The sequence below is a fragment of the Mus caroli genome, unplaced genomic scaffold (assembly GCF_978045245.1).
Source record: "Mus caroli unplaced genomic scaffold, Mus_caroli_1 scaffold_11, whole genome shotgun sequence".
NCBI lineage: Eukaryota > Metazoa > Chordata > Mammalia > Rodentia > Muridae > Mus > Mus caroli.
In genome coordinates, this window is record NW_028227266.1 from 4,331,456 (window position 1) to 4,475,634 (window position 144,179).

Here is a 144,179-nt window from a genome sequence, read left to right on the forward strand (position 1 = left end):
GTCTTTAATTTCTTTCTTTATTCCTTCCTTGACCAAGGTATCATTGAGCAGAGTGTTGTTCAGTTTCCACGTGAATGTTGGCTTTCCATTATTTATGTTGTTATTGAAGATCAGCCTTAGTTCATGGTGGTCTGATAGGATGCATGGGACAATTTCAATATTTTTGTATCTGTTGAGGCCTGTTTTGTGACCAATTATATGGTCAATTTTGGAGAAGGTCCCGTGAGGTGCTGAGAAGAAGGTATATCCTTTTGTTTTAGGATAAAATGTTGTGTAGATATCTGTTAAGCCCATTTGTTTCATAACTTCTGTTAGTTTCACTTTGTCCCTGTTTAGTTTCTGTTTCCATGATCTGTCCATTGGTGAAAGTGGTGTGTTGAAGTCTCCCACTATTATTGTGTGAGGTGCAATGTCTGCTTTGAGCTTTACTAAAGTGTCTTTAATGAATGTGGCTGCCCTTGCATTTGGAGCATAGATATTCAGAATTGAGAGTTCCTCTTGGAGGATTTTACCTTTGATGAGTATGAAGTGTCCCTCCTTGTCTTTTTTGATAACTTTGGGTTGGAAGTCGATTTTATTCGATATTAGAATGGCTACTCCAGCTTGTTTCTTCAGACCATTTGCTTGGAAAATTGTTTTCCAGCCTTTCACTCTGAGGTAGTATCTGTCTTTTTCCCTGAGATGGGTTTCCTGTAAGCAGCAGAATGTTGGGTCCTGTTTGTGTATCCAGTCTGTTAGTCTATGTCTTTTTATTGGAGAATTGAGTCCATTTATATTAAGAGATATTAAGGAAAAGTAATTGTTGCTTCCTTTTATTTTTGTTGTTAGAGTTGGCATTCTGTTCTTGTAGCTGTCTTCTTTTTGGTTTGTTGAGGGATTACTTTCTTGCTTTTTCTAGGGGTTGATTTCTATCCTTGTTTTGGTTTTTTTCTGTTATTATCCTTTGAATGGCTGGATTCCTGGAAATATAATGTGTGAATTTGGTTTTGTTGTGGAATACTTTGGTTTCTCCATCTATGGTAATTGAGAGTTTGGCCGGGTATAGTAGCCTGGGCTGGCATTTGTGTTCTCTTAGTGTCTGTATAACATCTGTCCAGGCTCTCTGGCTTTCATAGTCTCTGGTGAAAAGTCTGGTGTAATTCTGATAGGCCTGCCTTTATATGTTACTTGACCTTTCTCCCTTACTGCTTTTAATATTCTCTCTTTATTTAGTGCATTTGTTGTTCTGATTATTATGTGTCAGGAGGAATTTCTTTTCTGGTCCATTTATTTGGGGTTCTGTAGGCTTCTTGTATGTTCATGGGCATGTCATTCTTTAGGTTTGGGAAGTTTTCTTCTATAATTTTGTTGAAGATATTTGCTGGCCCTTTAAGTTGAAAATCTTCATTCTCATCAACTCCTATTATCTGTAGGTTTGGTCTTCTCATTGTGTCCTGGATTTCCTGGATGTTTTGAGTTAGGATCTTTTTGCGTTTTGTATTTTCTTTGATTGTTGTGCCGATGTTCTCTATGGAATCTTCTGTACCTGAGATTCTCTCTTCCATCTCTTGTATTCTGTTGCTGATGCTCACATCTATGGTTCCAGATTTCTTTCCTAGGGTTTCTATCTCCAGCGTTGCCTCACTTTGGGTTTTCTTTATTGTGTCTACTTCCCTTTTTATGTCTTGGATGGTTTTATTCAATTCCATCACCGGTTTGGTCATGTTTTCCTGCAATTCTTTATGGGATTTTTGTGTTTCCTCTTTAAGGTCTTCTACCTGTTTAGCTGTGTTCTCCTGTATTTTTTTAAGTGAGTTATTAAAGTCCTTCTTGATGTCCTCTACCATCATCACGAGATATGCTTTTAAATCCGGGTCTAACTTTTCGGGTGTGTTGGGGTGCCCAGGACTAGGTGGGGTGGGAGTGCTGTGTTCTGATGATGGTGAGTGGTCTTGATTTCTGTTAGTAGGATTCTTACATTTGCTTTTCGCCATCTGATAATCTCTGAAGCTAGCTGTTATAGTTGTCTCTGGTTAGAGCTTGTTCCTCAGGTGACTCTGTTAGCCTCTATCAGCAGACCTGGGAGACTAGATCTCTCCTTAGTTTCAGTGGTCAGAGTATCCTCTGCAGGCAAGCTCTCTTCTTGCAGGAAAGGTGCCCAGATATCTGGTGTTCGAACCTGCCTCCTGGCAGAAGTTGTGTTCTACTCACCAGAGGTCTTTGGATCCCGTGGGTGATCCTGTGTGGGTCCTTGCGGGTTTCCAGAGACTCTGCGGGCAAGGCATCCTGGTGCTGGAGTGGACCGGAAGGCAGGAAACTTCTTATAAGTAAAAATTTTTTCCTTCATTAATGTTGAAAATATCTTTTAACATCAGAACCACCAAGTCAATAAAATCAATGGTCACATGACAGAAGCCAGTTGTTCATGACCAGTAGAAAGGGTAAGCTTCATTCAGAGTTCAAGAAACAACATAAAAGCATCAAGAGTCTCTTAATTCTCACAGGAAAGTTTTATGGCTTTAGAGGTTTGGGGTTTTGATTTTCAGTGCTGAGTAAATGAACACAGGTCACTGGGTATATAAAGTGAACACTCTACAACTGAGCCACACCCTAACAACTTGTTTGTTTTTACTGAAGAAGAGAACATACGAAAGATTAAAGGCATTTTCTGCTCTGCTAACACAGACACGAAGTGTGGTGATGTAGTCGGTGGAAAATTAAAAGGAACACACCTTTTGATTCAGTTCATGTTGCTTCCAGGAATTTATACTGCAGATATACTTGAGCACATATACACAAATTGGCTACCGAAGATAGTCATCAGCCTTGTTGCAAGCACCTTTACCTGTGGGCTATTTCATCAGTTGTAACTTTTATTTAAAGTTTGAGGGCAATTGTGTTGCAGTTTAAAATAAAACGGGCAGGGGAGGCAAGCTGTCATATCTCTGCAGGAGGGAGGTGGAGACCAGGGAGACATGCTCCTTTGAATCTGTCATGTCATAGAGGTTCAGCAAGCAGGCACCCAGAGCAGACAAAGGGGGGTATCAGGGAGAAAGTGCCCAGACTTAGGCCAGTGCTGAGGGAAGTGAGGGGTGGAGAAAGAAAAGGGGGAAGGTGAAGAAGGGAGGAAAAAGAAGAGGAAGGGAAGGAAAAAATTAAGCCGTTGTTAAGACTCTGTGGAGGATTGTGGTAGTTTTACACAATACACAGCAAAAGCAACTTAAGAAAGAAAGGCTTATTTAAGACTGTGGTTCAATCTGTTGGGGGCCTTTTTGTCTTATTGACAGTATCTTTTGCCCTATAGAAGCTTTGCAATTTTATGAGGTCCCATTTGTCGATTCTCGATCTTACACCACAGGCCATTGCTGTTCTGTTTAGGAATTTTTCCCCTGTGCCCATATCTTCAAGGCTTTTCCCCACTTTCTCCTCTATATATTTCAGTGTCTCTGGTATTATGTGGAGTTCTTTGATCCACTTAGAATTGAGCTTTGTACAAGGAGATAAAAATGGATCAATTCTCATCCTTCTACATGATAACCGCCAGTTGTGCCAGCACCATTTGTTGAAAATACTGTCTTTTTTCCACTGGATGGTTTTAGCTCCCTTGTCAAAGATCAAGTGACCATAGGTGTGTGGGTTCATTTCTGGGTCTTCAATTCTATTCCATTGATCTGCCTGTCTGTTGCTGTACCAGTACCATGCAGTTTTTATCACAATTGCTCTGTAGTACAGCTTAATGTCAAGCATGGTGATTCCACCAGAGGTTCTTTTATTGTTGAGAATAGTTTTTGCTATCCTAGGTTTTTTGTTATTCCAGATGAATTTGCAAACATCCAATATATACAAAGAGCTCAAGAAGCTGAACTCCAGAAATTCAAATAACCCCATTAAAAATGGGGTACAGAGCTAAACAAAGAATTCTCAACTGAGGAATACCGAAGGGCTGAGAAGCACTTGAAAAAATGTTCAACATCCTTAATCATCAGGGAAATGCAAATCAAAACAACCCTGAGATTCCACCTCACACCAGTCAGAATGGCTAAGATCAAAAATTCAGGTGACAGCAGATGCTGGCAAGGATGTGGAGAAAGAGGAACACTTCTCCACTGCTGGTGGGATTGCAAGCTTGTACAACCACTCTGGAAATCAGTATGGAGGTTCCTCAGAAAACTCGACATAGTACTATTGGAAGATCCAGCAATTCCTCTCCTGGGCATATATCCAGAAGATGTTCCAACTGGTAATAAGAACACTTGCTCCACTATGTTCATAGCAGCCCTAGTTATAATAGCCAGAAGCTGGAAAGAACCCTCAACAGAGGAATGGATACAGAAAATGTGGTACATTTACACAATGGAGTACTACTCAGCTATTAAAAACAGTTGATTTATGAAATTCTTGGGTAAATGGATATATCTGGAGAATATCATCCTTAGTGAGGCAACCCAATCACAAAAGAAGTCACTTGATATGCACTCACTGATAAGTGGATATTAGCCCAGAAACATAGAACACCCAAGATACAATTTGCAAAACACAAGAAAATCAAGAAGAGGGAAGACCAATGGGTGGATACTTCATTCCTCCTTAGAAAACGGAACAAAATACCCATGAAAGGAGTTACAGAGACAAAGTTTGGAGCTAAGACGAAAGGATGGACTATCCAGAGACTAACCCACCCGGGGATCCATTCCATAATCAGCCACCAAACCCAGACACTATTGCATATGCAGAAAGATTTTGCTGAAGGGACCCTGTTATAGCTGTCTCGTATGAGGCTATGCCAGTGCCTGGCAAATACAGAAGTGGATGCTCACAGTCATCTATAAGATGGAACACAGAGCCCCCAATGGAGAAGCTAGAGAAAGCACCCAAGGAGCTGAAGGGGTCTGCAACCCTATAGGTGAAACAATATGAACTAACCAGTACCCCCAGAGCTCGTATCTCTAGCTGCATATGTAGCAGAAGATGGCCTAGTGTCTTAGTCAGGGTTTCTATTCCTGCACAAACATCATGACCAAGAAGCAGTTGGGGAGGAAAGGGTTTATTCAGCTTACATTTCCACATTGCTGTTCATCACTGAAAGAAGTCAGGACTGGACCTCAAGCAGGTCAGGGAGCAGGAGCTGATGCAGAGGCCATGGAAGGATGTTCTTTACTGGCTTGCTTCCCCTGGCTTGCTCAGCCTGCTCTCTTATAGAACCCAAGACTACCAGCCCAGAGATGGCACCACCCACAAGGGGCCTTTTCCCCTTGATCACTAATTGAGAAAATGCCTTACAGTTGGATCTCATGGAGGCATTTCCTCAACTGAAGCTCCTTTCTCTGTGATAACTCCAGCTGTGTCAAGTTGCCACAAAACTAGCCAGTACACCTAGTCAGCCATCACTGGGAAGAGAGGCCCCTTGGTATTGCAAACTTTATATGCCCCAGTACAGGGGAACACCAGGGCCAAGAAGTGGGAGTGAGTGGGTAGGGGAGCAGGGCAGGTTGGGGTGGGGGCAATAGGGGACTTTTGGGATAGCATTTGAAATGTAAATGAAGAAAATATCTAATAAAAAAAAGACTGTGGTTCAAAGACTCTGTCTGTTATGGCAGCAAGGGCTTGAAGCAGCTAACCACATTGCAGCTGGAGCCAGGAAACAGAGAGGGGTCCATGCTGGTGGTCTGCAGAACAGATATTTCTCTTCTCTGCTGTATTTGGTCTGGGACCTCGTCTGCAAAAGGGTGATGCACATGTGTAGGCTGGGTCTCCCCACTTTAATTAGCCCAGTCTAGAAACCCCGTCCCAGATATGCCTACCGGTCATCCAATATTGTTATGTTGATAGTCATTATTAACCCACTTATCCTTATATAGCTATAGAGAGTCTTAAGGGACAGACTAAAAGGGACAAAGGTGGTCCCTGGTGGACAGAGGACATTTCAAAAAACTGAAGACTTTATCAGTCAGAACTAATAACAGCAGAGAGAGAGAGAAAACATTCACAGAGTCACCAAACCAGGACAAAGCAGAGTCTATGTTATTATACTGATAGGTAACACTCAATAGAAGCCAGTTACTGCACTGTCTTCCCTCACTTAGGTTTTTGAATACTTGTGCAAAAGCAGAGTTAATGCAACAGTGGACTGATATTTACATTATCCTTCTACTGAAAACAAGCTCGTAAAATAGGTTAGACACATTACAAGCTCATCAAATTTGAGGAATGAATACATAACAGAGACATCTTAGATCACCTATGAATTGCTAAATGGTTTTTAAACAGAACACATTACTACCAGTCTAAGAAGATACGGTGGCACATGCCAGGTATAAGAGAGGGAAAAGGGAGAAACCTAGGAAGAACACTCAGGCAACGACAAGATGCAAATGTTTAGGAGACGACTCTGCCCTTTCATCCCCTAATTGTGACAGATGTGTGTCTCCTGGCTAAAGCCCTGGGGGAAGATCTAATTGTGAAAAAATTCTGAGCAGATACAAATCACTGCACCAGCCCAGTGGTCCCCGGACTCTGCTGTCCTCAGACTGCTAAATCAATACCTGAGAGGAATTCATTTCGGTCTTCCCATAAAGTCCTATGGGGACAGTTCCACTCTTAGGCAGGCAAGGGAGGGGGAAAGAGAGAGAAAGGAGAAGAGAGGAAACATCTCCTTGGGATGTTAATGTGGGATAATAGTTAGGATCCCATTCCTGATGAGTATCTAAATGCTGTCTCTTCGTGAAGGAAACAGTGTATATGCACAAGTATATGCACAAAGAATGAAACTTTGCAGAGAATACAAACACCATGGAGGGGTGGTTTGCATGGCAGCATAAATACTAGAAGAAATGTATGAAGTTGACGTTGTCAAAATAATGCAAAAAGGAAGTATTACGTAAAAAAAAAATAAGTTCAAGTAAATTTAAAACTTCCTATTTCAACAGTGAGATAGGCTAAACAGAAAGAGTACTGATAAATCCAGAGGTGGGCATGATGGCACATGTCTACTTCCCAGACACTTGCAGGCATGGTGATGCAGGACTACACCCTCAGCACTTGGGAGGTGGAGGAAGAAGGATTTCAGCAACTTTGGAGCAGTGCAAAAGAGTAAAGATTCCGAGCCCGAGAGACTGTCCACCGCCAAGAGCATGTGTTGGTCTTGCAGAGGGTCTGAGTTCATTTCCTAGTGTCCACACGGGGCATCTCAAAGTGTCTGTCTACGGAGATAAGACGCCTTCTTCCAGCCTCCATGAGCACTAGCACTCATGTGCACATGGACACACATTTACACATGATTAAAATTAAAGTACAATTTTGAAAAGAGCGAATATTCAAATTAATAGGGTCCAAGTAGACGTGGAAGCCAAAAAGGTAGAAAGCTATTTCAGATAGCAGAAAACATCCTGAGTATAGGGAAAGATGCGAATGTTTAGGTAAATACTATCAAAGGTAGCCATTCAATTTTCGGTTTTTCTAAAGATAGATTCATTCATTTATATGAGTACACTATAGATGTCTTCAGACACACCAGAAAAGGGCATAGAACCTCATTACAGATGGCTGTGAGCCACTATGTGATTGCTGGGAATTGAACTCAGGACCTCTAAAAGCACTAAGCCATCTCTCCAGCCCCCTTCAAATTCATTTTAACCAAGTCCATCCAAAGAAATTTATAATGAAGCTCTCCATGGCTTTTTTAAAGATTATCAAGCCATCAAAAACACAAACAATACATAGACATGTCTCAATTTATCTTACTGTAGCCAAAACTTCACAGGTCAGAGAGAATGCTGGGAGATGCTGAACTGAGAAAGCTGAGAGAGTCTGCCATCTGATTTCCCTTCCCATGTGTAGTCCCTCACCTCGCCACTAGATGGCACTCACTCCCCAGGCATTTGAGCTAAAAGCAGGAATTTAAACTCTCCAAGCCAGAGCTTCCCCAAACATTGAGGGGTTCTGCAAAGGTTGTTTACTTAGTAACTCAAAAATTCGGGAATCCCTTATGCCATTCAATGGTGTGGTGTAAGGGGTTGTTCAGAAGAGCAAAGGCTGTACATATAACCAAGTTTGTACCTGCCGTAAACCCTTTGTACCATCTTCCAGGACCCATTTTCCTCCCAAGTGATTGCATAGCTAAGCCTTCTATGCCTTCAGCTACCAGCCTCAGAATGTAAGCTCAGGAAATCTGGGTCCACATTCCTAACTCATCCAACATGCCTACCTCAGGAACTACTCACATCTGCTGCTTACCAAAAAAAAAAGAAAGGTAAAGTTAGGATGCTCTAAGGCTCTGGAGGTTCTGGATGCCTGAATCCAAGCTCCCTTAGACTGCTCACATGATGCTGACACAATTACCTTATTTTCTGTGTCTTCCTTTCCTCACTGGAAAATGGTGCTGGTGTTAGCATCTTCCATGTGTCCTACAGGAACCCACATTTAAAGCAGTAAGGCAGCTCAAAGGCTGACAGACCAAGTGCTGGATAAGGCATCCATGGGAGGAGGCAGGAAACAACGACCTTCTGTCAGAGCCAGACACAATAAGGTCCTGGAAAATAGACACTGTTTGTGTGATGACTATGCATTATGCCTGAGGTCAGCACTTAGCCAGCTTGGCAGCCACAGGATCCTATAAATGTGTACCAGGCTCCTGCATGAACATGTTTTCCTGTTCCAACATGTAGTTAGGGCAGATAGAGGGTTGTGGTGAGAGATCTTTTAGGCATGCTTACTTGGGTCAAGTTGTGGTGCCTCTGTGGACAAGATTCTCATTTGGCTCATTTGAAGAATCACTTTTAATTTATTATAACCACTGACTCTTCCTCTGTGGCTCTTCCTACTCTTCCCACCGTTAAAAGGAAAGGGGTTTCTAGAACAATTGGGCTTTCTCCAAAAACAGTAAAAAGAGTACCATGGGCCCTTTCTCCATGGGCTAGATTGTAGATCACCCACTTTACAACAAATAAACCTAATGAGCCACACAGACGAAAGAGCCCAGTGCTATCCGGAGAGGCAGCTGCCTTAGGCTAGGACTATGCCCTGTGATTGCAGAGGACCTGAGGTCGGTTCTTAACACCCATGTTAGAAATCTCACAACCACCTGTGATTCCAGTTCCTCTTCTGGGTTCTGTGTATCTACTCACACATGCACACATGCTCCTCGACACTACACACACACACACAGAGAGAGAGAGAGAGAGAGAGAGAGAGAGAGAGAGAGAGAGAGAGAGAGACTTTAAAATAAAACCAGTCTTCTTTAAAGGAAAGAAGTCCTTGCTTAGGAAATGGGACTTTGGCTGACCTTCAAAAACTTAAAATTCAGATGTTTGTCACCAATAACTGAGAAGAATGACTCATGCCTATTGTACCTTAACAGTTTGTGCAAACAATAGTTTACTCTAAACTTCTGCTTTCTTCTGAAGGCTGGGGACTTGGAATGCCAGGCAGAAGCAGACACATGGGGCATCTCAACAGACTCTAGCAAAAAAGAAAAAAAGAAGAAGAAAAAAAAACCTGGCTCTAACCTCTAATAAGGTTCCTTCATCAGCATCAGCTTATATGTGTCATTTTAGCCCGTGGCTGGTTGAAGGACACCTTGTGTGACTACAACCCGGAAGGATACCTGCCTCTTGCTTCAAGAGGGTTGTGTTGACCCAGTGTGAGTTCCTGCTTATTGAATTTTCTCTCTATTCTTTAGCTGCAGTGAACAGTAGCTGTAGTCCTCCTGAAGAACTGTGGCATCTAGGGACAGATGTGAGACTCTCCCGTGCTATTGTCTGGACAATAGTCGACAATAGCCGCCCTGGGTTTTGAGTGAATACATTTATTAAATACAGAAAAAGCAACAGGTAAAAGAATAAAAGGCAGACAGCAAAGCATCATCAAACCAGCAGAGAAGGCTGCAGTATCCTCACTGAGAGAGGGAAGCAAAGGTGATACTATCAACAGGGGCTGGTAAATATCCCCCAGAAGTCATCTGGAGATTCCAACTGAGAGAACTGATGCAGAGAAGAGCATTCAGATGAGACAGCAAAAGAACAAGAACAAAGCACCAAACATGTAATCAGAACACCCGCAGCGAACGCACACTCAGAGCCCTCTCAGAAACGGGCTGTGGAGTAGAGTCGGTTGAGTTTCTCACTGAGCTTTCTTTCAACACGAGTGAACTTCCACTTTCTATTCCCACTGCGGAGGTTTTTTATATCATGGGGTAAACAGAGGAAACTCCTGGAAACTGAGGTGACTTGCCATCCACTCATTTCATGGCCACAGTGTTTTAATCCTTTACATTGTTTTACAACTCTTATTTATTTGTGCGTGAGTATACCACAATATGGTCCACAGGATGGAACACAGCTCTTCAGGCTTTGCTGCAAACACCTTTATGTTGAACCACTTCACTAGTGCTGAGCCATTTCACTACTGTAGAGCACACTTGCTCTGGTTTCCGGGTTCTACTTTGTTGTACATCTGTTTAATATAACACTAAAGATTGACATGTGCTAGGCAGTGGTGGAGTGTGCCTTTAATCCCAGCATGAGGGAGTCAGGGACAGGTGTATCTCTGAGTTCAAGGCCAGCCTGGTCTGCAGAGTGAGTTCCAGGACAACCAGAACTACATAGAGAAACCCTGTCTTGAAATATCAAAAAGAAAAAATTTAAACAAATTTTGGCACATGCTCTATAACATCCACCTCCATTTCAAAAAGCCTGGCCTCAGTGAGTCCATTATAATTACAAAATACGGAAAAGCACAAAGAAAAAGTGACAGTGAGCATAAAAGACTCTTGTTCCCCATTCAAAGATAGCTGCTTCTGATATCCAGGTGCCTGTCTCTAAAATCAAATCCTTACTTTGAGAAAAATTAAGACAACTGTGGTACAATGTAATAGGTTCTACTTGCAGAAAAATAAGAAAGGAAAAAGAGAATTGGAGTTTACACTTTCAATAGAAGTAAGTAGCTGAACCCTAACTTTAACTAGAGAGCCTGGATTGAGAGAGACAGAAAATGAGATATAATAACCATGTTTCCGTGTTAAAATATACCTTTCAAGAAAGGGTTCAAGTGCCTAGAGATAGAATGGCAAAGATGCCGTCCAGAAGGCTGAAGAAAGACTGTCTGCATGTTTGTTCGTCTTGGTTCCCGGTTAATATTAGGTTAGGACTCTATATACCCTTTACTTATATTCCAAGGGTATCAGCAAAATAGGTGTTGGGGATTTATGCTCCAGTTATATATACACACAGAATCTTCACAGAGATACATAACCGACACAAAAGGAAAGTATTCTGCTTTTCTGCTTCCATTGATACCAAACTCCACTAACAGATTAAATAGGTTTCACAGACTAGAAAAGATGAATATTACACACACACAGAGAGAGAGAGAGAGACAGACAGACAGACAGACAGACAGACAGACAGACAGACAAAGACAGACTGACAGACACAAATACACAATATACATATACACATATGAACACACACACTTGTGTACACAGACACTCTGAGCTACATACACACATATACACACACCACACACACACACACACGCACACACCTAGAGGAGAGTTAGAACTTCAAGGACTAGACATTCTTGATAACTGCTATTGAGAAAGAAACATAAACACCAGCCCAACCACAAAAATCTTTTCTCTACAATATGTCCCGCCTGCAAAACCCTACCAGAAAGACTTCCTTCTGCAGCAGATGGGAACAAATACAGAGAACCACAGCCACACATTATGAGGTGGAGGGAGAGACTTTGGAACACACAGTTCTAAATGCTTCCATCAAATGCCTTTCCTCAGAGCTCAGGGAAACCTCAAAAGAGGAGGCAGAGGAGTGGGGGAGACAAAGGAGACTGAGAACACTAGGAGAACAAGGCTCTCTAAAACAACTGGGCACCGCTCATTATGAATTCATAGAGACTGAAGGCCCAATAGAGGGCCAGGCCCTCTGCAGACCCTGCAAAGAGACGACAGCTATGAGTTTAGTGCTTTAATGGGACTCCTGAGTATGTGAATGACTGGGTCTCTGATTCCAGTGCCGACTCTTGTGGATTTTTTGCCTTCCTGTTGGCTTGGTTTGCCTAGCTCTGATGTGATAGTTTTTATTTTATTTTGTTATGTTTGGTTTGCTGTCATCTCCTAGAAACCTGTTCTTTCCTAATAAGAGACAGAAAGAGAGTGGATCCAGATGGGGGAAGAGGTGGGGAAGAACCAAGAGAAGAGGAAGGGGAAGCTGCATTCGGTTATATTGTATGAGAAAATAATCTATGCTTAATAAAAAGGGAAATAAACACAAAAGGAAAAAGAAAAGCAGGTTCTTGCCAAACAGCATAAACTGCCCACCAGGCACTAAGCTACGGGAATTTCACTGGCAGTTAGAAACACTGAGATACCACCATGCTTGAGCAACAGCAGTAAACTGAGAACTTGGCCTAAAAGAAATTTAGTTCAAGTTCTGCCACTTAGCAGTTGGTGGTGTGCAGGCCATGTCACTTCTCCAAGCTGATTGCCTATCTATAGAATGTCTAGTGATGTTCCCCTTGAAAGGTTAAAGTCTGTATTTTTAGTGCCTGACATACTTAATAAATGATACACCCTTAAAATAAGATTGTGAAAGTACATTTCAATGAGTACTTATCCAGAGAGGGCTGAGCCATGTCTTGCTCTTGCAACCCAACTGCTGATCCCTGGAAACACCTGTCCCTGCAGAGAAACCATTTAGTTCTCCATGCTGACACTAAGGGACCTACTATGTGCCCCAACTCAAGTCCTTTCACCCTGAAATGTCTCCATTCCTGAATTATGCCTTACAGAATGTGGTTTCAGGGCCCCTCGTTGGTTTTGTGTTGTTTTGTCTGATGGCTACTTCACCACAACTTGATTTGTTAGTTAATTCCTTTTTGTTTCAGTTTTGTTATGTGTGAGGTTTTATTCTGTTTTGTTGTGCTTTGAATGTTTGAGTCACAGTCTCAACTATTTAACCCAGCCTAATACACAGTGCTCAGTCTTGGATTCTTCTTGATTCAGACACTAGTTATGGCCCATTCAAAGCACACAGGTCACATGCTGGTCACATGGGGGTGGATTCTGGTCTGTGCTGAGAGTGAGGAATGACTGACCTCCTATAGAAAGTCTGGTGAATTCCAGAACACACAGGGACAGGACTATCACACCCTGGAAGGCCAGTCACTCTACTTCTAGATAGTACTTATTCTGAGGCAGACTGTGAGTCAGAAAGCCTTGGGCCCTGCCCCCTTTGCCCTGCCTCACATGTCCCTGCCTCACATGCATGCCCCTGCCTCCACACCCCTGCCTCCACTCCCCTGCCTCCATGCTCCTGCTTCCATGCATGCCCCTCCCTCCATGCCCCCACCCCCATGTGCTTCCTTCACTTGCCCCACTGTGACAGTGGAGTCTTGGTTCATAATTGTTATTGTAAGAATGATAAAAGCAAAGGCTGTTCCATCTCATGTGTCCATTCAACATTGTTCATAATTGTTATTGTTCATATTTGTCCATTCTCCCCTTCTCTAGTTCAGGTCATCATCCTCTCTATTGGCTTTATCTCTACAGTCACCTCCTAGAATCCCAGGACTTCCAATTATCACGCCGTTAAAATAGTCTCTTAAAATACTAGTAATAGTGTCCAGCAGTTTCTAAAGCACATAAGTACTCCTCATAATCATACTTCTTAAAAGAAGTTGGGGTGGGGAAGAGAGAGCTGGGTTTACAATGGGACCAGAATTATACACATGTATGAAATTGCCAAAGAATAAATGTTTTAAAAAGAAAAACAAAAGAAAAACTTTAAGACATACATTGTTGACTTAACTGTATTTGGAGTCACCTAGGAGATACACCTCTGGGCGCAGCTGTGCAGCAGCTTCCAAAGAGGTGTAACAGAGAAAGGCAGGCCTACTCCACATCTGTGCACTGTGGTTCTAGACTGAAAACAAGCTGAGCCAAAGTGTTCACCTCTTTTTGCTACTTTACTGGATGTGTTGTGGCCAGCTACCTCCCATTCCTGATGCCTCTTCTCCCCTGAAATACATGGACTGTTCCATTTATCAGTGAGTGCATATCATGTGTGTTCTTTTGTGAATGGGTTACCGCACTAAGGATGATATCCTCCGCATCTATCTATTTGATTAAGAATTTCATAAATTCATTGATTTTAATAGCTGAGTAGTACTCCATTGTGTAAATGTACATTTTCTGTATTCATTCCTCTATTGAGGAATACATCTGAGTTCTTTCTAGCGTCTGGCTATTATAAATAAGGTTACTATGAACATAGTGGAGAATGTGTCCTTATTATAAGTTGGAATATCTACTGGGTATACACCCAGGAGAGGAATTGCTGGATCTTCCAGTAGTACTATGTTCAATTTTCTGAGGAACCACCAGACTGATTTCCAGAGTGGTTGTACCGGCTTTCAATTCTACCAGCAATGGAGGAGTGTTCCTCTTTCACCACATCCTCACCAGCATCTGCTGTCACCTGAATTTTTGATCTTAGCCATTCTGACTGGTGTTAGGTGGAATCTCAGGGTTGTTTTGATTTGCATTTCCCTGATGATTAAGGATGTTGAACCTTTTTTCAGGTGCTTCTCAGCCCTTCAGTATTCCTCACTTGAGAATTATTTTTTTTTTAGCTCTGTGCCCCATTTTTAATGGGGTTATTTGATTTTCTTGACTTCACCAAAGATACAGTTTGCAAAACACATGAAACTCATATAGAAGGAAGACCAAAGTGTGGATACTGCGTTCCTCTTTAGAATAGGGAACAAAATACCCATGGAAGGAGTTACAGAGACAAAGTTCGGAGCTGAGACAGAAGGAAGGACCACCCAGAGACTTCCCTACCCAGGGATCCATCCCATAAACAGCCACTAAACCCAGACACTATTACATATGCCAACAAGATTTTGCTGACAGGACCCTGATATAGCTGTCTCTTGTGACGCTATGACAGTGCCTGGCAAATACAGAAGTGGATGCTCACAGTTATCTATTGGATGAAACACAGGGCCCCCAAAGAAGGATCTAGAGAAAGTATCCAAGGAGCTGAAGGGGTCTGCAACCCTATAGGTGGAACAACAATATGAACTAACCAGTACCCCCAGAGCTCGTGTCTCTAGTTGCATATGTAGCAGAAGATGGCCTAGGCGGCCATCATTGGGAGGAGAGGCCGTTGGTCTTGCGAAGATCATATGCCCCAATACAGGGGAATGCCAGGGCCAGGAGGTGGGAGTGTGTGGGTTGGGGAGCAGGGCACGGGGAGGGTATAGGGGACTTTCAGAATAGCATTCGAAATGTAAATGAAGAAAATATCTAATAAAAAAAGGAAAAAATAAAAAATTACTAAATGAACTGTTCCCAGACCATGCCTTCAACCCCTAAATCTAAGTAAACCTTTCTCCCCTTAAGTTGTCTTTCTCAGGGACTTCATTACACAAGGAAAAAAGTGACTGACACACAAACCCTCTACCCTACCCTACACAGCCACACCTCCCCACCTGCATCCTTTGCACATACTTCTTTATCCTGGGAACCTTCCTCTCCCTTACCCTCATCTTCTGCTCCAACTTTAGGATGCCATGTAAGGGTTCTTTCTGCTGAAAGCCTGCCCGGCCTCACGTTGTCTGGAAAGCCCTCACTTCCTGTTCCCTGAGCCTTCACATGGTTCTTCTGTCATCACAGCTATTAAAACCCTTGTCATGACAGGCTTGGAAGTCCTCACCAAATGATCAGAATTGGCAACACTCCTATGTCTTCACCTGACCAAGGAGAGTCAGTGAGACTGCCTCCATATACACTATTCTAACCCCAGAACCCTTCAGCCCTCTAGAGTCACAGAAGAACTGCCACAAGCAGAACCAAATGGCCGAGGTAGAAATTCTAGAAATATAAAGGAATGGGGAGATTTCAGGACAAGACTGGTGGCCATGCTTACAACAGCAATAAAACACAGCTTGCATAGCCACAGTGGGATCCGGTGAGCTCCAGGCTCCCGACAATCCATAAATGCTACAGTCTGCACTAGCCTTGCTTTTTTTAGAATGCTATAATCAGTTCCAGGTCTAACCTTAGATAATAGGTGCTGGCCTGCACAGAGGACTAAGGAAAGAAAACAATTTAGCCTATGTTTCTGGAAAATGCTCACTATGGTGAAGGAAATAAAAAGTAGAGTCGCTACTATTCGAGTGTGGGTGAACACGTAATGAAGAAAAATCTCACTCTCTCACAAGTTGGCTAGGGACAAAAGCATCACTTGTAATATTCTATTCAAGAGTGAGACTCACCCATTTCCTACAAGTTCATGCTCAAATGAAGAGACAAGCAGGTACTGTGTGTGCTGGGCAAGCTTAAGTGCCTGGGTTCAAACACCAGCACCCAGGAAAATGCCAGGCCTGGTGCCAGAAACTTGCAACCCCAGCCCTGGAGAGTTGAGAATAAGGGCTCCCCAGGGCTCCCTAACTAGATAGCCTAGTCGAACTGGGAGTCCCAGAAAGATCATGCTTCCAAAAAGATGAAGGTAGACAAGCAGGATGTGATGGCTCTCTGCTTTAATCTCAGCATCCTGGAAACACAAGCAGGCAACTGACTGTGAGCTTGAGGCTAGGCTGGTCTACACAACAAGTTTCAGGCCAGCCAAATCTGCACAGTGAGCACTTGTCTCAAAAAAAAGGTGGTCTGCAAACATTACTCTAATGACTGCTCGGCCTGCTACCATGCTGTGATAGACTCAAGAAACTATCTTTCTTAAATGATAACAAAATCAAGGTGAATAGCTCCTAAGAAATGGTGCCTGATGTTGTAGCTCCCATAAAGTGTAACTACACGTGTGCATGTACAAAAATACTAACATACTTTTTACACAACACACACACACAAACATCTCTGAATTGTTCTGCCTAATACAAAGGTAAGCAGTTAAAATCAATTTTTTCAAAAGAGAAAAAAAGGAGATCAGATAGAAAAAGAATCCCAAAAGGGAAAGAAAAGGAAGAGAGGCACACCACGATGTTGAGCCATAACCATAACCAGGCTTATTACTGTTTTGATAGAAGATGGTTTAGGTATGATGTGCCCTTCCTTTTTTGACATTTTAAAAGAAAACTACAAGGTAAGTACGTGTTTGCAGAGGCTTCAACTCTCATCTCCTTAGCCACTGTAACTGGAGGCATTTCAACCCTTTTCAGCCCTGATTCTATGACATTTTGTGGAATTGAGAGCACGGTTAACCCTGCAGAGCTATAATAGAAGCAGCCTCACGTGTAATTACCATCTCTAAAATCGCCTGCTTCGTCTACTTTGCTGATGTGGCTTGCATATTTCACCTAAACAGCTTGAAGCTGCAAATTAGCATTTTCCAAAAAATCCTAGGGTTTTTTTTTTTTTTTTTGGTGGTGGGAGGGGGCAGTAAATACTTCTCCTTGCAAAATACGACTTTTGTTTCCAGGTCAATATTTTTACACTCCTACCATTTCTTTGCTAGAAAGAATGTTTTCAACTGTTCCTGTCTGAAAGAACTGCAGGGATGGAAATGGAGAGGAGCCTGAGAAAAAGAAGGTCCAGCGAAAGACCCAAAGTGGGATCCAGCTCAAGGGGAGGTCCCAAGTCCTGACACTATTACTGAGGCTATGAAGTGCTCACAAAAAGGGACCTAGCATGACCCCACTCCAGAAGACCCAACAAGCAGCTGAAAGAGTCAGATGCAGATATTTGCACCCAACCAATGGACAGAAGCTGCTTACCCCTTGAATTAGGGAAACACTGAAAGAAGTTGAGGAGAAGGGTGACCCTGTAGAAGGACCAGCAGTCTTAATTAACCTGGACCCCTGAGATCTCTCAAACACTGGACCACCAACCAGGCAGTATACACCAGCTGATATGAGGCCCCCAACACATATACAGCAGAGGACTACCAGGTCTGGGTTCAGTCAGAGAAGATGCACCTAACCCTCAAGAGACTGGAGGCCCCAAACAGTTTACAGGTCTAGTGGGGTGGGGGGTGGAGACATCCTTATGGAGACAGGGGGTGGGGAGGAGGTATGGGATGTGGAAGAGTCAGAGGGTGGACCCGGAGGGGAATAACATCTGGAGTTTAAAATAAATAAATAAATATTTTTTAAAAGGCCTTGTAGTTGACGTATGCATGTTATTGCAATATTTAACATTATTGGCCTCTGGAATTGGTACAGGACACACCCAGACACCAAAATCTCTGCACAAATGAGATTTCTTACCCCAGAGGGACAGCAGGAAAGGTGGCAGCAGCAATAAGAGTAAGAGCAAGCAGCAGACGGGCAGCAAGAACAGTGTTTCTGCAGGAGTGGATTTTTAGGGGGAAAGGGTGGAGTCTGTGCTAGGGTAAGGTGATAAATCCTGCTGCATATGCTAGCCAAATAATGAATTTTGGTAGTTGGACATTAGTGTTTTGTCTCAGAAATGAGTCTGGTCAAATAAAGGGATAGGCCTTGAGGAAAGTAATCTTAATTGTTTTGCAAGCTGAAAGGTAGAAGGCTAAATCTGTTGGCACCATGTTCACCATGTTAGAACCCTTCAATGTTAAATTACAATTTTATGTTGTATGAACATAATTTTCTACAATAATCTTTCCATTAATTTCTATATTCCAGACTGCGTGTATACACACTCACATGTAATTCACGTGATTCAGTAAATTTTAGCATCCTCATTTCACAAAGGGAGAAACTAACGTTTAGAAAACCCAGACAACTTACCTGAGATTGCTGTCTGTTTCTCTTGTGAGTACAAGTAATCCAAGAGATTGCAAACTTCACCTACTTAAATCCTGATACTCTAGAAAGCAGTTCCTGAGACTGCTTTATAAAAACATCACCTACACCTCAAGCACACACTTATAATTACTGAACTGAATGGAATATTGCCCTAGTTTAGATTCTAGTAAAGTGATTCCGTAAAATTAGGTTACAACACAAAACTGAAGCTTTAGCTACCTGTTACTTGAGTCTTGAGATTTATTGATATAATTACTTTCAGATTATAAATTAGGAACTTCTATGGTTCTACCCTCATAAAAAAATAAAATTGTGTAAGAAGAGTGATGAACGGCAAACACATTTTTGTTTGCTGGAAACAAAGGGTAAGAAGTTCCGTGGTTACCTCATATCCTGCTCCTGAATCACGTGTCTTGGTTAGTTACAGTTCTTTTAAACCATTACTACCCACTTTGTGCTTTATTCATCCTCAGAATACACGTATCTGTGTTGCCTGACCTTCTGCCTGTTTGAGACAGGGTCTCACGTAGCCCAGACTGACCTTGAACTCATTGGCTTCAAACTTTGATCCTCCAGCCTCTGGCTCCCAAGTGCTGGAATTAGGGGTGCAGGACACCATGCTTGGTTGACTTCTCAATGTTCTTAAAATCCAGTGTCTGAAGTTTATATCTTTTGAAATATTGCTTTCCCAGAATTCAATTTCAAAAATCTGGCTTTTTATTTACTTTTCTGTGCAGAAACAATGTATTTATTCATAGGCACCAATCAACAGCTAACTGAAAAGTGAATCTCAAATTATCTCAATAATTATTACTTTTGTTTGTTGCTTGGTTGATTGGTTGGTTGATTGAGCCTTGTGGAGCACAGGCTGGCTTGCTGTGTAGGGAAGAGCAACCTTGAGCTGCTGCTGCTGCTGCTGCTGCTGCTGCTGCTGCTGCTGCTGCTGCTGCAACCCCCACTTGCTAAGTGCTAAGGTGTCAGCCGCTCCATTCCTGGGTTACACAAGAGCTAGAGATGTGACTCATGGGTTTGTGCATGCTACACAAACTCACTACAGGCTGAGCTGCACCCCAGTCCCTCATGCTTCATTTTCAGCTATTCACTGTGTATGCTGTGTGGAATTCTGGTCTTGATCAAAGAAACCATCTTTTGATCCAGCTCCCTCTTCACCCAATTGAATTTTTTTTTTAACTTCACAGGTGGCTTCTGGTACGCTGCCTTCAGAGTGCTCTCAAAGAAAGCTCTGCCCAGCTGATGGCTGATGGAAGGATTTGCTGTTACTTGTGCTTCTCTGAGCTCAGTGAAAGGCTTGGTTGTGTGTCCTTCACTTTCTCTGTATTTCCTTCCAAACTATAGGAGCCTGGAAGAGTCTTGAGAAATGAACCTTCACTCTTACCAAGGATTAATAGAGTCCCAGACATCTAGATCAAAGAATTCATAGGTGGAGTCAACACTGTGGTTATTCAAGATGCTGCCACATCAAACTAGAGCATTTATCCCAATACACATATTCACACATTCACATACATGCAAGTACAGACTTGTCTGCATATAAACATGTACACACAATACATTTTTAAACACACTCATAGCTTATTTGTTTTTATTACCTAGTGCCAACACATCTTATGTATTCATAAATCCACATAGCAATTGGTCCATTATTTAGTATTCCAGACCTGGATGGCATCTACAGTAATACTGTATTTGTGACTTCTGTAATTTTTTCTGAGAATTTTCAAACTCTCCAGTCTCCCTTCATGGCCTTGATAATTTTAAAACTGTAGCCCAGCTGTTTTGCAGAATGTTACTTGATTTATATTTGTGTGCTTTTCCACTTTTATACAGAATATGATGGGAAATCTGCAAATATCCACTCACTGGCTTTCTGCTATCTTTAAGGCTATCTCTTCTCCCCATCGCTGCTTGTGTGTTTGTAACTGCATATGCATAAGTTAATATTTTACTCAGTGAGATGCAACTCAATATTATTATATATTTGATGCTCAAAGTGTCCCACACTGGGCCAGAGGGAACTCTAATGAGTTGGTATGAGTCCCTTGGAATATGCTTTTATCATTTTCTAAGTATCTGCTTCCTGCCTGGCATTATGAGATCATTCGGGTTGGTCTGTCTATTCAGGATGCTATAACAAAACACCCTAAACTGGGTGGCTTTTCAACCTCAGAAAGCCACTTCTCATAGTCAAGACCTAGTAAATCTATGATCAAGAGACCTTTCTTGACTCACAGGCTGCAGCTTTTCAATACATCCTCACATAGTAGAGGAGGAACGCTTCTCTCTTAGCCCCTTTATAAGGTCTCTAGTGCCACTCACAATGGCTCTGCCCCCATGATCAGTTCAGTTCCCAAAGTTCCTATGTCCTAACCGTGTCACCATGGAAGTTAGAGCTTCAACCTGGGAACTCTGGAAGGACACACTCATCATCACACTAAAGGTGCATCAGATGCTTTAGAATGGTTAGATTGAGGGCAGGGGAACATTTTCAAAGATCACCCAGCAGATAACTCCTGGCCTCTCTCTTCCTGTTGTGGTCAATAGATTCCCCTCACACTAGATACTAGTGTGGAGTACTCTCTCCTTCCATCAAAAACTTACTTACCGTCTTTTAAAGGTATGCAGATTTTACTAAAGAAGAATATGGAAGAAGTGTTAGGTATGGGACCCTGCCACCTCACCCAGATGCTGCGGATTGATGTAGGTCAGTCCACTTTGGATAGTGCTACCCTGAGGCATAAGGGTGCATAAGAAAGCAATCCTAGAAGGCCAGGAAGAGCAAGCCCCTAAGCAGGGATCAGCTGTAGTCTCTGCTTCATTTCTTATCTCGAGTCCCGGCCTTAGCTTCACCGATGATAGCCTAAACAAATCCTTCCCTCTCCTGAATTGATTTTGGTCAGCAGTTTTGGATGGTGACAGAAATCAGCCTAAAACACCTGGCCTCTCCATGTTCCTTTCTGTTGGTGTCATCAGGTTGAAGTGGTAGAATATATCTGGGGGGAGGAAGTAAAAGGGACACAAGAGCCACTGTAAGGAAGTGTAAGGAACTGTCAAGACTGCCTGCCTGTTCATATCTGGCAGCTACTACAGGAGGCAGTAGGGGCCACAAGGCTTGCCTTTTTTTTTTTCAGTGACTGTTGTAATATCTTTTACTTTCCTGAAGCCAAAAGGTGATAATTAGTCTGTATGTTCATTTACTCATTAGAAAAATGTAGGTGGTTTTCACTATCAAACAATCAAGAAGCTTACACTTTAGTTAGCTGAAGGACGCTAGTCGATCTGTTTTCTTTCTTTCTTTTTTTCTTTTGAGATGTGATTTATCCCAGAATATACAATTAATATGATGTCTATATTTAACAAACTTCAGTTGTTCCCTAGACCCTACAGGTGTAGTTCCCATGGTATCTCTTCCATTCAGCAAAGACATCAGAATGCAACCGGGAGAGAGAGATCACAGTGAGTGTAACCTCAAATTTGTCTAAATGTGAGGCTTTAAGATGTGATAAGTTCCTTACAACAGACTTCACAGATAAGTTTCAAATGATAGCTATCCCAGTAAACTGGCATATTCTTGATATTTTTCATATTTTTATTATCTTATCTCAGACCCCATGATTATACTCACTCAGCCAATTCAATGATTCTCCACTGTTAGCATGCATCGGGTCTGCCTGAAGAGCTTTAGGACTTAGAGTGAGGTGGGCTAGATGATTCAGTTGGCAAGGGAGCTTGCTGCTAAGCTAAGCCTGATGACCTGAATTGGATGCCTGAGACTCACATGATGGAAGGAGAGACCACTGATTCCTTCAAGTTGTTCTCTGAACACCACACAGACACATGACCTTTTCTCCCACTGAAAACACATACACATGCATACACACAAACAAACACATGCAGACACACATACACACACATGCATACACACATGCGCACGTGTCAGGAGCCCTAATGGGACAAGCAGGTGATCATCCTGAAGTGGCCTACCTCGGATTATTCTATAATCTGCAACAGGTGAGCCCTCATTAAGCAAGGCTGTGAGGGACTCATTTTAGGAAAGATTCCTGCTATTAAAATGCTTTTTCTGTTATTACTAAACATATATAACTATCACTAACAATCTGTTGTAAGCCGGCCCACGGCGTACAACTAAGTAGTGGTGGCACATCCCTTTGGAGCAGATTTCTGCAGATCTTGGAAGATGTACTATCTTGTAGTGATGCTATATAGACAAATAGATGACTTAAGTCTTAATGATGATTCTATATGAATTCCTAAAATTATATCTATGGATATTAAGCTCTTTTACAATGGGACTGCTATTAGGTCCTTTTCTGATAGTCAAAATTGCAGTGAGAACTCCGCCAGCCTCCCAAGTGTCATCAGTTAATTGCTGTTAGATGGTAACCAGACTTTCTCCTACTCAGAGCACATTCCAAGAGGTTGTAAAAACAATTAACCAAACATCATTAAAAAAAGGGAACTAACAATTCACTATAGGTGCTAGGACAGAATATAAAATATTGACTGGGTTTATCTATAGAAAACTGCACTTATAACTTAGTTACAGTTTTAAACCGTCAGTGAACCTGTGGAGCTGAGACAGGTGATGGGTGTTTAGCTAGATAATTACTCCTAATGGATATGCATGTAAACATTCTCTGTTGTAAACTTCTATTTCAATTTATGATTTGATTTTTTGTGTGAACTTTTGATGAACTTTTTAACACGTGATCATGTATTCTGAAAGATGTTTAAGGTCTGAGGACAAAGAGAAGAGTCAGAACGGAGGGACTGAGTCGAGAGGAATGGAGGTGAGAAGAACTGAGCTGAGAGAGGAACTGAGCTGAGGAGAAGTTTTTAGACAGAACACGTTTTAGATTAGAAGGAGAATGCAGCGTGGAGTAACTTAGAAATTATAGGTAACATAAAATCCTAAAAGAGCAGTGTGAAGAATGCAGAGGGAAAGAGGAAATAAGAAAACGCTGCAGAGAGCAGAAGGAGCAGGCAGGCTTCTCCTTACCATGGGACAGAACAGGTTCCCATGGTAAGGATAAGGCAGGTTTAGTATTATTAAAAGAAACAAAGCTTTTTTCTTACAAACATGGGTTTAATTCATTTAGCATTAAAAAGGTAGGAGCCTTTTCTTCCTCTATGTAGTAAACATTGGAGCCCATTTTTCATCCAGAATGAGTGAGTTCTTTCTGCACCGGTGCTTGGTCTTTTGCTCCATATGTATATGTAAGTATAGATGTTTGTGTAACTATGTAATTGTGAGAATGTATACATGTGTGTGTGTGTGTAATTATGAGAATGCATGCAAGCTGGGCCCAACTGGGTTTGAATGAAAATGAAAAATGAGCATGAATGAAGCTGAATATGAATTTATGTGAGATTATGCATATTTTCTTTTTTTTTGATTTTTAATATTTTTATTACATATTTTCCTCAATTACATTTCCAATACTATCCCAAAAGTCCCCCATAGCGCCCCCCACTTCCCTACCCACCCATTCCCATTCTTTTGGCCCTGGCATTCCCCTATATTGGGGCATATAAAGTTTGCAAGTCCAATGGGCCTCTCTTTCCATTGATGGCCGACTAGGCCATCTTTCGATACATATGCAGCTAGAGACAAGAGCTCCAGGGTTCTGGTTAGTACATCATGTTGTTCCAACAATAGGGTTGCAGATCCCTTTAGCTCCTTGGGTACTTTCTCTAGCTTCTCCATTGGGAGCCCTGTGATACATCCAATAGCTGACTGTGAACATCCACTCCTGTGTTTGCTAGGCCCCGGCATCGTCTCACAAGAGACAGCTATCTTTGGGTCCTTTCAGCAAAATCTTGCTAGTGTATGCAATGGTGTCAGCGTTTAGAAGCTGATTATGGGATGGATCCCTGGATACGGCAGTCTCTAAATGGTCCATCCTTTCATCACAGCTACGAACTTTGTCTCTGTAACTCCTTCCCTGGGTGTTTTGTTCCCAATTCTAAGAAGGTGCACAGTGTCCACACTTTGGTCTTCATTCTTCTTGAGTTTCATGCGTTTATCAAATTGTATCTTATATCTTGGGTATCCTAAGTTTTGGGCTAATATCCACTTATCAATGAATACATATTGTGTGAGTTCTTTTGTGATTGTGTTACTTCACTCAAGATGATGCCCTCCAGGTCCATCCATTTGGCTAGGAATTTCATAAATTCATTCTTTTTAATAGCTGAGTAGTACTCCATTGTGTAAATGTACCATAATTTCTGTATCCATTCCTCTGTTGAGGGACATCTGGGTTCTTTCCAGCTTCTGGCTATTATAAATAGGGCTGCTATGAACATAGTGGAGCATGTGTCCTTTTTACCGGTTTGGACATCTTCTGGATATATGCCCAGGAGAGGTATTGCTGGATCCTCCGGTAGTACTATGTCCAATTTTCTGAGGAACCGCCAGACTGATTTCCAGAGTGGTTGTACAAGCTTGCAATCCCACCAACAATGGAGGAGTGTTCCTCTTTCTCCACATCCTCGCCAGCATCTGCTGTCACCTGAATTTTTGATCTTAGCCATTCTGACTGGTGTGAGGTGGAATCTCAGGGTTGTTTTGATTTGCATTTCCCTGATGATTAAGGATGTTGAACATTTTTTCAGGTGTTTCTCTGCCATTCGGTATTCCTCAGGTGAGAATTCTTTGTTCAGTTCTGAGCCCCATTTTTTAATGGGGTTATTTGACTTTCTGGAGTCCACCTTCTTGAGTTCTTTATATATATTGGATATTAGTCCCTTATCTGATTTAGGATAGGTGAAGATCCTTTCCCAATCTGTTGGTGGTTTTTTTGTCTTATTGATGGTGTCTTTAGCCTTGCAGAAGCTTTGCAGTTTCATGAGGTCCCACTTGTCAATTCTCGATCTTACAGCACAAGCCATTACTGTTCTATTCAGGAATTTTTCCCCTGTGCCCATATCTTCAAGGCTTTTCCCCACTTTCTCCTCTATAAGTTTCAGTGTCTCTGGTTTTATGTGAAGTTCCTTGATCCACTTAGACTTGACCTTAGTACAAGGAGATAGGAATGGATCGATTCGCATTCTTCTACATGTTAACAACCAGTTGTGCCAGCACCATTTGTTGAAAATGCTGTCTTTCTTCCACTGGATGTTTTTAGCTCCCTTGTCGAAGATCAAGTGACCATAGGTGTGTGGGTTCATTTCTGGGTCTTCAATTCTATTCCATTGGTCTATTTGTCTGTCACTATACCAGTACCATGCAGTTTTTATCACAATTGCTCTGTAGTAGAGCTTTAGGTCCGGCATGGTGATTCCACCAGAGGTTCTTTTATCCTTGAGAAGAGTTTTTGCTATCCTAGGTTTTTTGTTATTCCAGATGAATTTGCAGATTGCACTTTCTAATTCGTTGAAGAATTGGTTTGGAATTTTGATGGGGATTGCATTGAATCTGTAGATTGCTTTTGGCAAGATAGCCATTTTTACAATGTTGATCCTGCCAATCCATGAGCATGGGAGATCTTTCCATCTTCTGAGATCTTCTATAATTTCTTTCTTCAGAGACTTGAAGTTTTTATTATACAGATCTTTCACTTCCTTAGTTAGAGTCACGCCAAGATATTTAATATTATTTGTGACTATTGAGAAGGGTGTTGTTTCCCTAATTTCTTTCTCAGCCTGTTTATTCTTTGTGTAGAGAAAGGCCATTGATTTGTTTGAGTTAATTTTATATCCAGCTACTTCACCAAAGCTGTTTATCAGGCTTAGGAGTTCTCTGGTGGAATTTTTAGGGTCACTTATATATACTATCATATCATCTGCAAAAAGTGATATTTTGACTTCATCTTTTCCAATTTGTATCCCTTTGATCTCCTTTTGTTGTCGAATTGCTCTGGCTAGGACTTCAAGTACAATGTTGAATAGGTATGGAGAAAGTGGACAGCCTTGTCTAGTCCCTGATTTTAGAGGGATTGCTTCAAGCTTCTGACCATTTACTTTGATGTTGGCTACTGGTTTGCTGTAGATTGCTTTTATCATGTTTAGGTATGGGCCTTGAATTCCTGATCTTTCCAAGACTTTTATCATGAATGGGTGTTGGATCTTGTCAAATGCTTTTTCCGCATCTAACGAGATGACCATTTGGTTTTTGTCTTTGAGTTTGTTTATATACTGGATTACGTTGATGGATTTCCGTATATTGAACCATCCCTGCATCCCTGGTATGAAACCTACTTGGTCAGGATGGATGATTGTTTTGATGTGTTCTTGGATTCGGTTAGCAAGAACTTTATTGAGGATTTTTGCATCAATATTCATAAGGGATATTGGTCTGAAGTTTTCTATCTTTGTTGGGTCTTTTTGTGGTTTAGGTATCAGAGTAATTGTGGCTTCATAGAATGAGTTGGGTAGAGTACCTTCTGTTTCTATTTTGTGGAATAGTTTGTGAAGAACTGGGATTAGATCTTCTTTGAAGGTCTGATAGAACTCTGCACTAAACCCATCTGGTCCTGGGCTTTTTTTAGTTGGGAGACTATTAATGACTGCTTCTATTTCTTTGGGGGATATAGGGCTGTTTAGATCATTAACCTGATCTTGATTCAACTTTGGTACCTGGTATCTGTCTAGGAACTTCTCCATTTCATCCAGGTTCTCCAGTTTTGTTGAGTATAGCCTTTGGTAGAAGGATCTGATGGTGTTTTGGATGTCTTCAGGATCTGTTGTTATGTCTCCTTTTTCATTTCTGATTTTGTTAATTAGGATGCTTTCCCTGTGCCCTCTAGTGAGTCTGGCTAAGGGTTTATCTATCTTGTTGATTTTCTCAAAGAACCAGCTCCTTGATTGGTTGATTCTTTGAATAGTTTTTCTTGTTTCCACTTGGTTGATTTCACCCCTGAGTTTGATTATTTCCTGCCGTCTACTCCTCTTGGGTGAATTTGCTTCCTTTTGTTCTAGTGCTTTTAGGTGTGTTGTCAAGCTGCTAATGTGTGCTCTCTCTAGTTTCCTTTTGGAGGCACTCAGAGCTATGAGTTTTCCTCTTAGAAATGCTTTCATTGCGTCCCATAAGTTTGGGTATGTTGTGGCTTCATTTTCATTGAACTCTAAAAAGTCCTTAATTTCTTTCTTTATTCCTTCCTTGACCAAGGTATCATTGAGAAGAGTGTTGTTCAGTTTCCACGTGAAGGTTGGCTTTCTATTATTTATTTTGTTATTGAAGATCAGCCTTAGTCCATGGTGATCTGATAGGATGCATGGGACAATTTCAATATTTTTGTATCTGTTGAGGCCTGCTTTGTGACCAATTATGTGGTCAATTTTGGAGAAGGTACCATGAGGTGCTGAGAAGAAGGTATATCCTTTTGTTTTAGGATAGAATGTTCTGTAGATATCTGCCAGATCCATTTGATTCATAATTTCTGTTAGTTTCACTGTGTCCCTGTTTAGTTTCTGTTTCCATGATCTGTCCATTGGTGAAAGTGGTGTGTTGAAGTCTCCCACTATTATTGTATGAGGTGCAATGTGTGCTTTGAGCTTTACTAAAGTTTCTTTAATGAATGTGGCTGCCTTTGTATTTGGAGCATAGATATTCAGGATTGATAGTTCCTCTTGGAGGATTTTACCTTTGATGAGTATGAAGTGTCCCTCCCTGTCTTTTTTAATGACTTTGGGTTGGAAGTCAATCTTATCAGATATTAGAATGGCTACTCCAGCTTGTTTCTTCATGCCATTTGCTTGGAAAATTGTTTTCCAGCCTTTCATTCTGAGGTAGTGTCTATCCTTTTCTCTGAGATGAGTTTCCTGTAAGCAGCAAAATGTTGGGTCTTGTTTGTGTAGCCAGTTTGTTAGTCTATGTCTTTTTATCGGGGAGTTGAGTCCATTGATATTAAGAGATATTAAGGAAAAGAAATTGTTGTTTCCTGTTATTTTTGTTGTTAAAGTTGGCATTTTGTTCTTGTGGCTGTCTTCTTTTAGGTTTGTTGAGGGATTACCTTCTTGTTGTTTCTAGGGCGTGGTTCCTGTCCTTGTATTGGTTTTTTTCTGTTATTATCCTTTGAAGGGCTGGATTCGTGGAGAGATAATGTGTGAATTTGGTTTTGTCGTGGAATACTTTGGTTTCTCCATCTATGTTAATTGAGAGTTTGGCTGGGTATAGTAGCCTGGGCTGGAATTTGTGTTCTTTTAGTGTCTGTATAACATCCGTCCAGGATCTTCTGGCTTTCATAGTCTCTGGTGAAAAATCTGGTGTAATTCTGATAGGCTTGCCTTTATATGTTACTTGGCCTTTTTCTCTTACTGCTTTTAGTATTCTATCTTTATTTAGAGCATTTGTTGTTCTGATTATAATGTGTCGGGAGGTATTTCTTTTCTGGTCCAGTCTATTTGGAGTTCTGTAGGCTTCTTGTATGTTCATGGGCATCTCTTTCTTTAGATTTGGGAAGTTTTCTTCTATAATTTTGTTGAAGATGTTTGCTGGTCCTTTGAGTTGAAAATCTTCATTCTCATCCACTCCTATTATCCGTAGGTTTGGTCTTCTCATTGTGTCCTGTATTTCTTGGATGTTTTGAGTTAGGATCTTTTTGCATTTTACATTTTCCTTGATTGTTGTGCCGATGTTCTCTATGGAATCTTCTGCACCTGAGATTCTCTCTTCCATCTCTTGTATTCTGTTGCTGATGCTGGTATCTATGGTTCCAGATTTCTTTCCTAGGGTTTCTATCTCCAGTGTTGCCTCATTTTGGGTTTTCTTTATTGTGTCTACTTCCCTTTTTAGGTCTAGTATGGTTTTGTTCATTTCCATCATCTGTTTGGATGTGTTTTCCTGTTTTTCTGTAAGGACTTCTACCTGTTTGATTATGTTATCCTGTTTTTCTTTAAGGATTTGTAACTCTTTAGCAGTGTTCTCCTGCAATTCTTTAAGGGATTTTTGTGCTTCCTCTTTATTGTCTTCTGCCTGTTTAGCAGTGTTCTCCTGTATTTCTTTAAGTGTGTTATTAAAGTTCTTCTTGAAGTCCTCTATCATCATCAGGAGATATGCTTTTAAATCCGTGTCTAGCTTTTCCGGTGTGTTGGGGTGCCCTGGACTGGGCGAAGTGGGGGTGCTGGGTTCTGATGATGGTGAGTGGTCTTGGTTTCTGTTAGTAAGATTATTACGTTTACCTTTCGCCATCTGGTAATCTCTGGGGTTAGTTGTTATCGTTGTCACTGTTTAAAGATTGGAGCAGAAGCTGTGTTCCACTCACCAGCAGTCTCTAAATCCTGCGGCGGGGGTCGTGGGTAGCTGACGGTACCCCGGTGCTGGTCCAGCCGGAAGAGGCCTGTGGTCCTACTCAGGCCGGTTTTCTGCTTCCCTAACTAATGCAGTCTCTGGTCCCACGTGCAATTGGATTGGAGCAGAAGCTGTGTTCCACTCACCAGAAGTCTTAAGATCCTGTGGCGGGTGTTGTGGGTAGCTGGTGAGTGTCAGCCGACCCTGCGCCCCAGCTGCCCCGGTGCTTTTCTGACCGGAAGAGGGTTGTGGCCCTATGTAGGCCGGATTTCTCTCTCCCCAACCAGAGCAGTCTCAGGTCCCGCATGATTGGACTGGAGCAGAAGCTGTGTTCCACTCACCAGCAGTCCCAAAATCCTGCGGCGGGGGTCGTGGGTAGCTGGCGGGTGTCAGGCAACCCTGCGCTCTCGCTACCCCGGCGCTGATCGGGCCGGATCAGGCCTGTGGCCCTACTCAGGCCGGTTTTCTGCTTCCCTAACTAATGCAGTCTCAGGTCCCGCGCAATTGGATTGGAGCAGAAGCTGTGCTCCACTCACCAGAAGTCTTAAGATCCTGTGGCGGGTGTTGTGGGTAGCTGGCGAGTGTCAGCCGACCCTGCGCCCCAGCTGCCCCGGTGCTTTTCTGACCGGAAGAGGGTTGTCGCATATTTTCTTATGTAAAAGTTTTCCCTTCTATGAGTGTTATTCTCTTCCCCTGGTTCAATAGAAGTTTATTGCTCCAAACTCCCCCCTGGCCTGACAAGCAAGAGGCATCTGGACAATAGGGAAAAGGCTCTAGTGTGAGCACCCGTCTCGCCAGCAAGAAAGACACCACAATAGGATCCTTCTGCACACGTTTATTGGGAGAGCACTGACTGTGTAGGCAAAAGACTCCGAGCCCTGGGCCTCTCACTCTTATATACTATCAGTTCTCATCCACGCACAGCAGGCCACGCCACCTCACCAGGCATGCAGCTTCAGCTAATCAGGGCAGCAGGGGCATATCTCCACCAAAATGGCTTCGCCAGTAACCTGGTACACCTGCGCAGCTCTCACGATGTTTGTGGTTTATATGAGGAAGTCAGGTGCAAGTCATACGACTTAGCTGCAGTCCCTGGCACCTTTGGGACTGCCGCCACACCCGCTCCCCACACTCTAGCAATTAATCCTTTACTTAATCTCCTGCTGTTTTAGGATGAGGTTCTAAGTGCCAGAGACTGCAGTCTCTGGCCTCAGAGGATCACAGAAAGCAGGTCAGCTACAAAAGCATAGTAACTTAGACATAGATAAGTAAACTTTTTATTATACAGCAACCTTAAATATCTCGTTAGACAAAGTCTTACCCCAGAAACTCATAAGACAAAGTCTTACCCTCCGCATATGCTCTTCCTCCTCCACTGCTTCAAGAAGAACTGACAAGAAAGAAGAAACACCCCACACTGGGGCTGGCCCCTGCCACACACATGCATACACACACATGCATACACCCTCACACACACACACACATACATATACACATACACACATATGCATACACACACATACACAAACGACACCCACATGCACATAGACAGCACCTCCTGCACTCAGTGTATTATGGAAACAAGAGAGTAGAAGACATGAAGTTGTCAGGAAAGTGGGAGGAGGGGATGCACTGCAAGAATCAGAAGACTGAATTTAAGCTAAATACATTGTATTTGTGTGAGAAATGTTAAGAAAATGTTTAATAAAAGTTTGATTTTTAGTTAAAAACTTTTTAAAATTTTAGGCTCAGACCAACAGGTCTCATCTCCGAAACTTCAGATTCCGTGGCACTCTGTGTTGCCTGAGAGGTCACATTTCCTGAACGTTCTCCATTGATGGTGATCTTTGGGTCCAGAAACCACACCTTGAGAGTCTGAGACATAGTGTTCCATCTAGAAAGAAAACACAGCAGAGCCGACTTCATATGCACTAACGCCTCCCCTACAATGTGCTAAAACCTCTACAGTGAGATGATTTGCCCCATGCTTTATAAGTTGCCATCTTTCCCCTATTTTAAAGATAAAAGTATCACAGCCAAAGGAAATGAATCAACCTGGTAGATCATATGCACAGGAGTCAACATTAGGAACTGAACCGCCAAAGCTTAAAAAGACAAAAAACATAAATAAGATACTTTAAAGAAATAAATAAGGCCCTGAGTGAAAACTATCTACAAGTACACAGAGTTCATGCAGGGGAGAGCAAAGGGTTACAATCCAGGTACATGTCAGGGCGAGCCATGGAGTGTGCTACACCCAAAGAAGGGTAAGGAAAAAGAGGAATATGTATGAGCAGCCTGGCTGCAAAATGCATTGGTTTTGGAGACCTGAGAACAGAGCAATTGCAGCCCTTTGGTGGACCTCTCTGGAAAAGCTTCTTTTCTGAATGGCTGATACCTTAAATCATGCTAAAAGTGAGGAACTCGGTGGAGGACATGCTGGCAAGGGGTACATTTGTTTCCTTTCTGTTTGAGCTGTTAAGTGGCACCAGCAGACACTGCCCTGTTGCCAGTACTGTCCTGTGAGGCTGAAGAGTTTGCACATGAGGGGTCAAGTCTAATGCTCCTAGACATGAAATAATTTGTCCAATCTCACTTACAATTTGAGCCCAGTCTCTCTAGACTGCCCACCTTTCTCCATAGTAAAGACTATAAGGCCCGGGGATGAGGAGACAGCTCAGTTAGTGACACACTTGTTAGTAAGTGGGAGGACATGGGTTCTACCCACAGAATCTATGTTAAAAGCTAGTCATGGCTTTTAGCAGCAGGGCTGCGTCAATGATCATGTTTGCCTCTTCAGTCCTTACCCAAGCCTCTGAATAAAGTGTTTTAAACCCTGCAAACTAAACGCAGTACTGAGGATGGGGCCACCCTAGCTTATTTGCAAGGCCCAGGTCAGCAAGAAGCCTTGTCTCAAAATAAAAGTCCTCTGGCTTGACACATATGTGAATTTGTATCTGCACACATGAGTACACACACAGATGTGCCTCTGAACTACCAGAATGCCCTTAAAATGGCGAGTTTTGTCTAATGTTCTGGTTAACAGGCACAGCTCTAGTGTTATCGCACTGAAAAGTCTTCCGGCAGTTACAGGGTCACTCTCAACCCTCGTTAGCATGAGTTTATATAAAGTTGGCTTATGTGTCTTAGAACCACCACCAGCAGCAGCACCAGCAGCAGCACCAGTACTGTTTCCTGAGAAACATAGAGGGAAATGCAGATACAGGATGCTGAAGATTGACTTGAAAGTGTAGACAGCTCAATTGTACTATAATCCAACTATGTTCAAATCATGTAACTTCTTTCTTTTTTTAAATTGGACCATTCATTCTTTTACAGTAGGATGCAGAAGGTGCCACAACATGCATAGAGAATTCAGAGGGCAACTTGTAAACATTATTTCTCTCCTTCCACCATGTAGGTCCTGGGGAATGAACCTAGGTCATCAGGCTTGCCTGTGGGTGCAAATAAAGACTCAGTAAAGACTCACTGAACTACCTCACTAGCCCCTGCTTTTAAAGGTAGTCTTACAAGTAGGGCTTTCAAATCCCTAATGGATGGGATTCAAATAAATCAAGCTCACTCACACCAATTTCTGTACATAGCTAACAAGTGCCATTAAAAGTAACCATTTCTCTCCCTTTATGATTTGGTCAATCACAAAGAATGAAGCTTTCCCTGATCCCTGTGCACCACTGTTACCCCTTCATCAGGGGGAGAAACAAGCTGTGTAATTACCATTTGAGACATGAATCATCACTTACAGGGCCCAGCCCTATGTGACTCTATAAAAGGAGCTTGGTCCAGGTGCAAATGTGCACTGTCTGCCACCCCTGGGCTGATACAATCATCAAGTAACCGAGAGGAGATGAAGGTGCTACCTGCCTCTGGCCTTGCTGTCCTTGTCACAGCTTTAAAGTTTGCCACTGCAGCCCCCAACCTACTGGCAGCCACCCCTAGGACCTTCAGGAGCAACTACCACCTTGCACAGGTTTGTGACTCTCTGCTCCACCCCCTCTTTCCTCTCCTAACCCAGTACACCCAACAGGGCATAATAAGAAAGTAAAGAAAAAATATTATTTTTAAAGATAATACATTTTACAACTCCACAGAAGCCCAACAGGCCATGCTAGCTACAGGCCATGCTAGCTACAGGTCATGCTAGCTACAGGCCATGCTAGCTACAGGCCATGCTAGCTAAGTTACTGCCTGGTGCTTATCAGGTGCATGAGTTACATGGCTAACAGCTGAGCAAAATATCTGTGGCTCATATTATACAGAACTTGAGTGTGGTTATACAACACACAAAACTCAAAAACAAGTATTTGAGAAAAAATAAGATCAGAAATATAAAGACTGAGGTCGGCTGCAAATTTAATACTGAGTGCTTGGCAGCCACAGAAAAGGGTTTTTTATGTTCATATTTTGAAAATGAATGGCTTTTATGGTCAAGGTAACCTTGATCAGAATTAAGACAGGCCACACTTCCTTCTCATTTGTGGGTCTTTTCTCCCTAGTCTGTGTTTCTCCACAATCTTTTCCTCAACTTTACTTTCTGCCTTGGGATCTCTCCCATCTGACTGTGGTATGAAGGAACTGATGTAACCAACCATGCTAGAATTTTGTAAAGATTCCATGCCTGAAAGTCATCCCAAATACAGAGAATTTGTTTAAGGGAGGACAGTGGTTCTTAACCTGTAGAAATGGATTTCTAATGACAGAACTGCTATAAATAGGGAAAGGTGTTTGTAGATGTGCCACCTGGCCCCAGTCTGATGAAACTACAGCTTGCATGTGGCTTCATCTCTGCCTGGGGCTACTGTCCTTTTGTCCAGTTGTACCCATGGCCAGCTTGGGCCCAAGGACTAGAGACCTATGCACAGTGGACTATCCCCCATGCACACTGGACTGTCCCTATATACACTAAACTGTCCCTATCCACACTGGACTGTCCCTATGCACACTGGACTGTCCCTATGCACAGTGAATTGTCCCTATTCACACTGGACTGTCACCTTTGCACACTGGACTGTCCCTATCCACACTAGACTATCTCCATCTACACTGGACTGTTCCTATCCACACTGAACTGTCCCCATGCACACTGGACTGTCCGCATGAACACTGGACTGTCCCCATGCTCACTGAACTGCCCCCATGAACACTGGACTGTCCCCATGAACACTGGACTGTCCCCAAGCACACTGGACTGTCCCTATGCACACTGGACTGTCCCTATGCACAATGGACTGTCTCTATGCACAATGGACTGTCTCTATGCACAATGGACTATCTCCATCAATTGTTTTGCCACTCACCCATTCTGGTCGACCAGTTTCTTTTACAACATGAAAGCAATCAGGGAACATTTGCCATAGCAATTCTACATATAATTAACAGAAGATGCCAATGTCAATAGGCAATGTCCCCTTCACAGAAGATGACCTCTTCCATAGGCAATGCCATCAGTAGATGCCCACTTCCACAGAAATGCCAATATCAACAGTAGGTGCCCATTTGAGTCTTTCTTTGACCAAAGCCATGTGTAGAGAAGCCCAATTCAAAGTAGCTCCAGGTACTAAAATTATAAATTGTGTTTTACTGAGACCCTTGTGGGTTCTTTCTCTCTTTAATGTAATTTCCTCCTCCAGAATCATTCCTCTCTAATTCAGAAACTATAAAGTTTTTGTGATGCCCTGACACATATAGCAGGCTGGTGCTCAGCCAGAATAGGACCCACCCAGTGAGAGGTTCTGATCCTAGTCCATGAGTGAAGAGAGCAAGCCAAAGTCTCTGCTCTCATGGCACTGACAGGAGGGGGCAAGAGGGGGCATTAAGAAGTCACTAGGTCATGAACTTGGAAGTATCTTCCACACTGGTCTTTTCTTTCCAAAATCACTAGCTAAGAAATATAACACCAGAGACCTCTGTCCCCAAACCCAAAGACATAAACATCTGCATGTGAGAACTTCAACAATTCTTACTTAATTTATTTGATGTTCAGTTGTATCCTTAAATTAAGATTTTTTAATATGCATTGAAGCTATGGACATGATATAATAGGTTGTAGGCATAGTATGAATGAGCTAAGGATATAGGTCAATAATAGAGCACTCACCTATCTAACATGCCTGAGGTGTTGGTTCAATCCTAGTCCCACACACACATAAACACAGGGGTGGGGCAAATACCTAACCTCTTTCTACAATCAAGGATTTATCTATTTTAAGTGGTTTGCTTGCTTTTTAAAATAGTACAGATGTTTCTTGGTTTATGATGCTGTTGTATCTTGATAACCTCATCATAAGCTCAAAATATCATGAGTCGAACAGCTTACCAAAAACTTTTGCTTAATAACACAGCAGCTTGTTATTGTGCAGGGCTGTGGTTTGTGACTAAGGCTCAGGATCCAGAGAGAAACCCTTATTGAACACTGCCAGCCTTGGAAAGACCAAGAGGCAAAATTTGCAGTGTGGTTTGTACTGAGAGAACATCACTTTCACCCTGTTATGAAGTCAAAAATCATTAAGTCAGCCTATTGTAACATGGGAACTATCTAGTGGTGTTGGCATAACATTTCAAACATCCTTCTAAATTGTCTTTAGACGTAGTGTAATTCACATTTACCACATAGTCATGAGAAATTAAACCATGCAAAAGAAGCCCCTGGACCTCTGAGCCCTTGGCACCACTCTGTTTTCTGTGCTAAAGATTTTTAATTGTTATTATCTTTAAATATTGGCTTCTACTTTTCTCACTAAATATTATATCAAAGAACACTTGAGCTTTTATGCTATTTACATGACTTTATTTTTAAAGAGTCACAAATAAGAACTAAAGAGATGGCTCAGAGTTCAACTCACAGCATCCATATGGCCACTCACTGTCTTGCAGCTCCAGATTCAGGGCATCCATTGCTGTCTTTTGACCTCTACAGGCTCCTCCATTTACTCGGAGTACATACATTCACTCAGGAACACACATATACACACAAAATTTAAAAAAAAATTAAATACATTAATTAACAAAATATCACAAATATTTCTGAATATGTGTACGCTGGCATTTCCTTATCCATTGCTTTTGTTTATCTTTACACTGGTATGATCAGTATATCATTAGACAGGTGGGAAGGCTGAAGCTGGCAAGAAAACTAAAGTAAGAGAAATTCAAAGAATTGTGCCGGTATATTTGTGGGTGCAGCCTCACTGGAACCTATAGTTTTTCAGAAAGTGTCAAAGTTGTTACAAATCTCTTTGAATGACTCTTAGACAAAAATAAAGGAAAATCTTGGAGAAAGTATGCCCTAGCCATTCCTTAGGCCAGTTACAGTCAGGAGGGATATTTCTAAATGTCCTGGGACCATCAGCCAGCAGATGGGGGCCATCTTATCCTCCCTTACTTCTATCCATCAAACACTGGAAAAGAAGCTGGCAGAGGGTGGCTTGGTAGAGAATCCTAAGACTTAGTGGTTTGGCAGCAGGGGAGACAGACAGGGCACTGAGCAACTGCAAGGCACTGCACAAAAGTGGTGGCCTACAGGGCAGGACAGTTCTACATGGACCTCTAAATGCCAAATGGAACATTTGACTCCAGAAAGAATGCCAAAGTCTTGTCAACAGCCCTGGCAAGAAAGTCCCCAGAACATTAGACTCTCCTTAATTTAGAACATATAACAATCCTCCAAACACCTGCCTTAGAAACTCACTAAGTCACCATCTCCTTGATGTCACTGCAGTGATGAGGTTCCGTACCTCCATTAAGTAGGCATAAATCCTGATTTTATTTCATTAAAATTGACTGTTCTTCTATCTAATAAGTTCAGCCTTAAACCTTTAAAGCTATAGGTTTGGCATCCAATGCCTATTTTAAAGAAAAAGAAAACATTTTATTTTAAAAATTGTGCACGTTCACAGCAGAAAACAAAAACTATAATCAAAAGCAAAATGCCCCAAGTGTCTGTAGCTTTCAAATGGACTGCCAATACTCAGGCCAAGACTTGGGACAAGGCAAGCAAGCATCTGGTTTTGGTTTTGAGCTTTATCTGTCTGTTTGCTTCTTAACTCTTAATATATTCTATGAGAATTTCATAATGCAAACAATATATTTTGATGATATCCACCCCACCTCCAGCTCCTTGCAGATCCTGTCCACTTCCCCCATCCCGACGTCACACTCTTTCTTTTCCAATAAGTAGCCCACTGAGTCACAAAGTGCCACTCATACAATCAAGGTGTAAACCATTCCTGGAGGCATGGTCAACCTGCCAGGGACCACAACACTAAGAACACTGACTCGCCCTCCTCTGCTAGGGGTGGGAGTGGGGCATCCTGTGTCCCTCTCCCATAAGATCTTGTTAGCATATGGCTTTGGCATTGGTTTGGGGGTTGGGGGTGCCCAGTGTTCACAAAGATGTTTCCTTTATCTTGACTATTGAGTCTGTGGTAATCCTACATCCTTGTTTGTGACTATGTCACTTTAACAGTAGCGGTAAATCTGGTCTTTGCCTAATTTATCATGAACATCTCCCTTCTACGGTCACATCTCATGAAGTAGATATCAGAAGACTAAATATAGCACATTCTCTAACAAGGGAAGAAAATGTGTAAAGCTGAAACATCTCAGAAATACAGAGCCACTGGTCTTAGATGCACTTCTCTATCCTCTGTTCTTGGAGACACATAATTGAGACATCACTTTAAGTTGCTGCAGCAGCAACTTGTGCACAAAAAGAAGTCTTCAAAGCAGTTTCATCCTAAAACAAACAAACATATAAAACCCCTGAGCACAGATGGAGGCAGAGCCAAATTTCCTGACTGTCAGAGCTCCTCGGTTTAGGTGGAAGGCCTAGGAGTAACAGAGAAAGGCCTTCTCTTTTCTCATAGATTCTTGTCTTAGCTACACCTATTCATTTCTATTTATGTACATGTGTTTGTATGAGGGTATACCACCTATGTGTGAGCTCACAAAGCTGGCATCAGATCTGCTGGAGCTGCTGTTACAGGTAGGTGCAAACCACCCAACCTGGTTCCTGGGAACCAAACTCAGGTCCTCTGGAAGAGCAATTAGCACTTTTAACTGCTGAGCCACCCCTCTAGCTCCTTAGCTAAACTTAAGCAGTGATCACCACCAAGTGAACTCTTCTTAGAAGCAGGACAGTGAGTGAGGGAACAGAACATGAACAATAACTACAGCAAACTTTATTGCATAAGACTTGTGGGCATAGGAGAGCATAAAAGGGAACATAATATAATTGCCTATAATTGCCCGACCCACAGACGACCAACACTAACCACCAAGCCTCACTATCTCCCCTCATCACTTACTGCATGTGCTTAATTCTGAAATTGCTATAATTTGGTAGAGGTTGCTCCTCTATTTTACTCTGTGTTGTTGTTTCATTCTCTGTGCCATTAATATTCTCTTTCAAAAATACGATTTTAAGATAGACCTCTGTGCCACACGATGATATGTAATAGTACTTCTAACAAATCTCCTGTTGTAGGTAGGGATGTAGCTCAGTAGTAGAGCATTTGCACAAGTCAAAGCCTCCAGGCTCATGCTCAGCACTACAAAACCAAAAGAAAAAACCCTGCTATAAAACATAAAGCTGCCGCCAAGAAGTTGTGAAGTTCAGGTCACCCTAATCCCAATCCAACGTCCACGGCAGTGGTATCCTAGAGCTTTGACCTTTTAAAAGGCACACCTCTAAAGAAACCTGACCCTCCCTCCTTTAGCAGCCATCGATCCTCGGTGCCTCAGCCAGGGAGGGGCTGAGGGGCCCCTCCTGCATCCTGCTAAAAGGTTGACTGCCTTGGCTTTGTGCAGTCCCAGCTGTCACAGGCAGAGGTCCTGTTGTGACCAGAAGACACTGCTCTATCCTATTCCTCCTTAGACAATGTCTCTCAGTCTTCCCACCCCTCTTCCATAATGTTCCCTGAGCCTCATTTACTGAGAAGATATTCAAGAAGCCTAGTAATTTATGGCTTGTTTTCTTTGCCTCAGTGGATATCAAACCTGTTTCAGGAAACCCACCCTTTGGAAACAAAGATCACCCCACAACACACCAAAACTTGATAAAATCTTCAGCTTTAACTGAGCAATCGTGGCAAATGCCTTTAATCCTAGCACTTGGGAGGCAGCGATCTCTGTGAGTTTGAGGCCTGTCTGGTCTATGAGTTCCAGGACAGGCAGAGCTATACAGAAAAACCTGTCTTGGAAAAAAAAAAAAAAAGAATATTCAGCCTATACATTGGCCTCTTACCTTTGTGTCTAATGAGATATTGAAGCATAAGTACTCTTGAAGGAAAAAAATATACTTATTTCATATTAGACACCATGTGTTGCACATTATGCGATTAACAATGGCATACCAAGCCAAGAAATGATGGTGCACCTTATCCCAGGACTTAAGAGGCAGAGGCAAACAGATATCTGTGAGTTCAAGGCCAGCTTGGTCTACAGATCAAGTTCCAGGACAGCCAGGTCTACAAAGTGAAACCTGTCTCAAAAAAACAAAATTATTTTTTTAAAAAATAAAAAGAATGACATACCAAAATCAACCTATGGTCTCCACATGTATCCACACAGTCAAGTGCACATGCATGCATATGTGTACACACAAATTCCCAGAAACTGAGGGAGGGAGAAAGAAAAGTAACAGTCTACAAGTCTTAGTACTACTCAAGGGTATCATTAATAATGCTGGACATACCTAAGTATCATCTATACAAATACATCTAAGTTATTTAAATAAAAATATATGCCCTATTTTTATATCAAGAATATCATCCCCTATCTTAGCTGAGTATGAGTGTTCTCCAACCACGCCATAGGTGAGTCAGCCTGCCTCTCCATTTCAGGCCTATCTTGACAAGTATTATGCAAAGAAAGGAGGCCTCCAGGCTGGCGAGATGGTGGCAAGAGAAAGCAACCCCATGATCAGGAGGATTAAGGAGCTACAAATATTCTTTGGCCTCAAAGTCACTGGGAAGTTGGACCAGAATACAATGAATGTGATCAAGAAGCCTCGCTGTGGAGTTCCTGATGTGGCTAACTACCGCCTCTTCCCAGGTGAACCCAAATGGAAAAAAAATATTTTGACATACAGGTAATGAGATTCAAAGAGAAAGACACACCTCATCCTCTTCTTTTCTGTCCAAGATTTCTTTCTTTTTATCTGTAGGAAAGGCAGAATCCTCAACAGCCATAAGAAAGAATCTTTATTCTTTCTAGAATCTAGATCTAGAATCTAGATCTTTGTTGAAACTTCTAATTCCAGGATAACTATCCACTTCACCCATTACAAGTCTGAACAGTTGGGAACAACTCAGTGATTGGTTAAAGTGAACTAACCTGGGTAACATTGAGAACCTTTTAATCAGCCAGTTCCAGCCAATGAGAGATCATCTCAGAAAAACAAGATGGATGTCTCCTGAGGAACAATAGGCATACACACACACACACAGAGAGAGAGAGAGAGAGAGAGAGAGAGAGAGAGACAGGACTCCATAAATCATTTGCCGATGGTTTTGGCTATTATAGGCACTCAATTTGTGGAGTAAAGGGTGAATAGCTCCTCTTTCTCTCTTTCTAGTCTTTAAAGGGAGATAGATATGCAGACAGAGAGAAAGAAGTGACGCCAAGATGGGATTTGAGGCAGCAGTGGAAAGAGCTATCAACTTGGTTAGTCATAGAACCTGACCCTGATTTGAAGGCAGTCATAGCTCCAAACAGTGGTTAGAGGTCCTGGCACTGCTAAATCTTCTTCATCTTCCTATTTAGATCAAGGAGACCTACCCTACGGTAATTTTTGTCCTTCCTCCTTGGGTTCTTGGTATTGAGAGCAAATTTCCCACCCTGGCTTCCTTGCTCCACTTCCAGGGTTCATCCATGGGTTAGCCCAGTCTACATACATCATCAAGGTGTCTACTCCTCAGGCTCAGTGGGTTTAAAGAAGGTGGATGTGCCTGTCTTGTTCCAGCATCACATAGGCCTAGTAGGTGTAGCTTTGGGTGGTTCTATTCTAGAGATCTCCAGAAGTTAGGCCATATCCAAAGAGAAACCCCACCAACCAAGCTGACATTTGAGCTCCCATGTTGAGTGGCACATCACTCCTAAAACCCCCAGTACACTACTGAAAGTGGTGTGGAGAACACAGCAAGGGGAGTGGTGGCAACCGGGGCTGGAGAGACAGCCTGGGCAGTGAGAACCAGCTATTGAGAAAGTCAGAATCTGATAGGGTTACATTTCCAGGATCTGCACATCTGCATGGCACATGGAGATTAGGAAGGGCTGGGCTATAGCAAACTTCCAAGGGTTGGTGCAGAACAACCTCCTAACCACTCCCAGGAGCCAACTACAATGGCAGGAATTGTGGGGTCTGTTGTTATGTTTCCAAGAACTCTGTGTGCTTGCTGTTAAGAAATGATTATATACAACGATGTACATTTACAATTAAATTATACTTTTAAGCAAACATAAGCAAAACATTACTTCCTAGCATTGAGTTTTATTATCACCTAGACTCACAAGATTATCATACCATTTCTATTTCCATGTCTGTGTTACCTGGGTAGTCTCCACACTGCACACTGACTTCTTGACTGTTGCCAATGTGGCAGCCCTCACAGCACGTCACTATTTACAATACAGAAACTAGCTACAGAAATTATCGAGCCATACAGACCACAGCATTAAGTTCCCATGTGATATTGGTTGTTAAACTGCTCTGGGGAACCCTTGAAGATAAGTTGGCTGAGCAATCTGTTAACTGCTATTAGACTACATCCACAAGGGGCCACTGGGAACAAAGAAAGCAAAACAAGATAGCCCTTGAAAGGTTAACCAAGGTCTGAGAAACAGAAGTTAAGGCCTTAAAAATAAATTAATTAATTAATTCATGAAGTGGTTTTCCTCATTTTTTCGGCTATGTCATAGAATGTTAGACTGTAGGTAGCATGACACTTGGAGACATGCAGCATTCTATGATAAATAACACAACCTGAAACCCACAACTCTCAATACTGCAGAGGACCTCCCGGCACCAATGTGCCTCTTCAAGACCCTAGAGGCTATCTTGATACTTTGCAGTTCCTGGATGTCAGAATAGTGTCTTGGAACAAACACCAGATGATTAAACATAAAAAACCACAGTAGTGCACTCATGTGCACAACTTTGAAGGCAGACAGAAGGCTAGAATAAGGTTTCTGTCTAACCACAAAATGCAGGCCTTGATCGTCATTATTACTGGCCTCGGGATTGTGAGGGCTAGATAACACACCACATTAAAGATGCCTAGAACCCTGTCTAGCACTCAGTGCATCTTCAAAGAGCACTGCCTATGATTACCATCTGCTCATGCGTTCTTCAATCTGTAGACCCTGGATCAGGGTTTTCTCCACTTCTTCTTCTTCTCTGGCATTATTCTTTTCCCCATCCTTATCTTGGCTGACTCAACTTTCATCTTCAACCCAAGAATACAGTTGATCTGCCTATCATAGAAGAGAATAACAAAGTACTGGCTGTCTAACCTGGTCCTAAATGATAGGTTTGTATGGCAAAGAGGTATGCCATACTTTTATAGCATTAAACTGTCCAGAACTGAGCAAGTTTCCATCCTCTCTGTTGGTCATCTTCTGAGCACCCTGGGATTTTGACTATGTGTGCTTGTTGGAATCATATCACCTGCATGAGAATAATCTATGATAACTTGCTAAAATATAGATTTCAGGACTAGACCAGCATGTTCAACAAGCTTGCTAGGCAGTTGTTGTGGATCCTAAAGTTGAGAATCCTTGAGTATCCTTAGACAGACAGCCTCTGCCCTACCACTTGCCAAGCAGCTCACCTGTGTAAGACCCTGGAGCCAAAGCTAGAGAAAGTACAATTGACCTCAGTCCAGCCTCCAAACTTGGCTGCTGAACTTCTGCAGCCATTATACCAGCCCAGCCCAGAATCCCAGGTGAAATTTTCTCGCTGCCCTTCTTTTCCTGATGGCAGAAGCCACCCACACCTCTTGTGCTTCAGAGCAGGAGGAACCCTGAGATCTACCAGTTTGGTTCCCACACACTGTGTGTCTAAAAACAAACTATACTTTCCTATGCTGTCAGTCACAGGCTTCCTGAAGTGCTCAACCCTTTCTCGGCACCAGCGAACACTCTGCTTCTAGGCTAGCACATTCTCTTTAAGAAAATATACACAAGGCTGGAGAGATGTCTCAACAGTTAAAAGCACTGGCTGCTTTTGCAAAGGACCCAGGTTTAATTCTCAGGACCATTGAGGCAGCTCACAACCATCTGTAACTCCAGTTCTAGGGGATCTGTCCATCATCTGGCTCTCATTAGCATTGCACACACAAAATACACACAGGCAAAACACCAATACACTAAAATAAAAATAAACCTGCTTTTAAAAGTTAAATTTTTAAAATTTAAATTCTTAAAATTTTTTAAATGTAAAAACTCTCTAATTCTGTCTGTCTCTGTCTCTCTATCTGTCTCTCTCTCTCATACACACACACACACACACACACACACACACACACACACACGCATGCACACAGACTCCATTACCTAACCCTGGGGAATCCCATTGGCCTTTGATACAGAATTTATAGCAAAACCTCAAGTAACAACAAAATGTGCTTTCAGAAACCTGAAATGTCTCTGCCTTCTGGGTCTCTCCCTAGTGTCCTGTGTGACATGAAACAATTCAAGCTATTCCAAAACACAGTAAGAACTACTTGTTCAGAAAAAGAGCTGTAACATGACATGGAGATGGAGGGGGCTGTGGTCAGTGCAGTGCCCTCCCCTCTGTGTTTGGAAACAGTCACTAAAACATAAACATCTGTTTCTTTTTTGTCCAGAGTCTCTAAGTACACACCCTCCATGAGTCCCACTGAGGTGGACAAGGCTATACAGATGGCCCTGCATGCGTGGAGTACAGCTGTCCCTCTGAACTTCGTTAGAATAAACTCTGGGGAAGCAGATATCATGATATCTTTTGAAACTGGAGGTATTGTACTATTTCTTGGGTTCTATCTTTAATGCCAAGTAGAACTGCCTCAAACTTGCTACTTGCACACATTTATGGAATGATCAGCACAGGACTCCATCACATGGTGTTGGGATGGGCAGAGGCAAAAAGCAACATCTTGCCAGAAGGTAGAACTGAGCAAACTTAGCATTGTTTGTCACTTTAGCCTCCACATTAGGACAGACCCACAGAAGTGCACTTTCACTGTGGCTCTGCTCCATGACAGGACAAGTTCTGTCCACTTTAGTTTTTCCACCTAACTTCAATGTTTCCCATAACAACTTTGATCAATATCATCTGGTTCCATATTACTCAAGATTCTCATACCTGGAGTCCCCACTGAGGAAATCACATCCCCAGGCACCCTGAGATATGCCACTCAACCTGAAACTCTACAAACATAAATATCTACAGAGATAGCATTTGTGTCTCACCCATGCTTGAACACTGCCTTTGAGAAGTACACTGGATACTTGCCTCTGCCTACATGCTTCTCCATTCCCACACACACCCTGTTACAGAGAAGCATGGCTTTGAACATAACTGGCAAAGCTCTGAGTCTTTGTAGAAAAAAAAATGGGAGCAGTAGATGAAACGGAGGCACCTGAAGTTCTCTCCAACAGTGATGTTAACCATCACTGCTTCTCCCTATCCAGATCCTGTTGCTGAGTACTGGAGACATTCTGAACCTGCATTTATTCCTATCAGATTTTGCTGCATTGTCCAGGGATGGGGGGGGGGGCAGGAAACAGAGGAGGGTGTTAAGGAGTTAGGGAGAGGAGATCAAGGCACTCATGAAATGGTCTTCAAAAATGGGCCTTGAGTAGTCCTGTTCCTGCCAGGCATCCAAGGACACTTGTTGAGATGGTAGGGCACTGTAAGTCAAGGCAGGCTTAGGGGACATAGAGCTGACTCTTTATTTTTTAAGCCGGTATTCTGTCCCCAGCACAAAAGCTGACTAGAGACCAGGAAGTCATCATAAGTCCCCAGAACACACCATCCTGATTGAACTGCATCACAGTTGATTTTTACCTGAGAAGTAGCATGTTGAATTTGGGGTGTTAGCTTTAAAAACAACAAACAGCATTGGAGAGGTGGCTCAGGTAGAGTGCTGTTGCCAAGTCTTACCCAGTTTGATCCCAGGGACCTGCATGGTAGAAGGAGAAAACCTGCTCCTGTAAGTTATCCTTTGATCTCCACACAACACTGTGTGCATCAAGTCACATACACACATATAAAGTAAATAATTTTAAAGTTAATTAATGAATTAATAAAATGAAATACAAATATCAATTTTTAAATAACAAAAACTTGAGCACTGTCGCCAAAATTCTGAGAAACTGTGAACAGTAGCTTCTGTCACATTCTTCAAAAGTTTTTCTTTTCTGTTGAATTCATAATACCGTTAACTATACATTATAGAACAAAACACTGAAGTCTCTAGGTGCTGAAATTATCCTGACTAACTTTACCTTCATAGGTTTTAAACATGCAGGTTTATCAATGTTACAAAGACACTTTTTTAAAAAACACAAAAATTTTATTTTAAAAATTAGAAGCAAAATGTAACTCTCTGTACAGTTATACAAAGATTCTCCTTTCCTTTCCCATTGGCATTTTCTTCCCTTAGGTTCCAAGTAGCACCATAACCTAGATGTCATTTATTTAATAAAATGAATTAGTGCCTCTCCAAAATATCTCCACTAAAGCTTGAAATGTGTTTTCAATTTATTTTTGTTTAAATTTTATCTGAAAAGATCACATTGCTGTAGGTTAAATTCCAATTAAAGTAAACCTGATCTTGGAGGAGTAACACATTAAACTCGAATTTGTTGTTAATCCCTGGGTCAAAATGAGAGTGGAGGAAGTTACAGGTTAGGTTGATTTTGAATATGCTGAAGATACATGGATTGGGCATAAAGTCTTCCTTCTGAATGCATCATTATCTCAGACCATCAGCTTTGAGGAGGAGCTTGTTAGAAGTTAGAGCCACACTCCACGCCTGCTGAATCTAGTCTGCTCTGAAAACATGTAGTTGACTCCTGTTCAAGTTAAATTTGAGCCTAGAGGTTTCTCAAAACTTGGCTCATGTTGAAATCATCTGGCTAAGTAAAATATAGCTCTCTGGGTTTCTTTTTTTTTAATTTTACTATTTTTTATTATACTCAACACAATATATATTTTATACCAATCATAAAAATGGTGGGCATGTTATTAAATGAACATAAGTAAATAAAGTCTTTTTGTTTGTTTGTTTTGTTTTTAGTAGAGCTTTAAAATCTTGGCTCTTACTGTGGTGCAAACCCAAAATAAGAACAATTTTTAGACATTGGAGTGCATTGTAAAAAGGCTGTACTTCACTGTCCCTCACATCATCAAAGGATTTTTACCTCCATAGTAAGAGTTGACAGTTTTGCTGCACCAAGGGATGAATTGTAGGCATGATTATTTGGATACAGATATCCTGCTGTGATCAAAGCTATTTGACTTGAGTGATTGTCATCATTCTCAGCCCACAGGGCTGAGGGTTACATTCATTTAAGAAATGGTGTGTGTATTAAGATGGTCTATCCATGAAGTCAGTCATCAACTGTTTCAATGAACAATGGTTCTGCTTGGATGGTGGCACAGACATTAGGTGACAAAGACATTTTTGACACATAAACTATATTGTGCAATACAAACAGAAAGCACACACATAGTTTTGTTTTTTTTTTTAACAAAAAAAAAAAAAAAAAAAAAAAAAAACCTCTCAAAGGAATCAGTTTTGAAAGCTCTTTCTGCCAACAAGACCATTTTTTTATTCAGTGAACTGGGTTGCTAGCAAATGTCCCTCCATTCTTTCTCCTTCTGTAATCTGTGTGTGATAGTCTACCATATCCTGTGTGTTGCAATAAAAACCATTACAGCAAAGTTTGCAATGCCTCCTTTGAAGTACAAAATAGTCCTTTTTATTTTTCAATTTCTTAACATGTATAAAATTTATGTATAATATTGTAATCATATTTTAAAATATATATTTGAAAATGAATATTAGGGTTAGAGAGACGGCTTGACAGTTAAGAGCACTTGCTATGCTGTAACTCCAACTCCAGGGACATCTGTTGCCCTCTTCTGGCCTCCTTGGGCACTGTACTCATGTGAAATACTCCCAGAGGGACACACGCATGTGCACATACACACACACATAATTAAAAATAGATCCTTAAGAAATCAGTATTGAAATCAGTATTGAAAAGTGCATTTAAGGGTCAATGCTGTCGAGAATGTTACCCACCTTTTGTGACCCCACCCCCAGCCCCAGAATTTCTAGGCATTAATCCAATCAATATTTCCTACTTAGATCATGGGGATTCCTACCCATTTGATGGGCCTCGAGGGACTCTGGCCCATGCATTTGCTCCTGGAGAAGGCCTGGGAGGAGACACACATTTCGACAATGCTGAGAAGTGGACTATGGGAACGAATGGTATATATGCACAATTCACCATAACCTGGAAAATATTGTATCTTCTTCTGGGCCTCCATCATGAAACCTTGAGGTTCAACGTCCCAAGCCACCCTTTAATTAGGGAGGCTGGGTAGGAAAAACAAGTAAGCCAAAAATCCAGAAGGGAACACCACAGCGGGAAAGACCCTCCCAACCTGATTCTATAGGCTAGCCTGATCTCTCTTTCTTTGCATTTAAACTACAGAGCCAGTCTCCTCCCGATGCACAGCTTGTTCTTATTCAGGTGTACAAGATTTATGGCTCCTTTCCTGCATGTGAAATGCACTTGCTTTAGAAATGAACTCAGGAAATGAATTGATAGTCTCCTAAGGAGTGTAAGTGGGGAGGATGTAAATTTTCTAGACTGTCATGCAGATCATCTAGAAGCCTTCCATGTGAGACATGCAAATGAAGGAGACTGGTACACCCCCATACACTCAGGCATAGAATTCCAACTTTGATGTCAATCAAAGTTTCAATTCCTGGTTCCACCGATTGTTAACTATAACCATAGGTAAATTATTTCAAACCTAGTTTCCTCATAGCATTGATTAAAATGCTAAACATGTATAATACTGAGTTGTATGAAAGCAACTTTATTTTTAAGCAGTAAGTTAACCTTTTTATAACAGAATTCACCTTTGTATTGAAGCCTATAATCTGCCTATAGCAGAAAGTAATTTGACCTCATTGTACTCTACGTTCAATGTCTATTGAGACGGTATTTTTTATTATTAAAACCAACTTGTAGTATAAAAAAGGGAGTAGACTGTAGTAGCAGAAAGTGATTTATGTGTATAAGATCCAGATTGATGCACTATTATAAATTTCCTTACCACCACTAACTACACAGCCCTTTGTTACCCCCCTGCCTTGCCTTTGTTATTCATTGATGAGGATGTGGCTTGTCTTACATTTCCCTCTCCCTCCATACCCCCAAAAACATGAAGAAACTAAAATAGACTGAAGTCAGGAGAGCCAGGTGCTAGAACAACCCACCAACCTTTAAAACTTGTTATGGAAAGCAGAATTAACTGTGATGGGGCATAAAGTCTCCTGTAAGGCAAGAGAATGAAAACAAAAAACCTGTGTTGATGCTTTCTCTCTGTGTTGTTTAGGGTTCAATTTATTCACCGTTGCTGCTCATGAATTTGGCCATGCTCTGGGCCTGGGCCATTCCACAGACCCATCAGCACTGATGTACCCAACGTATAAGTACCAGAACCCCTATAGATTTCATCTCCCCAAGGATGATGTGAAAGGGATCCAAGCATTATACGGTATGATCTCCTCACCATCTCTAACCATGAAAATGATAGGCATTCACCCTCCAAGTCAGAAAAAGTGCACTTTAATAGAGGTTACTTGCTTAGATAAAGATGACTAGGGTCACCACTACAGCTTCGTCAACCTATAAAGAGATCATCTACCAGTTAAAAGTGTTGCATCTTTCCTAAGATGCTGCTACATCTTCCTTCCAGAGCATTCTGACCATGAAAAGCCTAAGAAAATGGTCCATTTGCCTAACTTTCCAAAGTAAATAAAAATGTATGCACTTGAAGATAGAAGGCAGTGATTACATTTTATAATTCACACCAGAGACACATGAACAAACACACATACATATGTGCATGTGCTTACCCACTTATGAATAAGTGGTCTTAACTCCCTAACAATAGCAATCTCGATATTAATAACCCTACTGCTCAACCATACAGACAATCTGCTGTTTGAGACACTCATTGTAACACTAGTCATCCATGCATGGCGAAGTTGTACAAACTCTCATTTCATAACTGCGAGCTTTTAAGGTTAAAGGTAGTAGGGAATCTTAAGATACTTTTAGGTATCAAATTAATTATGTATGATAAGAAAAATAGCAACTACCTCTTAAATAATATTTTCATTAGTTCTTTGAGCATTTCATATATGTATACATGACTTTTCATCATACTCACTCTTTTCATCAGTCCTTCCCACACCTCACTCTATCTCCTCCCAGATTCATACAGGTTCCCATGCCATCTCTTTTTACAACCCAGTAAGTCCAATATCTATTGCCTGTATACTGGAGCATATTTGACCTAGTAAAGTCCACACCAACAGACAAAACTGACTATCCAGTAGTCATCAACTTATAATAGTGTTTTGCAGGTATTACTTGAGTCTCACAGAGTATTCACAAGTAGATTCTAGCACCCCTTCCAATTTACAGTTGATGTAGCCAAGGCTTAAAAAGTTAAATTATTTGTTTCTATCACACAACTGCTGCTAGAGATGCTGAGACTCAAGCCCAGGTCTGCCTGCCATGGATAGCCATCTCCTTAAGACAATGCCATTTGCAATTGGAATGTGTTGCAGGCTTCTAGAGTTCTCAAGAGTAGATATGTACATGCTCTGAGTTGCTGGCATCATCTTGCACTTTGAACCCTAGGACCCCGGAAAATATTCCCAGGAAGGCCCACCATGCCCCACTTCCCACCTCACAAGCCATCCATCCCCGACCTCTGTGACTCCAGCTCATCCTTTGATGCAGTGACAATGTTGGGAAAGGAGCTTCTGTTCTTCAAGGATAGGTAAGTCCAAGATGCCCTCAGGCCTTAGCTCATTGCCAACCAATGCCATTGCCTCAGTGACTAAGATCATGCAGTAGGGTAGGCAGTAGGCTCTTAGGAGATATACAACTGCACAAGTAGCTGTGGATGGAGTACTGGTTTGGTCTGGGCACTTTGCTGAGTGCTTTCCAAACAGCTGCAGGATTTATTTTAACTGCTTCAGTCATAGAGACTAATGTAGAAAAAATGAAGAATGTAGTTGAAAGATAGCAAGTTGGTTTCCCTAGGCCATCAGCCCAAGTGTATTAGGCAACAGTTTGTTATTATTTGCATAGTGAGAGGAGCAATAAGGGCTCATTCAACAGTTGGCAAATGACAATTAGCTAGTTATTTAAACAGATGAGTGGATGGGTGAATGCATGCATGTTTGAGTGGAAAGATAATGGAGGTGGATGAATGGTTGGATAGGTGGGTGAGTGGGTAGATGGATAGATGGATGGATGGATGGATGGATGGATGGATGGATGGATGGATGGATGGATGGGCTGGTAGATGGATGGCTAGGTGGGTGGATGGTTGGTGGATGGAGGGATGGGTGGATGGATGGATGGATGGATGGATGGATGGATGGATGGATGGATGGAAGTTTGGATGGATTGATGGATGGATGGATGGATGGATAGATAGATAGATAGATAGATAGATAGATAGATAGATAGATAGATAGAGGGGTGGTCAAATAAACACATACATATTAGGTAATTCTAATGAAAATCTTTCCCTAAACTCCTCATTTTTCAGGCCTCTGGGTTTTTCAGTGTCTGTCGGCTGTCATCATAGATATCATCTGGCCCCATATTCTGACTTCTGAGAGAATCTGACAGTTGTCCTCATGATCCCTTCATAATTCTATGGAAGAAAATAGAAACATAGCAACATTCACCCTTACTCTTTCCTTTACTGGAGGAAATTTAATGATATCAGGATAGACAGAGGACCTCAGGAATATGTGTATAACCTTTTTCTTTACTGGAAAAGTGTCCGTTTAGTCCACATTGGTTACCAAAAACTGACATACTGTCAAAAATTATAGAAGCAGCTCTGTCTTGGCATGTCTCATGAAAGAAAACATTCAAAAATCATTGTGTGGGCAGGGATGTAGCTCAGTCTGGAGAGTGTTCGCCTAACATTCCCAAATCCCTGGGTTAGATCCCTAGTATCTCATAAACTGGTCATAGTAGCACATACCTGTAATCCCAGCCCTGAGGAGGTAGAAAGAGTCAGAAAGATTAGAAATTCAAGGTCATTCTTGTCTATATAGTGAGTTTGAGGCCAGCCTGGGCTACAGGAAACTGTCAAACTTTTTTTTCACCACTGAAAGACAGAAGTTCAAATGGAAGGGCTGTACTCAGAAGAAAAAACATGCTCAGGAGCCAGAACTGTGTGCAGGGACAACAGTCCTGCCAGGAGGCAGAACTGTGCTAGGAAATGGGGATGAACTCTGAGATCCTTGGACGGTTCCTGAAGAGATGGGGTCTGAGAAATATGTTCTTTAATTTGGGACAAGATCTTAAAACTATTACTGTAAGAATACTTTTTGTTCACTCAGAAAAGAGAGAGGCTGGGGTGTAGTAGCATGTGTCTATAATCTCATCACTTAGGAGTTCGGCAAGAGGATCCGAGTTCAAAGCCAGCCTGATGAAGAAGGAGAGGGGAACCATAAAATTTACCCAGAACCCTTCTACCCAGGAGATATCACTGTGCTCTGATTGCCATAAGAACACAGTAAGGACTAGGTGACTTATAGCAGAGTCTGTTTTGTTGTAGAAGTTATTTAATCTCAATCCAGGGTTTCTACCCCACCTTTGATCATTCAGTTCTCAGATAAAAGACACATAACTTCTATTATTATAATAAGCCTTAATCAGCACTAGAGCCGGGCAGATGTCTACCCTCTAAGCTATTAGAATTTATTTCCTCGTTAATAATACCTAATTATAATTTGCCATGTTCTGTTTGGGCTGCTCTTAACTTCAATTGGCCAACCCTCTTGATCATGCTTTTATGACTCACCTAACCCATGGCATCTTCCTTCTCTTCCCCTTCTCTCTCTTTCTCTTCTCTTTCTCTCCCCGTCATGGTTCTCCTCAGACACCAAACCTGGGAACTCCAGACCCTGCCTATCTTGTTGTTGCCCAGCAATAGGCTGTAGGCACCTCTATTCAGCAATCAGGAATAATGTGGGGTCACATAGCATCACTTGGATCTATATGCAAATTCTCTTGTCCTTCATCCTTGGGGTAACTAGGCCTTGGAGGCCAGTATTTAGCATTACAATACATAACAAAAGCCCAAACCTCAACATTGCTTCTCATAGATCTGGAAGCTAAGACAGTACCTCCAAGACAACTTTCATTTTGGAATCTCCCTTTTTGGTTTGTACAGGTAGCTGCCATTTTACTAGATGCTTGCTGACCTCTTCACATTCACATACATTCTCCTTTTTACATTTATTACTGATTTCTACTGTGTAGGTGCATATGTGTCTATGGATGTCAAAGGACTACTTGTGAAGGTTGACTCTCTCCTTCCAGAGAATGGGTCTTGGGGCTTAAACTCAGATTGTCAGGCTTGGTGTCAAGCATCTTTGCCCACTGAGCCATCTCATCTACCCTTGGTATCTCTTTTTATAAGGGCACTAAATTCACCCCCATAATTCTTGAGGTAGTTCTGTTTTGTTGACTTTTCCCTTTTTTATTTTTGAGATGGGGTTTTATGTTGTCCAAGCCAGTCCCAAAGTCCTCAGCTCAAACAATTCTCTTGAGTACAGGGATTATTGCCATCATAGGCATGTGCCCTCACGATCACACAGCTCTGTTTTGCCTCAAGCCTGCCATGACTCCATTTTGGCTTTAGCAGCTTGCATTTCACCTAAAAGTAAACAAAGTAGAACTAGAAGACAATGGCCCCAAGGCAAAGAAGGGCTTGGCATGACAGCCTGTGACCCAAGGCCAAGGGTTAACTGAGGAATGTATTCCCAACAAAAGGATGAGATGGGGGAAGGGACAAGGATGGATGTCACAGAGTACAGAGTGAGAAATGGAAATGGTAAACATAGATCATCCACCTATGAATCATATTAATAGAAAGGGGAAATTAACATAGCAGCTAGAAGAGGCAATAGCAGTGGGGAATAAAAAGGATTTCAAAGATGTTTGAAGACAGGACAAGGAACCAGTGGAAAAAAAGAAATGCAAAATGCTATAGGAAGGAGAGACAAAATCAGGAACTGCTGTCATTAGGTCATATATTTGAAATCATGTTTCCTAGGAGTCTGTTGATGGAGAAAAGCATGACCACCCCAGAAGAAAGTGCTCTCCGGCATACTCTGTCTGGGGCACAGCCTTTTCTTTTTCTTTTTTCTTTTTTTCTTTAAGATTATTTTATTTTGGGCTGGAGAGATGGCTCAGCAGTTAAGAGCACTGACTGCTCTTCCAGAAGTTCTGAGTTCAATTCCCAGCAACCACATGGTGGCTCACAACCATGTATAATGGAGATCCGATGCCCTCTTCTGGTGCTGTCTGAAGACAGGGACAGTGTACCCAGATACATGAAATAAATAAATAAATCTAAAAAATATATTATTTTATTTTATGTGTATGCCCGAATGCTTATATGTGCATCACTTGCATGCCTGGTACCAGGAAAAAGGGTCAGATCCTCTGGAACTGGAGTTATAAAAGTTTGTGAATCTCCATGTGGGTGCTGAGAATTGAACCATAGAAAAGCGGCCAGTGCACTACACCACTGAGCCATCTCTCCATCACCAAGCTCTGAAGGTTGCTGCATTAAAAGAGAACGGGTGGTCGAGTGCTAGCTTAGACTAATTTTGATGGATTAAGAATCCAGACAAAATGACAGATGACTCTGTCACTTGTGAGCTCTCTCTTCTGAATGGGAGTGGGCCCTCTTTGGTCTTCATGGATGTGTGAATGATACTGTGTGCAGGAAGTAAAGGAGCACCAATGATTCTGTCTGTGCTAGGAAATTAATTAGAGACTAGACAGGGAGAAGGCAGAGAGGGGCTGGTGACTGTGCCCAAGTGTCAGAGAAGGAGTCAATAAGGACAGGGTCAGAGATAACGAGGCAGCGGAGAAAATGAGGCAGCGTCCCTGGCTAGGAATGGAACAAGAAGAAAAAGAGGGACAGAAATACAAGCAGATACCCTAAAACCATCCCAGCTCTCTTGGGTTCCCTGGGGTTCCCCAGGTCTGATGGTCTGTTCATGCCTCTAGAACTGGCCACACCTCAGCTCTGACCAAATTTCCACCTCACTGAATATGTTATGGCTCTTAGTTTCTTCCTGGCTATCTAGAGGTTATTTGCCTGGCCTGGTTTCTAATACAGTCCAGTGGCAATTGCTCTGCGTCCCTGTTAATTTCATTTGTTGAAAATAAGATCACTACCATATTTAAAGTCAAGTTTGAAGCAGGCCTTAATTGAATACTGGTCAGATTGATTGAACTCTCTGGCTAGGTCCATCTGTGGGTTCCCAGAAAATGGCCCTGAGGAATTTTGGGTTTGCAGGGGTTTAAAAAACGGCAAAACCCAGAATTCACCACCATTTCCCATCAGGTCCAATCAGAGGCAATCATTACCTCCCACCTAAATCCAGTCAGGGGCAAGGTATATCCTGATGTATTTCCTGCCCATGCACTTCCAGCCCACATGTGGCCAAGCACACATAGTGGAGTTGGGTCAAACAAATCTGTTTAGGGAAGTGAAAACACGTGTTATGTTATCTCCACAATAGCCTCAAACATCTCAGGAAGTACCTGTCCTTGGGCAAGGGCTTACAGGTCAGAAGCATTTTTGTTTCATAGACCTCTTTAAGCATTAAAACAGAACTTTGGCTCTCACAGTCCCAAGAGTGTACATTCCCAGAGGATCTGTTTCCTCTAGGCTGGCTAGATGAGAGTATTTCCCTAGCACCTCCCCTTCCTTTCTCAGTACATAACTTTTAGCTCCCTTTTCCTTGGTTTTTGCTCTTTAGACTGTCTTTTACTGGAAGTACAGAGCAGATTTTCAAAGATCATAGGCCATGGCTCCAGTCTGGCAAGTGGCTGGACTGTGAAAACTCCTTAAAGCACAGCCATACCTCCAGGACTCTGGACTTTCTCCCCTCTTCTGCTCTGTTAAGTTCCCTGTTTCTTTGTTACTGAAACTAGTGAGTTTTAGCCATCACCTACCCACTCTGATAGCTGACTTTCCTAATTTCTCCTGGTTTATTCCCAGGGATCTGGCAGGTCATGTCTGTATGTCTTCTGTGTCCTCTTTTTCTCTTTGTACCACACTCCCTGATCCCAGAAGAATAATCAGCAACTAGGAGCATCCAAAAGAGGAGAAAGGTACCTCTCTTTCCTGAAAATAGGGAAAGGACCAGAGCAGCAGAGTCAAGGAGGGCACGGGGTAGTGTGGACAGAAGACAGAGCCCCTATGTGGCTTGAGCTGGATTGTCATGACTGTCTAAAATGGGATGAAGACGTCTCCTGAAAGAGAAACACAGATCTGCCTAGGCAGGTGTGGAAGGAAAATGGTCACGATACTCCATATGATGGGCACCTCAATGCACAGGAAGCAAAAGCTTGTCAACAATAAAAAGTTTCTGAACAAACAGTGGCCAAAATAGTAGTTAAAAATCAAACATCAGGCAGTGGTGGCGCATGCCTTTAATCCCAGCACTTGGGAGGCAGAGGCAGGCGGATTTCTGAGTTCGAGGCCAGCCTGGTCTACAAAGTGAGTTCCAGGACAGCCAGGGCTATACAGAGAAACCCTGTCTTGAAAAAACAAACAAACAAACAAAAAAAAATCAAACATGTAATGAATCCCAGGTGTATCTAGCAGCATTCACACATGTGTGTTGTGTAATTTCACCATAGCCTTGCTTCTCATCACACAACATGCACAGCTTTTTCTGGGTAGGCTCTCACAGCATCCAATTCCCTGCCTATACTGCCTGATACCTTCACACAGATTTGAGACTATTGTATGTTATGGATTTCTGTGTTATTACTGTATGTGTAAAGCTTTCTACTTTTATAATAGTTTATGGAAAACAGAGATTGTTAATATTTTCCTCCTGTGGAAGTATCAAATTAATATATTTTTGATCTGGTCTATGTTGGACAAACAAGCAGCTCATTAGAGGCCAAATTTGTTTTAATAAATGGCCAAAAATTATATCTATGCCAAAGAAATTTAAAATTAAGACAAAATTCTTTGTGATTTATCACCAACAGATGTTCAATTTGTTATTTTGTATGCCTATATACTGGGTTGCTTAAATTTTTCTCAGACCTAAAAGGGTCATACATGGGGGAAATTTTAAGAAAACACATTCAGGCTGGAGGTAGCTCTATTACTTAGCATGATTCAGAATTCAGTTCCCAGCCAAAGAAGGAGGAAGGGGAGTAGGAGGAGGAGGGGGAGGAGGAGGAGGAGGGGGAGGAAGAAGAAGAAGAAGAAGAAGAAGAAGAAGAAGAAGAAGAAGAAGAAGAAGAAGAAGAAGAAGAAGAAGAAGAAGAAGAAGAAGAAATAGAAGAAGAAATAGAAGAACAGTTTTACAACATGGATCAGAGGTAGCAGGCACTATGCTAAGCCCCAAGTTTAAAAAAAATGGGTAAGGCATGATCCTGACTACCCTCTACCCCCAGGTCCCAGAACAAACACAGAGCAAAGACCTAGGAGGAGGCTGTCAGTAAGGTAATATCAATTTGAATGAATTAGTTAGAGTTCTAGTAATAGAAAATGGAAATCTTATAACCTATGAAATTTATTGATCAAATATATTCTGTTCAACCCTTCGGCATTAGCCAACAAATGTTTATTGAGTCTTGATTATGTGCTGCATGAGCTAGCTACCAGGCACACAAAGACAGACAGTGTCAATGAATATCTTATCAGCTAGTCGGTCCTATGAAGTTCTGCTGTTTTCTTTCCTTATCAGAGGTTAGATATGGACTGCTGGTACCCATCTGCTTCATTACATAGTTCCTGTGTGTCCTGGCCTATCCTTTGCCAACAAGTCTCAGTTCAGGGTGATTACATTTTGAGTTCTTTGTTTAATTCTAATTCATCTTTTGCTTTAATCTGCTGAAATTGTGTCCTATTGTTTTATTATCTATCAAACATAAGTTTTCTTCTCCCACTAGTTTGTGAAAAATTTTCAAGAATAGAAAGAGCTATATAGAGTATAACACTGCATGGATATGAATATTGTAATGTATGTATTTAAAACCATGCTTCCTATCTTGGGGCTAAATAATCTTGTAAGCCTTGCTAAGTTGGCTACATTGGCTACTCCTAATTCTGAGGGTACTTCCCAGCCTTAGCTATGACAATCAACATTGTCACCAGACAGCATTAAATTTTATGCCCCAGTGGCACAAATTTTGGATTAGAATGAGTACTTTGCTTCAATTTAGTCCTCACAGTATCTGCAATAATTTAAATCAAGACTGCCACAATGTGAAAATTAAGATTATAATACCTGTGAGAATCTCCAGTAATCTTCTATGATTTTTAGATGACAAGTAGACTTTAATTTTTGCTTGGAAATTTGGTCATTTTTCAATTTCTTTTTGTGATTTTAATTTTGGAAACAACCAGAGTAGTATAGGAAAAAGAAATTTGCATGTAGTGATCTTTAGGACCCAAGCATGTATGTTTAATGGATATCTCACTACTCTACCCATCTATGTTTTGAATATTGGAGTAAATAATAAAGAATTGAGTGAAGTCTCAGAGGTGGGATACAATGAATAATAATAAGAAACTTTTTATAAGGTTAAAAACTAAAAACCAGTCATAACAGCTCACCCCTGAAACCCATCACACAGGAGTGGAAAGCCAAGCACCAGAAGTTTAAAGTCATCCTCAATGAGTTTGAAGACAATCTGAGATTCATGAGACCCTGTCATCATCATCACCATCATCATCATCATCATAATAAGTCACTTTATAAACATGGCAAATGGTACCGGGGGTTTCATAATGTTCTCTGCCACATGGCTTATAGTATTATTTTAATTTCTGAAATGTAAGAACTCAACCAATCCTTGTTGTTGGCTCCTTTTGGCCCACCCAATAGGATTTTCTGGAGAAGGCAGGTGCACTTGCCAACAGGGATTCGGCCCAGCACCATCACCAGCTCCTTTCCCCAGCTCATGTCCAATGTGGACGCGGCTTACGAAGTGGCTGAACGAGGCATTGCTTTCTTCTTCAAAGGTACCTACAGATCTCGTATGGACACTAAGTGTTGCTCAGGACTGTTGTAGCCATGGAAGAAATGACAGTGCCTATCAACTGTCCCCAGGACCAGCCTTAGAGTTTAGTGGGCACCATGCTACATGGCCGGGGATGGGGAGCTTAAAACCAGTTCCTGGCCTCTCTTGTAGAACAGCATGGCACACTCCAGTGAGAGCCTTTCATGTTAACTGATATGCTGCTACAGAGTCATGCTTAGAGCAGCTGTCCAGGCACAGCCTCCTGTGATTTCCAAAGACGGCCCCTCAGGAATGCAGTGTCTGACTTCAGACCTTCATTATGACTGACTCTAAGACATTTCCCAACTGCCTTGAGACTCCATTTCTCATCTGCGAAGTGATTAGAATGGCACCACTCTTGAACATATGTCTCAGCAATAGATAGCCACAAAAGCTACCCAAAAAGCACAGCTATGAGGTTTTGCTATTTTTCTGGGCAAAAGGGTAAACTGTTGTCAACTTAAGGGAAAAGCATCATCATTAGCTGTTACTTGTCCCCTGCTCCTTATGCATACATGAAGTGAGAGGAGGTAATTAACAAAAGATGTATTGAAAAAATAAGGACATAAGAGTAAGAAGACACAATTGCATCACTATTACTGCTTCCCTAAGATATAAATGTAGACTTGCCTCAGGGAAGTTTGAAGTCTATTACTATTGGAATTGAGTAACTAGATACTTAAATCTACAGGAACTAGCCCCATTCACTACCCATAAAAGAGATCTTCAAGAGTGGAATGTATTAGTGTTACAGAACCATTGTAGACTCTGACCTTTGTTTCCAGGTCCTCACTACTGGGTCACTCGAGGATTCCATATGCAAGGTCCTCCACGGACAATTTATGACTTCGGGTTCCCAAGGCATGTGCAACGAATAGATGCTGCTGTCTACCTCAAGGAGCCTCAGAAGACCCTTTTCTTTGTGGGAGAGGAATACTACAGGTGCGGGCTTCACTCCTTTTATGCTTTGCATGTATTTGATGAAAAAGAAAAAAATCTTTCGTAAAAACTAAGACAAGCGACTTAACAATAAGCCTGCTGACTTCTTGACCACTGGGTGGTCTTTAAGATACAGAACTCTACAGTCAGTCAGCTGATTGTCTTTAGGACCAACATCTTAAGAGTTCAGTGAACTCATTGACTTGGCCCAGTGGCCTGAAGGAATGGAGATGGTGTCTTGGGGTTCATCACTATCTTATAGAAATACCTGAGTGGGAACAGACTACACCATTACATAAAATGGAACTTAGAAATATTTGTAATTTGGGGTAAAGATAGAGGTGATCTCAAATGTGACTGACTTTGAAGGAGAGTTCTGCTTAAAAGAAAAGCCTTACAAAGCAATCGTTCTACCCAAATTAGACAAACCCCATGGCTGTCCTTCAGGAGTCCATAATGAGCAGATCAATATAAGGTCTGACCTGGCATCCAGTCACTGCACATAGGGCCACACTGCAGCTACCTGATAAGGTTCTGTCTTTTGACTGGTACTGAGAACTTATCTCTGCCAAGTGCCCTCAAAGACTACCTCAGCCTCTGCATCCCCACTTCCATTCTCTCCTTGCTGTAGCTCATTTTCACAAATGTCAAACAAGAAGTAAAACAGGTTCTAAGACAGTGGCTGTAACAAATACCTCATATGAATGGCAGAGCTCTGGAAATTAGAGAGGCAAGGGCACCTGCTCTCATTTCAGTTTATGTTTGCAATCTCTCCTCTCTCTCTCTCTCTCTCTCTCTCTCTCTCTCTCTCTCTCTCTCTCTCTCTCTCTCTCTCTCTCTCTCCCTCCCTCCCTCTCTCCCTCCCTCCCTCGCTCTCTCTCCTCCTCCTCCTTCTTCTTCTTTTTCTTCTTCTCTCTCTTTCTCTTTTTCCCTCTTCTCTCTTTCTTCTTCTTTTTCTTCTTCTCTCTCTTTCTCTCTCTTTTTCTTCTTCTTCTTCTTCTCCTTCTCCTTCTTCTCTCTCCCTCTCTCCCTCTCTCCTTCTCTCCCTCCCTCTCCTCCTCCTCCTTCTTCTCTTTCTCTTTCTCCCTCTTCTCTCTCTTTCTTCTTTTTCTTCTTCTTCTCTCTCTTTCTCTCTTTTCTTCTTTTTCTTCTTCTTCTCTCTCTTTCTCCTCCTCCTCCTCCTCCTCTTCTTCTTCTTCTTCTTCTTCTCCTTTTCCTCCCTCTCTCCCTCTTTCCCTCCTCCTCCTCCTCCTCCTCCTCCTCCTTCTTCTTCTTCTTCTTCTTCTTCTTCTTCTTCTTCTTCTTCTTCTTCTTCTTTTTCTTCTTTTTCTTCTTCTCTCTCTTTCTCTTTCTTCTCCTTCTCCCTCCCCCACCTCTCTCCTTCTCACCCCTATTTTGGCTTTTCGAGACAGGGTTTCTCTGCATTGTCCTAGCTGTCCTGGAACAGGCTTGTAGACCAGGCTGGTTTCCAACTTAGAGATCTGTCTGCCTCTGCCTCCAAAGTGCTCAGATTAAAGCTATGTGCCTCTTCACCTGGCATCATTTGCATCGTTTTATGTTATCTCTCTTAAATAACCATTTGAAAAAGAAATTCAGATTAAAAAATCTTTCATATCTTCTCCCACTCTCAATATTTTCACTCTCAATCTGAACAAAAGAAAGTAACTCATTTAAAGCATATATATTTCGTGAATATATAACATTTATTATTATGATATGAAAATCCAAATGAATGTTGACCCTTCTGAGAGCCATAGAGAGCCCCGATGGGTGAGTAACCTGGTCTCTATGGTGAATTTTCAGTGACTCAGATGGATAGACACCTGTATGAGCATGGGGCAGGGTGAGGAAGTACAGCTGAGGATTGGTGACGTTTCTCAGTGTTCCAGTGATCTCTTCAGAGGGCTTGCCTGCAGTCTTACAGTCTCTCTTCCCTCTAGTCTATCACCCACCACAATGCTTGGGAAAGTATGTCTGAGTGGAGGTCTGGTGAGAGCAGAGGTCCCAAATTCTTTCTGAACTGAAGGTTAGGGAAGGAGAGCTTCTCTGATTTAATGATCTCTCTGGTTCTGGATAGACACAGCATCAAGTCTTTCGGGCTGGATCTCTGTGACTGTCTATTACGGAAGTCTTTCTTTATATGTTGCTTCTTTATTGAGTTTTGGCTTGTTTACTGATTTTTTAATTTGATATTGGGAGGGCACACATGTCATGGCACCGTGTGGAGGTCAGAAGACACTTGCCAGACTTGCTTCCCTCCTTCCACCATGGGAGTCTTGGGGTTTAACTCAAGTTGCTAGGGTTGACTACAGGTTCTTCTATCTGCTGAGCCATTCCATGAGACCATGGAAAAACCTTTAGTGATCTAGATGTAGAGAGTTCCTTACAACATTTCTTTTTTTCTTCCATTGTCTAATTTCTCCCATTGAGTGCTCTCGTTCATCTACCACTGGCAACAGGAACAAGGGGTTTTCATGTGGTGGGAGTGCTTTCATTATGATGGATGGTTTCTGAATGTATGTGGAGTGATTTGCATATCCACACATCCCTCCCCCTTTCCCTTCACACTGGCAATGAGAACACAGGCTGTCTGTACGGTAGGCTGAAGCATCACTGCTAAAAAGGACACATCTTCCACGTTCTCCTTTCTGTATGCCTGTTCTACTGGAAGATATTCTCATTTAAAGATTTTTATGGTAAGTTAGGACAGAAAAAAATAATAAGTAGCAAAAGTAAGAATAGTAAAGTAAAATTAATGTTACTTGTGAATGCCTTAAAAATAAAACAAAACCTATTGCCAAATCACTTTATTAAACCTAGCTATTGGGTATGAGTACATTCCAGGCTTTCTCCTGGAATCTTGATGCTCAAAAGAAGCCACAGAGTTTCCAGTGGAGAGTGTGCACAGCAGGACTGAGGACATAGCTCAGAAGTGGTGCTCCCCTATCAAGTCTGAACCCGAGTTCAAACCCCAGTGTAAAGCACAAGACAAATGAGAGATGTGAGCAGGAGTAAGGGAGCCATGGCATTTACAGCAGGTTGACCAGCAATAAGCAGGCTAGCTCTCCATTTCTTTATTTATAAAATGGAGGCAGAAACTGTACTTAACTTCACAGTTACCAAATTGAAAAAGAAAGGGGGGCGGAGAAGAATATGGGATACCTGTCACCTAATATGTAACCAGAAACCATCCGATAGCCCTAGTAGATCTATAGATAAATGATTAACAGAAGTTCAAATGCAAGAGCACCGCTGTCAGAGGTGGCATGACTTTCAGGAAGCCAGATCAAGGAGGAAACAGGCAGTCTAGCAAAGGCGGCAGAAAAAGGTGCCCAGGGGAAGTGAGGACTGCACCCCTTCCAGAGCCGCGTGGGAGTTTCCCAGGCAGAAGTGGGTAGGGGCAGGTTTGAATGGGAGCAGGAGTGGGTAGGGGCAGGAGGAGTGGGTGGGGACACGTGGCCTCCAGGCAGACAGAGCAATTGATGAGAAAGCACCAGGGTAAGAAAGGGCAGTGAGCATGGGGAAAACCGCAGGTGATTCATTCAAGGTAGTGAGAATACCAGCCCCAAGAGCTGTGACTTCTGCAGAGATCCATGCCAACTCTGTAGGAAAGAGGTAATTACTAAATATCTTAAAGAAAAGATAAACTCAGTATGTAATATGACATGACTAGAAATCAGAGAAGAGAGGCCACAAAGCCACAAAAAGTCTATTCAATGGGTTCAAAAAAAAATAATTCCCAACCAAAATGCCACATGTAGCAAAGCTGTTGTTAAATTGGAAAGAGAGACTGGGCATGGTGGTGTACGCCTTTACTCCCCGCTTGAGAAGAATAGGCAGAAGAATGTTGTGAGTTTGAGGTCAGCCTGGTTTGCATAGCAGGTGCCAAGCCAGCCAAAAATGCTTTGTGATTGCCTGTTTCAAAGAGATATGGAGTGGGGAATACATAGAAACAGAATATTCTCAAATAAACAAAATTTGTGAGAATCTCTGGCTGGCTGAGTTGCCTTACAAGTAATAATGAAGTTATTTATGCTGAAGGCAAGTGATCCTGTATAATATACACATACACACTCACACATACGCAAGTTCACTTGGCACCAGAAGATGTAATTATGTAGTAGCAGAATAATATAAATGTGCTTCTTCTTTTGTCTTCTCTTAACTGATTTGAGAATCAATTTAACATATATATATATATATATATATGTATATATATGCATATACTCATATTGTGCACTACAATACAGATACACACACACACGTTTTTCCTACTGCTGGTATGGAAGAAAACTGTTTTGAGCTGCGGAAGTGATACCCATTGATAACACTCCATTCACAGACAATGTTAACCAAAAAGACTGATGCAACAAAAAAAGGTCAACACTTATGTTTCTGTCTCTAAGCATCATTACAAAATATGCAACTCTATAAAATCATAGTTATAAAAACTATTTCATAAATATGTTACAAAAATCCCAAAAAGAATGGGAATAAATTAGAGCTGATCAGGGCATCTCTCTATCTTGAATTAAGATACTATATATCTGAAGCCGTGTTTGAAGATTTGCTTTGAGTTTTGAGTGGATGTGTGTATGTGGATGTGTGTTTGTCTACATGCATACAGGTACACAGGTCCAGGCATGTGGAGGCCAGAAGACAACCTTAGGCGTTGTTCTTTTCTTAAGTCTTACTATCTGGGACTTGCTGAGTAGGCCAGGTTTGCAAACAAGTGAGCCTGGGAATTGGTCTGTCTCCACCTCCCTCGCTCTGGGATAAGCATGTACCACCATGCCCAGCTTTTTGTATGAATGCTGTGGAGTGAACGTAAATGCCCAGGAATTCAAGGCAAGCATTTTACCAAGTGAGCCATCTATCTCCTCAGCCTGAAAGCTGAGTTTTTTAAGTGGAGACATGTACGGACTGAGGCATTGTACACTGCATGCCTATGATCCTAGCCCTTGAGATGTGGAGGCAAGAGGGTCAGAGCTCAGTGTCACCCACAGTTACATTGTGAGTTAAAGAAATAAGTAACTAAAACTCAACAACAAAAAAGAAATGCATGGTAACCTCATAAATATCTACTGATGAAATAACCTAAGAAAATATTTAAAAACTAAAATGTTCTTTAGAAAATTTTCACCAATACAAAGAAAATAGTAAGGAGCAATAGAGGGGGAAAGTATAAGACGTATAAAAACCAGAAGATGAAACAGCAGACATACAGCTAGCTTATCAATAATATTAAATTCAAGTATAGCAAGATCCATAGGGTTCGATTTAAAAGATGTTCCAATTATATGATATCTACCAGGGACATGTTTATCTGTTTATTTTTATTTTGCATCCACTTAATTGTTGGAGGGGATGGTGGAATGCCATGGCATGCTTGTCAAGATCAGAGTACAGCTTACAGGAGTCAGTTCCCTCCTGCTAACATGTGGGTCCCAGAGACAAATGACTTGGAGACAGTGCCTTCACCGCCTGAGCCATCTTGATAGAACTGCCACTTCCTTCTCTTTTTTTTATTTTTTATTAGGTATTTTCCTTGTTTACATTTCCAATGCTATCCCAAAAGTCCCCCATACCCACACCCCACTCCCCCTTTTTGGCCCTGGTGTTCCCCTGTACTGGGGCATATAAAGTTTGCACGTCCAATGGGCCTCTCTTTCCAGTGATGGCTGACTAGGCCATCTTTTGATACATATGCAGCTAGAGACAAGAACTCCGGGGTACTGGTTAGTTCATATTGTTGTTCCACCTATAGGGTTGCAGTTCCCTTTAGCTCCTTGGGTACTTTCTCTAGCTCCTCCATTGGGGTCCCTGTGATCCATCCAATAGCTGAGTGTGAGCATCCACTTCTGTGTTTGCTAGGCCCCGGCATAGTCTCACAAGAGACAGCTATATCAGGGTCCTTTCAGCAAAATCTTGCTGGCATATGCAACGGTGTCAGCGTTTGGAAGCTGATTATGGGATGGATCCCTGGATATGGCAATCACTAGATGGTCCATCCTTTCATCACAGCTCCAAATTTTGTCTCTGTAACTCCTTCCATGGGTGTTTTGTTCCCATTTCTAAGAAGGGGCAAAGTATCCACACTTTGGTCTTCATTCTTCTTGAGTTTCATACATTTAGCAAATTGTATCTTATATCTTGGGTATCCTAAGACTTCTTTTTCTCTTTTAAAGATTTGTTTAGTTTTACTTTATGTGTATGGTTGTTTTGCCTCCTTTTATGTCTGTGTTCCATGTGCATGCAATGCCTGTGGAAGTCTGTGGATCCCCTAGAACTGGAGTTAAATGTGGTTGTGAGATACCACATGGGTGCTGGGAATGGAACCCAGGTCCTCTGGATGGGAAGCCAGAGCTCTTACCCACTGATCCATCTCTCTCCAGCCTATAGTTCCTTTGTAAAAGCTCTTACAAATAGAGAGAGAAGTTTGTCTGATCTTACCTAAAGAGTATTTTGTGTCATTTCAGTCACTGGGCATGGATTCTGCCTTGCCTGGTGGCTCAAGCATAGCAAACAATGCCTTAGAAGAGAGGACAGATGTTTTGAGCTGGGGTGTAGCTCAGTGAGAGAACACTTGCCTGACATGTGAGGCCTGGGCTTCAACGCAACACCTTAAAGGAACATCAGAGGACATTTTGTAATGTAGGACTTAGGAGCATCACAGAAGACATTTTGTTTGTTTGGGTTTTTTTATTTGTTTGGTTTTTTGTTTGTTTGTTTTTTGAGACAGGGTTTCTCTGTGTAGCCCTGGCTGTCCTAAAACTCACTTTGTAGACCAGGCTGGCCTCAAACTCAGAAATCTGCCTGCCGAATGCTGGCATTAAAGGCATGCGCCACCACGCCCAGCAATGTGGGACTGGCGTTTAAGCAGTCCTCATTCAGATGTTCTGTCCTCAGGTTTTCTTCCTCCCTTCTTGATAGAGCTATGCTAAATTCCACGCTCTCTTCTCTCATTGTAGTCCTATCAGTCTTTGCTTTTTATTATGAGGCTGCCTTTTGATTACATAAAAGTAAATTGAACTGATGGTGTGAATCTCACCCTCTCATGCAAAAGCAAGAGGCTTATTTTCCAGTGCATCGGGATCAACCCTCAATCAGTCCCTCAAGTCAAGTGACGAGAAGGCGACTCCGAATGTCTATTACAAGTTTTTATACTTTTTAGGCATACAGGTTACATCAGCAAGGTTACAGTTCAAACTTATTGGCTAAGCATATTGACCTTTAAATCTATTGCCTAGCAAGCAAGACATGCATTTGAACTCTACCTGGGACTTTCCAGAGGATCAGGTGACTGTCAGTCAATACATTCTGGGAATTTTTTACTCAGGAATGTTCCTGTGAGTGGAGAATGGACTTGGCCTAGCCTTGACACCAAGCAGAAGGGGGAAGCTGTAAGGAGGGTGTGGGACTGGAAAAAGCCTTTAGGGTCCCTCATTCCCCCTTTTTTCTTGTACAAGTTCCAATCCTGGAGCTACGCTCAGTGGTCTTGGGTAACTAACTCATATTCTTCAGGCCCTGTTCTCAGGGTCTCATATTGCTGGGGCAGGACCATCAGCTGCACTGCTCCCATTCTCTCTTTTATGAAGGCTCTAAGCTTGTTCAATATGCAGGGTCTAAAGCTCAACAACAGCAGGAGAACAATTAGGGGTCCTAACAAGGTGGATATGAGGGTGGTTAACCAAGGGGAGGAGTTAAACCAAGACTCAAACCAGCCCTGACTCTGTTCTTTCTCTCTTCTGCTTGGCTAGCCCTTCTCTCACCTGGGCCAGTGAACCTTTAACCACCCCTGGAATGGTTTCCAGTATGTGCTTCCTGATGTTTCACACCCCCAGGTAGCATAGAAGAAATGGTTGTCCCCCCAACACTGATGGGCCTGCTGCTGGCTTCTCCCATCTCAGGGGCACACATATATGGGGGTTTCTTGTAGGACACTCCTAAACTTCGGGTGTCCACACCCTAAGTCCCACCCTCCAAGGCCACTTCTAGTATACAATTTAGATTCACAAGTTCCTCGTCCCCCACATTAAGGTAATCCCTCCCCCTGTGTATCTAGGGTCCCAGGAGTCAAGGCCCACCGCTAACTTACAGAGGTCAAAGACAAGGTCCAGCCACCAGGTATAAGGCAGATGTTCCTCTGTAGTGGACCAAGCTACATCCCCAGTGACTGAGAGTAGTTGCCAAGTCACTTTGGTAGGGTTGTAGGGGTTGCTGAGGCTCAGCATTGGAAGGAAGATACACCATAGCCATCTCATGGTTTCTCTGGCCTTGCAGAAGAGGAGTTGCTCAGGTGTCTGGCTGCTGTCCAGTTGGCATGTGAACCCAGGCAGTTACTCCATCCACTTTAATGGAAGTCGGGTTGGTCAACAACACCAGGAATGGCCCGTTCCACTTTGCTTCCAAGTTTTCAGCACAATGTCTCTTAACATATAGCTCATCTCCAACTTGGTACTCATATGGAACCTCTGGGTTATTTAGGCGCCTGTTGCCATTGCAGAGCTCAGTCTTTTTTCTTCCAATCTGCCTAGTCAGAGGTCAATCGGTTGGGGGCGGGGGGAGGTCTCCTCAAATCCCAGGATGAGCTCCCAAATGTAAGATCCCCTGACTCTCAGTCAGTGGTACTTACTTCAAGATGCCTCAAGTGAGACACCAAGGCACAGATTGATGCAAAAACAAGTGGTGTCAACTCTCAATCAGTCCCTTGAGGAGAATGTTGAGAAGGTGACCAATAGTGTAAATCTTTTATTTTTTTTTGGAGGGGGTGGTATTTATTTCATTTATATTTCCAATGCTATCCCAAAAGTCCCCCACCCACTCCCACTTCTTGGCCCTGGCGTTCTCCTGTACTGAGGCATATAAAGTTTGCACGACCAATGGGCCTCTCTTTCCACTGATGGCCGACTAGGCCATCTTCTGATTCATATGCAGCTAGAGACACGAGCTCTGGGGGGGATACTGGTTAGTTCATATTGTTGTTCCACCTATAGGATTGCAGATCCCTTTAGCTCCTTGGGTACTTTCTCTAGCTCCTCCATTGGGGGCCCTGTGGTCCATCCAATAGCTGACTGTGAGCATCCACTTCTGTGTTTGCTAGGCCCCGGCATAGTCTCACAAGAGACAGCTATATCTGGGTCCTTTCAGCAAAATCTTGCTAGTGTATGCAATGGTGTCAGCTTTTGGAAGCTGATTATGGGATGGATCCCCGGATATGGTAGTCTCTAGATGGTCCATCCTTTCGTCTCAGCTCCAAACTTTGTCTCTATAACTCCTTCCACAATGGTGTAAATCTTAAAGCATCATGATTTGTTTCTATTGGGGGGAGGGGGGATGGTTTGAGGTTTTGTCCTTACAACCATCGTCTGGCATTTTCTTCTGTTAACACACAACATACCTTTTTTATACTCATTAATTTCAACCTTTTGTTTCCGTAGTTTCTGACAAGCAGCTAATGGACACAGCATTTTGCGTAATGTTTTCCTTTTTGTTGTTGTTTTGTTTATAGGAGGTGGGGCTATCTTAAACAATGCCTTTCTATGTGGTCACATTAGCCTCAAACACTCAGTAATCCTCCTGTGTCAGACTCCTGAGGGCTGAGACTACAAACATGTGCCACCATGCCCAGCTAGTATTTTAATTAAGTAAAAAAAGCATTTAGTTGAAAGCAACTATAGCAAAAATCTGTCTGTGTTTTTTGAATTGTTGATAATTTTATCTCTGCTGTCCTGCTTGGCAGTTGTCATCACAGACATCTGAGCGTATTATATACATTTAGAGGTACTGTCAGTACCTGTGTGTTGGTGAAGGTTCTTTAACCTTGTAAAAATAATTGAGTTTTTGTAATGACCAACTGTTCCTTCATAATGTCCGTTGGTACCTATAATCCCAGCACTTGAAACTCACACTGGGCAGGGACAACCTCTTGTAACTTAAGCTTCAGGGGATCTGACACACTCTTCTAAATTCCACGGGCACACATTCATGTTGTGGTGGTTTGAATATGCTTGGCCCAGGGAGTGACACTATTAGAAGGTGTGGCCTTGTTAAGGGAAGTGTGTCACTGTTGGGTGGGCTTTAAGACCCTTGTTCTAGCTGCCTAGAAGCTGGTTTTCTCCAGTTTGCCTTGGAACAAGATGTAGAACTCTCAGCTTCTCTAGCACCATGCCTGCCTTGCCATGATAATAATGGACTGAACTTTAGAACCTGTAAGCTAGCCCCAATTAAAGGTTGTCCTTTATAAGAGTTGTCTTCATCATAATGTCTCCTCACAACAATGGAAACCCTAACTAAGACTGAAATTGGTACCAGGGATCAGGGTATTGCTGTGATACGTCTGACCATGTTTTTGGTTGAAGGAATGTAGATTTAGGGACTTTGGATTTGGGAAGCGGTGGAATGCTTTACGTGTGATTTAATAGACCTTCCTAGTAGGAATATGGATGACATTGGTTCTGAGGATGATTTGAACTGACAGGCCCTGACTCAAGAGGTTTCAAAGGAAAAGAATATTAGTTTGTGGCCTAGAGACTGGTTTTGTGGTATTTTTGTGAAAAAAACAAATGTGGCTGCTTTTTTGCCTTTGTTTGAAGAGTTTACCTAAGGCTAAATCTAAGGTGAAAAGAGTCAGATTAATTGCATTGACAAAGGAAGTCTCAGAAAAACCTAGCATATACATTTTCCTCTGGTTTAGTCTCATGAAGAACATTCTGATTAAGCATAGCAAGCTTAAAAACAAAAAGTACAAAATACATGACTCAAAGAGTAAAGAGGCACCAGAAAATGGAGTGAAGCTAAATCCTGAGTTCAAAGATATTAAATGGAATTAAGGGAGTGGTGACCTCTGGGCAAGATTCCACCCAACTAAACTTATTGTTTACGCTTTTGCAGTTGAAAAGGGGATAATTATATTTAGACATTGTTATTACCTGGCTATTGTTTTCGTTTCAACTTTTAATCTGGAAATGAACTACAATCCAGAAATGGAGTGTGCATCTTTGATCCAGATTTTGAGGCTGGAAGACATGGTCCTTTAATCCAGATCTTGAGGTATAGTGGCCATAAAAAGCTTAGGCCTACGCATGGTGGTAACATGCCTTTAATCGCAGGAGACAGAGACAAGCAGATCTCTGAGTTCAGGGCCAGCCTGATGCAGAGCAAGTTCCAACTAGAGAAAAGCTTAAGTCCAGAAATGGTGATACAAACCTTTATTCCCCGCATTCAGTCGACAGAGCCATTCATACCTCTGAGTTCAAGGTTAATCTGAAGAGCAAGTTCCAGGACTGTTGGGGGCCGGCCAGCAGCCCGCAACGTGAACAGTTCCACTGAGATGGCAGCTCCGAGCTGAAAAGAGAGGAAGCTAGACGGGGAGGAAGGAGAAATGAGGCCAAGGCAAGATCATCCTGTTCAAAGCCCAATTTTACTAGTTCCGACATCCAGTTATAAAGGAAGGGGGAGGGAACCCGATTTCCCGCCAAATAACTCGGAGTCCAGTAGCAGGGTGAACATGTGTGTGGCTCCAAGCAGCAAAGCAGCACGGTCCAGCAGTAGGCGTGACTGGACGAATTAGCAGGAAGCTCCACCCCTGAGCAAACAGGTTCCAGGCTGGGGGTGGGGAGGCTACATCTCCTCCCATTTGATAACAAAAATTAAAAAAAGGGAAAAGGGAAGGGCTGGCCTGAGGCAAAAAAAAAAAAAATTTATCTATGCTCAATAGTTTTGCCTGAGTTTTTAGGGCTTAAAGAAAAAACCTGCTTCCGTGGGATTCCCTAACTTTTCTTATGGTAAACTGTATCTGGCAAAGACTGTCCTTATTATCCTAGTAAACCACTAACAGAATAGCGATGAGCTGTAGGCTCTGACTTTATAATGCTAATTAGTGCTGAATAGGTAACTTCCTGGTTGCATTTTAAGTAGGGCATTGGAACCCTGGCTAAGTTTGACTGAACAAATTTGAAATACACTTTATTAAGAATAACACTGAGTTGATATTCCTCCGCAATTTTGGATGACAGGTGGGGAAACAGGGAGAAGGGGTATGACGACCGGCTCCGTAGTACAAGGCCAATTGGCTTTTTTATTTGGATGGGAGGCAGTGAAGGGCTTGCCCTTTCAACAGTACGGTCTCCAACCTCTCTCCCCCCTATTAATTAAGTTTAAAAAGGCAACGCTTAACTGAGGTGATCAAGTGATTTTCTCATCCGTAGATGAGTGGGCTTTTAACCTTGGCTTGGGTGGACATTGACCCAATTCCTCTCGTGGGTGCTATCACGACCCACACCTGTGGCTCTTGGTATCTTTTGGGGAGGGGGATGCAGAGCCTTAAATATATATATATATATATATATATATATATATATATGTATATATATATATATATATATATATATATATATTTGATACCAACCTCCATTTTAAACTGAGTATGTTGCACAGGGAACTCAGAAACGGTCAAGCTGGACCTTTCCCTGCAGTGGTTCTCTGCACCAAGTGGTACCCTTACTGTATTCATATGGTCAAGAACCAATATGCACAATTCTGAGTGCTGTGCAGCTCCTACAGGAGAATTGTCAACCTCAGATTTAGCAATGCCTAGGCAAGAATTATGTCATTAGTAACACCACGATTTGTGGCTAAAATAGGAGCTGGAAGTCTTTCTTCCTCATCCCTGTTATTCCCATAGCCTGAGGAACTAAGGACACCTCACAGTAACTGCAAGGGTGAAAAGCCAGAGGCCAGCTAAGGGACTAAGCCCGTCTCTATCACAATAAAAACCAATCTCTATTAATATTTGAAATTTCTACTTCCCTAGCCCTCCTGGTAAGCCTAATTTTTAACTTATACTGAAAGCCACGTGCTGGAATGTCCTTGGAAGGAAGATAGTAGTTGCCACCTGTGTGCTCTTGGGGGCGGGGATGTATGCCTGCAGGTCCTGCCGGAGAATGTAGATTGACCTGCTTGAAAAAAGAAAGAGATCTAGACAATGAGAAAGTAGCAATGCAAATTTTCTTTTGGGGGAAGTCCAGGTACTTTATTCAGTTGCAAATTGTAAAGCTATGGCTAGTCTCTGGTCTCCTGTAGGGGAGTTGGCTCAGAGGAAAACAGCGTGTCTGGGAGCTTCCATTCTCAGCTGAATTCTAAGCACAAGAGGAATTTTAGTCTTCAGAATGATACTTAGTCAGGATATGTGTTCATCTTACGAATTAATCTCTCTGGCAGCCACCGAGCTCCATCTTTATTTCGTGAAAAGACACAAACCGAGCCTCTTCCCCAGATTAGAACCGGATCTGGACCCTTCTATTCGTTAGTCAGGGGGTCCTTCCATTTTACCAATGCATAAGAATTAGAAGTAACTGGATGCCAATGGCGATCTGCTGCAGACTGACCTTTAACATCAGTTTGCAAAATATTTAGAACAAATAAGGTGAAGGCAAGATGAGCCTTTGGTGACCTTGGGGGATATACTCTGAATTAACTTTGTTAGGTAAATTAGAATATAGGAATCTCTAATATTGGACTGAATATTAGACCAGTCTAAGATTGAGTTAGAATGGCTGGTCACACTGAAGAAAAGAGAAAAATCATTATGACTCTATTAAATGACTAATTTTACTAAGTCTGAATATACAGTCTCTGATGTACTATTGCCATAAAGTTAAAAGGCTAGAAGCTAGTCTAAACTGGAAAAATGACAAGCAAGGATGGATCTAAAACATGAATTTAATCTTTTAGTCCTTTTAATCAGCACACTGAGTTAACTTACCTGTCAGCTCGGCACACGAATTACTAATATGCTTCTGTAGCGTTCTGTGGAGAGAACCTGTTTTTCCCTTTCCTAATAAAGTAGCTGTTTTAGGATCAATCTATAAGCCAATAAGTAGATCCTTTTAAGATACTATAAAGCATTTATTAAATTTGACATTTTAATCTTAAATTTTGAAAATAAAGGTATGATTTAAATAGTATGCATGGGAATGCACTAAATAGTATGTATGGGGATACAATTTTTCTTTGGTCTTTTAAGAAGTTAAAGTTTTAAAATTTTACAATATCTAACCTTTTGAATTAATAACTTATTGACGAAACATTTTAAATACTTGGCTGTAAAGGGGCAGTGACTAATTCTACTTTCAATCATTTTTTTAAGGAGCGGTTGTAACTAGAAAGCTTGAAAAGTTATTAAGAGTCACATGTGTATAATTTATTTATTATTAACTAGGAATATGCATAAGCAATTGTAAATTTGAGAATTAATAGTATCTGAGGGACGAACAATTTTAAGCAATTGAGAGCTCAGAGATATGGCATTGACTATTAATATACAAATTAAGGTTTGATTGTTCAGCATTTTAAAACACCATCTACAGCACACAACTAGATTATTTGTGCTGGGAACAGGGGAAACTGTGTGTCTTAAGACTCTGCCCCACAGCAGCTAGTTGGGCCCACGTGGGCCAACGATTAGCTGGGAGGATGAGAAAAATGACTTTACAATAATGTTTTTTCTGGCCAAAGAATTGTCTTGGGCACAACTAATTTTTAATTACCAATTAACAACAATTATAAAAGCTTTTTTTTTTACTTTTTGTAAAACCTTTTGTAGTAAACTAAAACCCTAAGTAATAAAAGGATATTGTCTCTGAATCTCTTGGGTGAGAGCAAGGATTTAAGGTAAACTTCCCTTGAGAAGCGTTAGTTAATAAAATACTTTTACACTGAAAGATTAAAACTCTTGGCTTCTTGTATAGAAGCAGAAACAATAAAAATTTTTCTTATATAATGTAAAGCTACATTAGCCATACCTAGAGGCAAAATTTTTTTGTGATTACTTGTTTACTAGAAGTAAAAATCTTTGAATTTAAGCATTATTAAGCATCTGAATAGATCTGTAACACTGTTAAAAAGAAATTTTCTTGAACACAGGGAAAAACTTTTTCAGGCATTGTTTGCAAAACAAAAGAAAGGCCACAAGCCGCTCTGGGGCTGCCCAGAGCCCTGTATTGACTCAAACGTAAAATACTTTTTAATCTGAGCATCAATCTTAAATTTGCAATCAAACTGCAAGCTGCAGTCAATGGAACAATGGCAGTTTTAACCATAATTTTTAAGTTTCTTGTGCAAGGTTAGGATAATACCTACAACTTTGGGAAAGCAAAACTTAAGTTTAAAACAATTTATCATCTTTAAAATCAATATTAGAAGCATTACTATCATATTACGAAGTTTGGATGTCAATTAATACCTATGAATACCTATTAAAGCAAGCTTTAACGCTTTAATAAAGAGGCATTGCTTTAAATCTTATCTTAAATTTTACTATTTAGGATAGGAATCACATTAATTATTATTTAAACTAGAAATATCTTTAGAGACCCAGCCTCTTGGCCTGGCTTAGGCCACGTGTCGGAAGGACTCTAAACTTGAGTTATCAAATTTAACACTAACCATCTGTAGCAATGTTAACAATTATTAATCTTAACCAACAACTTATGAGCTGAATGTGAAAACATGTAGAGCACATTATCAATAAAAAGGAACCAAATGAAGCAGTTAATTTTAGACCAATCAGAGAATATTAATTTTTGTAGCTACAATCATAGAATAAAAAAGCACTTTACCATTGTCAAACACATTAATCATGAACCATTTATCAGATTTTTTTACTCTGAACTAAGAGGCTGTGCACTTGCCCCTTTTTCCTAAAACGAACAGTTTTTCCAGCTGGGGCCCTCCTGCCACGTGTCTGGTTTTTGGCTGAAGCACGTTGCAGCTCTCGGCTTTGCAGATAAAGTTTTTTATACCATCTTTATTATCCAACATAAAACATAGAACATTCATTCATACAGACTGGACACGAACATACATGAATTGAACATGAGAACAGATTGGTGTACCAGACATTAAACAAGGCACAAAAGGGGACACAGTACTCTTGCCATAAAGCCCAGAGAGAACAAAGCATGGCACTCCTGAAATTTCTCTCTGCTTTTTGGGACATTTTCCTCCCTCATGATGCATTTTATTTATTTATTTATTTATTTATTTAAACTTGGGCAATCCGCCTGATCCATAACTTTAAACCCTTTCTTCTTCCACCTAAGCAGCTTCCTAAAAAGCTGCGGCACACCACCTGTTTCCGTTTCTAGCTCTGATTAACACGCTGCTGACCCAAGCAGAACCAGTGTTGGGTTAGCACTGATTCAAGCTTAATTCGTATCCTTCTGCATCCTCAGCAACACTTTACAAAACTGAAATTTTAAGCTAGCGCTAGCATGTGTACCTGTCCGTTGCTCCAGTGCCCGATACGAAGATCCTTTCCTGTGGAGCTCCACACCAACAGCGTTTTTCTTAGCATCCCTCTGCCATTCTTCAGGTCCCTGTTCGGGCACCAAACTGTTGGGGGCCGGCCAGCAGCCCGCAACGTGAACAGTTCCACTGAGATGGCAGCTCCGAGCTGAAAAGAGAGGAAGCTAGACGGGGAGGAAGGAGAAATGAGGCCAAGGCAAGATCATCCTGTTCAAAGCCCAATTTTACTAGTTCCGACATCCAGTTATAAAGGAAGGGGGAGAGAACCCGATTTCCCGCCAAATAACTCGGGGTCCAGTAGCAGGGTGAACATGTGTGTGGCTCCAAGCAGCAAAGCAGCACGGTCCAGCAGTAGGCGTGGCAGGACGAATTAGCAGGAAGTTCCACCCCTGAGCAAACAGGTTCCAGGCTGGGGGTGGGGAGGCTACACAGGACAGCTACAAGGTTAGGCAGTGCAGGAAATGGAAAAAAGAAGGCTGATGATAATGTAATAGAAGAAAGGGGCCATTTTCCAGCTTCAGCAAGTAGCAGAACTCAGCAGCATTGGCCGTGTGGCTCTGGCTTTAGAGTCAAAAATAGAAGGGACTACTGGGACAATTGATGCTGGTTAGCTGGAGCTAAGAAATTAGTAATGATTAAGAAGAGACCAGCATCACTGAGGTGAAATCTTCTGAGAAGTGTTTACAGAGAGCATAAAGAAGTTGTATTTCAGAGATAGTTAAGGTTGTACCTCATACCGAACTGATCTTGATAATGTGTAAGAGTCACCCAGGTGGTACAGGTTTTGAAGGCATAAAGGGGGTCATAGAGAGCAGTTGAAGTTTGGCACTGTAAAAGGCCATGGAAGGCCATTGGTGAAGATGCAGCCCTAGTTGCTATTGAGAGCCCAGGATGGAAGGGTCATGCAAAGAAGCTGAGGCTTAGCACCATGAAGGGAGCCTATGAGAGGCTATCTGTGAAGCCTAGTTTCAGTGGAAGACTCCAACGAATTAAAGATGCCAGTACCATGGGATTATCACCAAGATCAGCAGCAGCAGTGGGGTGGAGTCAACCAGACTCACATGCTACAGAGAGCAGAGCTGGAGAAATTACCCAAGCCCTTTGGAGGAGCCCAGAAGATCATGTGTGGATCTCAGACATTGGAATAAGAAGCTGTAAAGTTGACGTTGCTTTGGATACTCCAAGATGGTAGAGGTATCAGAGCTGTGAGAAAAGCTGACAAGGAAAGCTGCTAACAGAGAATAGAACTAGCCCAAGAGAATGAAGTTTGATGCTGTTGAATGCCAACAGCAGTCAACAAGGAAGAAAGGAGCTTGAGGTCTGGAGAGTGCTTTGACATCAGACATGGAGATGTGCAGTTTGGACTTTGCCAAGCTGTTTTTCTGCCTTGCTTTTGTCTGATCTTTTTTACTTTATACAGGATTACACTTAAAAGACTGCATGAATCTCAGAAGAAAGTTTGGACTTTTAACATTGTTGAGACTGCTATAGACAATGAGGGCTTTTGAAGTAGGATTAGATATATTTTGCATTATGCTGTAGCTATGTATGGCCACCATAGACTCTTTGATCAAGCCTATAGGGTCCAGGGAGTGGATTGTGGTGGTTTGAATGTGCTTGGCCCAAGAAGTGACACTATTGGGAGGTATGGCCTTGTGATGTGTCACTGTGGGCATGGGCTTTTAATACCATCATCCTAACTGCATGGAAGCCAGTCTTCTGTTTGCCTTCAGAACAAGATGTAGACCTCTCAGCTCTTCCAACATCATGCCTGCCCTGGACGCTGCTTTGCTTCTCACCATGATGATAATGAACTGAACCTCAGAACCTGTAAGCCAGCCCCAACTAAATGTTGTTCTTATAAGACACATGCATGCACATGCTTATGCTTAACTAAAATAAATCTTTAAAAAGAACAATTTTACAAATTCTTATAAAATAAATTTTACCCTAGATATTCAAATTGAAATAACACTGAACAAATAATTTCATAATATTAAATTTCTCTGGAAGGATTGGTTCACCAGTAATTTTTACCGAAAACATTTAAAGAAGCACAAATACCAAATTTTTACAAACACAGAAGAGAGCACCACCGAGCTCACTATATGAGCCACCAAGCCCTTGACACCAAAATTGGGCAAAGGTGTTATGAGAAATGAACCTTGAGATCAACTTCTATTTGTAAATACTAGTGCAAAAGTGCTCCAAATATAATGCCTAGAAAATCAGGAAGTGTTTAAAATAATTATATACAAAGATGAAGAAGAATTTTTATGGGAATGTAAGCTTTTGTTAATATCCAGAAATCAAATAGTGTCATGTTTTATGCTAATTAAGTAAGGAAAAACCTTGGGATTGTCCTCCTAGTGCAGAAAGTGTTTGGTGAAACTCAGCATCATTTTATAATTTTAAAAAATGATAGTGATAGAAATAGGATAAAATAGAGACAACTGTCCTGAACTGAGAAAAAGAATCTGTGCCAAGCCCAGAGATCACATCAGACTGACCAGTGGATGGCTGATAGCTGTCTGCACTAAAGTCGAGAGCAAAACAGAGATCGCCAGTCCTTCCACGGCCATTAAGTTTACAGGAGGTGCCAAACACAGCAATTCATCAAGAACAAATGAAATGAAACTCATCCAGAATAGAAAGTCAAACTATTTCTCTTCGTGTGTGTGATATAGTCTTTTAAAAGAAAAACATAATTAAGACTCAAAACAAACTATTAAAACTAACAAATCCATTCAACAAGTTTGCAAGGACTAAAGGAAATAAAATGAACTGTGTAATACAGCATCAAAGAGACTTAAGATATTTAAAAATTAACTAAAAAGAAATTGGAAATTTACTGTCTAAAAACTGAACGATCAATGAAAAATTACACACAAGCTCTAATGTGAAGACACTGCATGTTTGTGGGCTGCAAACCCACATAAGTCTGACGATATTAGTGTTTCCCAAATTGATCTGCAGCTTGAGCATGCTATCAGAGTGTCACTTGCTGCTTTGTAGAAAGTGACAGGCTGAATGGCAGCTTCATGTGGAAAGGCCAAGGCCTTCAAATAGCTAAAACATCAAGGAATGAAGAAGGAATTAGAAGAATTTATAGACACAGTCCTTTCTTCCTGATTTCAAAATTCACTACAAAGAAGCAACAGCCAAAGAAGTGTGAGCATAAGGACACACAGGTACAGGGACAGAATGAAGTGTGAGCACCATAGGACACACAGGTACATGCATGGAATGAAGTGTGAGCACCATAAGGACACACAGGTACATGCATGGAATGAAGTGTGAGCACCATAGGACACACAGGTACATGCATGGAATGAAGTGTGAGCACCATAAGGACACACAGGTACATGCATGGAATGAAGTGTGAGCACCATAGGACACACAGGTACATGCATGGAATGAAGTGTGAGCACCATAAGGACACACAGGTACATGCATGGAATGAAGTGTGAGCACCATAAGGACACACAGGTACATGCATGGAATGAAGTGTGAGCACCATAGGACACACAGGTACATGCATGGAATGAAGTGTGAGCACCATAAGGACACACAGGTACATGCATGGAATGAAGTGTGAGCACCATAAGGACACACAGGTACATGCATGGAATGAAGTGTGAGCATCATAAGGACACACAGGTACATGCATGGAATGAAGTGTGAGCACCATAAGGACACACAGGTACATGCATGGAATGAAGTGTGAGCACCATAAGGACATGCATGTAAATGGACAGAATGTAGTGTGAGCATAAGGACACACAGGTACATCGATGGAATGAAGTGTGGACTCCAGAATTCTACCCATATGGCTGTAGTAAGCTGGCTCACAAGCTGCAGAGGACATTCAGTGGGGTGGCAATATTCTTCTCAATAAATTCTGTTGGTACAAGTGAAGAGCCGCACATAAAAGCATGGGTCTGGACTCTTCACAACGTGGATAAAATTAAGTCAAAAGTGGTTAAATGCCTTACATACAAATGCTAAAATGAGAAAAAAATTTTAGAGAAAAATATAAGTTCAACTACTTATTCAAATCCTAACAAATATTGCTGAGAATGCAGGGAAGGCAGAGCCTTCATCCGACAGTTGATGGGGTGAAGAGCTACTAGGGGCACTTGGCCTGGCTCCTCTACCTGAGAAAGCTCAATAGAATTACATTAGGTCCAGGGTTATACTCACAGGCCTGTTCCTAAAAGAAATAAATGCTATACACAAATATTTGTGGTGGCAGCATAATAACCAAGTGGTAGAAACAATCCCAATTACCTTCTCTTTAAGTGTTGAATTGGTAGATAAAAATGTGATAACTCATTTGATTGATACTGTGTGTCCATAAAAATGAAGTGAGTACAGACAATGGAAGAGTGTCATATAGTAAAGAGAAGCTGGCTGCATATACCAGAAAGAGTGGGATATTGTGATGTATGCCTGTAATCCCAGTACTAGGGAGGTAGAGGCAGGAGGATTAGGAGTTCAGCTACACAGCTAGTTCAAGGCCAGCCTGGGCTTCATGAATTCCCTGTCTCAAAAGAACAAAGGCAAGCCACCAGAAATGCTTGACAAACCAACAATTCAAATACAGTATTATATTAAGTTAAACAGAAAGTCAGGTGCTTTGCCAACATTTGCAATTTCAAATGTGGAGAGGAAGGTGTACCTGAAAACCTATACTGAGTGTCTCTGCATTGTGATATCACTAAGTTACTGGCAATGACTCCTAGCCTTATCCTTTAATCTACAGATTAGGCAAATGTTGATGAATGAAATGTCAGTATTCGGGTTTCATAGACAAGACTTTAGAGATAAGAAAATACAACAGCATTTTTAGCAGATCATAGCACATAGTAGATTATCAGTCAAAATGTTCTCTGTAATAGTCAAGGTCAGCTAATAGTCACTTTGTTGTCTTGTCATGTGACAAGAGTCATGCTATACAGTATCTCAGGAGCTCTTCACTCTGTCACCCCCATCTGCTTCCTCAGCAATATTGGGAAGGATGTTTTATTGCCTTTGTTCAACACTTTAAAAGAGCATCTCTGAGATTTTTAATGACGGGACCAACATACCACATGGTATATCAGCAAGATGACTGAACAATTAAAAGAATATGCCTGTTCTCATTCCCTGAGAACCACGTGGTAGAAGGAGAGAACAGATTCTCACAAGGTGTCCACTAGCCTACACACACATTCACACACATACACACTCACACACATGCACACACACACACATACACACACATACACACTCACACTCATACAAATACACACTCACACACATATACACATTCACATACATATACACACACGCATACACATACCCACTAATAAACACATACACTCACACACGTACACACACTCACACACATACACACATTCATGTACAAATACACACACTCACACACATACACACTCGCACACATACACACATTCACTTACATATACACACTCACACTCATACACATACACACTAATACACACATACACTCACACACACATACACATACACACACACACTCACACATAAAGATGAATGCTAAAATAACACAGCTAGGAAGTGGTTCATTGAATCTATATCTCATGTGCCTTGAATCCAAATGAAATGTCTCTTTTGTCTGCCAGATATATTTATTCTTTGGTTCATTTCACAGTTTACTTATTGACTCAAAAGGTTCATGATTATTGCTGCACATAAATTCTTCTGTAGTCCTGTTGGCAAAGTCCTTACCACAACAGTGGCTGCCCTTGCCTGGCCTGTTTCTCAGGATCACCTCCACCATCTTCCAGTCCTCTGTCGGTTGCTTTAACCCTTGCCTGGTGCAAAATGTGATCTGCTGACACAGGTTTAAAGATTGAAAACTAAACGTGGCACAAAGGAAACAAGGAAAGACAAAAAAGAAAAGAGAGAGAGAAATTAAGAATTAAATTTGTTGATGCCTTAGGGTCCCAGATCAAATTACAGAGTCTGCTAGACCTCCAACTAAAAAGCTAGATTCTAGTTCTTGAGTATCAAAATAAGCCACAGCATCTATGGCTGGAGCTTGTCTTGGCTCCCACATAAGGCAGGGGAGGGTGTCATATAACATGCATGTGAATTTTCTTATCCTCGTGATGGATCTTTTCCAAATGATAGCCTACAGCTCAGAGAATATTCTCATATTTTCTCAATTACACTGTGGGTAGATAAGGGTCAAAAAGCCAAACACAAAGCCATCTACTTATAGGTATAATATTCTTTGCTCTGTCACTGGGATACCCAAATATCTGTCCACAAAGGGCAAGACAGGTTTTCATAACCAAATAAGGGAAGCACCATACTACAAAGGGGAGGAGCATCTTTTGTCAGCACTGTGAGTCATTGGTAGGAACTGTCTTTTTCTCAGGTTACATCCTCCCTGCCTTCCTTAGCTATACAGTCTTTCCTTGTGAACCTATGAGAGAGAAAGGTAAAGGTGATTTAATGATAATGTCCTTACTTGGCAAAATGAAAGCAGGTAGCCTTGTGTCAGTGGTTCAGAGCCCTGGTCCTATATCTATGTAAGTATGTGTCTTGATGGAATATTAATACATCAGGATTGATCTGTTGACATGTTAGAAGAGTTCCCTCTCCTCCACCCCTGCCCATAGTACTAGAGAGCAGCCCAGCTCCTTGTCCCTTTAGCCTGAACACCTCTTGTAGGGGCTCAGTTGCCCCTCAGATCTCAGCAGCTGTTTTCTCCTAAGCCATGAAGGCAGAGGCACATTTCAGGAGATTGTGGCCATTATCTGCCATAGGAAACTACCCAGCAACCCAGGGAGAAAAAAAAAATAGCTGACCTACTGGTGATATGTGTAGATGGGAATGCCCCAGCCTGGGGCTCTGTGTTCATGAAAAAGGGACTTTCTCATATTTTAAATGACATCTCACTAAAGAGTGAGAGTCATTCCCACCTATCTTGAGTTTATACTGTACTGCTGACTAACAGTCACAGCCTTTTACAAGTATAATTTAGGTCACAGAAGGACACACTTAACTGATGTCAGAGCTAGAATCCTAACCCACTATCTGCTTAGTCTCACCTTCCAGAAAAGAGCAATGGATCCAGGAGATGTGATTTGAAAGAAAGAGGCTCACATGTGGAACTATACTTTAGAGCCAGGGGCTCTTCCATGTATACAGTCAAAGACAATTGCTGCCCATCTGCCAGCATTCATCAGTAGCCAGTGGATCTGCATGGTGGGGTAATATGGAAATGTGGGAAGAGGTGAAAGAAGATGCAGGGTTCCAGTGTCCAGAATGTAAAATAAAATAATGTTTGGAATTTAGCAAGAGCCATTTTTAAAAGATATAGTTATTGTAGATTTTCTTGGTTCTAATGTACTGATAATTCACACACTCATTTATTCATTCAAGAGAGAGAGACAGATATCTCAAATATGTTCAAAATCAGACCTAGCTAATAAGATTACTGATCACCTTAATATCACCTATAATCATCAGTAACTTATTTACGAAATAATATCTTTCAGCTATGATGAAAGAAAAAAGAAAATGGAAAAAGACTACCCAAAAACCACTGAAGAAGAGTTTTCAGGAGTGAGTGGCCATATAGATGCTGCTGTGGAACTGAATGGTGAGTTTGCCCACCAAAAATGTCCCCAGGAAATTAGAACAAGCAATCTGGGCTCTGCTTTAACTCAACAGAAATGGGTTTCAATGGAGGTCACTGTCATTTCATACATTAAAATAGCCATATTACCTTCTAGGAGAAGAATTATTTTTAAAATCCTTTCTTGAAAAATAAGTTAATACAAATAAATTTGTGATTTTCCATTTACTAATAGACATGTTTAAAAGTATGTCTTCCATGAACGCAGCCAACGTGGGCTGGAACAATTCCACCTTCACTTGAGTCCTGGCCTCACTTACCTGCACTGCTGTTCTTCAAGCCTTGCTGCACGAAGTGTTCTGTGTTTATGCACCTGTAGCAATGCCCACCTTCCAGTTGGGAAATGGTTTAAGAGACAAAAAAAGAAAAGAAAAGAAAGAAAGAAAAGAAAAAGAAAAAAAATAGTATGTCTTCAAGTGGGATGCAGCTAACCCTGACCCTGACCTAACTACCATGCACAGCCCTGGAATCAATTCCCAACACAACATAAGCTGGTTATGTGTCTTGCAATCCCAGAACTTGGGAAAAGGAAGTTCAAAGCCATCCTCATCTACATGGCAGATCTGAGGACTGCCTGGGATGTGAGAGACCCTTTTTCAAATGAACCACAAAAGGTACAGCTTCAGCCTGTAATCCCAGTGCTTAGGAGGTTGAAGCAGATAGATTAAAGGTTTGACTACAGTCTGAAATACAAAATGGGACCTTTTCTCAAAAAACAATCAAACAACAGTATCATAGTGGAGCTTCAATGCAGGAGCTGTAGTCTCAGCCTCCCCAACCTTTGACCTTTCCATAATCCAACTCCTAAAATCAAACACATAGTTAAAGAAGTTAGATGAATGAGTATTTTATATAAACCACACAAATTCAAATATATCCTTTGAATCATGTTCTTCTTGAGTACGTAATACAGAGACAGACAGTGTTCAGAAACTCAGAAGAGATTCCAAATGTGGCCTCTGTTCTTATGGAATGTTGAGTATCCTTGGGAAAAGCCTATCTATATAACACAGATGAAGCCACTGGAAGATGAAACAGGCTATAATTAGGGCTGATTGGTGTTAATAGGCTTCAGAGTGATTTCAAAGAGTGATCTGAGACAGGTGGGGTCAAACATGGCAGTTGGCTATTTCATAAGACCTTAGTTGGTTCTGAAGGACAGCTAAACATTTGCTAAGCTATAAAAAAGGAGGAAGGACTTCTGTGAAGAGAGCAGTCTAAGCAAAATCACAAAGCATGATGAACATGCCTTCACATGGCCAGAAGTGAAGCCCATACCCTGCTGGAACAAAGGAAAGACTGAGGAATGATCTGCAAACTTAGGGGTCAGGTTCTAGAGCTTGTTGGAGATCCCCAGAAGACAAGCTCACTGCCATCTAACCAACCCCTTATTCCTCATTGATACCATGTCAAGAAAGCTGTGGTTGTATTATAAGCCTCCCTTAGAGATCCATGCATCTCTCCAAGAAATCTCCAGTAACCACAATTTCAACTTTATCTCTTCTAGGCTACATTTACTTCTTTTCAGGACGTAAAACATTCAAGTATGATACAGAGAAGGAAGACGTGGTTAGTGTGGTAAAATCCAGTTCCTGGGTTGGCTGCTGAGTCGTCAGGACGAAGAGAGCTGTGAGCAACTGATGACTGGACATTACGCACCAAGTCGTGTGTCAGGGACACTCCTCTCCAACCTTCAGCCGTGAGGGTGATTGAAGGTTCCTTGAAAATAATAATTCTATTGTTTTTCCTAATATTCATTCACAATTCTAGTCTAAATGAGAAGCCACCTTTATTCAAAATTGCATAATATACCCTTTAGTTAAATATTCACTTTTCTCTTACCTGCTGTAGTAAAGCAAATTGATCACTTTGGTTTCTGTTTGTAGAAAAAGGACTATGTGCACTCATGTGTGTGCGCGCGCACATACACACACGTGCTTATGAACACATACACGCATACAAATATTTCATTAAGCAAGGTCATTACCATACAAATTATAATTATTCTTTGAAAAATAATGGCCATCATTTACTATGATGGATATAAGTGTACTTATTTGTGCTTTGAAGGTATTACAAACGAAATGTACCACCAGGTGTGTTCTTGGCTCTAGCTGCCCTCTGTGTCTCCTACTGGCCTCTGAAGTGGGTTGGTAGACAAACATTCAAATTAATCTTTATGCTCACAACAGCCAGAAACTCTACAACAGGGAACTTTTCTAACAAAACCCAATAAAAAAATGTTGGGTTAGAGGAGTTCCTCATTTCTCTTTTCTGTTAATATTTACTAGCTCTTATCATGCTTTATTTGGTGACAAATTCTGTGTACTTGTAGAAAATGTAAATGATAGTATCGAATGTACACAGATCCAGGAAAAATAACCTAGTCTGATGTATTTCCTACTTCCTGGTAGCACCCCCAGTGGAGATGTCTTTGATCCACTTCAGTTTCTTCTAAATAGTTTTCTACTTAATGAAGTCTATTTTTGTTGTTTTAGTTTGTTTGTTTGTTTTAATTCAAACTAAACCTTTTCTTCCCAACTCTACCCAGTTAATACAGAAAGAATAATTGCTATTAGTCTTATGGTTTTTTTTTTAATTTTTAGAGAATTCTAGAACCAGTCTAGAGACACTCTACAACATTTTAGGAGTTCTAAAATTGAATAACATTTTTACTTCATAGGTTACATAGCAGAACTAGTTTATAACACTTATTACCTGTTATTGTTAGCATTGTTTATTAAATTTGCTTCATATCGTCATGAAAAGACTAACTGATACTCTGTTACTGCAAGTGTTCCATTTGGCTTCTCTTACTGAAAGTCACTGTGCATACCCAACCAGATGTTGACTGTTGAAGACAATATCTGGTACCTTTGCTGTCTAAGCTCAAGGTGCTCTGTTGAGAAGGAAAGCCATTTCACTTTTATTGCAGGCTGGAAACGTCTTACTATCAATAAGCAAAAAACAAAAGTAAACAAACAGTGACTAGAGAGATAGATGGTCAGAGGCTAAGAATGCTTGCTGCTCTTCCAAGGACCTGAGTTCAGTCTCCAGCACCCAGATGGACAACTTACAACCATCTGTTAACTCTGGTTCCAGGCAATCTGATCCTCTCTGGTGGCTTCCTTGGGTGCCTGCACATATGTGTGCATATTGACATACATGCATATAAATATAAATAGTTTCAAAAACAAGCAAAGAGCAAAGACTTCACAATGTTAAGCAGAAACCCAGCAACTACACTACTGTGTGTGTATACCTGTGATAAATTAAAGCACAAAAACTTGCACTCCAGTGTTCATGGCAGCATTATTCACAATAGTCAAAAGTGGAAAAATGTCCATCACATGATGCATGTGTGAATAAATGTGGTAGATTCAGACAATGAAATGTGTATTAAACAACAACAAGAACAAAAAAAAAAGAATGAAGGGCTGAGACATGCTATTATATGGATAAAGTTTGAAAACCTCATACTAAGTAAGAAGGTGGACACAAAATGTCACATATTGTATGATTCTATTTATACGAAATGTTGATAATAGAAAAATACATAGAAACAGAAAGGAGAGTAGTTGTCAGAAGTTGTAGGGAATAAAGCAGCTGGGGACCGATATAAAGTTTCTTTCCTGGGTGGTTGGAAATGTTCTAGAACTGATAGTAGTAATGGTTGTACAATTCTATAAAGACACAAAAGCCACTGAATTGTTCATTTTAAATGAATGAATTATATATTATATTTTTATATATATACACATATATATATATATATATAAGTTCTATCTTGGTAAAGTTCTTACATTATAAAAACATAAATAAGCAAGAAGATCAAAATGATGTAGTAAGCCATGAAATTCCTGCAATGTGGGATCTTTGGCAAGAAGCACAGAGCAATGAAACATCAGGCTGAAGACATCTAATACTGAGCAACCAGAAGGACACCTTCTTTATGTCCAGCACTACCCAGGAGATGAAGGCTGAAGATGCTCCACTATGCAGAGGGATGTAATGGGAAGCAATAAGTCATGTGCTCTTGGGACAGACTGGCTGTATTCTGAGAACTTGTCTTCAGCTATGCGATGTTCTTCAAATTCTCTGATCTCTTCTTGGTTTCCTTCTTTGGAGAGCAAATAAGAATAGCTCTTGGCCTCCTGGGGACATTTAGCAGTTTAAATGCATGGCTCAAATTAGACAAAGTTTGGAGAGTAGTTCCTTGCAGTCTTGAGGGTTTCACTTATGTTGTCTTTAATATGATGAGTTAATTTTGTTTTGAGATATTATAGAGAATTTACAAACTTCCCTTGAGATCTTACAAGATCTAGTGACTTGTAACATCACATGAATTGATAACTGGTAACCTGGAATTTTTCTTCTTTAAATTCCAGATTAAATTAAAACCTAGAAATTGTACTGACTGTGGTTAACCCCATGGCCCAAAAAATAATTCTCTCAAATCATTATCATGTCTTTGTTGAATCAGGGGTACAGTGACTCTTAGCTATAGCTCCGTATAGTTTGGGAAGAAACAGGCTCTAAAGCATAAGAGACAGTTTTGTGTCATTGTTTACAGCACTTACCCTATTAGATGTAAGAAGTATTAAAAAAATAACTTATACACAGTGAGATTTCAATATCTGAGGGTTTTCTATCCACAGATTAGCCACACAGGGGCAAAATATATCTCTGTACTGAGCATATGTATTCTTTCCTTTGGCATTATTCACTAAAGTATACCATTCTGCTGTCTGTATATCATTTACATTTCATTAGATATGCATAGCATACAGATAGCTTGCCTTTTACAGGAGAAACCTACACATATATAGACACTGGATCTATGGAGTCCAGGAATTAGCCTCCAGGAAAAGCAAGGGACACTGCTCTTCCCTTAGCTTCAGGTTAATCAAGTGGAAAATTGCCATCTAATGACAGTTCACTCTCTGGTGACCGCTGATGGTTCTCTCTTAGCCCCAGTATAGACAGTGAGCAGCACTCTCTGAAAGCACCAGAAACTCTACTGAAAGACAGACAGACTCTCCTGGCAGATGCATCACTAATGACTCCCTTTAAATTTTCTGTGATTGGCTTCAGGTGTTCTTCCATCTAACCTCATCCAAAATGGCAGCCCTAAGTGAGGTGGCTAGAAAAAAGGAAGTCACATTCCTTCTTTCATCTTTTCCCAATCTCACCAGGAGACAGCTCAGGCCTCTATGTCACAAAATAGATGCTAAACCAACTATTCAAGGTCTTACTCAGAAGTCTGAACATGTATTTTGAGTTACCAGAGGGGTCCAGGGTGTTTTCATTGAGACATATCCACTTGATCCACTCATTTCTGTTCTCATCATTTACTATAACAGAATCAAAGTGTTTCTGTGAATATTTACAACTAAAATATCCAGCAAAGTGCCATTTGAGACAAAGTGTTCAGTAATGACCAGTAGAGTAGTTTCTGACTCCCACAAGGAGAACTAGAAAGAGTTTAAGAGAAAAGATATTCTGCACTTTCCCCCAGCAGGTCTGAATGAAGGAAGATACATCCTCCTCAGGTTGTTTTACAGCTGCCTAGTGTGTCTTTAGTGTTGATCCTATCCCAAGGTGACTTGATGATGTAGTCAGACTAAAAGGCTTCTTTTTGTTCTCCAAATTCCATAATCCCAGCTCTGTTCTCAGAACTTGAAGGGGGAGCAGGATTGGGAATCTTGTGGCAAATACATTTCAGTTTGAAAATAGTAAATGACTTTGTTGAACAAATTAGCATGTTTTCCAAATTCACATGTCTTCATAATCTGTTCTCATTCTAACATTCCTTCCTCCGATCCAGTATGCCATTAACATGCTTGAGGATAAAGTTAAACTTGTCTGTTTTGCACAATGCAGTTGTTTTAGCAAGAGATGGAGGAAGAGATCAAAAGACAAGGTCAAGAGCCAATGAGAAAACCACAAGAGAGGACATTGAATCCCTCTCAGGTTGTTCACAGTGAGGAAAGCCATATGTTGGGATGAAATAGTTAGCAACTTTCTTATTCTTGGAATATCTCAGGACAATAATACAGTTATAAAAGACTTTAACCAGAGGTTTATTGATCACTGTAGGTAGTTTTAGGTGCCTTTGTAGAGGATAGAATGGCTAGATGTCCAAGCTGACCATATCATGTTCCCCTGTTAAATTGTGGACACATTTCTACATATAAGTTTGCTGCACATTCATAGGTAACTGCCATTTATGCACCTGATAGAATATTTATCTGGGAACACACCTAAGAATGGAATTGTTGGGTCATAAACAATGGATTGAGTTATATTATGTACCACTAAATTATTTTCAAAGTGATTGCAATTATACTAAAGTACATGCCCACCTATAGTGTGTGAGCATTTTCATTGAGTTTTATTAGGTGGTCCTTTCTTTAGAGCATTCATTGTATGCCACTGTTGAGTCATGCAGGTTGTTAATGTTCACATTAAGCAAGATGAATATTATTCTTTCTCCATTTTCAAGCTCAGTGAACCTAACCTGTCAGAGCTAAGAGGTTAAAGCTAGGGAGTGGAGCCTAAGTCTGATCATCTTGGACCTCCTGAGACCCATTTCAGTTCAGGCACACTCAATGCAAAAGGATGCAGCAGAGCTGAAGGAAGAGTGTTGCTTTCCTCTGTGTGACACAGAAGTTCTCAGCTCTGCACTGGAACCTGCTGAAGTCTGTGAACAGTCAGGGAGCTCCTAGATGGAGCCAGAAAGGGAAGAAACATTGGAGGCATTTGAGGAGAGATAAAAGGAAAGCAAGGCTAAGCAGTGAGCAATGCACAGCAAGGCCAAGAGTCTGTCCCCACGCTGCCCTCAGCATTGGCACCTTACAAGTTACATTCTTCTTCAATGAGACATCTGGTTCTTCTTGAACTGTCTGAGAAGCACAGGGACAGATCCCTGTACTCTGATACCCTGGCCTTTCCCTGGGAACAGATCATGGTTTGTTTACTCTGCATCTACAGCCTTTGTTCTTTGTCCAGACTATCTCCTCTTTTTTCCTCCTTACACTGGTGCTGTGACCACCACACTGCTGGGAATTCCTTTTAAAATGCCCACAGTCTCTTTAATGAGCCTTGCCTTCCAAACTTAAGGTAAGCTCTGGGCAGAATGCCCTGAGTCTCTGTGGCAACTTCCCATCTTTCTGAAATGCACAGCTGGAATGTTCCAGGGCACCAAGTCATCCACATTCTCCCCCTCCAGAGAGTCTTAACCCCCTTGAGAGGGGAACAGGAGATTTAGTTGGATGAATTTTATTGTTGTTTGTTTTGCTTTAGATCCAAGGTATAGACCAGCCTTGCACATTAGATGGATGCTTCTCTAGATATAGTTATCTACAGTTTGTAGAGCCCTCTTCTCATCCTCTTTGCTTCCCGACTTTCGGTGTCAATGTGTTTTCTCCCCCATATACTCCTGCCATGATGTAACAGCTTGTACAGGACCCAGCCAGGTGTTACCATCCACTTGAATACTTTAAACCACAGTATAAATTCCCTATATGTTGAAAGAAATTATGGAACAGATATTTACAGTTTGGCCAATGGAATGGACATTTAATTTCCTGTCTACTGAGTCTGTGGACATCTTAGAACTTATAGAAAGCCATGAGACAAAGGCTGGAATGTGTAGTTTCAATTTTGAGACAACTAAATTATCCTACCTGTATCCAGGCATCAGAGGCAAGGAAGCCCAAGCATGATTGTATTAACCTATTTTAGAGCTGAGACCTGCCTGTTTTAGAGCTGAGACCTGCCTATGTGGCAAAAGTAAGATCTGAATCCAAATGTAGCTATCTCCAACGTCCATAGTCATGCTATAGCCCTCTGTCATCTCCTGCATGTTAGCCAACTGCTGAACACTGCAAAACCTAGTAGCCCACAGTATTCCAAGTTCCAACACTAGATCAGGGCTCAGTCCTTTAAAAAAAACTGATCTTGGCAGAGCAACACAAACAAGGGTCAGACCCTCAAGGGCCCTAAAGAAAAATTCTGTCCCTACAGAACTAGCCCTGCTAGCATACAGATCTGGGGCATCATTTCAGGCCAGTCTTGAACTTCAAGAGACAAGAACATCCAGTCAATAATGTGCTTCTCAGGAAAGAAGAAGCAGCACAATTCAGTCACCAAAGGGAACTCTTCTGATTGTACCAAGTACCATGGAAAATCCTCAGACAGGAATGACTAGGACGAAGCTCAGTGCTGTGGCTGACTGAAGTGGTGGTATAGCCAGGGGAAACATTCTTTCTTTACAACTGAATGCAATTTCTTCAAATCAAAGAAGTAGGAGGAAATTAGGCCAAGTGTGGTGGGACTAGCCTATGACACCAGCAGTTAGGAGGCTGGAGGAGGGTCACAAGGTCAACCTAAGCTACACAGTGGCCCCTGTCAAAGAGGGAGACCAAGGAGGAAAAAATGAAAGAAAAGGGGGAGGCAGAGGAGAGGAGAGAAGGAAGAGCAGGAGAGGGGGAGGCTGAGAAGCAGGAAAGAGAAAATCCTAACAGCAAAGAGATCGAGTCTGTTATTTAATAGTCGCAAACCATGTAAAGGTACCAGGTAAAGTGGACATGATTTACATCAGGACAGGAAAGGCCACAAATAGAGAGTTGGAGAGATGGCTCACTGGTCAAGAGGGCTTATTTCTCTTCAAGAGTGTCTGAGTTTACTTCTCAGGTCTGCATCAGGCAGCTTACAAACACAAGTGGCTCACAGTCACCTTTAACTCCAGTGCCTGGGGATCCTATGCCCTCTTCTGGCCTCCACAGGTACCTGCACTGGCATGGTGCAGAAACATAAACACATACACATAAATTTTTAAAGATCAAAAGTAATCAATTGGGAATTACCAAAACCCACCAGCCATTGCATTCAAGGGTAGGCAAGGGCTTTGTCACATGCCTGGCTTTACTCTCCCAAGGCCTTCTCCTCTAAAAAGGGTTTATTGAATCAAAAATTAACATAAGATAAACATCATAATAAGTCTGAAAACATTTATGTTTTAAAGCCAAACTCTAAACTATTTTTAAAAAAATAGCTGGGGGCTATGGACATAGCTCAGTGGTAGAATACTTCCTAGCATGTATGAGACCCTGACTCAAGCCCCAGGACCATAAAGTGCACACACACACACACACACACACACAGAGTGCATTGAATCGAAAGGTGCCACTGGGCATTCACTGCCATGTACTTTCAGTTGGTTCTGGGAGTCTGTGGTGGCGTCTTCTGGTCCCCACAGCCGTATGTGGGGTGTTAAGCTCCCATAACTATCATGCTGTGCACATACTTACCGAAATTTTAAACAGTGCCAGAAAGACGGGAAAGCAGTCTGCATAATTAAGAACACAGGTTTGGGGGATGAAGAGATCTGTCAGTAGGTAAAGCGTTTATTGTGTTCAGATCTAAGGAACTGGGTTTGCATCCCAACACCCACTTTAAAAGCCAGGTACAGCAACATACATGTGTAATTCTAATCTTTGGAAGTCAAAAGAGAGAATCCCAGGGGCTCATTGGGATCAGCAGTCTAGCTGAATCGGTGAACTCCAGGTTCAGTGAGAGGTCTTGTCTCAAAAGTAAGGAGAGCTTCTATGAACATAGTAGAGCATGTGTCCTTATTACAAGTAGGAGCATCTTCTGGGTATATGCCCAGGAGAGGTATTGCTGGATCTTCCACTAGTACTATGTCCAATTTTCTGAGAAACTGCCAAACTGATTTCCAGAGTGGTTATACATGCTTGCAATCCCACCAACAATGGAGGAGTGTTGTTCTTTCTCCACATCCTTGCCAGCATCTGCTGTCACCTGAGTTTTTGATCTTAGCCATTCTGACTGGTGTGAGGTGGAATCTCATGGTTGCTTTGATTTGCATTTCCCTGATGATTAAGGATGTTGAACATTTTTTCATTCGGTATTCCTCCGTTGAGAATTCTTGTGTAACTCTGTACCCCATTTTTAATGGGGTTATTTGATTTTCTGGAATCCAATTTCTTGAGTTCTTTATATATATTGAATATTAGTCCCCTATCAGATTTTGGATTGGCCTTTTTGTCTTACTGACAGTATCCCCTCTAGGAGAAACAACAAGATGAACTAACCAGTACCCCCAGAGCTTGTGTCTCTAGTTGCATATGTAGCAGAGGATGGCCTAGTCAGCCATCATTGGGAGGAAAGGCCTTTGGTCCTGTGAAGGTTCTAGGCCCCATTATAGGGGAATGCCAGGGCCAGGAAGTGGGAGTGGGTGGGTTGAGGAGTAGGGGGAGGGGGAAGGGTATAGGGGATTTTCAAAGAGGAAACTAGGAAAGGGGATAACATTTGAAATGTAAATGAAGAAAACATCTTAAAAAAAAAAAAAAAAAGTAAGGAGAGCAGTTGAGAAATATCCCAGCCATTGGCCTCTGTTTCCAAGAAACGTGAATGCACACATGGACACATACTCATAGACATGTGTGCTCCACACAGAAACACATGTACACATACAAATGCAGGTTTGGTTTTTGGATGAGCTTTAATTGGTCTCAACCACTCATTAACTGCTTGCTTTCATCCTCCTTGCTTGTAACATAATGGTAGCAGGGAATATGGTAATAGAAAAGAGCACGGTGATTCACTACCTTTTTACCCAACAGGAGAAAAGAATTCATACCTGGATGTCTTCATACAATAGGTCTGCTGCCTCTTACCTCACACAGGGAGTATTCTGGGAGGTAAGAGGAGCAAGACTTTAGGGAAGGGCACTGACAACACTGATGGGCACCTCCTGGGTCTGGAGGGGAGTGAAATGGTCCCAGGTAAGAATACACAGGTCTCTGGAGAGCTACAAGCCTCTTGACTCATTCGTCATGATCTGAAAGATTAGCCAGTTATGAGATCAAAGACAATGATTTCTGGGAAAGTGGCAGAGAGAACTCAGAGGAGGAAGCACAGGATGTGCTGGCCCTTCTGCCTCACCTCAGTGCCGAGACCGGAGACCGTCTGCTGAGGACTGAGGCATGTGGTAGCCAGTGTGAGTCAGCTGGGCTCTTGTTAAATATTAAAACTTGATAAGTGCTCTGCCATATTCCCTCAGCCTTCATTGTGTAGTTCATAACCTTAACTTGACCTATTGTTCCTCTCCTTGACAAAAACAAGTTTTGCCAGGGAGCCTCGGGGACTTTGGAGATCCCCGAGCCTGCTTGCCTCAGCTTAAAGGTCAAACAGAGCTGCTCTGTCTAGATAGCCTATACGTTTGTTGCAAATGTAAATGTTGCAAACGCACCTGTTCCTTGTTTTTCCCATATTAAAAACTGGTTCTGAGGATCATGAGTGTTGCAGTTTTGGATCCCGACTCTTGGCTCTGATCCTGATTAATCAGTCTTGGAGTGTGTGTTTAATAAACCATTGATACCTAACCAAGGTTGGTGTCTGAGTGGTTTGTGTGGCTACTCCTGAACCCTCACACTCTGACCTCACCCCATGAACACAATGGAGCCATAAACAACACAGCCCCGATAATAGGCATGGCGGCTAGTCATGAGGCCAGGGACAACTGATCTGCCTGACAATGACAATGATAATGGTGATCTGTCAGTCTTCAAGACTGAATCCTTAAACAAGACATCACCCATCAAGAGAACCAAGTCACTTCTCCTAGGGGCAACCATGGGTGTGTATTAGGCATGACGGGCTTCCTAAGCGTGGCATTGCTTTCACTGACCTACGAACATCAGGCCAGAAAAGAACATTGGATCTCCAAGAGTTGGAATTATAAATAGTTGTGAGCCATCCACATGGATGTTGTGAGCTCAACTCCAAGTCCTCTGGAAGAACAGTGAGCTCTATTAACCACAGAGCCTTCTCTCCAGGCCCAAACTCTGACTATGGGAGAATGATTCTGTCTTCCTCTTCATGTTACCCAATCCTTCTACAGCACCAGACAGCCTGGCATGTGCTTTATACGTATTTTCTCAATCTGTGAACGAATCTGAAAGTCATGTAGACACTCAGAGGAGGGATGTTAAGAACCATCAGCTGGACTGTGGCGATTACTTTGCATTCTCTTCTGTCCTTTACCCCCATGGCATGCACCTGTACCTCAGAAGTAAGTGGAAGGCATGAGAGTGGAAGGTGATGGAGAGACAGATAGGCATGAAATGAAAAAGAATTCCCAGGCTCTGGAGCCATATCCTGTTTCTAACATTCAGCAGTTCTGACCACTTTGAAGATGGGCCTCAGTTTCTTCTTCTGTAAGATCACCAGCAATCCAGCTTGTGGCTACTCAGCTCCTGGCATCCTCAATATTAAATACATTATACCTCTAGCAGTTCCTTACAAAAGAACTTGGTGCTTATTCCTGAAGGTGTCAATATGCCATCTACATTGTCTTTACTTAAATATTTAAGGTAGAGAGCTTCTTTTTAAGTAAAAACATACTGTAAATTAAAATGAAAAATTTGTATAAAATCTTTACAAATGAAACACCCTAGAGAAAGCCCACAAATAGCATCTTGTGAGCTATTTTCACCCCTCCTCTAGAATACAAGAGACCTGAGAGGCCAGAGAGGCAAAGCTACTGCCAATAAGAACTGGTAAGAAAGACTCTTATGCACAGATAAAACCACTCCTAAGTGCTGATGAGGTAGGGACAGGCTACGTAGAGTGTGAGATGGCCACAAGGGCTACTTTTCCTCCAAAGAACCTTTACTTGCTTACTAATGTTCAACCTTTCTTGAAAAGGAGAGAAGTGTTTCCAGTTACGAACGTAAGATTAAGATACTGGGGTGAGGGTGTGAGTTAGTCAAATGCTTGCCCAGTATGCAGAAACTTGAGTTCAACTGCCAGTACCACATAAAACCAGGTCATAGTGACCAGTGCCTGAAATACCAGCACTAGGAGGTAGAAGGAGGAAATCAGAACCCAAAAAACCCTGTCCTAAAAAAAAAAAAAAAAAAACGAAAACAAAATATTTAATGGGAGAGCCAATGAAAACTAGAGATCTTCCTTTGACATTGATAACCTGGATGGATCCGAAGAGTTGATAAAGGAAGAGTAAATATTGGTGAGCTGGGAAACTGAAGAGAGTGGAGCATTGATGGGAAGTGTCAGGAGACTGGGAGTCAGCTACTAATGGTGAAAAGAGAGAGCATTTTCTTCCATGGTGTAGCCACTGCTACACCACTCATGCTCCAGTAAAGCCTCCCACCCACGGCCGTGCAAGCAATTCCATCAAATCTAGAGAGACACCTGTGAAAAGAGGACCCAAATGTAGGAGGGGACATGTTGGGAAGAGTAAAGTCCCCATAGGTGAGGAAGCAGATGAGAGGAAGGAATTGGAGTGAACATAACTAAATTCATTCTATTTCATATATGAAACTGTCAAAGAGTCAAAAATGAAAAAATAAGTCAGAAATGATTGCTGGCTTTAATGGTGAAGGCTGTTTAAAGCTACAGATATATACAAGGTAATAAAAAGTACCAATCATTGTTTTTACCCTACACATTAATCTAATTAATATTTTCATTGCTTATCAAAACATGAGAGAAGCATCCAATACCCTCAGAGTAATCCTCAGATACCCTGAGTAAATTTGTCGCTAAAGTTGTAGACACAGCCTAAAGTAAAATGTTTGCTTCAGTGACAAAATAAAATATCGTCATAATTACAAATCACCTCCAAACAGACTGAGGGAGCTTATGCTACCTGGTGCTGCTGAGGGACTCAGCAGGTTCTTGACTCCTCCAAAGAAATTGGCTTTCCAGCACTTGGGAGGCAGATTAAAGCAGATCTCTATGAGTCTGAGGACAGCCTGGTCTATTTAGCAAGTTCTGAGCTATCCAGAATAGCCCAGTGAGTAGCCTGTTTCAAAATAAGAAATGAGAGGGAGGAAGGGAGAGAAAGAGGAAGAGAAAGAGAGAGAGAAAGAATACTCTTTTTATTTAGAAAAATATATTAATAAACTATTTAAAATGTCAATGTAGCCAGAAGCTGCTGAATTGTAAATGACTGGGAATGTGCTTTGTTTTTTCTTTCTTTCTTTTTTCTTTTCTTCTTCTTCTTCTTCTTCTTCTTCTTCTTCTTCTTCTTCTTCTTCTTCATGACACAAGATTTCTCTGTGTAGCCCAGGCTGGCCTTGAACTCAGGGATCTGCTTGCCTCTGCATTCTGAGTGCTGGATTAAAGTCATGCAACACCAACGCTTGGCTGCCAACTTTTCTTTTCTTTTCTTCCCTCTTCTTTTCTTCCCTCTTCTTTTCTTTTCTTTTCTTTTCTTTTCTTTTCTTTTCTTTTCTTTTCTTTTCTTTTCTTTTCTGGGACTGTGGGCAAGGAGAAGCAGAATTGTTAGCTACCTTGTTTTGCCTTCTTCCTCTGAGAGTCGGGAATGCCTACAGCAGAAGGGCACTCTGAGGTGGGGCTATGATTACACAAACCCTCCTTTCCACCTGCTTCCTCTCACTTCCCCTTTCTGTTCCTTTCTCTTCCAGTTTCCCATTCTGAAACTTACCATCTACTGATGTATGAGCCTCAGGGCCATAGTGGCTGCATCTACAGGCTTGGGACAATGGTGGCTGTGCCTAGAGGCAAGGTGAATGGAACTGTTCCCACCTCCTTTGTAAGAAACTTCAAGGAGCTTCTGTTACCACTTTGTCCAGAGCCTCTCACCAAAACATAGTGGACTGGCCAATGACTCCAGAGGACTCCTACTGTCTTTCTGCCCTTTGTCTCAAGCCGCCTCCTGATGTGGGACATTTCTAGACATTTAGAACGTGGTGCCTTGTGTCACTTGTCCTAACATCTGGCTTGACAGGTTTGGGTCTTTAGACTTGTTTTCCTATATCTGTTCTGTTGTCCACACCATGTACTCAGAGAGCTTCCTGCTAACATCTGTGCTCTCCTTGTTTACAGAGGGAATAGACAAGGAGACTCCTTTGCTAACTGTAATATTTAAAGCAGTTACTTCCTAAAGTTTCAAAGAACATAGCATTAACAATTTCAATAAAGATTATTAGGACACATGTATTCCAACATTTTCTATTTCTTCTATATTTGTCATATTTCCACACTAGGTTCAAAGATATGAAAGAAATAGAAAATTACATCACATAACTCCCAGAATAGGGGTGATGGCTCAGCAGTTCAGAGTACTGGCTACTCTTCAAAAGGACCTGAGTTCAATTCTTAGCACCCACAGTGACCCCGGAGATCCTACACCCTTCCTTCTGGCCTCTGAGGGCACTGCATACATGTGGTGCACAGATATTAATGGGGCCCACACACACACAGCTCCTGGAATAATAATAGCAACAACACTGATACTAGCTAACATGTGCTGGCCTCTTACTAGGTTCCCAAAACACAGTTCAGTCTTTTATGAACTTTGTTTCTTCATTAGCCCCCAGAAAAAAAAAAAATGCCCTCATTTTTCAGGTAAGGAATCTATATTTCAGAGAGGTTAAACATTGTGTCACTGTGAAACAGAAGGAACATGAAAACTCCTTTTTAACATAATACCCAGATGAATATGGTTGATTAAGAAAGCAAAAAACTCATATCAAGACAAAAGGAAACCCAGCAGATAAAGAGAGGCAGCTGCTGTGATATTGCTAAAGTTGCTTGACGATTTAAGCTTTGGTGTTCACAGCTGTGTAAACACACAAGCACACACGTGCTCCCATTCTGGGGAGACAGAGCCCTGGAGCTCACTGGCAAGCCAGCCTCCCCGTTCTGTGAATTTCAGGTTTGGTGAGAGACCCTGTCTAAAACAACATGGAGATAACAAGGGATTGAGTGCAGCACTCGACACTGTCATCTGCCCTCCATAACTACATGCACTCACATGCCAGCCACTCACAGGCCAGCCACTCACAGGCCAGCCACTGGCCTCTGCATCCCAATCACTCGGGTTAAGGATGTGTGCCACCACCAACTACCTGGAAGAGCTGCATTTAGGTGAAGTTTCAGGAATGGTCACAGTAAAAAAGAAAGGAGATAAAGATTACTAAGAGAAAGGGGAGCACGAAGATAGCTATTTGAAATGATGGAGCGTTCTGGAAATGAACACCTTAACCATAGGAGAGCATGGTGACATGTTAGTGTCATTGAACTGGACATTTTTAAATGGTAAAAGCAAGGTCAGGGTGAGAGAGATGCTCCATAGGTAAAGGTGCTTGCTGCCAAGCTTGACCACCTGGTTCTATACCCTGGGCCTATTTGGTAGAACCAATTCCCATAGAAATAAATACTGTAATTTAAAAGGTTAAAATGGAGCTAGAGAGATTGCTCAGTGGTTAAGAACACTGGCTGCTCTTGCAGCAATTCCTACCACCCACACCATGGCTCACAACCATCTGTAACTCCAGTTCCAGGAAATCCAATACCTATTTCTGGCCTCATGGGCTCCAGGCTCATACATCGTGCTCAGATATACACTTGGGCAAATCTGTCATACATATAAAAAATAAAAAATAAGTGTCTTAAAATGTTAAAGGTTAAAATGGCAGACTTTACATTATGTCATTTTACACACCCACAAGCTGGTTTTCCTCCCTTAACACTGAGTTCCTTATAGCCTGTGTCTGCATAGTGTCCTCCTTGTGAGTTCCTTATAGCCTGTGTCTGCATAGTGTCCTGCTTGTGAGTTCCTTATAGCCTGTGTCTGCATAGTGTCGTGCTTATGAGTTCTGGACATGACTTCCCAGCTGAACTCTCAAAGTCAAGACCCAATGTTGACACCAATGACTAAGACACGGCCAATCTCTCTTTCCCTGGTAATGGCCACCCTTGTCCCTTCTTCTACAAGTCTTATCCCAACATTAGGCTCAGATCACCTCCAATTCTTTCTTCCTTGATCCTGAACTGGCCAGCTCCCAAGTTTTTGTTCTATTTTCTTTGCTCTAAATCCTGGCCTTTCTTTCTTTTCTTTTCTCTTCTTTCTTCCTTTCTCTCTCTCTCTCTCTCTCTCTCTCTCTCTCTCTCTCTCTCTCTCTCTCTCTCTCTCTCTCCCTCCCTTCCTTCCTTCCTTTTCTTTCTTTCATTTTAAACAACAGTTCTTTATTCTATAATTTCAGGTATGCAGCAGACCAACAATGTTCCCTGAAATTTAGCACTGGCATTCAATACAAGCCTCAACACTGTAGTTCTAATGGGTTTCCTTAGAAGTCACTTTATAAAGCCTTGCTCAAGAAAGAGAGAGAGAGAGAGAGAAAGAGAGAGAGAGAGAGAGAGAGAGAGAGAGAGAGAGAGAGAGAGAGGTGGTGTGTGTGTGTTTTAAGTACCAGTAACATAGTAGCCAACAATGGTTTTGTTTCGTCATTGTCACAGGCAAACATACACATTCTTCCTTTGTGCTTGATCCTGTAAAATAGGTGCTACACTTGGCCTTGTGGTACAACATTTATAACTATAATTCACCAATAAAAAGTTGAAGCCATTAAGAAGAACTTAATAGCAACTACCAGAGGACAATTAAATCTGGAAAACTGCAGACTGTGAAGTGAATTGGAAAGGACACTGAGACACACAGTATAGTAAACGCTTGCTCCAGAGGAAGTGAAACGGGAACTTCTCTTGTGCTATGGAAGGATTCCCTAAGCTTCTCCAAGCCTACTTTCTCTCTGATGTTTCCTTTCCATACTGCAGAGCATTGTGGATAGTGTCCCTCTGTGCATTGCCAGAGGGGATGCCTGAGCATGACACCTGGTCCTAGTACTGGTGGACAGTTCTGCAAGTTCTCTCTCCAGTATGTTGTGTTAAAACTGTGTTCCTTGCAAACTCACTAAGCAGCTGGATGTGATCTGTGTTCAGAAGACTGAGGAGGCTTCTTTTCAGAAAGTGGATCTTTTTACCAGAGGAACTCCTCAAGGAATGCCAAGAACAGGCTAAGGAATACCCCCAGAACATTTGCTAGAGAAATTTGGTTCTCCAGAGAAAAGTCACTAAATTTGGCAAGAAATTTCTCAGCAGTGTCTCTCTTAGATTGATTTTTTGTTTGGTTTTTGGTTTTGTTTTGTTTTGTTTTGTTTTGTTTGTATCTCTCTTTCCACTATCCATAAATGAGTCTAGCCTGCAAAGTGTCATATAGTCTCTGTCTAAGCAGGTCCTCCTTCCTGAGAATGGTTCAGGGAGCTGCCAACCCTGAGTAGTAGCCACTTCCTAAAATGAACTAGGTGAATTAAGCTGGGTCTTTGGTGGTTTGGATGGATCAGGCACTAAGAGGTCAGGAACTGCAAAGTAAATTCCCACACTGGATGCCACCAGCCTCTTACCTATCCCTTCACCTGTGGAAGGTATGTCCCCAGTGGTGATTCTGAAGGTGAAAGTGGGCTTGTCTGTTTGCATATTGACTCTTTTCATGTTCATAACAGAATGTTCTTGATCTTCAGCCATATTCATACAGTACCTGAATTGATGTTTTTCAGGGCTAAGCTGTTAACCTCCCCTACAAACCAAAGGTCCTGCTGTCCTCCCTCCAGCAGCAGGGTGTCAAGAGTGATGCAGGCCTTGTGTGGGACAGGTGGTGAGAAGGAATATCTGGGCAGAGCAAGGAGAGACGTGCTGCGCTGGCTCCTGGTTCTCAGCTCTCAGGAAGAGCTCATCTGCAGAGCCTGTGCTGCCATTCACATTGCTGCCTGCCTCCCTACTGTGGAGGCACAGGCAGGGCAGAGCTAAAGCCTGGTTTCCTGGCATGCCTTGCATCCTTCCTCTGTTCTACTTATCTCAGTGAGGGTTTAGTTCACCCTGGCTGTCTTAGTAATGATTTCTCGTCTAGCTCTGGTGGTCCTCAGCAGAGTTGTCTTTTCTGCTACAATCCATCTTCAGTACAGCACTAGCATTTTCTCAATCCAAAGCCAGCTGCAGTTCTTTCTTCTTTCAGAAGGATGAAGTCCAAACTCCCTGCACCCAAGGCTAGAAAGCTTTCCAGACTGATTACAAATAGCATGCTCGCACTCTTTCCTCCATCCATAGGGCTCACTCCTGGTGTGAGAACATTCTAAACTTTCAGACACGTGTGTGATGACATGTATTAAATCATTACAATGCCAGAGCAATTTATTGTTCCTTAAAAATCCTCTGTGCTCTGTAGTTCAACTCTAGGCCACCCTTTCTCCACCGTGTGGCTGTAACCACCGATCTGCCTGCTGCCTTCTCAGACTGAATGGCATCTAGTCAGAATCAAGTTTTAACCCTTTCCTGTTGGCCTTTCACTTAGCAGCACTCATTTAAGGCTCTTCCTTGCCTTCTCACCACTCTCTTACTTTTAGTGCTGAATAATCCCTTGCATGGCTTACCATAGTCTGTCCAGCCATTCCCACTCCAAAAGACATCTTGACTGTTCTCAAGTTTTAAACAGTGTAAATAGAAGTGTTATAAGTATGCACTTGCAGCTCTTATATGGACTTAAATTTTCATTTCTTCTATGGCTAGGAAAGAGTATATTTGGGTAGCCAGAGATTTAGTTGTGGGCATGCCAGACTGTATTCCTAAGTAACTGTTCCCAGTATATCTTGCCTTTACTGTTGCATGCTCAGGATTTGAAGCATTTTTGATGGGTTTTAATTGGCTTGTTGCTATTTAAATTCACATTTCCCTGGTAAGTGTAATGGGGAATCATTTTATGTTTACTTAGCATTTGTCTCTTCTGGCAAATTATCTGTTTGGGTCCTTGGTGCATTTTTTAAAATCAGATTATGTGTGTTCTTGTGTTTAGGAGTTCTGTATATAGTTTTAAAAATAGTCTTTCATTGCATGCATTTTCTCCCAGCCTGTGGCTTGTCTTGTTATCTGAGATAAGAAAAGATCCAAGATTTTACTCTGAAACACTGATCAATGAACATCTCATAGCACTGTGGTTACCTGATACAGGTTACATCTATAAATACTCATTTATTGTACAGACATAAGTTATGCAGGGCTCTTCTTGAAGATTTGGTGGAAGTCCTTAATTGAAGAAAATTAGGAATAGCATTACCCAGTGAGAAAAGAAACCACCTGATTAAAGGATACTCAACAGTGTGACTCAGATAGGAGGCTGTGAGACCGGAGGCTAGAGGCTAGACCTGCAGTAGCCGCTACACAGCACCTGCGCCTGCAATGCCTGTCTCTCTCCTTTATAAAGAATTATGAAACACTAGCAATGCTCCAGGTCCTCCTTCTTCCTTTTCTCTTCCCTTCCTTCTTTCCTCTTTCCTTTCCTATTTTAATCATTATACCCCCTATGCAGCCCATGATCTGGCTATGTAGCCACTATGTGGCCACAAACTTGCGGTCCTCCTGCCTCCGCAACCTCCTGAATTCTGGATCCCAGGCATGACTCATCTATACATTCATCTATAAATCAGCTTGGTGCGGCAATCTTCTTTCTTGGCATTGGTAGTGTTGTGGCACCTGCTCAGTGATGCTGGCTGTAACTTATGCTCTGTTCCACATGTTATAAATGTTTAGTAAAATCCTTGTAAGATACAGAATACAATGACAGATCCAAAACTTTGACATTGATAAGACTTGAGAGAGTAGTAATTTGATTCCAAAAATAAGACAAGTTTTCTTGTGGATTCAGCATGGCGGGGAGGGGGTCCTCTAAAAGATAAATGCCATGTGTTCCTCCTGCCAATATAAAAACACAATACTTCCTCATTGTTGCTAAATTCAAAAAAGAAAGAAAGTGTGCAAATGAGTCACCTATTTCCACATTCAGGGCTGAGAAGCGATATAAATTTCTCCAGCCCCTATCAGGAAACATCAAAGTAGCTCTGAGAACAATCGCCTGTTAGTGGCAGCTATGCAGCTCACCCTGTTCTGCTTTGTGTGCCTGCTGCCAGGCCACCTGGCTCTGCCACTGTCCCAGGAAGCTGGAGATGAGAGCGCACATCAGTGGGAACAGGCTCAGGTATATCTTTCTCTCACTCGGGGTTCTCTGGCCTCACGGCCAATATTCCACATGCGGTTTTGAATGATTTGTCCTTTGGTGCTTGCGTGGCAGTAAATATTCTTGGGCAGAATGTTCCTGGTTAGAAAAGCAGTTCATGCTCTCTGTGAGTAGCCATCCAAGCCTTCCTAAACTCTCGTTGAATGCCAGCTCCTTTCTGCTCTCTAGCATGTCATTTCATTTCTGGCCTTAGATTTTCCAATTCAGAAACTGGAGAATATAATAATGATATCACCAAGTGGAGAGATTATAACATACTTAATGCAGTATTGAGATCTCATCCATGCTCAGGGAATGGAAGTGTTATTATTGTTTATTGCAACTTGCAATTATTTTCATGAACTGTACTGAACTGGACGTCTAAGGATGAAGTCTCACAGTGAAGAGACCTATAGTCAGAAAGTGCAGAGAGAAGGTGTAACATTCTTGCATGTGCAATAGAAGCTAAAACACATCTATGTTCTAGCCCATGGGGTTATACTAGCAGAACATAACATGATGATAGAAGCTCACATGTGCAGTTGTTACAGACCATAGGAATGAAGTATAGAGTGTGTCATCTGATCACTAGCGCTAGCCTGAATAGAGCTCAGTCGCCTTGACTCACATTCTTGCTACCAAAATAGAGACAGAAATCAAGATAAGCTTTTCTAGCTCAGAAATCAGGCTTCTTCGGATAAATTGTTATTTGGTAAAATTGGATAATGACTGATAAGCTTTAAGCATTAGAAAAATAGAGCTATACTTCACATTCAGTTTGACTTTTTAAAGATTGATAAAGTAGAGTCAATCACAAACTTATAGCTGGTTTCTACCTTACCAAATAGCATTTTTAGGAGTTTTGATTCAGTTTTCTCCAGGATGCTGTTACAAGGGTTTTTAGGCCCTTTGCTTAGCACACAGATTGTCTAAAAGAAGAAGGGTCATTGTGTATTTGAGCCCAACCTGAGCTACATGATGAGTTCCAGACTAGCCTGTGCTACAGAGCAAGGTCTATCTCAAATCAAAACCAGGAGTAGAAAAGAATGCAAACGTGTCATCCAAAGAGTGTCTCATTGAAGTCCACAGCTCTAGGAGGGATACAATGTTTGTTGTTTGTTTGTTTGTTTGTTTGTCTTAAAGAATTTGTTTGTGATTATTATGAGTGAGTAATAAGAATTTGTAGTATTGAATGAAACACCATGGCAACAGGTAAGAGAACATCGTGTTAGTCAATTTGCTTTGTTAAAATGAAGAGTCATGGGAGGTTTTCAGCCAGTGCCAGGCGCTCTAATACTGACAGCAAATGACTGAGCAGATGGTAAGCCATTCAATAATCTTCCCACTGCACAGACTTTTAGCCTGTATACTTTTCCTAAGGAAACTTCCTTGGAAGTGGATTACAGACACCTGGGGCAATTTCTTTCTGCAGCTTCACCTCTCTAAGCTGTGTGTCTTCATATAAAACAGATGTGTTGCTGGGCAATGGTTGTGTACCTTTAATCCCAGCACTTGGGAGGCAGAGGCAGTAAATGTGTGCCTGCCCCTAGGAAGGGTCTTTAATGCCTGCATAAATTGCTCTTGTCAATTGTCTTGCCTCTTCATATTCTGGTTGAAGATCTTCCATTCCATTACCAGACCCCAGGATACTTGGGGATCCAGTTATGCTTGGGGAGATCTGGGGTTCTGTTTTATTCTGACACCTCCTATATGGGCTATGCTAACTGCAGAATGGGCTGAGGGGAGAAAGAGGGAAAAGGAAAAAGGGACTACAGATAAGGAGTCTCCAGACCAGGTCTGCTGCGGACTCAGTGTGTGAACCTGAACAAAGAAGCATATGGATGGTATGAGATGTGGTCTCTTCCTGGACTGTTAAGTCAGACTGGTTAAACTAACAATCACCTGACTTCTTCTCCCTATGGAATTAATAATAACCAGATGGCAGCAGCTCTTGTATGGCTAGTGAACCTCACATCGCCCCATAGGGTCTAACTACGTCTAACAAACTAACTCTCTCTCTCTCTCTCTCTGTTTGTGTGTGTGTGTGTGTGTCTCTGTCTCTCTGTATGTATGTGTGTATAAGTGTGTATGTATGTGTGGTTTTATGTATATGTGGCTGTATGCATGTTTGTGTATGTGTATGTATGTGTATGTGTGTTTGTATGTGTACATGTGTTTATGTTTGTATGTATATGTGAGTCTGTGTGTGAGTATGTGTATGAATGTGTTTGTGTGTATGTGTATATATGTGTGAGTATGCAAGTGTGTTCATATATGAGTATGTGCATGTGTATTGTGTACATGTATGTATAGTGTATGCATGTGCATATATATATATATATATATATATATATATATATATATACTGTGTATTGTGAGTATGTACATGCTTGTGCATGTATGTGTGTATGTGTGAGTGTGTGTGTTTGTTTGTGTGTGTCTGTGTGTAGGCCATAGTTTGATACTGGGCATCTTTAGTGATCCTCCTGTCTCTCCCTCCCTGACATTGGAGTTGCAGAAGCACCCAATTCTTAACATAGGTTCTGGGAATCAAACTCAGATTTTTGAGGTAAGCTCTTCTCTGACTAAGACATTTCCCCAACCTTTGTTGTGCTTGCTGAAGACACACTGACACTTCTAACTGCTCTAAAAATAAGAGCAAGTTTTAGAAAGTGGGTGGTGTGTTTATCCTCCAGGTATGCACGGAGAATACAGTATGCTATGACATTCTTCTCTCTGTCTTATGCAATAGCATAATATTCCATCTCCCCTCATCAGTAATACTTGCTTTACTCCATAATTGCAAAACAATTCTGTCTTCAAATTACTATCTAAATCCATAACAACATCACGTATAAGGGACATAGATTTTCAAATAAAAGATTTTTTTGCTCTCTGTCTACCAGAATTATCTTAGAAAATTTTACCCTCACGACTCTAAAACAAAGAAGGTCAATAGTCTAGTGGACAACCTCAAGGAAATGCAGAAGTTCTTTGGCCTGCCCATGACTGGAAAACTATCCCCCTACATCATGGAAATAATGCAGAAACCTAGGTGTGGAGTGCCAGATGTTGCAGAATACTCACTAATGCCAAACAGTCCAAAATGGCATTCCAGAATTGTCACCTACAGGTGAGGCTCATTTTAGCTCATTCTGGTGGAGGCAACAAAACCCTTTTCCTGAGAACACAAACACTGAATTCTTGTGTGCCTTCAGAATTGTATCCTATACTTCAGACTTACCTCGGATCTTAGTGGATCAAATCGTGAAAAAAGCTCTCAGAATGTGGAGTATGCAGATCCCACTGAACTTCAAGAGGGTTAGTTGGGGGACTGCGGATATCATAATTGGCTTCGCAAGGGGAGGTAAGAATGGCTCCTTCAGGCTAATCCTGTGTGCTGTTTATATTATTGTTCTCCTTTCAAAATTTAAGTCCTTTCATGAGCACTCAAGTCAGCTTTTATTGGTGAAACATATGTTTAACTTATGGGAGAGGCTTTGATTTCTATTTTCAGTATCACACCCATGCGCACACACGCGCGCGCACACACAAACACACACACACACACACACACACACACACACACATTAAGATCCTGAATCCAGTGAGCCTTCAGTATACATTGGTCGACAATGATAATCAGAGGATCTAATAAAAGCCAGATGCCTGGACCAGATTCACAGCCAGCTCATTCTCTGTGTTAAACTGACTATTGGTACCAAGAGGGTCAACCAATTGAACTGGCTTCTTTCTCCAATATTCATAATCACATGATTATGGAGAGAGTAGAAGGCCAAGAAAAACCAAGACACTGATAGTAATTACTGGGTGCTTTGCAGATCATGGAGACAACTTCCCATTTGATGGGCCAGGGAACACTCTGGGTCATGCCTTCGCACCTGGGCCAGGCCTAGGCGGAGATGCTCACTTTGACAAGGATGAGTACTGGACTGATGGTGAGGACGAAGGTACAGTGTCCTATGTCTCTTCTATGATCATTGCTTTAATTATAATCATTAGAGGCACCTTAAATGTCAAGTAATATACTAGATGCTTTAAATGTTTTATCTCATTTAATATTTTCTTTTTTTAATTTGTGTGTGGTGTATGTAGAGACCTACTTGTTAGGAAAAAACTGTCACATGTTGTCCTCTGACCTCCATATTTGTACTGTGACACAAGTATACATATAGGCACAGATTAAATAAAAATAAATAAATAAGATAAGATAAGATGGGGTGAGAGATGGAATGGGATGAGATAAGATAAAATAAGATATGAACCAGAAGAGCTGTCAAAGCAGTTAGCTGCCCCTACCTAGCCCAAAGCTAACATAAAGATCAAAGTTAAACTCATTAGCTATCTCAGAACTTGAGGCCACAAAGAACAGCTTCTAACTGACTACAAAATTAAAACCAACACTAACCATATGCAGTGAATTTAATTATGTCTTCCTTGGTAACCCAAGGAGATGGACATAGTTCTCACACCCAAGGCTCCCAAGAATGCTCTGGTCAGAACCTCTCCACAGAAGCTTCAACACAGAGATTTGAAGTAACTGGGTCATTCCCCAGTGCGCTCTGTTCCCTCCCCCACCCTCCCCACCCCTCCCCAACACCACACTTTGCCTTCCAGAAAAGCATATAATTCTTTCCCTGAATTCTGGTTTCATAAAGAACTACTGTAGACATTTTTTCTGTTCTCCTTTGGCTCCTTATCTGGGAGGTTGGTTTAGGGTATATGTTCTTAACCTTAGGTTACTCACTGAAGGACCAAAGTTTTTCCTATTTTAATTTGAATGTGACATGTCCCCATGAATGCCTGCAATTGCACACTTGGTTCCCAGTTGGTGGCACAGTTTAGGAAGGTTATGGAGCCTTTAGGGGGTGACATCTTGCTGGGGGAGGGCAGGCTTTGATGGATTATAGCACCCTACCTTGTGCTCCCTCCCTCTCTCTTCCTCCCTCCCTCCCTTCCTTCCTCCACCTTCCCCTGTACCTCCCCCTCCCTCCCCCACTCTCTGAGTCTCTCCCCTTGTGTGTATATGAAATATGATCTACAGATTGCTTTCCTGCCACCTGCTGTTGCCATAACTTCTTTGACATTATGGATTCCATCCCTCCAACAACATAAGCCAAAATAAACTCTTCCTTCAGTTGCTTAGGACATGGCATTTATCCCCACCTCGGAAAAGCAAACAATGCACTCTCCTTTCAGACTCCTCCTTTTGAAGGAAGTAACCAATAACTGAGGAAACCTGGGGACTAGGTAGTCTTTTGCATTATAATGTGATTGATTTATTACAGGCATTTATATAGTTATTTTAATATTTACCATATACATTTCCCTGACTGTAGGAGTGAACTTCCTGTTTGCTGCCACCCATGAATTTGGCCACTCTCTGGGTCTGAGTCACTCTTCTGTTCCCGGTACTGTGATGTACCCTACCTATCAAAGAGGCCATTCAGAAGACTTCAGTCTTACAAAGGACGACATTGCAGGCATTCAGAAGTTATATGGTAATAATCATGGTTTTCAAAAAGAGACTGTCGGGCTTGAAAGATGCCAGAAAATAGGGACTTGCCTGGAAAAACCACAGGAGGCCTGAAAACCTATGCAATAGGACAGCAGAATGCAAGATTAGCCTGTGTGAGGTCCTGAGGTGAAGCCCCAGCCTCACACTCCTGGAGGATGTTTATATTAAGCATATGAAGAGATACTCGTTTTATTTTTAATTGATTTCTACACACTCGTGTGTATGCATGCATGAGTGTGTAAGCTAACAAAGTACTACACATATGTAGGATCAGAGGACAATTAGCACATGTCAGTTCTCTCTACCTGCTGCATGACTCCCAGGGATTGCATGTGGATCATCAGGCAGGCAAATAAGCCGTTGTTCACTGGGCCATCTCACCAGCTGACATTTCATACTGTAAGCTTCATGAGTCCACATTGACATAGAGATGTTATCATCCTTCTTTGCTCAACCCAGACTCACTAAGAGAACCCCACCCCAGACATTATTCTTAGCTGGCCACTGCCAAGGAGTTGCCTACATTGTCAAAAGTGGCCCAGTTTCCCTGTTTTTATAAACATGCAGTGAAGTGGTCCCCACAGACAGCCACAACTGTCATAGTAACCACTGCCCATGAAACCTCCCAATGTTGTGTCCCAGTCTCCCTTTTGTTTTCATCAAATTCCAAAATCAGTGTTTTCAAACAGCAAGTGTCAGTATTTGCTTGATAAAACTCATTAGAAATAGTATTTTGAGAACAGAAGAAAAGGCATGATAAAAACCCATGTCCCTGGATAAAGATGAGGAAAAGAAGGTCCAGAGCTATGTGACTTCCAGGGAGCAATGGTGCCAAGCCAGGGCAGAATTGTCTTTCTGAATCTCCATCATTTCAAAGCAACATGGACTTGAGAATCCAGAATTACATACTCATCAAACTTGCCCAAAACTCTACTTCACACATAAATAAAAACAATGATCAGTGTCAAAAGATAATAGTCTTCAAATGATCAAAAGAGAGACCTGTACTCAGGAAAATTATTTCTACAGGAAAATAAATGGAAATCTGTGGAACCTAGAATTCACTCTGAACCAGCAGTTCCTACAATGTGTTCCTAGAACAGTTTGCAAAGGGGCTATTGCAGCAGTGCAGTATTACCAGCACTGCTTGCTGTACTTTAGATTTATATGAGTGCTGAACACATATTCAGGCAATTTGTCCTAAATTATAATTGTTTCTGAGGCAAGTTCTGTCTGTGTAATTCTTGCTGTCCTGAGCTTTCTCTGTAGACAAGACTGTCCTGAACTTTATATGTAGACCAGGCTAGCCTTAAATGTGCAGTGATGCCCTTCGCTGTTTTCCTGCTGCTGGTATCAGAAGCATGTGCCCCAACATACCACATCTAGCTAACCCAGATGGTTGCTGAGTTTTGGTGTTTTGGGTTGGTTTTCTTTTGGTTGATGCTAGGAATTGAACCTGGTACATTGGCTGTGTTTATATAGATGTAGAATGTTTCTTGTATGATTTATGATACACCTTAATGTTCTTCTTTTCTTTCTTAACAGGAAAGAGGAACACGCTATGGTAGATGCAGACAGTTCACAGAAACTGTCTGCACTCACTGGGTCCTCCATTGCATTCCTCAGTTGGCATGAACAAACGCCCTTCCTGAGCTGCACCTGTTTCCCTCTTCCTTGTACAGTGGATAAGTTTTGCACATCCCTCTGAGGGTCATCTTGACAGAATGATTCTGACTAATCTCAGGTAACATGAAGTTGATAAACATCAACAATAAATGTCACGTGCACAAATAACCCTGACGTTAGAATTGTGTCGTGAGAAGACTTTTTCAGTGACCAGGAAGTTACATTACACGATGAATCAAAGATGAAGTCAAAAACTAATTTAGACCTTATTTGAGGTTCTTCTGGTACATCTTCACCAAATGGAGCAGGTAGGCATGCCACTCGTTGTCAGTCAATGGTATGGCCTCAATTATGACCACTTCCTCTTGCTTTTGACCCAAATCCCCTCTCTCTGAGTCTTCTAGAAAACAAGTTCTTCTCACAGAATACCTGTGCTCCTGGGGACTTGGTTAGCACCAGCTCTAAGTTCCTGCCCCTGTACATCTCTTTTTTTTTTTTTTTTTTTTTTTTTTGCTTTTTCCAACTATTTTTTATAATTAACTATTTATTTATTTATTTATTTTAATTAGGTATTTTCTTTATTTACATTTCCAATGCTATCCCAAAAGTCCCCCATACCCTCCCCGCCCCCACTCTCCTACCCACCCACTCCCACTTTTTGGCCTTGGAGTTCCCCTGTACTGAGGCATATAAAGTTTGCAAGACCAATGGGCCTCTCCTTTCACTGATGGCCAACTAGGCCATCTTCTGATTCATATGGAGCTAGAGACACAAGTTCTGAGGGGGTACTGGTTAGTTCATATTGTTGTTCCACCTATAGGGTTGCAAATCCCTTTAGCCCCTTGGGTACTTTCTCTAGCTCCTCCATTGGGGACCCTGTGATGCATCCAACAGCTGACTGTGAGCATCCACTTCTGTGCTAGCTAGGACCCAGCATAGCCTCACAAGAGACAGCTATATCAGGGTCCTTTCAGCAAAATCTTGCTAGTGTATGCAATGGTGTCAGCATTTGGGGGCTGATTATGGAATGGATCCCCAGGTGCGGCAGTCTCTAGATGGTCCATCTTTTCTTCTCAGCTCTGAACTTTGTCTCTGTAACTCCTTCCATGGGTGTTTTGTTCCCAATTCTAAGAAGGAGCAAAGTGTTCACACTTTGGTCTTCGTTCTTCTTGAGTTTCATGTGTTTTGCAAATTGTATCATGTATCTTGGGTATTCTAAGTGTCTGGGCTAATAGCCACTTATCAGTGAGTACATATCATGTGAGTTCTTTTGTTATTGGGTTACCTCACTCAGGATGATGCCCTCCAGGTCCATCCATTTGCCTAGGAATTTCATGAATTCATTCTTTTAATAGCTGAGTAGTACTCCATTGTGTAAATGTACCATATTTTCTGTATCCATTCCTCTGTTGAGGGGCATCGGGAGTCTTTCCAGCTTCTGGCTATTATAAATAAGACTGCTATGAACATAGTGGAACATGTGTCCTTCTTACCGGTTGGAACATCTTCTGGAAATATGCCCAGGAGAGGTATTGCAGGATCCTCCGATAGTACTATGTCCACTTTTCTGAGGAACCTCCAGACTGATTTCCAGAGTGGTTGTACAAGCTTGCAATTCCACCAACAATGAAGGAGTGTTCCTCTTTCTCCACATCCTTGCCAGCATCTGCTGTCACCTCAATTTTTGATCTTAGCCATTCTGACTGGCATGAGGGAGAATCTCAGGGTTGTTTTGATTTGCATTTCCCTGATGATTAAGGATGCTGAACATTTTTTCAGGTGCTTCTCAGCCATTAAGTATTCCTCGGGTGAGAATTCTTTGTTTAGCTCTGAGCCCCATTTTTTAATGCGGTTATTTGATTTTCTGGAGTCCACCTTCTTGAGTTCTTTATACATATTGGATATTAGTCCCCTATTTGATTTAGGATAAGTAAAGATCCTTTCCCAATCTGTTGGTGGCCTTTTTATTTTATTGACAGTGTCTTTTGCCTTACAGAAGCTTTGCAATTTTATGAGGTCCCATTTGTCGATTCTCGATCTTACAGCACAAGCCATTGCAGTTCTATTCAGGAATTTTTCCCCTGTGCCCATATCTTCGAGGCTTTTCCCCACTTTCTCCTCTATAAGTTTCAGTGTCTCTGGTTTTGTGTGGAGTTCCTTGATCCACTTAGATTTGACCTTAGTACAAGGACATAGGAATAGATCAATTTGCATTCTTCTACATGATAACTGCCAGTTGTGCCAGCACCATTTGTTGAAAATGCTGTCTTTTTTCCACTGGATGGTTTTAGCTCCCTTGTCAAAAATCAAGTGACCATAGGTCTGTGGGTTCATTTCTGGGTCTTCAGTTCTATTCCATTGGTCTACTTGTCTGTCGCTATACCAAAACCATGCAGTTTTTATCATAATTGCTCTGCAATACAGCTTTAAGTCAGACATGGTGATTCCACCAGAGGTTCTTTTATCCTTGAGAAGAGTTTTTGCTACCCTAGGTTTTTTGTTATTCCAGATGAATTTGCAGATTGCCCTTTCTAATTCCTTGAAGAATTGAGTTGGAATTTTGATGGGGATTGCATTGAATCTGTAGATTGCTTTTGGCAAGATAGCCATTTTTACAATGTTGATCCTGCCAATCCATGACCATGGGAGATCTTTCCATCTTCGGAGATCTTCTTTAATTTCTTTCTTTAGAGAGTTGAAGATACAGATCTTTCACTTCCTTACTTAGAGTCACACCAAGGTATTGTATATTATTTGTGACTATTGTGAAGGGTGTTGTTTCCCTAATTTCTTTCTCAGCCTGTTTATCCTTTGTGTAGAGAAAGGCCATTGACTTGTTTGAGTTAATTTTATATCCAGCTACTTTACTGAAGCTGTTTATCAGGTTTAGGAGTTCTCTGGTGGAATTTTTAGGGTCAATATATATACTATCATATCATCTGCAAAAAGTGATATTTTGACTTCTTCCTTTCCAATTTGTATCCCCTTAATCTCCTTTTGTTGTCAAATTGCTCTGGCTAGGACTTCAAGTACAAATTGAATAGGTAGGGAGAAAGTGGGCAGCCTAGTCTAGTCCCTGATTTTAGTGGGATTGCTTCCAGATTCTCACCATTTACATTGATGTTGGCTACTGGTATGCTGTAGATTGCTTTTATCATGTTTAGGTTGGGCCTTGAATTCCTGATCTTTCCAAGACTTTTATCATGAATTTGGATTTTGTCAAATGCTTTCTCAGCATCTAACGAGATGATCATGTGGATTTTGTCTTTGAGTTCGTTTATATAGTGGATTATGTTGATGGATTTCCGTATATTAAACCATCCCTGCATCCCTGGAATGAAACCTACCTGGTCAGGATGGATGATTGTTTTGATGTGTTCTTGGATTCGGTTAGCAAGAATTTTGTTGAGTATTTTTGCATCGATATTCATAAGGGAAATCAGTCTGAAGTTCTCTATCTTTGTTGGGTCTTTCTGTTTTTTAGGTATCAGAGTAATTGTGGCTTCATAGAATGAATTGGTTAGAGTACCTTCTGCTTCTATTTTGTGGAGTAGTTTGTGCAGAACTGGAATTAGATCTTCTTTGAAGGTCTGATAGAACTCTGAACTAAATCCATCTGGTCCTGGTTTTGTTTTGTTTTGTTTTGTTTTGCTTTTTGGCTTTTGTTTTTTGTTTTGTTTTGTTTTTGATTGGGAGACTATTAATGACTGCTTTTATTTCTTTAGGGGATATAGGAATGTTTAGATCATTAACCTGATCCTGATTTAACTTCGGTACCTGGTATCTGTCTAGAAATTTATCCATTTCATCCAGGTTTTCCAGTTTTGTTGAGTATAGCTTCTTTTAGAAGAATCTGATGGTGTTTTGGATTTCTTCAGGGTCTGTTGTTATGTCTCCCTTTTCATTTCTGATTTTGTCAATTAGGATGCTGTCCCTGTGCCCTCTAGTGATTCTGGCTAAGGTTTTATCTATCTTGTTGATTTTCTCAAAGAACAAGCTCCTCGTTTGGTTGATTCTTTGAATAGTTCTTGTTTCCACTTGGTTGATTTTGCCCCTGAGTTTGATTATTTCCTGCTGTCTACTCCTCTTGGGTGAATTTGCTTCCTTTTGTTCTAGAGCTTTTAAGTGTGTTGTCAAGCTGCTAGTGTGTGCTTTCTCTAGTTTCTTTTTGGAGGCATTCAGAGCTATGAGTTTCCCTCTTAGAAATGCTTTCATAGTGTCCCATAAGTTTGGGTATGTTGTGGCTTCATTTTCATTAAACTCTAAAAAGTCTTTAATTTCTTTCTTTCTTCCTTCCTTGACCAAGGTATCATTGAGAAGTGTGTTGTTCAGTTTCCATGTGAATGTTCGCTTTCTATTATTTATGTTGTTATTGAAGATCAGCCTTAGTCCTTGGTGATCTGATAGGATGCATGGGACAATTTCAATATTTTTGTATCTGTTGAGGCCTGTTTTTGTGACCAAGTATATGGTCAATTTTGGAGAAGGTACCATGAGGTGCTGAGAAGAAGGTATATCCTTTTGTTTTAGGATAAAATGTTCTGTAGATATCTGTTAAATCCTTTTGTTTCATAACTTCCGTTAGTTTCACTGTGTCCCTGTTTAGTTTCTATTTCCACGATCTGTCCATTGATGAAAGTGGTGTGTTGAAGTCTCCCACTATTATTGTGTGAGGTGCAATGTGTGTTTTGAGCTTTACTAACCTTTCTTTAATGAATGTGCATTGCATTTGGAGCATAGATATTCAAAATTGAGAGTTCCTCTTGGAAGATTTTACCTTTGATGAGTATGAAGTGCCCCTCCTGTCTTTTTTGTTTACTTTGGGTTGGAAGTCGATTTTATTCAATATTAGAATGGCTACTCCAGCTTGTTTCTTCAGACCATTTGCTTGCAAAATTGTTTTCCAGCCTTTCATTATGAGGTAGTGTCTGTCTTTTTCCCCTGAGATGGGTTTCCTGTAAGCAGCAAAATGTTGGGTCCTGTTTGTGTAGCCAGTCTGTTAGTCTGTGTCTTTTTATTGGGGAATTGAGTCCATTGATATTAAGAGATATTAAGGAAAAGTAATTGTTGCTTCCTTTTATTTTTGTTGTTAGAGTTGGCATTCTGTTCTTATAGCTGTCTTCTTTTTGGTTTGTTGAGGGATTACTTTCTTGCTTTTTCTAGGGCTTGATTTCCGTCCTTGTTTTGGTTTTTTTCTGTTATTATCCTTTGAAGGGCTGGATTCGTGGAAAGATAATGTGTGAATTTGGTTTTGTTGTGAAATACTTTGGTTTCTCCATCTATAGTACTTGAGAGTTTGGGCTGGCATTTGTGTTCTCTTAGTGTCTGTATAACATCTGTCCAGGCTCTCTGGCTTTCATAGTCTCTGGTGAAAAGTCTGGTGTAATTCTGATAGGCCTGCCTTCATATGTTACTTGACCTTTTCCCTTACTGCTTTTAATGTTCTATCTTTATTTAGTGCATTTGTTGTTCTGACTATTATATGTAGGGAGGAATTTCTTTTCTGGTCAAGTCTATTTGGACTTCTGTAGGCTTCTTGTATGTTCATGGGCATCTCTTTCTTTAGGTTTGGGAAGTTTTCTTCTATAATTTTGTTGAAGATATTTGCTGGCCCCTTAAGTTGAAAATCTTCATTCTCATCTACTCCTATTATCCGTAGGTTTGGTCTTCTCATTGTGTCCTGAATTTCCTAGATGTTTTGAAGTAGGATCTTTTTGCATTTTGCATTTTTTTTTATTGTTGTGCCGATGTTCTCTATGGAATCTTCTGCACCTGAGATTCTCTCTTCCATCTCTTGTATTCTGTTGCTGATGCTAGCGTCTATGGTTCCAGATTTCTTTCCTAGGGTTTCTATCTCCAGCGTTGCCTCACTTTGGGTTTTCTTTATTATGTCTATTTCCCTTTTTAGGCTAGTATGGTTTTGTTCATTTCCATCACCTGTTTGGATGTGTTTTCCTGTTTTTCTTTAAGGACTTGTAACTCTTTAGCAGTGTTCTCCTGTATTTCTTTAAGTGAGTTATTAAAGTCCTTCTTGATGTCCTCTGCCATCATCATGAGATATGCTTTTAAATTCGTTCTAGCTTTTTGGGTGTGTTGGGGTGCCCAGGACTGGCTGAGTTGGGAGTGCTGCGTTTTGATAATGGTGAGTGGTCTTGGTTTCTGTTAGTAAGTTTCTTACATTTGCCTTTTGCCATCTGGTAATCTCTGGAGTTAGTTGTTATAGTTGTCTCTGGTTAGAGCTTGTTCCTCTCGTGATTCTGCTAGCCTCTATCAGCAGACCTGGGAGACTAGCTCTCTCCTGAGTTTCAGTGGTTAGAGCACTCTCTTCAGGCAAGCTCTCTTCTTGCAGGGAAGGTGCACAGATATCTGGCGTTCAGATCTGCCTCCTGGCAGAAGATGAAGGCCCGAAACAGGACCTGTCCCAGAAGCTGTTAGCTTCTGTAGTGCACACTCTCACCTGCCCAGACTAGTCTTGGCTGGCCCCATACATCTCCTAATGAAGCTGCATTCTGGATTCCCTCTCCCTGTGCTTTACCCACCTATGTGTCAGTATCACCTTCTTTCCAAGCCAGCCTTGCTGGAGAGACTGCAGCCACCAAAGATGTGTATTCATGGTGGGATTTTACACTGAAGGACATAATGGAACAAAACTAAACAGTGGAGGCCAGTGATAGCTTAGAGGGTAACAGTGCTTGCTACACAACCATGAGAACCTGGTAGAAATCGCCATAACCCATGAAGAAAGCAAATAGTGGTAGGGGGTGCAAGGTTGAGACAAGAGGATAGCTGAGCTTATTAATTGCTACCCTAGCTCTAAATTCAAAGACAGACTCAATCTTAAGAGATTAAGTTGGAGGGTGAGAGAGTAGGACTCTGAATATCCTCCTCCAGACTCTGTGAATGTACACCAATATGGAACCATGAAAGGTAGCATGGTTCCCAGTTGAGCTAAGACTAGAAGCCCTAGAGACCCTGAAGGGATGGTAGGAGTTTTGCCTTCTCCCAGACACCAGGCCCCTGTCACTAGCCACAATTTCCCCCATAGATTTGTGGCCATCAGTCATGTAAGGGCAATGCCCCAAGCCCCTCCATGTGTAGAAGATGTGACCTGTGGTCACGTAGACTCAAGACAGAGATCTCCATTTTAATGAGGTTCATAAAAGCCTGGAGAATATCCCATCAACACCTGCCCAGCCACAGTGTCTAGTAAGCCCGGTCAAACTTCCCAAGGCTGAGCAGCAGTGCCCTGTAGCTGAGCAGTTTGGGACATACACACACACACACACACACACACACACACACACACACACACAAACAAACAAAAAAACAAAACAAAAAAACCCAGGTAATAGTAATTACAGATATGCCTGCTGCCTTTGAATCTTCCATTTAACCTACATCAGCCATATCCCACTGGCCTCCTACCTGCAGCCCTCCATTTCTCCCCAGCCCTGTGGGCTTCAGACCCTTGTAAAGCTAGGCTTCTGCTAAAACTCAGTTTCCTGCTGTCCTGCTTTCATCTCATGCCCTGAACTTGTTTATTAACAAGTTTCTTTCTGAAGCAATCTCTGGGACATCAGCACAAAGCTGCCAGAGCTTTGTCATTCCCTCCTTTTTCTCATACTCTTGCTTGTATAGTTTTCCCTGAAAAATAGAAAAGCAGAAATATATTTAGTTTTATTGATATAGATTATTCCCTGTTTAGTCTGTTGCTATATATTGTAATGCTAAATTCTGTACTTGAAGGGAAGGTCTAGGCCTATGAGTGAATTCTCACATTGACAAGTTTTTGTTGTATGAACCTTGTTCCTTAATTTAAAACTATTGGTTACATAAAATTGGCTACAACCAATTACTGGAAGGATTAGAAGTCGGGGGTGTGTGGCCTGGTTCAGGGAGAGAGATGAAAGAAGGAGGAAGAAGGAGGAGAGAGGAAGCTGCCATGAGGGGAGATGAGCATGAACCAGGAGAAACAGCAAGTATCTGGGGTATAGCACTGGGGAGGTAGCCAGGCCAGCAGTTAGAAGAGTAACTTAGGGGTTACCCTCCAGTAACTGTCAAACCCAAAGAAAATGACCATAGTCTGAGTCTCACTTATTTGTAAGCTAGTTTGAGAGAAGCATAAATTGGTTGTACTCTAGCCCCTATCACACTGGTAAATAGGAAGTTGGTGAGCCCAGGTTCCTGATTCTGTAGACAACAAGGCAGCCTATAGGGTTCAGAATAAGTGAATGTAGTCATGCATTAAGTATCCTTTCTGCTGGCTTACCACGTGCATTCTGTCTTAAGCAAGAGGAGGCCATATCTCTGTTACAGCTGGCATGGCTATCTATTGCTTTTTGTTCCCTTCACACCTCCAAATGCTAGAATGCTAATTTGTTTCAGTTGGGAGAGGAATACAGGCCCACCTGGACTGATCTACCCAGACACTTCTTACCTGAAACACTGGAGAAATGACATCTGGCACTGAAGGACCCACTTGGGTCCTGCTTGGCCAGGCTCATGCCTTCCAATTAATTGGTCTTTTGTTCATATCTTTGGTTTGCAAATCTCTGCTCAGTGGGTTGACTCCTGATGTCTGCAGAGAGTTTTGTCCCTGATTTCAATCTTAACCAGGAAGTTATTCCCTGACTGAGCACAGAGAAGCTTACTCCAGGAAAAAAGTCATAACGGCCACTTATACATGAACATCCCTTAGTAAATAAAGATCTGCCTTCTGTTTTAATTGTGCCGAGAGGCAGATCACATGACAGCTACCATGTTAACTCTAAGTGTACAGATGAATACTATTAGGTATATTTACACTGTAAATTTAAAACATATATTTTTTTTTAAGACAAAGTTTCTGTATCTCAGGCTGGCCAAGACCTCAGTATGTAGCCAAAAATTACTTTTAACTTCTGCTTCTCCTCCAACCACCTCCCCAATAACGTACTAGTGTATGCACCATGCTTAGTTCATATAGTGCTGGTGCTAGTACCCAGAGCCTTTTGCATGCTATGCAGATGTCCTGCTAACTGAGCCACATCACCAACAGAAGCAAGCTTCCTGGCTTCAGCATTGTGGGTATTTTTCTACAGATTTAAATATGTTTATTTAATGTGGATGGGTGGTTTCCCTGCATGTACGTAAGTGCACCACACACATGCAGTGCCCCAGAGGTCAGAAGAGGACATCAGATTCCGTAAAACTGAACTGAAGTTATAGACAGTTATGAGCCCCCATGTGGGTGCTAAAAACTGAACCCTGGTCTTCTGCGAGAGCCATCTTAACTCTGAGCCACCTCTCCAGCTCTGCTGTTGGCATTTTTGACTATGTGTTGGGGTTTGTTTAGCAGTAACCTCTGACCTCTGGCTGACACATGCTGCTAGAACATCCTCAGTTATGGCAGTCAGAATGCTCTGACACTGCCTAATGCTCCCTAAGGGAGAAATAGCCTCCTGTTTAAGAACCACTGATTCTTAAATCACTAAAAGAAACCACTAAAAACCACTACAGAAAATCGATCCTTGCTCTCCTGTATTTTGTGTCCCTGGCACTTTTCTTTTCATCCAGGACTATCTGGCTAGTTTTATGACAACTTGACACAGACTAGATTGTCTGAAAAAGGGGAACCACAAATGAGAAAATGCCTCCATGAGATCAGGCTACAGGCAAGCTTGTAGAGCATTTTGTGAATCAGTGGTTGATAGGGTGAGGGCCCAGTCCACTGAGGTGCTCCTGGATTCTATAACCAAGCTGGCTGAAGAGCAACACAGTTAAGCAGAACCCTCCATGGCCTCTGCATCAGGTTCCTGTCCTGGTTGAGTTCCAGCACCCACTGCTTTCGATGATGAACTCTTGTATGGAATGGCAAGTTCTCCTCCAAAAGAGAAGCCAGCCTGAGATACAGAAACTTTGTCTTAAAAAAAAAGTTTTAAATTTACAATGTAAATATACCTAGTAGTATTCATCTATACACTTAGAGTTAACATGGTAGCTGTCATGTGATCTGCCTCTCAGCACAATTAAAACAGAAGGCAGATCTTTATTTACTAAGGGATGTTCATGTATAAGTGGCCATTATGACATTTTTCCTGGAGTAAGCTTCTCTGTGCTCAGTCAGGGGATAACTTCCTGGTTAAGATTGAAATCAGGGACAAAACTCTCTACTTTTAGTCATGGTGTTTGAGTACAGCAACAGTAACCCTGAGAGAGGGTTCCCCACCAGTCTCTAATACTATGACTTCCCACGGGAAAGGAAAACCAATATAGAATTAATGTAACATTGGTCATTTTAAGAACTCAGTTGAGAAACATGTATTTTAGGGAATAAAGTAACCTGTATTCCAATGCAAAGATATTGTGTTTGTTTTGTTTCATAAGACCTGTTTTTTGTAATTGTGTGTGTATGTATATGTATGTATGTATGTATGTATATGTGTGTGGTGTATGTGTGCATATATGTATGTGTGTGGTATATGTGTGGTATATGTGTGTGTGGTTTGTGTATGTGTGCGTCTTAGTCAGGGTTTCTATTCCTGCACAAACATCAAGACCAAGAAGCAAGTTGGGGAGGAAAGAGTTTATTCAGCTTACACTTCCACATTGCTGTTCATCACTAAAGGATGTCAGGACTAGAACTCAAGCAGGTCAGAAAGCAGGAGTTGATGCAGGGACTGGGAACTCTGCCGCGAGTTTTGGTGGTGGTGAACTTCTACTGGGACAATCCATGAGGTTTGGCTGTCAGTTTGCTCAGTGACTTTTGGACATCATAGAATATGTCAGTGTCTCTCCAATCAATTCACTTTTGCCTATTCCAGAACTGAAAAACCATAATTTCTCCTGTAAAAGAAAAGGCCACATTGGGCAGATAGTGCTCTGGAGCAACAGAACCAAGAGGGGTGGGTGTTTCCGCATACTTGGGAGCCTCTGATGCTCCCTGTCTCTGCTGTCCCTGTCCAATGCTGAAGGCTAAACAGATTCCTGGACTCATTGCTGTGTAGTCTAAGTTGGAAGGCCAAAGAAACTGGAGTCTGCTGTCAGGCAAGGATGGCAGGGGTGGACACACTCACTCAGGAAGTGGCTGAGAAGGTGGGTCAGCACATAAAGCTCTTTCCTTGGAACTCTTTGCATCTGAACTACCCATTGGAAGATGCTGCCACTTTGAGGGTGGGTCTTCTCCACTTAGTTAAACTTCTCTAGAAATGGCTTCACAAATGTTTCCAGAGCAGTGTCTCCTAGGTGACCCGGCATGTACCCTTCAGGTTTGTCACTGCCATGTGTGCCTCCTCATTAGCTTCATGTACCACTATTGCCTTTCAGAAAAGTAGAGCCCACAGATACATGACAAGGACCAGATCAAGTGACGGAGTGAGGCACAGAGAGTCCATTGCTCCCTCTGTGCCCAGTGTGACACTAAGCACAGCTGCCCTGCTGGTGCTGTTATTAATGCATAAGTAACATACATAACAGAAAAAAAAACAATTATGCGGAAACTTTTGTTTAACTACTGCTCACATCCTACCGTCTAAGGAAGCCCTAGAATTCCTCAATTTTTCCTTCAATTTGGGCCACCACTTTTTTTGTTTTACTTTATTGTATTATGTTACTTTTTAAAAAGATTTATTTATTTATATGAGTACAGGGATAAAGATGGGATATCCCTGCCATCCTTGCCTGACAGCAGACTCCAGCTGTCTTCGGGCACACACTAGAAGAGAGCATCAGATCCCATTACAGATGCTGTGAGCCACCGTGTGGTTGCTAGGATTGAACTCAGAACCTCTGCCAGAGCAGTCAGTGCTCCTAACTGCTGAGCAATCTCACCACTCCTTATGTTACTTTTTGAGATAAGGTCTTACTATGTATTCTAGACTGACCTCAAACTCATTAGGTAATCCATGCTGGCCCAAAACTCATACTCTTCCTGCCTCTGTGCTAAAGTTTCAGATTTGCACACTCAAGCTCTGCTTACCCTTTTTCCCCCAGTGCCAGGTTGACCCGAGGACCTGAAGCCAGCTAGGCAAGCGCGTTACCACTGAGCTACATCGCCAGTGCCTATCCTTTGTGATAATTTCCTCATTTTATAAAGTAGAACAAGTGATCCTCCCCTTTTCAAAATTTGATGACCAATTAATCATAAGATGTGGTTGGTGGGTGTAAGAACATGGCGCTAAGACACACACACACAAATAAAAAGTAATACAAATTTTGAAGAGATTTTGGGGGAAACACCTCTGAAGAGGGGGAAACAGAGTAAGTAGAGAGAATCCTGGGGAATCAAACTCAGGCCACCAGTCTTGGTGGCAAGCATCTTTATCCCTGTGCCATCTAGCTAGCCCTCCCCCAAGATCCCTTGCATGTGTAATCCTATCTTGGTGTCCTCTTTAGAAGGCCAGAGCTGACACCAGGATTGTCCAGTTTTCTATTCTTGTATGAAAATGACCCTCAAGCCCTCAAGAGGGTATGAAAATGACCCTCTTGAGTCCCGCCCAAGAACAACCATGTATTAGTTCCCAAGATTCTGAGACTTAGGGACTCCTGTGTGACCCAGCTATAGAGTGACGTAGATGGGTTTGGAAGATTTGCAAACTTATGTATCTGTTGTGCAAGAATTGAGACTACAAAGCTGGGCGCAGCTGGGACTATCAGCCCAACCATAGTGTCTCTGGCATGCAGGCCTTTTGTTTTTCTTCTTAGTATGTTTGAATGTTTTCCCTGAATGTACATATATGCACTATGTGTGCATCTGGTATCCATGGAGATAGAGAGCATCAGATCACATGAAACTGAAGTTAGAGATGGTTATGAGCCTGCATGTGAGTGCTAGGAATTGAACATAGGTGCTCTAACCCCTGGACCATCTCTCCCAGCATCCAGGACTTAATCTGAATATCTCTTCACATGTGCCTTTGCCTTCATACAGCACCACTCCTGCCATACTCTGATGTAAAAGAAGCAAAAGACACATCCAGAATAAAAATAAATAAATAAATAAATAAGGTGGTCAACGAATATTCCTAGTTTGAAGCCAGAAGAGCCAAGAAATTCGGAGTGATACTCTAAATAGCCACACGGGGTCACCCTTCCACTTATGAAAACACCTGCCTTTTAAACCAATTCTAACCAAAAGCATACTAGCTACAACAAACATGCCAGACAGACCCCTCCTAGTTTCTACCCTCATTTGTCATAGTGGCCCAGCTCTCAATGACAAAAAAGGACAGGGATTTGGTACCGATGAGACTGTTCTAATGAGTCAGTCCCCAAACTACAGCCCTTGTGAAGGGAGGTAGAGCAATTTTGTTGTTGGCACATTTTTTATTTTTCTACAAATGCAGAAGGTGTCATGAGAAGTGACCCCCGACCACATATTTGCTGATCATTTGAAGCCTGTGAAAGAGCAACTCTTCTATTTCCTGGTGAGCATAAGGACAAAGGAGACAGGCCCTCTGGCCCACTTCCTCCTAAGGCTCAGCTGTGGTCTGCTGGTGTCTTCTGAAACTTTCATCTGTGAGGAATTACGGACTGCTGTTGTGTAGGACTATTCTCCCAGGAAAACTGCCAGTATCTTCAGGAGTCCAGGTGAGCCTCTTACAGGGCAACCATCACAGCTGTGCTGACTGCTGACAGTGCCCTTGTAGAAGGAGGAGATGGAAAGTGTCATGGGACCCTTACCTGTTCACCCCTCCCTACCAGTTGTGTGCACATGGCCCCAGTGTGGAGGAGGAATAGTATACAGGAAAGGAAGCTCTGGGTAGAGGACTCCCTCTGCCTCAACATGGGGTCTCATCCTCCATGCTGGAGAGAGACGGTCCACCAGAGCTGTGTAAGCCACCTAAGCTCCTACCTGCACCCCTCTCATGGGTCTGTAGGGTTCCCCAAATGAACTTTAGTGGACTCACACGCCAGCCTACTGGTCCTCAGGAAGAGGGGGGAATATTGTTTACATCTCCCACAGGAAAAGAATTTTAGGAACAGCTGTGAATGTAACTTGATGGTAAAGTATTTGCCTATAATATGAGGTCATGGGTTTGATACCCAGTATAAAAGGGAGTCGGTGGGGGGGGGGGGTAATAATGAAGGCCAGTGAGTTATGTGTTAAAGAAACAGTGCAGCTAGAAGTGCAAGTCCTAAGGTTGATTCTCCCACAAAAAATGAGAGTCTTGTTTGATTGTTTTTGTTTGTTCATAGAGGGTCTCACTGTATATCCTTGGCTGACCTGGAACTGACTCTGTAGATCGTTAGCCTTAAACTCACAGAGATCTGCCTACCTCTGTCTGCCGAGTGTTGGAATTAAAGATGTGAGCCACCACACCTGGTTTACAGAAGTCTTATAAATCTGGGCTGTCCTTTGCCAAGTCATCTGTGCAAGAATTATTCAGTTTAGACTTGATGATGAAAAAAGACTCACCATCCCACGCATTGATGGTGGGGAGAGACAAGTTTGGAGTGTGGAATGTCTGATGTGTATTGAAGCAGTATCTTGTATAGCCCAGGTTGGCCTCAAACTCATTGTGAAACAAGGACCTTGAACTTTCTCAACTTCCTGGGTTCTGTTATCAGCATACATGGTTGACAAGGTACTGGAGATGCAACATGCTAGACAAAAATTTCACCAACATACCCAATTCTCTCAGTTCAAATTTCTTGATAGCAAAACACAGTAACATCTTTTAACCTAAGGAAGAAGTGAAATTTCTTAGAAAATATACCATTTCCTAGTAAATGTTCACAGAATCAGAGAGAAGGTCAGAAACGCAGGTTTAGAATATGAACCCACTTGGGATTGTTGTGTGGGCAACACTGCCCAATAGGGAATCCCCATTTACAGTCTACTAGATCCAGAGTCCCAAAAAGAATTTTATGTCTGTGAATGAGGAACATGTGTAAAAAGCGCGTGCCTGAGTGTCAGCCTGAGAATTCTCATGAGAAGCCTAATGTAGAGGAGCATGTCTGTAACCCAGCCCTTCCATGGCAAGACATGAAGGGTAGCCAGGAGGAAAGTTAGTCAAGTATGGAAAGGCATCCTCTGACTTCCACATGCATGTCCACACTCACCCATTCATAGTACACACTATCATATATACACACCGAATAAATCGTGTTTTAAAAAAGATCACATTTGTCTTCCCCCCTTATCCTTTGGAGACAGCTAAAGCTGCAGGTAACATTAAACCTTAATGTAACCATGCTTTTACACACACACACATACACACACACACACACACACACACACACACACAGCCACAGTAATATTCAGTCTAACAACTAGCCTCGGTAAGATATTAGCAGATTAAGGGTATAACTCCATAGACAAACTGGCTTCCAGAGTGTTTGAAGTCCTATATTTGATCCTCAGAACCATTTTTTAAAAATGAAGAAGTTAGGGTTAAAGAGATAGATAGCTTGACAGTTAAGAGCACATATAACTTTTGCAAAGAGGCAAGTTGGATTCTGAACACCCACATCAGAGGCTCACAATTGCCTAAAACTCCAGCTCCAAGGCGATCTGATTCTTCTGCAATCCACAGATTTCTACACACACACACAGAGAGACAGAGAGAGACAGAGACAGAGAGAGATGCATTATTAAAATCGTTTTTTAAAGTGCAGTAATTCCTAGATTAGAAAGATTGTAACAAAATATTGTAATAAGCCATTTAACTTAGACATTCTTTCTTTCCAGAATTTACCATTAATATTTTTAGGACACATTTAGCTACAACAAAGTGAAAACTCAAAGAGCAGGTTTTGTCCATTATCTTATCTTTCAGAGAATCGGGAGCATTCAGGCGCTCTCCCACATCGGCAGAGGGAGGCAAAGCACACTACCTTCTACTAAGACTTGCTGAATGTAGGATTTGTTCAGACCTTCCCTGTATTAAATTTGGAGGGAGGCCCAGAGAGATGGCTCAGCAAGTAAAGGTGCTTGCCACCAAGCCCAACAACCTGGGTCCCATTCCTGCAACTGAAGGAGAAAACCATCTCCCAAAAGTTGTTCTCTGACCTCTGTGCATGTACCTTGTACAGGGCTGGAAGAGGGCATAGTGAAATCTGGAATGGGTGGGATCATCAGTCAGCCTCTCCCCCTCCGGAGCATCGATACTGTTGCCCACCAGACAGGGATGGAAAAAAGTGCAGTCCGGGACTGGCAGGATCCCAGTCCAGCTGGGAGCGAGTGCAGGGAGCTGGGAGGCCTTCTCAGAGAATCTTAGAGTTCCAGCAAAGGCCTTCTCTTTAATGAAGCAGCTCCCTGAGACGATCTTAGCTTGTTCTGATCTCTTTATGCCAGGTGGGTTAGAACACTTAAATTTTATTCATGGTGAACCAAGCGTGATATAGCTTTGGGGTAGGGCATGAAAATATCTAGAGAGGGAAAAGGTCATTCATTGGCTCAAAGGCTAAGGCTACTGAGATGCCTCATTTGCATGGGGAAGAATTCCAGGAGCTGTGCTATGTAACTGACTACTTGTGACCAGTTGGCTGGGGGTCTCCAGGTTATGTGCTACAAGGTCGGAGCAGAAACAGAGAAGGACCTGGTTCTACTCCTGAGGACAGGGTTTGAACTTGCTTTGCCTCTCCAGTTTCATGGCAGTTCCTCTTGTAGCATGGTCCACGTGTCCCATAGTGTATATGGTTCCAATGTGGCCAGTAGGACGCAACTAGCTAGCACACTCCATTATATTCTAATTTTTCACTAACTTAAATGTGAAAAAAATAAATAAACAGCACTTTATATTTTTTCTTCTTTCATTTCTTTAAACAACCTTGGAAATTTTCTGAAGTAGAATTAGCCTCTGGCACTCTAAGGAATTAACTATACTGGGTCATGATATATTACAATCTCTCTTTTTAAAAAATTTTTATTGGTTATTTTATTTATTTACATTTCAAATGTTATCCCCCTCCTGGTTCCCCTCCAAAAATCCCCTATCCCACCCCCACTGCTTCTATAAGGGTGCTCACCCACCCACCCATTCACTCCAGCCTCACCTCCCTAGTATACCCATACACTGGGGCATCAAGTCTTCACAGGACCAAGGGCCTCTCCTCCCATTGAAGCCAAATAAGGCCATCCTCTGCCACATATCCAGCTGTAGCCATGGGTCCTTCCATGTGTACTCTTTGGTTGGTGGTTTAGTACCTGAGAACTCTGGGGGTTCTAGTTGGTTGATATTGTTGTTCTTCCTATGGAGTTGCAAACCCCTCAGCTCCTTCAGTCCTTTCTCTAACTCCTCCATTAGGGTTCCCATGCTCAGTCTGCATCTGTATTATCAGTAAGGCTCTGGCAGAGTCTCTCAGGAAACATCCATATCAGGCTCCTGTCAGCAAGCCCTTCTTGGCATCAGCAATAGTGTCTGGGTTTGGTGGCTGCATATGGGATGGATCCCCAGGTGGGTCAGTCTCTGCATGGCCATTCCTTCAGTCTCTGCTGTACTCTTTGTCCCTGTATTCCCTTTAGACAGGAACAATTCTAGGTTAAAATTTTGAGAAAGGTGGGTGGCCCCATCCCTCAACCAAGGGTGTGTATAACCTCTGGATAAGGTCTCTCTCTCTGCAGGTTCTCTCTCCCTTTTGTTGGGTATTTCAGCTAATGTTATCTCCATTAGGTCCTGGGAGCCTCTTGCTTTCCTGGCATCTGGGACTTTTTGTTGGGGAACTACGCCCAGTTCCCCATCCCCCGTTGCTACACACCTCAGTTCAATTTTCATCTCCCCAGTCTCTTCCCACAACCGATCCTGCTCCCCCCCTTTTCCCTCCCCCTCCTTTCTACCTCCCAAGTCCCTCACACCCTCCACCTCCTGTGATTATTTTGGTCCTCATTCTAAGTAGGACTGAAGCATCCACACTTTGGTCTTCTTGAGCTTCATATGATCTGTGAATTGTAAAACTCAGGTGACAGCAGATGCTGGCGAGGATGTGGAGAAAGAGGAACACTCCTCCACTGCTGGTGGGATTGCAAGCTTGTACAACCACTCTGGAAACCAGTCTGGTGTTTCCTCAGAAAACTGAACATAGTACTACCGGAGGACCCAGCTATACCACTCTTGGGCATATATCCAAAATATGCTCCAACATATAACAAGGACACCTGCTCCACAATGTTCATAGCAGCCTTATTTATAATAGCCAGAAGCTGGAAAGAACCCAGATGCCCCTCAACAGAGGAATGCATACAGAAAATGTGGTACATTTACACAATGGAGTACTACTCAGCTATTAAAAACAATGACTTCATGAAATTCTCAGGCAAATGGATGGAACTAGAAAATATTATCCTGAGTGTGAAACACACAGTCACAAAAGAGCACACATGGTATGTACTCATTGAGAAGTGGATATTAGGAGAAAAGCTCAGAATAATCATGTTATTGGAATCTCTCTTTTTTTTTTGATATTAGAATCTCTTAATCATTCGACATTCCATTCTTTGCTCTCTAAAGCTAATACACTGTAGGATTCTTGCATCTAGTCTCACAGCTGAGACTAGTCTGTAATGGGCTTTTCTTGTACTTCCTCTTATTAAGGTGTGATGAGAATTATGTTGACACCATAAAAGAAAGATGGCTGGCTCTCTAGCTTATCTTTCTTTAAGAAAGAAAATAATAAAACTGAGACTTTCTTTTTTTTTTTAATGGGTTGTAGCTTTATTTAGAGTTAGGAAATATGCTATTTTTTTTTTAGGTATTTTCCTCATTTACATTTCCAGTGCTATTCAAAAAGTCCCAAATACACTCCCCCCCACCACCACTCCCCTACCTACCCACTCCCACTTTTTGGCCCTGGCGTTCCCCTGTACTGGGGCATATAAAGTTTGCAAGTCCAATGGGCTTCTCTTTCCAGTGATGGCCGACTAGGCCATCTTTTGATACATATGCAGCTGGAGTCAAGAGCTCTGGGGTACTGGTTAGTTCATAATGTTGTTCCACCTATAGGGTTGCAGATCCCTTTATCTCCTTGGGTACTTTCTCTAGCTCCTCCATTGTAGGCCCTGTGATCCATCCAATAGCTGACTGTGAGCATCCACTTCTGTGTTTGCTAGGCCCCAGCATAGTCTCACAAGAGACAGCTATATCTGGGTCCTTTCAGCAAAATCTTGCTAGTGTATGCAATGGTGTCAGCGTTTGGAGGCTGATTATGGGATGGATCCCTGGATATGGCAATCACTAGATGGTCCATCCTTTTGTCTCAGCTCCAAACGTTGTCTCTGTAACTTCCTTCCATGGGTATTTTGTTCCCAATTCTAAGAAGGGGCAAAGTGTCCACACTTTGGTCTTCGTTCTTCTTGAGTTTCATGTGTTTTGCAAATTGTAACTTATATCTTGGGTATTCTAAGTTTCTGGGCTAGTTCTTTTGTGATTGGGTTACCTCACTCAGGATAATGCCCTCCAGGTCCAACCATTTGCCTAGGAATTTCATAAATTCATCCTTTTTAATAGCTGAATAGTACTCCATTGTGTAAATGTACCACATTTTTTGTATCCATTCCTCTGTTGAGGAGCATCTGGGTCTTTCCAGCTTCTGGCTATTATAAATAAGGCTGCTATGAACATAGTGAAGCATGTTTCTTTCTTACTAGTTGGAACATCTTCTGGATATATGCCCAGGAGAGGTATTGTGGGATCCTCTGGTAATAAAACTGAGACTTTCAATCAAAACATAAAAAAACCTTTTAAATATAAACACTTATCAAAGTTAGAATTGGTCCTTTAAAAAGTTGTAAAGATAAGGCACTGGTGTGTTTTGGATAGCCCTGGTGCTGTTAGTATTTTGATGTTAATTCAACTTCTCTCAGAGAGATTATCTGGGATGAGGAGTGAATCACATACTCAGGAGTTCACATGACCCTGCTAATGAATAAAGAACCCAATCTTTGAGAGAGTAGGCAGGACTTCCCGGTGGAGGGAGGAAGAGAAGAGAAGAGAGATATGGGCTTTTGGAATGAGACAGCAGGAGGACAAGATGTAGCTACTAGTGATCCTTGGGTCAGATGGCAAATTCTCCAGGAGGATTTAGATTTAATATGGTTTACAAAATTTAGGATTCTAGTTGTTGTGCTCAGAGATTGAGTTACCATAGATTCCGAACTAAGTTTGTGTGGTGTTTTCCTTCATGCAGCGGTTCGACTGGGTTCCAGAGAGAAAGGTACAGCAGCAAAGCATAGGTTTGCCAGAAGTGCACCCCAAAAGGCCATGAGAATTTTGAAGCATGGAGTTGGCGTGGTAACGACCCACCAGTGGGAAGGAACTTAGAGAGCTGGATGGAGAGGTTTTGGAGCTCAGAGTCAGTCTCCACAAGATGAGAATAGACTGCCCATGCTGCCAGTGCCTTGCTGGTGTAGTGTGAATTGTATTTTTGAGTATTTCCCACAATACTGGTGTATGACTCAATGGTAGAATAAACACCTGCTTAGCATGCACAAACAGTGTCTTAAGTTCAACCCCCAGCACTAAAAAATTAAAATAAAATAGAAGTCAGCACAGTTTCCTAACCCACAGTATTAAAACAATAAGCAAAAGTCTTAAGTAAAATTTAAATTTTATTGAAATTAGAAAAGCAGTGGATTATACACAATAGTAGAATCCACAACTATTAATAGCATCCCCTTTGGTTTCATTATTTTTAACTTGTTTTATTAAATTTTGTTTATTGTCGGGAGGAGTATGTGTAGGCACAGCATGTACAAGTACACTGGCCATCAAGCACTTTGACCCACTGAGGCACATCTTTCATTCTTAAATGTGATTGTTGAACACTAGGAGAACCTGCAAAATTGACATGGTTTAGGGTCACATATTAGCTGTATTGCTGAGCTAAAGTCACTTGACTTCTTAGGTTCAGGTTCCCCAAGAACAGAATAGAATCTTAGCATTTACTTCTCTGTTCCATTTAAAAAACAAGTGAAGGCAGAGGCAGGCGGATTTCTGAGTTCGAGGCCAGCCTGGTCTACAAAGTGAGTTCCAGGACAGCCAGGACTACAAAGAAACTCTGTCTCGAAAAACCAAAAAAAAAAAAAAACAAGTGAAATATAACTTAATAGTTATAGCTTAAAGCTATTGAAGACAAAGACTGACAACCAGTCTCAGCAAACCTCAAGTGAGAACAAAGATCTTGGCACCCAGTTTCAACCCCAACAGAATAACAAAACCATTCTAACTGAAAGTAAGAAAGTACACATGAGGCGAGACACAAGTGCCCAGTCCCCGGCCCCCAATCCCTTCTGCCGCAGTGGAACTGGGGATATTCTGGACTCCATGATCTACATGGAAAATCAGGGAAGCTCAAATTCAAAGACCACGCCTTGAGCCACTCCTGATCCCCACCAACCTGTCCCTCTACTGGTCCTTCTTCCTTCCATGTTCTTGCTAATTTTCCTCCAGCACTGTGTAGCAGGGCACACACACACCCCATTTCAGTAGGTAGTCTTTTCATTTCACCTCCTTTCTTTGATGAGCTAGGAAGTGAAATGCAAATGTGTTCCCTTCTCTTTGAAGAGCTAAGCCCTCCCTTCCCTGGAGCAAAGAGAAACTTGTTTTTCAGGTTATGCATCTGAGGTACCACAAAAGAAAAAACACAGGTAAAAGACCAAGAGGGAGAAATGCTTACCTAGACAAATTCTGTGAGTTTAGAAAGGGGACATGCCAGACTCTGCTCCTCATAGTCACCTGGAAATCAGTAAGACGTCAGACACAAGTACTTGGCTCATCTAATCTACAGTGCACTGGGCACTGTGTTTCAGAGCTTTACAAAATACTCAGTGTATTTGGTAAACTAAATGTATCATGAAAATTGCTAGATGCTGCCCAACTGACAGAATGCTGCAGATGAGGACAGGGGGCAGATCAGCTATCACGAAGTAGTAATGAGGTAAGAGTTCTACCTTGGTGCAGGTAGAGCTTCTGACAGAGGTAGGGCTTCACAGCTGACAGAACATTTACAGTTATGTGTCACCCAGTCCAGTTAATTGGCAACTGGGAGTCAAAAGAAAGGTGATGATCTGGCAGGCTTGAGTTTGGAACCATAAAAATGGTTCAGCCAATAAAGAACTTGGCAAGGATCATGAAGACATGAGCTTGTTCTTCAGAATCCAAGTAAAACAGCAGAGCTAGTGGCATATTCTTGTAAGCCTAGTATGGAGAAGTTAGAGACAGATGGGTTCCTGAGCTCCCTGAGCAGTCAACCTGGCCTAATGGGGGAGCTGAAAGTCAATGTCTCAAAACAACAAGGTGAGTAGCTCCTTGGGAACTTGCATGATTTCTCTATATGTATGAACACACGTGTACACATCCTTAACACACACACCCTAAAAGCAAAGGAAGGAAGGGAGGGAGGGAGGGAGGGAGGGAGGGAGGGAGGGAGGGAGGGAGGGAGGGAGGGAGGGAGGGAACCTGTTGGTGTACTGGCTAGTCTTATGTTAACTTGATGCACCAATTAGAGTTACCTGAAAGGAGGGGAGTTTAACTGAGAAAAATGCCTCCATAAGATCCACCTGTAAGGTATTCATTTTCTTAATTATTAACTGATGAAGGAGGGCCTAGCATATTGTGATTGGTTCCATCCCTGGGCTGTTGGTATCTGTACCAGCTCCTGCCTCTGGGTTGCAGCCCTGTTTGAGTTCATGCCTGGCTTCCTTCCATGATGGACTATGATATAAAAGTGTAAGCCATATAAACTCGTTCCTTCCCAACTTGTTATTGGTCATGGTGTTTCATCACAGCAATAGAAACTCTAAGATAGAATTTAGTACCAGGAGTAAGATATTGCTATGATAGATCCAACTATGTTTGGGGGAAGATTGTGGAAGGTTTTTGGAAGTTTGGGCTAGAAAATCTATTGAGTGTTGAGGGCTCAGTGGGTTCTTCTGTGTGAGCTTCGAAGATAAGAATATTGTGAGCAGTGTAGAAGATGGAGGCCTGTCTTGTTAAGTTTCAAAGGAAAACTTAAAGATTCTATCAGGAGCTGGAGAGATAGCTCAGCAGTTAAGAGCACTGACTGCTCTTCCAGAGGTCCCAGCAACCACATGGTGGTTCACAACCATCTGTAACGGAGATTCAATGCTGTCTTCTGGTGTGTCTGAAGACAGCGACAGTGTACTCACATACATGAAATAAATAATAAATCTTTAAAGAGAAATTAAAAAAAACAACTCTGTCAGAGACATTTGCTATTTTGAGTTGATAGTCTGTCTTTCTGGTAACCTGGGGATGAAGAGGCAGCCTTAATTAAGAAGCCAGCAACACCAAAGTGAAACTTTTGAAATTCTGGGACAATTGATGCTGATCAGCTGGAGCTAAGAAATTAGAGGTGATTGAGAGGAGACACTCATTGTTAAGGTGAAATCTTCTGGGAAGTGTTTATGGGTTAGCACACATAAGCTCAATTCCAAAAGTGGTTGTGCTGGCAGTCAAACTTGTTAGTGTAAGAATCATGCAGGTAGTACTGGTTTTGACATGAAGAAATCATGGAGAGCAGCTGAAACTTGACACTATGAGAGGCCAGGAGAGGTCATTGGTGAAGGGGCAGCCTTAGTGGCAACTGAAGGGCAAGAACTGAAGGAGTCATGCAAAAAAAAAAGTTGAGGATTGGTACCACGAAAAGAGCTGTTAGTGAAAGTGCAACCCAGCTGCAGCAGAAGATCCCAGAGTTTTGAAAATGCCAGTGCAGGGGGATGGCCATTAAGAAGAGCAGCAGCAGTGGAGTAGAGTCAGCCAGAGCCTAGAAGACAAGCTCTGTGTGTTGAGAGAGCAGAACTGAAGTAGTGGGAGAGGCCCAGAAGATTGTGAGTGATTCTCAGATAGTTGGACATTGAAATATTTCTACTGTTGGAGTTTTGTTTTGCTTGTTTCAAATTGTAATTGTGCCCTGTTCTTCCCTCTTGGAGAAGATATTTAATTAATTTTGGTTTTTCTTGTGTGATGGTGTATCCAGGACTTGTTATGGTGGGAGAATTGGGTTCTAATGATGCCAAGTAACCTTGGTTTCTGTTGCTTATGTTCTTTCACTTGCCTCCCGCCATCTGATTATCTCTAGTGCTACCTGCCCTGACTATGTCTGACTGGAGCCTGTCCTTCCTGTGATTCTGGTTATGTCAAAACTCCTTAGAGTTCAGCTATCTCTGGGATCCTGTGATTCTGGGATTCTGGGGTCCTGGGATCCTGGGTGTTGTCAGAGCTTCTGGGAGTCAAGCTGCCTCTGGGACCCTGAGATCCTGGTATGACCAAGCTCCTGGGATCCTGGATGTGTTAGTGCACCTGGGAGTGGAGCTTCCTCTGTGTATTGTGGGACTGACTGTGGAGTTTGAGCCCAAAGTCTGCTCAGGGCATCAGCTCAGACAGGAAGGAATCTGTGCCACTGGTTGGATGAAGTTCCTGGGTGCCTGGGTCCCGCTGATCCCAGTTACTCCCAGTGTTGGGGCAGATTTTGTGTCCTCCTCACCTCTGATCCTATCAGTTCTTAATTCTTAGGTTGAATGTTTTTAATTTGTCAAGGGGTATATGTTTGAAGATATATAGTATACAGTATATATAATTATTTAGAAAAAAATAAAGCAGGAAAAGTTTTCTAATTAACTTTTTAGAAAATCATAGCAGAAGACACCAGCTCAAGCTAGTATTTGAAAATCAGGGTCTGACCTTTTTAGTAAGTCTAGATACATTAACATCTGTTCTTCAGGTAATATTTATTACTCAGGACATGTTACCACCTCTCACAGCCACTGCTGTGACCACACTGGAATCCCTTTTCTGTCTCATGCACCCCAAAAGCTAATCCAAATATTGACTAAACATTGTAGTGTGGTCCAGCAAATCCTGAAGACTGAAACAGATTCTCCATTTAGTAGTGATGTGACTCCTAGTTACCTGTCCTCTCTCAGCATCATTGACTTGTTTGGCATTGAGATAAAAATAATCAAGTGTTCAGAGGGCAGAAAGTGTCTTCCCATCATTTCCTGAACATTTTACAGTTGTGTATAAAGAGGAGGGTTCACAGCACAGAGGATATGGAGAGACTGGAAGTCAATGACTGGTGGAAGAAGTCTCGGGCTTCTAGGAAATTCAAACTGCTATGGACCACTAGTGATAAAGTCAAGAGCTCAAGGGTTACAACCCTGAACAACATATAGGTGGAAAACTGATGAGTCATGGTAAATAGTTGGCTTCTGGAGGAGAGAGAGAACTCTAAGGAGGATGCCAATATTGAATCTTCCAGATTTGACAGGACTCTGCTCCTCAACAATTATCTCAGGTGAGCCTGACACAATGGCCCCATCCCCTCAAGCATTTAAAATTAGAGGCTGTGCTGTAGCTTAGTTGGTAGAGTACCAGCCTAACATTCACTAAGCCATGGTTATTATCACCACACTGGATAAAGTGAGCATGATGATCCCAGAACTTGGAAAGTGGAAGCAGGAAGATTAGAAGTTCAATGTAAGAGCATGGAGTTCAATCTACAAAATCCATAGTGGAAGGAGAGAACCAATAGATATTGTCTTCTGATCTCTATGAGTGTGCATAGCACACATGTACACACAAACAAAGTTTAAAACTTAATAAGTATTGGGACTAGAGAGATGGTTCAAAGATTAAGCATATTTGCTGTTCTTCCTAAGAACCTGGGATCACATCGCTTGCATTGGGTGACTCCTATAACTTCAGCTCTAGGGTATCTGACACCCTCTTCTGGCCTCCAAGGGCAAAGTACTCACATGCACAACAAAGCCACAGACATATACATCTTAAAAAGTTAAATCTTTAAAAATACACAAAAAATCTTTTAGAAACTTATATCTATCTCTCTTTAGCTTCATATCAAGTTTGAGGCCAGCCTGAGCCACCCAAAACTCGGTTTCAGAAAAACAAACATAAAATTAAAACCAAGACTCTAAAAGTCAGACACTGGTTTGTCCTCAAATATCCCCACCGTAAAAGTCAACCTAGCTGACATTTTTGTATTTCTGCTTTCACTTAGCTTTTTGCTTCTGGAAACTCCCAACTTCCTCACTAGTCTTACTGATGTGCAAAATGATTAAATGATCGAAATGATGGAGGGTTCTGCCAGCGATACTGGAATTTCCATATTCCTAAGCAATGCAACAGGGTACCAGGAGCACAAATCAGTGGCTGGCTACTCTGCCTGTTCCCTTTCAATGTCATCGTTTAACTGTTTTCTTTATTTAATGTTTTCTCTCTATCATTATCTGTGTGGATTGGGTAAGGAAGATGACTGGGAATTGAACCTAGGACCTCATGCATTATAGGCAAATGTTTTATCACCCAGCTATACCTCCAGCAAACAAACAAACAAAAAACATTTAAAGGTATTTGTCTATCTGATTTTCCTTGAGTATTATGGTAACTTTTCTAAAGTTTCCAAGGTATTTAAATGCTCAAAGCTCTGGCTACGTAAGTACTTGGAAATATATACAGCTCATAGTAAGGCCAAGAGATGGGCATGGCTAAAGTGGCTGCTGCAGAAACATTGAGGACCCACATTAGGATTCCTAGAACCCAAGCAAAAGGCTCAGTGGTAGTGTGTACCTGTAACTTTAGCCTTGAGGAAGAAGACAAAGGTAGAGACAGATCTCTGAAACTCATTGGCTAACAGCGGAGTCCAATGGCTGAATTTCAGGTTCTGTGAGAGATCTTGTCTCAGAAACTGAAGCTGGAGAGCACTCAAGTAAGACACCTGATGGACCTTTAGAATCCACATGTGAGTGCACACCCCTGCACTCACACCCTTACAGGATGTCTGTGAGCTGTGACAGTCTGATGATTGGGATGCCTGTGAGCTGTGACAGTCTGATGGCTGGGATGCCTGTGAGCTGTGACAGTCTGATGATTGGGATGTCTGTGAGCTGTGACAGTCTGATGATTGGGATGCCTGTGAGCTGGTGACAGTCTGATGGTTGGGATGCCTATGAACTGGTGACAGTCTGATGGTTGGGATGCCTGTGAGCTGGTGACAGTCTGATGGTTGGGATGCCTGTGAACTGGTGACAGTCTTATGGTTGGGATGCCTGTGAGCTGGTGACAGTCTGATGGTTGGGATGCCTGTGAGCTGGTGACAGTCTGATGGTTGGGATGCCTGTGAGCTGGTGACAGTCTGATGGTTGGGATGCCTGTGAGCCACAAAAGAGGAAACTTACAGGGGGCTGGACTGTAGCTCAGTGGGAGAGTGCCTGTTAGCATGTACAAAGCCTGATTCCCAGCACCACATAACCTGGGTGTGGTGATGCATGGCTATAATCCAGAACACAAGGATGAAGGCAGAAGGATATAAGGCCATCAATCCTTGCCTACATAGTGAGTTTGAGCCCACGTGGTCTGAAGAAGAGGAAACTTCTACACTAGTAGGCAAATCCATCCCCTCCAACATAGGAGGAAGAGCTGAAATATCATTTAGTCTGAAAACATACAGGTCTCCTCACCATATATTTTCATGTCTGTGGCTCACTGTGAGTTAGAACTAGTGAGAATATAAGCAGGTAGCTTCCTAAAGAGGAAATGAAGGTGGCCAAGGAACACAGGCAGAGCCTGTCATCCCAGTTAAAAAGAAGATGCCAGCTAAACAAGACAACACAGTCACATGGCATGAGCAGTGGCAGATGCTGGTCACAGGCAGCAAGAGGAAGGGTAGCATTTTAAAGGGCACTTAGTTACTTTTTTTTCTTTTTTGAGACAGGGTCTCATTCTGTAGCCTAGGCTATCTGATAACTCACTATATAGCCCAGGATGTCCTTGAGTTAATGGCAATCTACCTATATAAGTTTCCCAAGTCCCAAGCACACAGGACTTCACACCTAGCTGAATCCAACTTTAAAACAGATCTTCCTGGAGTAAATTCTAGAAATCTCCTTTTCAGCATCATGTCTTAAACCACAAGCCTGAGCCACTGAGTCTCAGATGTCTAAAGTGCTATCAAATTTTTGTTTGTAAAAAGCAGAGATAACCCATATAGTTTCCAAAAGTAAGTTTTAAATCTATTACACCCACACTGTAAATGCTTTATAACCATCACAATGAAAAAGTCCATCTGTAAAACACAGAAAAATGGCTGTGATATGTTTCCTAATAAAGAGTTTGCAAGGCATAGAGGTGTACACTGGTACAATTGTGGCATAAATGTTATAGGAGAACCAATTGCTATTGCATTGGACTTGAAGTCTGCTTTGCAGAAAGGAATTATTGAGGCCTGATACTGTAACTTGGTCAAAAGTCTATAGCCGAGAAACAGACTACTGTCTTTTTGCTAAACCATGTGTTGTCAAACTGCCTTGAAAATATTTATGCTTATACCCACAAATGAGTGCTGGCCTCAACCTTGGCCAGAAAAGCTTCTCTCTGCAGCAGTCAGCAGTTAATGCCAGGAACTGATCAAAGTGCTGAAAATAAATGTTTATTGAGTGCTCAACCCAAAATGGGATGTCCATAACCATCCTGCCCATCCCCAAGGTTCAGAGGTCATCCTAGAAGAGAGGTAGAAAGAATGTAGAGCCAGAAGAGGGGAATGAGGGCTGTAACATCTTGTCTTTGGAACATGACATGACCATTGCATCCATGAGGTCATGGTGGCTATGGATACCTGCCAGAGGTCAAGTCAAAAGATCAGTCAGTATCCCAACAGGTGCACTAACCGGATTCAGTGAGTTATTAACTGAAAAAGGAGAATGTATGATCCAAGTGGATTAGGAATGTCTGGGGACATTGGGAGGGAAGAGCAGTGGGTTCCTGGGAAGTTGGGGTAAATATGATCAAGATATACAGTTCACATATAAAATTGTCAAAGAATAAATAAAAGATACTCATTTTAAAATATTTTATGTGTACAGGTGTAGGTGCTGAAAATTGAACCTGGGTCAGTATGCTAACCACTGAGACATCTCTTCAGCCCAAGATATTCTCTTTTAAGAGTTTCCAAGGCATGTAAGAGCAAATAATTTCTGTATTGAGGGGGAAAAAAGGTATGTGTGCTATGAGCCTGTATTCACAATCATTTAGAGGGAAGTGCTGGAGTTGACCTGGAGCCTTGTGCTAACAGGCACAATCACCTGTGAGTTCCATTATCAACTACCTACATGACTGTATGCTGCACAAGGAACATAGAGCAGAGAGGACTCCAAAGAAAAACTCCTAAATGTGGACAGTGATGAAGAGAAACAAAAAGGGCTTTTTAAATTTTAATTTTATATCCCAAATCTGCAGCAGGTGGGTGAGCTAGCCCAGAAAGTGGAAGAGCTGTCCCTGCCTCTCCCCAGCTATAGCAGTAGGGAGAGAGAGCCCCACATGTCTTCTGGTAGCACAATAGAGCTGGCCCTGGTGGCATGGGTACAGGAGAGCCAACTTGAGAGCATGAGATTAGGAAGCCAGGCCCCTCCCCTCCCTGGGCAAAGCTGGAGGGTTGTCCTTGCCCCTCACCTGGACAAAGCTGGAGAACTGGCCCTGCCCCTCACCTGGGCAAAGCTGGAGAGCTGGTCCTTTCCCTCACCTGGACAAAGCTGGAGAGCTGGCCCTGCCCCTCACCTGGACAAAGCTGGAGAGCTGGCCCTGCCCCTCACCTGGACAAAGCTGGAGAGCTGGCCCTGCCCCTCACCTGGACAAAGCTGGAGAGCTGGCCCTGCCCCTCACCTGGACAAAGCTGGAGAGCTGGCCCTAGTGGTGATGGTGCTGAACTGACCAACTTACCTTCCACCCAGGCCGGGATCTGAGTTGGACCACCCCAATATCTAGCTCATCTATGACCTGCTGGAGTTTGTGAAGGGCCTGGTCCTACAGATTCAAAACTACAGGAGCTCTATGATACAACAACAGGATATCCAAGAGGAGGCCTGGTGAGGATCCAATATTGATAGTATAGCAGAAATCAGAGGTCTCAAACCAGACCAAAGACTCATTGTAAAGAACATTTGCAAGAAAAACTGTTTGGGCAAAAGGGTATACTGTGGAACACACCATGACATATTGTAGCTTCTGTGGCAAGATAGGTTTTGTTTTTATACATTTTTTTCTTTTTTCTTTTTCTCTTTCTTTCATTTTCTTTTAGAGGGTCACAAGGGCAGAGGGTGAATGTGGAGGGATAGAAAGATGAATAGGGTTGGGATGCAGGATGTGAAATTCACAATCAATTAAAAGGTTTTTAAAATTAATTCTATGTATTTCTGGTATCATATTTAAATTTTAACACTAATGTGATAGTTTTGACTCTTTTGGAATGAAAAAAACTAAAATTAGCTATAAATATTTACAGAGTACAGAAAACAGTGAGCAGTCTTCAGGAATTGCATGCATGAAGAATCACTAAGTATTCCTTAGAACATTAGCTGACAAAATTGTTCACATGTGTCCATACCAGTTACACAGAAGTTTCAGAAACCTAGCACCTGTGCATCAAGTAATTTTCATGCTGCAGTTGAGATAATGAAGAAGCTAGAGGGCAGGAGTGTCATCAGCACATTGAAGCATTTGAGACAATAGGAGTGGGGCTTTCAGAAGCAAATTACCTGATCATGGCTCTATATGGACTCACAAATCCAAATGAAACTTCCGGAAATTAATAAGGTAAATGAGAATAAATCAGTTTGTACCTGGTTAGAGAGAGAGAGAAAAAAATCATTCTTCTTTTTTTATTATTAGATATTTTCTTCACTTACATTTCAAATGCTATCCCAAAAGTCCCCTATACCCTCCCCCACCCTGCTCCCAAACCCACCCACTCCTGCTTCCTGGCCCTGGCATTCACCTGTACTGGGGCATATAATCTTAGCAAGACCGAGGGCCTCTCCTCCCAATGATAGCCAACTAGGCCATCTTCTGCTACATATGAAACTCGAGACATGAGCTCTGGGGGACACTGGTTAGTTCATATTGTTGTTCGTCCTGTAGGGTTGCAGACCCCTTCAGCTCCTTGGGTACTTTCTCTAGCTCCTTCTTTGGGGGCCCTGTGTTCCATCCAATGGATGACTGTGAACATCCACTTCTGTATTTGCCAGGCACTGGCATAGCCTCACAAGAAATAGCTATAGCAGGGTCCTGTCAGCAAAATCTTGCTGGCATATACAATAGTGTCTGGGTTTGGTGGTTGTTTATGGGATGGATTCCCGGGTGGGGAAGTCTCTGGATGTTCCTTCCTTCTGTCTCAGCTCCCTTTGTCTCTGTAATTCCTTCCCTGGGTATTTTGTGCCCCATTCTAAGAAGGAACAAAGTATCCACACTTTGGTCTTCCTTCTTCTTGAGTTTCATGTGTTTTTCAAATTGTATCTGTTAAATCCATTTGTTTAATAACTTCTGTTAGCTTCAATGTGTCTCTGTTTAGTTTCTGTTTCTAGGATCTGTCCATTGATGGGAGTGGGGTGTTGAAGTCTCCCTCTATTGTTGTGTGTGGTGCAGTGTGTGCTTTGTGGTTTACTAAAGTTTCTTTAATGAATGTGGATGCCCTTGTGTTTGGAGCATAGATATTCAAAATTGAGAGTTCATCTTGGAAGATTTTACCTTTGATGAGTATTGAGTGTCCCTCCTTGTCTTTTTTGATAACTTTGGGTTGGAAGTCGATTTTATTCGATATTAGAGTGGCTACTCTGGCTTGTTTCTTTGGACCATTTGCTTGGAAAATTGTTTCCCAGCCTTTTACTCTGAGGTAGTGTCTGTCTTTGTCCCTGAGGTGGGTTTCCTGTATGCAGCAAAACGTTGGGTCCTGTTTATGTAGCCAGTCTGTTAGTCTATGTCTTTTTGTTGGGGAATTGAGTCCATTAGTATTAAGAGATATTAAGAAAAAGTAATTGTTGCTTCCTGTTATTTTTGTTGTT

The 144,179-nt window shown here is 41.8% G+C and overlaps 2 protein-coding genes and 1 pseudogene across 2 annotated transcripts; 2 read left to right on the forward strand and 1 right to left on the reverse strand.

The window, feature by feature from the left end:
• Positions 1-33,875: 33,875 nt before the first annotated feature.
• On the forward strand, positions 33,876-85,940 carry Mmp20 (matrix metallopeptidase 20). The gene is made up of 10 exons (XM_021172909.2): positions 33,876-33,998; positions 40,870-41,117; positions 44,875-45,023; positions 48,388-48,513; positions 49,653-49,814; positions 50,969-51,110; positions 59,239-59,375; positions 60,199-60,355; positions 84,193-84,296; positions 85,840-85,940. Exons 1-10 carry the CDS (start codon positions 33,876-33,878, stop codon positions 85,938-85,940), a joined length of 1,449 nt encoding a protein of 482 aa, XP_021028568.1.
• A 15,990-nt stretch (positions 85,941-101,930) lies between these two features.
• Positions 101,931-102,713, reverse strand: LOC147001955 (interferon-inducible double-stranded RNA-dependent protein kinase activator A-like; annotated as a pseudogene).
• Positions 102,714-105,105: 2,392 nt separating this feature from the next.
• Mmp7 (matrix metallopeptidase 7) lies at positions 105,106-112,338 on the forward strand. The gene is made up of 6 exons (XM_021173153.2): positions 105,106-105,213; positions 108,138-108,364; positions 108,450-108,598; positions 109,074-109,202; positions 110,592-110,753; positions 112,316-112,338. Exons 1-6 carry the CDS (start codon positions 105,106-105,108, stop codon positions 112,336-112,338), a joined length of 798 nt encoding a protein of 265 aa, XP_021028812.1.
• Positions 112,339-144,179: the final 31,841 nt, after the last annotated feature.

What these genes read in the sequence shown, in the direction of transcription:
- Mmp20 (XM_021172909.2), top strand. Translation starts at nt 33,876, where the DNA reads ATGAAGGTGCTACCTGCCTCTGGCCTTGCTGTCCTTGTCACAGCTTTA. An exon ending in AGGGATCCAAGCATTATACG is followed by an intron (nt 49,815 to 50,968) that starts GTATGATCTCCT and finishes TTTGAACCCTAG; the next exon opens with GACCCCGGAAAATATTCCCA. An exon ending in GTGGGAGAGGAATACTACAG is followed by an intron (nt 60,356 to 84,192) that starts GTGCGGGCTTCA and finishes AATATCTTTCAG; the next exon opens with CTATGATGAAAGAAAAAAGA.
- Mmp7 (XM_021173153.2), top strand. Translation starts at nt 105,106, where the DNA reads ATGCAGCTCACCCTGTTCTGCTTTGTGTGCCTGCTGCCAGGCCACCTG. An exon ending in GACTGATGGTGAGGACGAAG is followed by an intron (nt 109,203 to 110,591) that starts GTACAGTGTCCT and finishes CCCTGACTGTAG; the next exon opens with GAGTGAACTTCCTGTTTGCT. An exon ending in AGGCATTCAGAAGTTATATG is followed by an intron (nt 110,754 to 112,315) that starts GTAATAATCATG and finishes CTTTCTTAACAG; the next exon opens with GAAAGAGGAACACGCTATGG.